The sequence below is a fragment of the Sipha flava genome, unplaced genomic scaffold (genome assembly GCF_003268045.1).
Source record: "Sipha flava isolate LNK unplaced genomic scaffold, YSA_version1 37_pilon_pilon, whole genome shotgun sequence".
Lineage (NCBI taxonomy): Eukaryota > Metazoa > Arthropoda > Insecta > Hemiptera > Aphididae > Sipha > Sipha flava.
The window spans coordinates 2,753,378-2,876,623 of NW_020273087.1; the positions used below are offsets into that span (position 1 = coordinate 2,753,378).

The 123,246-nt window shown below is 28.8% G+C and overlaps 7 protein-coding genes across 11 annotated transcripts in view; 4 read left to right on the forward strand and 3 right to left on the reverse strand.

Annotated features, from left to right (window-relative positions):
- The window catches only part of LOC112688248 (putative tRNA pseudouridine synthase Pus10), a 6,834-nt gene extending 2,533 nt beyond the window's left edge, over positions 1-4,301 (reverse strand). Inside the window, exons 1-2 of one of the 2 annotated variants that reach the window (XM_025561355.1) lie at positions 3,654-4,301; positions 1,273-2,709 (exon numbers count right to left, since the gene is read on the reverse strand). In XM_025561355.1, coding sequence (XP_025417140.1) covers positions 1,297-2,700 — 1,404 coding nt within the window. In that variant the 5' untranslated portion in view covers positions 2,701-2,709; positions 3,654-4,301 and the 3' untranslated portion in view covers positions 1,273-1,296. Of the gene's footprint in view, positions 1-1,163; positions 2,710-3,653 lie in introns of those variants that run through there. The other variant, XM_025561354.1, reaches the window with a different exon arrangement.
- Positions 3,213-11,205, forward strand: LOC112688249 (beta carbonic anhydrase 1). The gene is made up of 5 exons (XM_025561356.1): positions 3,213-3,570; positions 8,570-8,654; positions 8,978-9,117; positions 9,963-10,202; positions 10,786-11,205. Exons 1-5 carry the CDS (start codon positions 3,478-3,480, stop codon positions 10,993-10,995), a joined length of 768 nt encoding a protein of 255 aa, XP_025417141.1. The 5' UTR covers positions 3,213-3,477; the 3' UTR covers positions 10,996-11,205.
- A 12,971-nt stretch (positions 11,206-24,176) lies between these two features.
- LOC112688230 (PR domain zinc finger protein 13) lies at positions 24,177-39,161 on the forward strand. Of its 2 annotated transcripts, XM_025561329.1 has the most exons (4): positions 24,177-24,668; positions 25,018-25,164; positions 34,492-34,737; positions 37,299-39,161. In XM_025561329.1, exon 4 carries the CDS (start codon positions 37,397-37,399, stop codon positions 38,888-38,890), a length of 1,494 nt encoding a protein of 497 aa, XP_025417114.1. In that variant the 5' UTR covers positions 24,177-24,668; positions 25,018-25,164; positions 34,492-34,737; positions 37,299-37,396; the 3' UTR covers positions 38,891-39,161. The 2 variants fall into 2 exon arrangements, with proteins under 2 accessions (XP_025417114.1, XP_025417113.1); XM_025561328.1 differs by lacking the exon at positions 25,018-25,164.
- A 16,821-nt stretch (positions 39,162-55,982) lies between these two features.
- LOC112688182 (28S ribosomal protein S14, mitochondrial) lies at positions 55,983-56,696 on the reverse strand. 2 transcript variants are annotated; one of them, XM_025561254.1, is made up of 4 exons: positions 56,549-56,696; positions 56,329-56,487; positions 56,092-56,270; positions 55,983-56,026 (listed from the first exon to the last, which is right to left on the reverse strand). In XM_025561254.1, exons 1-4 carry the CDS (start codon positions 56,621-56,623, stop codon positions 56,023-56,025), a joined length of 417 nt encoding a protein of 138 aa, XP_025417039.1. In that variant the 5' UTR covers positions 56,624-56,696; the 3' UTR covers positions 55,983-56,022. The 2 variants fall into 2 exon arrangements, with proteins under 2 accessions (XP_025417039.1, XP_025417040.1); XM_025561255.1 differs by lacking the exon at positions 55,983-56,026 and having other exon boundaries at positions 56,088-56,270.
- A 219-nt stretch (positions 56,697-56,915) lies between these two features.
- On the forward strand, positions 56,916-63,686 carry LOC112688181 (GRIP and coiled-coil domain-containing protein 2-like). Its single transcript, XM_025561253.1, has 17 exons — positions 56,916-57,009; positions 57,109-57,187; positions 57,390-57,466; positions 57,618-59,064; positions 59,128-59,216; positions 59,788-59,931; positions 60,229-60,419; positions 60,501-60,726; positions 60,797-60,964; positions 61,857-62,063; positions 62,122-62,354; positions 62,421-62,601; positions 62,671-62,844; positions 62,918-63,014; positions 63,086-63,288; positions 63,347-63,455; positions 63,529-63,686. The coding sequence occupies exons 1-17, from the start codon at positions 56,983-56,985 to the stop codon at positions 63,588-63,590; spliced, it is 3,714 nt and encodes a 1,237-aa protein (XP_025417038.1). The 5' UTR covers positions 56,916-56,982; the 3' UTR covers positions 63,591-63,686.
- A 4,044-nt stretch (positions 63,687-67,730) lies between these two features.
- LOC112688105 (elongation factor 1-alpha) lies at positions 67,731-71,085 on the forward strand. Its single transcript, XM_025561131.1, has 7 exons — positions 67,731-67,885; positions 68,903-69,053; positions 69,132-69,479; positions 69,542-69,802; positions 69,912-70,187; positions 70,249-70,536; positions 70,604-71,085. The coding sequence occupies exons 2-7, from the start codon at positions 68,910-68,912 to the stop codon at positions 70,673-70,675; spliced, it is 1,389 nt and encodes a 462-aa protein (XP_025416916.1). The 5' UTR covers positions 67,731-67,885; positions 68,903-68,909; the 3' UTR covers positions 70,676-71,085.
- Positions 71,086-75,475: 4,390 nt separating this feature from the next.
- LOC112688199 lies at positions 75,476-121,689 on the reverse strand. Of its 2 annotated transcripts, XR_003149051.1 has the most exons (10): positions 121,200-121,689; positions 91,879-92,060; positions 83,684-83,788; positions 83,460-83,565; positions 83,223-83,356; positions 79,135-79,296; positions 78,887-79,018; positions 78,643-78,794; positions 77,031-77,269; positions 75,476-75,963 (listed from the first exon to the last, which is right to left on the reverse strand). XR_003149051.1 is itself a non-coding variant. In XM_025561273.1 (9 exons), exons 1-9 carry the CDS (start codon positions 121,421-121,423, stop codon positions 77,147-77,149), a joined length of 1,320 nt encoding a protein of 439 aa, XP_025417058.1. In that variant the 5' UTR covers positions 121,424-121,689; the 3' UTR covers positions 76,419-77,146. The 2 variants fall into 2 exon arrangements, 1 of the variants encoding a protein (XP_025417058.1); XM_025561273.1 differs by lacking the exon at positions 75,476-75,963 and having other exon boundaries at positions 76,419-77,269.
- Positions 121,690-123,246: the final 1,557 nt, after the last annotated feature.

Below are 123,246 nucleotides of genomic sequence, written 5' to 3' on the forward strand. Positions count from 1 at the left end.
ATATTAGAACATTTTTGACTATTATTGATACAATAATTGTATTACTCTTTTTAAAGTAAAAAAAACTTTGCATTCGATTAACTAGTGTATAAAATATAATTTTAAAAAAAGAAGTTACTATTTGATCATTTTCGGTATTCGTCAATTGCGCCGAATTTGGGACACTACCTGTATAGTATACATCTATTGCGCCGGTATAAAAAGGGTATATTAAAAAGATATACCTACATCTATTGCGCTGGTATAACAACTATACAGTACAAGTAAAAATCATAATGGCTAAAAACAAACATTAAAATCAAACTTATCATTCTACATACTTGGTATTTACATTAATCCTACAAATTTTGAAAAGTTCTTAGGTCTAATATTAAATTTGGTAGTGTCTATTTTACTATTTATTTTTTTGTCATAAATTTAGAGTTTGGTATATTTGTGATAACTAAGAGAACACATATTATGATTTTTGCGTTATATTATTTTTAAAACTTCATAAAAAACAAAAATATTTGGATGGGCAGAATAAAAATATTTTCCAAACACTGAGTGAAACGCCTCACAGACATTTGCTGTTCTTTTCGCCTTATATGTTACACGACGACCAGAGATACAGGGGAAAAGTTGAATTTTCATTAATGTAAGTATCAGTGAGGTAATCACAAAATGTATTAACTTGAATATCGATCGGCGCAATAGATGTATACCTTTTTTTCCATCCCATAATTTTTCTTTTTTTTTTTTTTTTACCTGCGATTTTCGGCACAATTGATATAAAACCATAATTTTTAAGTCTATAATTTGTAATTAACTGTACCATTTAGTCATTATTTTAAGATATATTATTAGAAAATGTACAATAACTAAGTATTTTTAACATTTAATTTTTTTTATAAAAAATAAACATGTATAAATTTGATTTGGACTTTACTGTAACTAAAATTTTTTGCAAAATATTGATTTAAATAAAAATGTTAAGCATTTATTTTGTTTTTATTATTTTTAATAATATTGCTGTGAAATTAAATTAATTTCAAATTGTGTCTAGATAATCAATTCATTATTAATATGATATTCTTATTAAAGAACATCTGACTTTCTATAATTTTCAAATATTTTTTTATGATTTTCAAATAATTGTTTTAATTTCTATCAATAAACTCAGATTTTAAGTTGTTAAAATACATTTATTAACACAGCCATTTAATAGTCAAAATTTTAACCAATACTCAAATAATATAAAATTGTATAAATTATTGATCATCAATTACTAACCAAAAATGTTACATAATTGTTTGATCAATACTTTACAGGTGTAGGCCAATCAATTTCTATGTCTAATACATCCAAAGCCAATATGTCAACGGTATTGTTTCCCAGAATTGTTCGTAAACAAGGATTTGTTCGACCAAGATCTCCATGCACAAATTCTTTTATATATGTACCAGCCTGGGTAGATACGATTACATTGAAAAATGAACATCCATTGTCTATTCCTACTTTAGTTGCTGTGGCTTTCATTGAGTGTATAGTTCTAGGTCTGGACATATTGGCTCTTCGATGCAATACTCTAATTGGTGTAAACTGTGATATTTCCAATGGAGTACATTTGTTAAGCTTATCCAAGTCTGGTAACTCTCCTTCAACATAACATAGAGCCTCATAAACTTTGATTTTAAATTCTTCTCCAGATTTTAATTCCTTTAATTGAGATTTATTAATGCCTTGCAAATGTTTCACCGTTACTTGTGGATCAATATTGATTTCGTTTTCTATTTCTCTCATTACTTCATAGCTAAATTTAGTTCGTTTTGGGTTTACTAGTTCAATTGCAAACGGTCTTCCTCTACCCAACATTCTAACATCAATATCCTCTCTACCAGATGATGAGAATCTGAATTCATCTACCAATGCATGCTTTTTTAATGGTTCAGATATTATTTCCTCAACAGAACTTTCAAGCCTTCTTTCCTGGTCTACTATCCAAGGTGTTTGAGATAGGGTTCTAGACCACTTATTATAACGACCAGCAATATAAACACTTTCATGTCTAGCTTCAACACTTTTGAATTCTATAGTCGATTCTGTTATTGCTGGCATCTCTCCATATTGGCTCACAAAATCTTTGTTATCCATTTGAGATAAAATATTCTGTAAATTTTTGTTGCTCAATTTTATGATTGCATTTAAACAATCACATTCATCTTTGGTATCGTTATAATGGAAACCAACAGTGACTAGCAAAGGGGAATGTACATCGAAACGTTTACCAGTGGCTTTCACAATGGCATCTTCAGCCATTAGTTTCCAAGCATCTTTAGCGCACACAAAAGCTGTAGGGAACGTAGGATTGAATGATATTCTCAATTTTGACACATATAATGCTATTGAATGTCCTCGAATAATAGTACACATAGGTAAATTAAACGCCAAGTTAAATGTATCAGAATCATAATCAGATGTTTTTAAATATGAAATAATTTTATTAATAATGTTATCATATTGCGGATTTTGAAACAATCCCAAGCATGCTATACATGGATTGTTCTTTAAACGTTTAGGCTCATTGTGGTCTTGTTCTGATGCTGCAATTAATGTTTTAACATTAATGGTTGAAGGTTTTGTAAGATGCCTAACTGCACACACTCGGCAACAACCGAATTTTAACAATTTCTGTTGAATCTCTTCAACGTTTTGGTCCATTTTTAATTTCTGTAATTGTAAAGCAAATAATTTTTTAAAATCTAAACCCTGAAAAATATGCAATCAGAAAATAAAGTATTCGAACAAACCAAACGTGTGAAACATCCTATCGAACCTAAAACAATAATACCATTATCGACTGATATACCGCGAGTGTAATATTCATACGCGTAAGAACGTATACGTTGCGAATGAAATGACATACACGTTTGACCTTCTGTCGAAATGTTATCTCCTACCTATACGGACGGGTTCGACCATAACGGTTAATGCTGCCTGAGTTCGTTTCAAAGGTCACGTAATCGAACGGAAAACGAGATGTTGTTCGATTTTCAGCGTTGCGACAAGGGGAAAAGACAATGAGTCGTCGGCGAAACGATGGTGCGTGGGCGCCGGTGACAAGTCGAAATCGTGACACAACAGGTGTCCGACGGACACGTGCGGCGTCTTGGAAATCCAACGCGCGTACGGACTCCAACGCCGTACAAGTGCCGGGTCGAGTCGAATCGACTGTGGTTCCGTGCACGCGGAAACGCGTGGCGCACGGACGCGTGCGCGCCTAATCAATCCGGGGCGGAGACGGCGGTGCGGACGCCCTTGGGCTGCGCGCTTTAAGGTCGACTGCACGCGCGTCGTCGGCAACGTTTATTTAATCGTTCGGTGGCAGTGGGCCGCGAGCATGTGCGCCGTAAACGATCGCAGGGGACGGAGTTGAGGGACCCGAAGGACAGTGAGCGCCGGCCGCGCGCCGACCACCACCCGTGGCGGACGCCAGCCATGGACCGCATTTTCCGGGGCATAATGAAGTACAGGCGGACGAACCGGGCGAAAATGGTCCAGCAGTTCGTCCAGGTGAAGAACCATCCGGAGGTAAGTGGGTCCGTGTAAGATCCCCTGAGCAGGGTTCCGTTTTAGCGCGCGAATGAACAGTGAACAGTTCTTATGTTAATTACCTGTTTTCGACGGTGTCAGCTGAGCTTCAAGGTAGTAAGCTTCTCGGCACGGACGAATGTGCGCCGAGTCGCTTATCAACGGTCGTTCATTATCATCAACAGACGTATTATTTGATCCTTATCGTTTTCTCGCAAGCGGATCTTGTCAGTCGTCCCACCGCCGCAGTGTTGCCAGGCTCTCAGGGTCACGACCATCATTGCAACACCGCGCAAACCGCGGTTAATATGTTTATTTTTTTGAAAATATTTACTCCGCGGTACCACGGAACAATAATAATAATTATTATTATTACACTGTTATGGTGCTGTCTTCTGCGCTTCTAGTCTGTTGTCCGGGATTAGAAATAACATTGAGTCTCGGAAATGGTAATTAAAAACTAATTACTCATTCGGTTTTGGCTCCGGCAACATTATTGCTAGCACAAAAACCCATCGACAAAACCTATTTGGTATTCGGATTTCGATCTCGAGTTCAAAACGAAAACATTGCTGTTTGAAAATCGAATCTTCAATACTGAAAGACTTACATACTTGATAAATTCCGTAATAATATAAATATTAATAGCTTTTAAACACCTGTCTACAAGTGACAGCTGCATTACAACAAAAATGTCGTATAACATAAAGAATGAAGAAAATAATTAATAGCCTCACGAGTGAAAAAAGTAAAAATAAAAATATTCTTAAATAAAAATTAAATTAAGCGAAACGAATGTTTTTTCTGGAAATTGCTATTTTCGTAGCATAAAAGCAAAATTAAAAAAAGAATCGCTTTAAAATCCGAGTCCTGTCTTAGTTAATTTTAATTAATTAAATTGGATTCGCAATATGTATAGAACTATATTATCGTAGATTGGTTTACCATGGTAGCTCCAAAGTTTCCTATGTATTATACATGTACATAATTTAAATTTTATTCGCATGTGTTTCATTACGTATACAACCCAGTCTGCCTAGTACTAGAAAAATACACAATTGTTATGGTGATAATTACAAATGAGTCACGGATTTCATGTTGTATACTGTACTGGTGTCCGCAGATACCGACACTTTATTTTAATTCATGCCCGTTTGATAAGCAAGGAAATATAGCAATTTTTGTTGCTTCTTCCTCCGATCAAAGTAATCCAAGTGAAATTACAAATGAAAAATTAGTATATTATGTGTGTATTTAATAAGTTGTTGTGAAATTATTTCGATGCGCAGCAATGAGTTTGTTTGTACTTTTTGACAACAATTAAATAGACCATGAAATCTACATTCGAATTTTATTAATTTCTTAAAATATTTTAGCATTTTTTAATAATTTTAAACTAATAACATTTCGTTAAAAAATAAATTGATATTAAGTATCTATTATATAAGTTTTTATCGACTATGCGGCTATTTTAAGCAGCGCCAGATTATTTAAAATACGATTAGTCTCTGGACGTTATTTTCAAATCAGGCTTTCTTTAAGTGACCAATACATATTATAATGACTCATTGAATAAAAGGGTTATTAAATTAACCTCGTTTCCTCATTACAGAACCAACCAACTATTTCGTTTGTGTATTAGTTGAATTAAATAATATTCTATGGTAACGATTGTAGTCCATGACGTACAAATTCGTGGGCATCAGATTTTAAGGGCAATGCTGATTAGCTGCTTTCGAATGGTTAATTGTTTAAAGAGTGTTTTTAAAGTAATAAATATTTACCAGATCACTTTTAACAATGTGTTTTCAATCGTCGAAGCAATTACCATTATAGTACCACTAATCTCGTAATGAACGTGTATCACTCATTATTTTATTTAAGGAAAAATAATTAACAATAATTAATGGTGCATAAAATATACCGTATAAAAACATAAATATTAATGTTTACACATAGTGTCTTTTACATTTCGTTCATAATCTGTATTTTATTTGATCAATGTGTCTTGGAATTAATAAATTTAAAAAAGTGATTATCCTGATTTTCTTAATGATAGGTAGTCATTTAGTATAATCGTGTATATAATTTACAATTGGCTGAATGGTTATTAGATAATGACGTGGTACTTAACTAATTGTGTTTTATTCAAATAATGTTATTATTGGATATTATATTTGAAATCATAATACTTATTTAAAATATGGTTACAGTTATTTATAATTCAATTACTATTTTATAATTACCTTGAGTTTTAAAGATAATTTACTGTGATATAAATCATAGTTAATGATTATATTGTTTTTATATTAATATTAGTTTTGATATATTTTAATATCCGTGTATGATTTAAAATAAAAATATATTTACTAATTTATGTATAATATTATATAAATGTAGGTAATTTATTTTTAAAAATCTTGTCATACAAGAACTAATCATTGAACATAATTATTCGGAACAGTAGCGATGTTCAATGTTTCTAGCATTTATATACTTATAGTGAATGAGATAATTAATTGAATCTGACAATTTGTCACAAACAACAATGAAAAATATAAGAAACCATATAAAAATCAATTTAATTTTTCAAGAAACCCAATAAAAATTGATTCAATAATAACTTTATTGATATTCTATAAGGGTTTTTTTTTAATTTTTTCGATTTCATGAGTTTATGGGCCCCTGTGCAATAAAAGACAATATGTACTGTTTTAAACTATTATTATAGTCTCAAAATAATAATTATTTTATTATTTTTATGTAATTATTTTTATTTTAATAAACAATTACATTTTCTATTGATTTTTAACAGTTCTACTAAGGTTCTAATATAATATATTGTTTAATATAATTAGGTAAATATGTATTATATATGTATATTTACATTCTTCAAAAAAAGCTAACATTAAGTTTAGTACCAAAAAAATATTGTATACCAGTGTATTTATTGTATTTAAAATATTTCATATTCAATTTTAAGTCTACACTGATGAGCCCTTTCAATGTTGTGGACCATATTTTTGGGTGACCATAAGCGCTGTGTATTTTTTTTATCAGTTTCCATTCTGATTTAATCTATTCTGTATTGAGGGCTCAGAAACAATTAAAAATATGATATATTTGTTAAATAATCATCATGAAGAATTTAGAAAATGAGAAGGGAATAAAAATAAGTAACATTACTCAGAAAATGGTATCAATTGTGTATTATAATTTAGAATTGTAGATTACTTAGTTCTAATTTAACACGCTAACTGGACATTAAATTATTACATTACTTTTATTGAATATTTATATATATTACTGAGATTAATATTTAGATTCACATGAAATCTAAAATACTTTTAACGTTTATTTCTTATGTTAAGTTGTTGTGATTTTATTTGTAACATTATTAGTTGTATTATGCTTGTTAAGAGTATAGATTATAAAATCATCATAAATATTTTTTTCGCAAAATCTACGTGGTATTATAAATAAGTGAAAACTGTGCCAAATAATTATACCTACGTTTATGCATCAATTTTACCATGATATAGCACACTGTACAAATAGACGGAGTACAAGTGAAATTTTGCATTAGTAAAGAACAAAATAGAACAATGACTCGAAATATTCCTTACAGATTATTTTTAATTTTAATGTAAAATGAAACTTGTAATTAATTATTTCTATTTTCATAAACTCATTTTATTTTTTAAATAAAATTCATATTTTAATTTGTAATTGTTAAAATACTATTAAAAAGCATTTAGATATATGACATGGTGTTATTTTATTTTTGTCTTTTTGATTAACTTAAATTAAGTGTTAATGTATGACTGTTAATTATATTACGTTTAATAATCATTCAGTAATGATGCAACTTATAACGCGTATATTATGTGTACACTATTTTATAATCATTTAAATTTCTTGTAATCTTAACATTATACTAAAAATCAAAAACTGATTATTTAATTTTTATTATACTTGGTTAATTTAATAAGTGGTAATTTGAAATCTATATTGATACATTCAATGTATTGTGTCAGTATATATCGCAAACATTTATCTTCTAAAAATTACTTAAGTTAAATTAAATTAAATTTCAACTAAAATTAATTTGATACTTCAAAATGTAGTATCATGCATAAAAAATTATAAATATATCATAACATTCATTAAAAATTGTATTTTTTGTAAGCAAATTCGTACATGTATAAAGTGTTAGGGGATTGCAAGTCATGATTTATTTTCCTTTCTATCACATGCACAGTATGGGAATTTAGACGTTTTCTATTACCAACGTACCGTATTCATGTAATAAGGATTTTGAAAACTAATTTTTTTATAGTTTAAATTTGTAGTAAAGTCTGCTCAAAATCAACTTCCCTACTTTTTTAATTTTGTCTCCCAAAATTTCACAAAATAGGATTAATCAAATTGGAAACATAAAAATTAATTTTTAGGTATCTATGTTAAGAACAAAATTTGAAAAATGTGAGAAAATCGATCTAAAAACTTTACGACGAATTTAAATCAGTTTTCAAAATCCTTATTGCCTCAATAGGTCGATCGGTTGGAAATAGAAAACGTCTAAATCCCTATATTGTGCATGTGATAAAATGAGAAAAAAAATCGTGGTTTGCAATCCCTTTAAACAAGAATGCGTTTTGGTTTGTAATGTTACGGTATTTTTTCTGATAGTACATTAGCAACACTTATATGATATTAAATCGATAGATTACTAAATTATGAACATTGAAATATTATGACAAGTCTTAGCCATCCATCAAAATCTAATTGATTATTTTTTTTTTTACGTTTTGCCTTTTGTTAATTCAAAATAGTGCATAAGTGAATTGATGCACCCTTTAGAAAAATTGTAATGTTTAATAGAAACTTTTAAGTAGTTATTATGACAATTATTATAAATTTGGTGATTGAAAAGATAATAAGTAATAACTATGAATTAGCAAATTATCTGACAATTATTGGTTTAATTGTGTTTCAGCCCAAAGCTTTGTTTTTCACTTGTATGGATAGCCGAATGTTACCAGCTAGATTTACTGAAACCAATGTTGGCGACATGTTTATTGGTTAGTATACATTTGACAAATCCGGGGCAGTATATATTATAATTTTTTTATCTTTGTATTTTTAATACAATATTTATTTATTCATCAACAGAGGTATATTTTAATAAGTCTAAAAATAATATTGTATCCTGTGATTAACTTGTACTGCAATATTGTTGTGCGATATTGCTTACGACGAATATATTTTTCACTGGTATTAATTGTTGTTAAATTTTATACTTTATTGTAGCGTAGAAAAATATGTATTAATTTTTAAAATGAGATTTCGAAAGTTTATGATAAATAAATAAAATATATATATAATATATGATAAATTTTTTTAGTAAGAAACGCTGGAAACTTGATTCCACACTCGCAACATTTTCTTGACGAATACACTACATGCGAACCAGCTGCCTTAGAACTTGGATGTGTACATAACGATATAAGACATGTTATAGTTTGCGGACATTCAGACTGCAAGGTAATATATAATAATAATATAATATACTATCGAATCGCCTAAAGATTAATGCATTACTTATATGCACCGTATTCTATGTATGTTTCGTTATTTGCTAATAATTGATTTTCTTCGCAGAACTATATTCATAAATATTATATATTTAAAATGCATGTTAATTATATATAAATTATTTATCCATTTTGTGTTCATATGATTTTATCTATTGATTTTAAGATTTAGCAAAAAGAAAATATACAATGTTTTGGATTTTAGATGTAAACATTTTACCAATACTACGCATTGCAAAATAAAATTAGTCTTGAAAGAGCGTGTTAGTACAAAATTCATATTTTTAAATCATGTTTTGATCCGTACCCCTTTATGGGTTTACAATATTTACTATTGGTACCTTATAAAACCCTTATTTGATGGTGTTTGTCGAATTGTGACTGCTAACGTCGGCTATGTGTAACTATTAGGATGTGTCTTTTATTTGCACAATATACATAGTAACTTTATTTTATTTATTGATAAAAATCGACCTACATGGAAATCCATATTGAACATTGATTTTTGAATCAATCTTTGCAAAATTAGTGTTCTTACTCATCGTGTTTTTACGCTTATTTTATGTAGAATTTATGTAATCTATAGAAATTAAATTGCAATTAAAAAAAAAAAAAACGTTTATACAACGTTTTTAATAATTAAATCTTAATCATTATTATCACTAATACAGGTGATTGAAAGTTTTATCAATTTATAACCATAATATATATTTTTTTTTCGGAAAATATTAAGTTTTTCCGTGTGTCATTGTTTTTATTATTCAAAATGAATTCACGTATTCATTTATTTCTCAGGCAATGAACTTGTTGCACCTGCTCAGGGATACGGAATTTGCTAGCATCGATAACCGCCGGCTGTCGCCGCTCCGATCATGGCTTTGCACACACGCCATATCATCTTTAGATAAGTATCAACAACTGGAAGCAGCCGGCTTTGACACACCACTCGTTTTTCAGGCCGAGACACCCTTACGCAAGATTATTGCTTACATTGATCCAGAAAACAAATTCAACGTAACAGATAAATTGTCGCAGGTACGTATGTATACACAAGCTGTATTGACACATCACTGCTTTATTTAAAAATACATTTATTTTAGGATTGTTTTTAATTTATCGATTAGCTATCTAATTCATTCAATTAAAACGTATGATTTAATGTTGTAAATATTGTGTTATAAAAAACCCAAAATATTTATATTGTATATAATTATTTTGTAAAATAAGATTTGAAACTTCGTCTAAGTTTTCTTCAAACATAATTCTATAGAAATGCTAACTACTTTCCTTGTATAAATCATTCGTGTAGTACAATATTTTTATCAACTATCTACTATCTAATATTTATAAATTTTTAATCAACAAATTAATTTCAAATAAATTATCAAATCCCTCATACCCTATAAACTATAATATCTAAAATGCATTTAAAACACAATTTTGTTTTGATATGTATTATTAAATTCATGGTGTTCTGGTTATATAGTTATTACATATGTAAATATATGTTTTTTCTAATCAATTTTTTAAAAATAATATTTTATTTTCATTGGTCTATTGAAATAATTCAATAACATTTATATAAAAGTTACAATAATATAAAATAATTGTGTTATAGGTTAATACTCTGCAGCAACTACAAAATATTGCCAGCTATGGTTTTCTTAGGAAGCGTCTAGAGGCATATGATCTGCATATACACGCTCTTTGGTTCGATATTTACACGGGTGATATATATTATTTTAGCAGACAGAATAAAAAATTTGTGGAGATCAACGAAATAAATATCGATAAGCTGGTGGACGAGGTTTCTAAATATTATAACTAAAAGCCGCTGTAACTTCCGAAGTGTTCCATCCATTATACATATACGCGCAGACGTACTAAGACTTGGTGCTTAATTCTAAGACTATAAAACAGAACAAAATATTTATTACAATTTTACCTTAATACCAATCAAGACATTCCAATTAAAGTGATACAAAAATATTATTATTATATACCGTACTTAATTTTAATTTATATTATTGTTATTGTTAATCAAAGAGATTATGAATCTTGATATAAAAATGTTTATAATTTTGATGAAGATAATTTTTTTAATGATATCTATTATTGTTGGAATTTTTTTAATATATAAATATATATTTGTAATTATTATTCTGTCACTAATAAAATGCAAGGGAAATTACGAACGTGTAGTGTTGAATTCTAGGGAAATATTGTAGAACAGTCGTCCATAGTGTGAGCATTGTCTCGTGAATGCGCCAGGTAAGTAGAGCATGAAAACTCAGCCGGGATGCTGCATGAAAGAGAAAACAAGACTATTGCTTTGTCGTAGTTTTTCACACCATGATGTATTCTTTTATAGGTTTTTTCGTTTTTTTTTTGTCACGGTTGTCGCGCGGGAAGAATACAGATTTTCTTCTGCGAATAAGCCAACTCATCAAGGGTCCTCATATATGTTTTGTCGAATTGGTCGTTGAAACCGATACAATTTTCGTCCCAGATTTTAAATATCAAATTCTATTTTTTTAATAGAATATCTAATTATAAATGATGTGCGTCACATGCTTAAAATGTAATAACTTTGGATTTAAAAGTAAGTTAAAGATTCAATTAAATATGCATACATTTAATTATATTTGCACGTCTATTATAGGTATTCAGTTATAACTAATATACCTTTACATAATCGATTAGACTCGTCATAATCAATAATAACGATTACAAATTATAAGCTTATAGTTTTTATAAATTAAAGACCTAGAATTAAATTTAAAAAAACATAGCATATCGTTATTTTAAATAAAATTTGACGTAATTAAAATTGTTTATATTTTTGTTGAAAAATCAAAGTTCGATATATTTTTAGAAGAATTATTAAAGAAGATTTAATTTGATCAGTTAGGTTGGATTATTTGATATTCACCATTAAAAGCCAGTAATCTGTCTATTTATAACATAATCAATAATTAATTATTACCATTATTGTCGTGATTCAACTATGTATGCTCGACATTTGCAACGGTGTATTTATATATATATATATAAATACATATTATAAAATATTAATGTATGGCTGCAAATAAGGTAAGAGTTCAAAGATATTTGACTAAAGGATATTTGACTCTTAGAAAATGTCAATTTGTAATAATTTCAGATCTAAATTAATTATGTTTGAGTTTTTATTTTTGCTAAGAAATATAAAGTAAAATTAAAAAAATCAAAAAATTATTAACGAAATTGTTTCAAACGAGAAACCCACTTGGAATATAAAACATTATCATGGAGGATAAGTATTAGTTATAACTAAAAAAAAATCACGGTTTTAGTTTTCAAGTTGCCTCTTTACTCGAAACGTTTCTGTGGGCGCTTATTGCATATTATATTTTGATGAATGTGTAAGTGTTACTGTTTTAATGTTTTTTTTTGTTCCCGTGCATTGGATTCCGGGTAAGGAATTTAAATTTTGCAATCTCATGCGTTACGATAAAAAGTTTGTCATTAGTTTAAATTTTAGTACTACAAATTTGGCAATAATTAGTACATTGCACATATTCATAAAAGTATATTAGCTATGTGCGTCAATGTGTGCGTGTGCCCAAAAAACTGCAACAAGTCAGAATAAATGAGTGTGTACCGTGTAAGAGTGTACAGAGAAATTATTAATCCTACAAAAGATTCAATAAATTTTTTCTCACTAAGTTTAAGACATGAAGGTATTTGTTCGATACACAACGTTTAAGAGATGAAATATAATTGTAACCGTGGGGATTGCAAAGTAATATTTATTCATTGAACACCTACTGTTTATGAAAATAATAATAATAACAATAATTATAATAATGATTTTGCAAAATATGAACAATCACGTGCAAAAGTTGTTCATAATATAGTATATTATTTTTCAATTACCGTATATACTGACCATAGTCACGGAATATCAATACGCGTTTATACACACATTGCAGTGGGAAATGGTAAACGGTTAACATAATATATTATATACTGTGGGAAAAGCCATTGACTTGTATTATAATTGACCATCGACAGTACAACACGTATACATATATAGTTGATCCGTGAAATTGATCAAGACTATTTTTGTATAAATATACACTTGCCTTTGCCGAACATGAAATGCGTCGTGTTTTCGAATTTCAGTTATCCGCACAAGTGTACTCTGTTAGTTGAAAATTTTATTTAAAAATATATTGGTGTTTTTAAAAAAATTTTTTTTCAATAAATTTTTAATATCGATTGTGATCATAAGTTAATTATTTACGTACTGTGTCGACGGTGGTTAATGCGAATTACCAACGAGATAATAATATGCGTAAATACGCATATGTATACCGGACCGAGTTAACCGCGGTCAGTTTCGATTTGGCCTAGATGTTAGTATAATGTGTAGAAGACCGGTTGCTACAACAATCTGGCAATCGTCTTAAAATTTCGCACTCCGTGTGGAACCCACCCGAGCAACAGCTGGTTTACACGGCTTGATGTATATAAACTATATAGACTGCTGTGGCATAAGCATCGTTTTCCGGTCTTCGCGTTTCCGTGCGCCCAACATTATAATTCCCATCGTTCCCACAACGGCGGCGATGGCTAACCAACAAACACCCGTAGATACCTGAGAACAATATTGTGGTACACTGCAACATGTACCCAAATTATAATATATAAATTATATATTTTTATTTAAAAAAAAAAAAAAATGCTTCCTCCACTACTGGTAATACATATTTGGGAAGGGGGGAGGGGGGCGACCATTTTTGTTGTTCAGCAGTAGTTTGTTGACAGAGAGAGGGCATCGGTTGGAATAATGTTCCGTGACCCCCCGCGTCCATCACCGTCGTTGACCCATTGGTTTAATGATCTTTCTCTCTCTTTCTCTCCGAAGCTGCTGGCTGCAACCCGACAAAGGTCACGCAGGCCATTGCACGCTGCCACTCGTCGTACGTGTGGTGCACGCGATACTCCGCGGAGGAGGTGCGGCGGCGAGGGCGTCAGAGTCCTGCTGACCTTGATTGGTGGCTCAGGATTATATTATATTGTGTCCGTCGTTACACACACACAGATGCACAGAAAATCACACCGACGTGGACACGCGCACACAAAACGTGTACGCACTCTCACACGGACACGTGCACATGACGTATACACACACACACACGCGCACAGCATGTAGGTTAATGCCTGGGCCGCCGTTGAGTGTTGTAAGTATGTACACGTATGTTTGTGTTCGTGTGTGTATACACGACGGCGGCGGCACGCACTTGCATGGCCTACATAAGAATATCGTGTGCGGCCACGAGGATGTGTGCACGAGGTAGGGGCAAGCCGATGGTCGCACGTGGGACGTCGCCGAACGCGATTCTCGACCGCGATCGTATGCGTTTTGGTACGCACACACGACTCACTCCCGCCATAAACGTGTTGTTTTTATCCGTAAAAAACTAGTTTCCCATAACATCACACCACGTGACCACTTATTGGTTATAACTTAAAATTTCTATATACATATATGTATAAAATATAGAAATGTATTATTTTTTCTATTTAATTGCGACGCGCTACTACTAACGTTCGCTATTTTGTTTTGATTTCTTACAAACGCCAAGAAGTGCAAGTAGTATAGTAAGTATCATATGAACCGGTGACTTATAGGCGCTTTTTTTGGTGTGCCAAACGCCAAACACGCGTGTCTTATCACGGTATGTACTTGGAGTTGCTTTCCAGCGCCGTTATACCCGTTGTTGGCATACTATTTTAGTGTTTATTTCGCCTGAATAATTTTAGACATGCGAAGACGAACTCACAGCGTATGCACACTTCGTACTGCGTGATGCCCATCGAAACGTTTTTAAATTCCCACTGTACTCGCGTTTGAACATGGAAAGTTTCGATGCTAACCGGAGAAACATATTAATATTATGATCGCTGTGGTGAGATATTGTTAATATCGTATATCCATATTTTCTGTGATTAACATTATGCTACGCGATAAAGGCGCTACATTTTTATTCTTTAATTGATATCAGTTAATTTTAAAAATAATATATCCATTTTTAAATTAATTTTAACTTAAATATAGTATATTTTATCGGTGTCGGACTGGGTCGGAAATTTCTACTGGGAAATTAAAAAAAACGGCCCACATAGATATACCCAAGGTATAAAAACAATCCTAAAAAAAAACGTATTTTTTTGTATAAAATTATTGTATATTATTTTGAGAATTTGAACATTTAATATTATTATTAAAAATGAAAAGACCGTTTAATTAATTTTAGACAATTTCTAATTTTAAAATGCGTCTATGTCTGTCAACACAATGAGCCTAAACCGATAAACCTAAAAATAAATTCGGCCCCTCGAGAAATTTTCGGTTTTCTGTCTGTTCAGCCCGGCCCTATGTTTTATATAATAATATAATAATTCAACGACTATGGTTTCCATAAAATTGCATCGGTGTCCTTAAATCGCAGCTATGGATATTATTATATTATTAAACTTAAACCGTCATACGCTATCATACTACAAAATGTAAAAAAAAAAAACATAGATAGTTTTAGCGAAATAAAGAGGAAAAAGAATAATTATATCGCTTAAAATTAAATATTAAATTAAGCAGTTAAAATCAATAGTAAATATTATTAGTACAAAAACACTATATTTATTTTTACTGAACCATTCAATATCATATTTTATTTGTAATATTTAGTATTTCATTTGTATTGAATCAAATTGTGTTTATAAAATATTGAGATAATCTATAATTATTATTTACATAATATAATAATAATTTGTGTTTATGTATATTATATATGAATTTTTAATTTGTATTAACTAATCGTTGCAATTTATGAGTATTGGTTTTAGAGAAAAAGCATAATTGGATTCTAGTGAATTACTAAATTTATCTAAACTAGTAATTTAATGATATTTTGTACAATTGCATTGGAGATGTCTATATTGAATACTAAAATATAGTGTGAAAAATCCATCTCAATAAATAATTAATTCAATTTATTTATCTGATGTGTTTGTCTCAGAATTAAATTTAAATTTCAATTAAATCCATAATTATAATTACAAACAATTAACGAGGTCCTTTCTTACAAAATAATCTTTTCCCGTTTCAATTAAAACAAGTTCCTCCAACACTTGATTTACAACTGTATTTGTTAAAATTTAATGTGAACGGGTTTAGTATCCATTGCATTTAGTATTGTAACCCATTTAAGCGAATTAACATTATGATATATTATTTTTTTAACTGATATGGCATTTAAGAAAATAAGGACGAATTTTTCTTTATGGAATAAAATATTACCCTACAATTTATACATAATACAAACGTACATGTAACATTTGTCACGATATTTATTTTTGTTGTTCGGGGTATAGGAATTATAACTGAATGCATTTAAAAATAACGATCATATCAAACGCTTATAATCATTTAAAATTGCAAGTTTTACGGAAAAAATATTGAATCTAGGTTCATTTAAAATATTTGTTATTAAATGTATTTTTGAAAATATTATGATGACGTATAGGTATGGAAATTATTGTTTATTTCTGTTGAAAAGATAAACACATGTACATTTTGCAGCGGTTTTGATTAACTGACCAATGGGAAGACTTTATTATCGATGGCCGTTGTGTTTGTGACACAAGTTCAAGGTTTTTCCTGGAATACATCTCTGTTATGTGTATTTTTTATCTCCCATAGTTTTACATTATTTTTTTCACCTTGTCTATGGTTTTTTTTTATAACAACCAAAATATTATTACATACAACGACGGCGGCGGCTGCATGATGGTGAGACAGGAGGAACCGAACAATGACTAGTTTTAAGAGGCGGCCGCCCAACCGTCTGGACGACTGTATAAGAACGCATCCGGCTCGATGACCTACATCCGGGATCGCCGTCGGCTTGTTCCAACATGCACGTCTCTTGCAAGCAGTCCAATAAAATTCGACCAGTTGAATTTGTCGTGGGCACTTTGTTTCTCTCTTCGCCCCTCTTTCTCATTCTCTCACACACACTCTCTCTCTCTCTCTCTCTCTCTCTCTCTCTCTCTCTCTCTCTCTCATTCTTTCAAAAATTTACCATCACTCCTTCTTTCTCTTTCCCCTTCTCGTTTACTCCCTCTTTATTTTATTTTTTTTTCTTTTCTTCTATTTTTAAACCTATCAATCTATGTCTATAATTGTTTTTTTTACTATACATGTACATTAGTTTTTTCTAAATGGCCAATTTTTTTTGTTGATTTTCATGTATTTATAATAAAATACATATCTGTGCTTTTTTTTTACTACTATTTGTTCTTGGATAATGATGAATGAAAAAACTATAATGAACTACACAAATATATATATATATATATTTTTATTTTTTTCGGTACATTTGATTTAATTTTTAAAACTAAAATTATCTAAATTCATTATTCAAATGAACAAATGTTTAAATCTTAAAATGATAAAGATTTTATTATGCTTAATGGTAAAACTATTTTTATTTTTTTATAAAATAATTGTTTGCATAATTTTTGTTACAATTTCATTATTTTTTTTAAATAATATGCAAATAAATATATTTTATTTAAAAGTTACGTGGTAAATGATAATAGTTCTGTTGTAAAAATTGTAAAATAAGTTGGATGATTAGGTATTTTTAAAATCTGCTAAACTTTTAACCACGTGTATTAAACAAAATTATGTTTTCTATATAAAAATCCAGATTGCTATGGTTGCGTGAATATACGGAACAAGTTATCATAAAAACGCCAAATTCATTACATCGTGTCAAAAACTCGTTTTAAACCAACTGCAGATTTTCACCAATGAATTTAAGATTTTATTATTGTAATATTATTCCTAAATAGTTTTATATTTTCAAGTTACCGAATCAATAAAAGAAGATCATCATTTCGAACTTAGATTGTTTTTTAAATTTATATGAATTTTGAAAAATTATATTTTGTTGGTATTTCATAAAAAAAATACTACATTAAAAAAATATTACATATAAAATACTAAAAGGCAGTATCAAAATCGTTTCGCATGTAGGATTGCGTACACATTTTAATCAATGAGCTCATAATGAATGAAAATGGCATATTTTAACACACTTTATTTTTAAAAAATGTCATTATTCTGATTTTTTGTCAGACCCTGTAACCTATGGTTAGTTGTACAGCATGCGTGAACAACACGCCAACGATACAAAAACGGGAACGTTAAAAACCGTTTGTTTCATGATTAATACATGACTTTGGAGTTTTGCTGAATATTTTTGTTGTTAGGCCAGAGGAATGGGCAGTGATTCTTTATGTATTATCATCTGGTCGTCACGTATAGACGATAATTACCGGTCCACGATATGGCTCTGAGGTGAGGGAGATGATACCTTATGACCTTAGAACTATGCATGCATGTTGTATGGAGGGAAGAATATAATAAACACACACACACGCGCGCGCGTGCGTGGTCTATACCGTTATTGTGCGGGAGACAAAATAATTAAGAGGTTCCCATTTTTAGAACTGCCATAGAAATATTTTTGGTATATCTGATAAATTTTGCAATATATTATTACTTTTTATTCAATGTTAAATTTCTCTAATCTGCAGATTGATTTGAATAATAAAAATATATCTATCTATTTATCTATATAAATAAATAAAAATAGAATACATGAATTATATTATCACAAAGTAATGTATTAACTTTGATTGAATACCTGCAATATTAATGTTTGATTTTTATTAAAAATGTATTAAAATGTATAGGATTCACTATATATCAAAATGAAAACACCTATGAAACATTAAAAAAAATTAGAACCATTAAAAAAGGTAATTTTAATACTTGTATAAAGTATGCAGGTATGCTAGATGAGATACGAAATAATTTGAAACATTAAATCATAAAAGAGTTATAATATATTCCGAAAACTTATTAGGTACATTTGTATATTATACATTTCCGTTTGAATATTTTTTTTAAAAAATTTTTTCCACGTATAATAAATAATAATATAATTATAATAATAATAATTATAATAAATACATTATTTCACAAAATACAATTCGAATACACGTGTTGTCTGACACCTAACAAATTATTTTTTAAGTTAAATCTACGTTATTTCACTATTTTTTTTTTTAATAATTTTTATGTATTTAGTATAATATATAATATTATGTTTGTATATTGTGTGTTATTTTATTCTGGAATAATAATAATGACCTTTAGAATTAATTAAAATAATATTAATAAACGGATCATAAACCTTCTACGATTATCGTTATTCTGTATACTTGAATACCTACATATATTGTACGAGGGGCAGAAGATTATATACTGCCAACTGAGCATTCTGTTCAACGCATGCACCCATAGCGGTGGTATACACATGTATATAGAAATGTATCCTATAATATATGATTCCTATACATAACGTATAACTGTATTTAACACACACCATTAATTTGTGTGTGTGCGTGTCTTGAAAACGAACGGTCTTCTGTATGATATTACATATACTTTATATATTATTCTATATACATATAGAATATTTAATGATAAATTGATAGTTGAACGAGTGTTTAAACTGTTTATGTCTAATATAAATTACCCATAAATATGAAGTATCCATTGTATGATTACTATAATCGTATTTTAAAAGAAACAACAAACGCGTTGGTTGAAGTTGTAGATATTTTACGAACAGTTTCTTTCATCAGAGATTTCAATGATGTGTTAATCACATTATGAAAATATACTTTAACGGTAATGAAATTAACCAATAAACGATTAAAAAAAATTCGCAATTATCCTGCGGAATATAATATTTTTAAGTATGACGATTTATCAATAATATGATTTATGTAGAATATTAAATATCTTTTATTGTTTGTGTATTTTACCAATAAGCATTTATACTAAAATATTCAATTGTAGACTAGAACAATAACTTAAGAATACTAATATCACATAAAGATAATAACTAGTATGTTTTAATTATTTTTACAAGTATTTACAGATAAATATGTATTTTTAACACAGGTACAACTATGCATTTTTAAAATGTATTTTTTCATTAATATGTATATAAGATGTAAACCAATAATTAATACCTAATGAATAGCTATATAGAGGGCTATCGAATGATTGAGAACACTTTAAATTAACAAAGCACTTACCACTAAGACCCAAAAAACCCAAAAACGAATACGATTGAGAACGATTTTATGTGCAACGTTGCCATATAATTTATAATTTATCGTATATATATATATATATATATATGTAAAGTAAATATGTTTAAAAAAATTTCAAAAATATAGAATTATAAAAATATGTAAAAAATATGTAAAGAAAAATGAGGTATCTATAAATTATTTATAGCAGGCAGTGGCGTTCTCAGGAATTTTCAATGGGGGGGGGGGGCTCTGAAAATTTACTAGAATTCAAAAGTGGAGGGCTCTGCCCCCCATATCCTCCATATTCATAATAATTACAAATTTTGTACTGTTTTAAAAAATCACCTTATCACAAATTGTCACCAAAATATTAAATTGATAGCGCGGTCGTATCATAGAACATGTTCTATGATCATGCTCCAATCCAACTTGATAACCGTGATACTGGTAACTAATGACGTATAAACCACTAAATTATAATCAATTATTATTAAACTATTGGAATAATTTTAAAAAAATACAGCCAATGGGGGGGGGGGGTTGAAACCCCATGACCCCACATGAGTACGCCACTGATAGCAGATTATTCAAATATACTCTAAATATTGCTTGTGTCCTTACGTTTCCGAATAAAATGATATTTATTACTAACTAATAATACTGGATTTTCACCGCGTTCACTTCGTATAATTTCATTATTTTCCATTATTTGACGAAAAGGAATATGCTACGTAATATATTTTATAAACTGACGAATACTTTATTGACGTTTTTACGACGACTACGACGCCTGCATCTCGTATAGGTATCTGATATTTAAGTTACTAATAACATCCAGTTAATCCGATAAATATCAACCATATCAATCGTTCAGCCAAAAGGTATAATTTTCTTAATCGTTCGATAGCCGATTATCGTACTCAAATTATCGTTCGATTAAATTTGACAACGTTGGAAAAAAAATTAAATGTTGAGCGTTCTCAATCATGCTATCAAAAATAACGTCTCAATTGTATTTAACCGATATAGAGTTACTATAAGAGTTGTTTTGAATACTATTTAACCATTAAGATTTAGCGTCTATTAGATTATTTTTAAAGTACCTATTGATAATAGGAGATACCTGTTTTTTCATATTTCTATACAGATATTGTTAATGTTAAATTAATAAGTCAAATATAAATAGAATAGTGTAATATATAGTATATGAAATATACTAACGATAAAGCCAAAAGTTAATTTGATTAGTATATATATATAAATATATATGTGAAAATTAATTTGTTCTACTCTGACATTAAAAATATATATTTTCGATAAACATAATAAGTTATTTTCAGTAATTAGAACTAAAACCAAATAAATAAGCTACAATTTTTTTACCATAAGATATTAAATTTTATTTTATTTCTTTAAATAATGAATTATTTTTAGTTATTTTATGCATACGCATCACTTTAAACTTCTATTACTATTCTATGTTCTAATTGTTTTATGTGTATAAGTCATTAAATGTATATAATTAAAGTATACATTAATTTAATTTTAAAACCTTTGGTTTAAAAACAATTCATTACTTAGATGTTTTCGTTTACCTATAATAGAGTGAGTAGTTCTCACATTAGGCCATATTTTTGTCTTTCCCAATTCCTAGTTGGAAAATACTCCATATGAAAATGTATTGTTGACAATAATAATAGTCAACAACACTGTTTCGCCTATGGCAGATTAATAAGATACATTAATTTATTGGATATTTCATAAATTATTATGATGTTCATAATAAGTATATTATTAAGTTTAAAATTAAATTTATTTTATTTTTACGATGTAAATTTAAAATTAAAATTAATTACTTAAGCTTTAAATCATGCTTTAAAATGAAGCTTTAAAGTATTCGTAAATTAGTCTTATTTTATATCAGAGGGTCGAGTTTTTATAGTTTTTATATTAGGTATGTGTTAAATTTAATAAAAGTACCGGTTTTTAATTAATAACAATTTACATACATATTTATTTTAATTATTTAAAATTTTTTAAATTAAACGTGTGTAACTTGCATATTTATTTTTGAATTTTATTCTAATTTTTTTTGAATTTTTAGTTATCTTCTGAACTTAACATGATTAATATAAAGCCAAAGGATGTCGAATGACTCGAGTTATGTTATTGCATATTAAATTGTATCAAATTGCAATAAAATCCATTATTCGATTGTTCTATTTTATGTACTCACAAAAAAAAATTATACTTAGAAATGTTTACGTTATAGCCGAAAATTTTAGGAAACATTCAAACGCCTATAGGCTATAGGTGTTATACACAAGTATTATGTTTAAATTAATACAAAATAGTATTGTTCTATACAATTTATATTACTTTTAAATTGTCATTAAATGTGTGTATTTAAATTATTTCCACACTAATGAATGTGTATATAATTAAAACGCGCGCGCAAAAGAATTAACGATAAATTATCGAATATTTTTACAAACAATTATAAATGTATTTATATATATTATAGTGTTCAAAATCTACTAACGATAAAAAACGTCGCTATGTATAAAACACTTGATTATTTTTATACTTTGGTGTAAAAATATGAATATAAATGTTGAGTGAGGTGTTTGATTGAACAAATGCGTGTATTAATTATGGAAACGGTATATTTTCCGATTCCATACGTTTAACATATTTATTTTATTGTACACTGTGGTGTAAATATTTGTCATAAAATTACAGGTGAAGACGAAACTAGTTTTACTACGTTTCATCCTCGCAGATTTTTCTTAATATCGTCGTTATTAAATTGCAATGCGGTTACTTTTCGAGCATGAATTCATGACGGTATACATGCAGGTTTCGCAGAAAACTTTCATTTTTTTTTCTCCCAGGCACCAGTTTCCGCGTGGAAACGCGACCGTCCGAGTCGTACTAAATCGCGTCGATTCCGTGGCCAGCGTTATGGACCGAATTAATGCAAATCCCGAACGTGATTCGCGGTTTTTCGCGTCCGCACAACAGGAAACCTTTGCGAAGTAAAGACGCGCGTTTTGCGCAACAGCAAAGTGCGTGTAGTTGCCGTGACGTAGTAGTCGTTTGTCCCGGGCAAACGGATGCGGCGGCGGCGGCGCACGGGTGTAGTAGGTGCGTATACAAACGCACAAGTTGAAGGACGATTTCTGGAGGAAAACGACCCCGCGAGCATGGCTATTCTTCGCTGCTACAATTATATTACATATTATTATATTTCATTATGTGCGAGTGTTCTGTACCCGCACCCGTCGCCGTCCCGGTCGTCGTAGTCGTAGTCCTAGTCGTCTCCGTCAGGTGTAAACCGACCGCGGTGCGGCGGGTCGAGACGCCGCGCCGTGGCGTCATTGGCCGCGCGTAGTATTTTTTTAACTAGGTTAGTGTAACGCCGCCGTCGCCGCGCGCGCCAACGATACTCCTACCAAAAAGGGGGACCGGTTCCGCCGCGAAGCAGGTAGAACGCGGTCGCGGAGGTGTATATACCTATACGCGCGCTGTAACCGCGTTCAACGCGAGCGCTCGAGCTCACACGGGCGTATCTGCGTGCGGGGAAGAAAGAAGGGAAAGGAAAGGAAAAAAAAAAATTAGAGAAAAAAAAAAAAAAACACTACTCGCGCCGCCACCACCGCCTTCGGTCCGCAGCTCCTTCCACCGCGCCCGCGAATACGTGTACCCGAACCCGCGTGCCCCACCCCACGAACGGTCTCCCCCACGGAACCCCCGGCGGAGGCCCCGCGCAACTGTGCGGCCGGTGCACGCGCGCATACGCGTCAATACACTCGGTGCGCATAGTATCTCGCGGACGCGCCGAACGTGGTGGATTTATGCCCGGCGACAAGTGGTAGTCGTTGACGATTTTTCGACCAATACACTGTTAAATTTACAAACGCCCCAGCCGTCTCTCGCGCGAATACTCTCCGCGCCGTTTCCGTCTCTCCAATTCAACAAACAAACATTTTTTTTTTAGTTGTATAAAAATATTGTACAAGTATAATTATTCGATTTTATATTACTTTAATTCGGTGTATTGTTTTCAATTTATTTTCGCTATCGGTATTCATTTATTTATCCGTTATAATTAATAAGTGCGGTGGTGAAGTGCGACTGGACGAGTGCGTACACATTATTGCGTCTGTGCGAGAGTCTCCAGCAAATTTATACTCGGCAAATATTTGCAGGCGCATACCTACCGCGATTGTTTATGAAACGTCCACGCGATTCTTTTTGATTGCTGTAACAGTAAGCTCGATTATTTTAGACTTAAACATAATCACCCCGTAGTGTCCACAGGTACTCTGTGTTCCAGACGTCTATGAATTTGTCAAACGCACAACTTTAATTTCTGCACTTTTCCTCCTATAATATATACTTACGATTATGATTTGTACTTTTTATTCGGAATTTCCTACTCAAGACGTCTGGAACACTTTGAATGTTTATTTTTAATTTGCAATATGACCCCACGGGGGTTTTCACTTCCCCGTATGCTTTCAACTTCCTTGCGATAGTTTCCTTTTCGCTTCCTTTTAGTTGATTCTCACTTAGGTTCCACAAAAGATCCGCGGCCGATTTTTTTCTGTCTTTTCAGGTGAACAAATTCGAAAAAGTTTTTTTTTTTTTTTTTTAATTATACTCGGTAAACAAATTTGACCTTGTGAAAAATAGCTATAATTTTTATAATTTTTACTCGGGGTGAATGACCGTCGACGAGGACTCGCCCTTTAATGATCAACAGGTAAATTCATCAACAAACTTGGGATTAAATTTTTTTCCGTCGGTGACTTAAAACACATTCTTCCGGATCTTTACACGTGACCTTAAAACAAAAAAAACAACAGTAAGCTTATACAAAATAGAATTTTTTTTTATCCAAATGATTTCCCTATACATATATATGTCTATATATATATATATATTTATGTCAAACATATCAGTTGCATGAATATAGATTATTTCTTTTACACGTACCAACATTAATGTTCAGCACGAATGTACATAACATCGTATACCTATATAAAAATTTCCGTGTATAATAACTATATAGTATTTATTTTTTAAAATCTGCAGTAATACTAATAATTGCTTTTGACCGGAGACTTTAACGGCCGAATTTATTCAATTCCATACTTTGTTATAAAACAAATTTTACCTTTAAACGCTTTATTGATTTATCAACATGTGGTCAAACTGTTAACAAAATATTTATATATGAACGTTGGCAAAACAAAAGATGCAAATGCCATCTGTCAAATTATTCATATATTCCGCAGTATTACGTACCATTTATATTGCTTTATGTTAAGTGTATTAAGATCTACCCTTTCTTAGTAATCCAATGCGATACCTACAGAGTGTTGATCGAAAAAAATATTCAAGCCCTTAGGATATATCTACAAAGTATACATTATGTCCTCAAATAGCCAACATATTTGACTTCGGGTATATTTCGTCAACAAAATGAATATCACACTACTATAATAGTCCAGTAATTAAGGCGTTTTTGGTCGTGTTTGTAAAATACGGTTGTTGTGTTTGTGTTCGGCTTCCCGGACCTAGGTTCCCGTATCAGCAGGTGACTTTAATATAATTATCAATGCACGTAGAAGGCGATGTAGATAAAAATCTTAGCTATGATTCTTTCATCCGGTTTAGATTTTGGTTCCGGGAAAAATTGTTTATCTTAATTTGATATTTTTTCTAGTATATTAAGCATTCATCAATATTTAATTCTAATTGCAATTATTACTATTAAAAAAATCTGTTTTACGACTTAAGACGTATATTTATAGGTATTTAATTGATGTGCATATATGGAGGGTATTAATTTTGGTAGGTTTTAAATTTTTTTTTCTAAGTATAAAATAATTATAATAATGTTGTGCATGTTAAAGAAAAACTTCAATAAGTTTAATATTTAGACTATATATTTAATGGAACTCTAATTTAATGTAAAACCAATTAATACCTCATTAACTTACATTGTTATGTATCAATGTAAACGCGATTTTGGCGATGAATTCTAGAATTATAGGAATAATATAAACGTACTAATCGTACTTATGCGTCTTGAAGTTATGGGCCAGTGGGTCGAACGGCTGACCACTGTATAGCTGTCGGCCAGTGGTTTCTATTCTGTGCGTTCTATTCAATTTTAATACCTATGTGATTTATGTCTGCACATTAATTCAAAAACAACAACAAATATATTATTAATGCATTTGTCTATAAAATTTCATTTCATTGAATTTTTTGTGAACCATTATTTCGTCCTGAAAAATATTGATCCAAACTGCATACGTGTCGTAGGAATAAATAGTTAAAAATAGCCCTATCGATATATTTAACGTTCATCTAAAACATATATAGTCACATATGTTTCCATCGATTAGATTAACCAATGAGCCATTTAAACATAAATATGGATTTTATTTTAATTAGTTTGAGAACCAATTGAAGAGTAGGTGTGTATACCGTTATGTTTGCTGAGAATGTGGCACGTTATATTCTCTATATGTGTATGCCGTGTTGAAGTACTCACTGACACACACACATGCACATATTATGGTTAACCAAGTGTTATCATAATGCTTCATCCATAATCAATATTGGATCAAAAAAGTGAAATATTATTGTTATACGAACCAAGACACACTGTACACTGTATCTACATATAACGTTAACATATTTACTAATTCTCAATTATATCAATTCATAATTATACTTGATCAACAATAGGTAATTACTATTTATCATAAAGGCGTATTTTGTATATTTTAATAAACTTACTTAATAGGTTACAATATTTTATTCAATTTAATTATATTCTTTAGAATCCTGTAATTTTTCATATCATACTATACCATAATGTGGTTATTAATTAATACATAACAGTATGTACGTTAATGTTTTCACTATTATTTGCAAATGTATATTTTGAACGGCTCACGGGTTTTCTGTAGATAGATTAATTATTTTTTAATTACTAAAAAAAGGTATTATAACGGAAATATTTTCATCAACTAGAACTAAAATTGATTAAATTAAAATCATAAATTATCGTGGTTCAATGTCCCATTTTTTATAAAAATTATATAACCAACATAATGTATTCATAAACAATTATGATAGCAACTTGAGCCTAATGGCAAATACGATCTAATTGAATAAATTGTAATTTTGTTTATAACGTTAACGGATGATAATTTAATTGTACGAATTGTGAACTCTTAATGATATAAAAGAATTAACCCAAAATTGAATACAGTGTGTTCTAAAAGTACCGTTTACTCGACAGGAGGTCATTCAGAGTGGTAAAACTTCTTTAAATATCCACGCCGTTCGACAAAAAAATCGGGTTTTTATATTATAGACAAATCGTAAAAATAAAATGGGTACTTTATGAATCTTATCGAATATTGTTTCGACATAACATACGTCTAAATAATTTACGATTTAAAATAATTTAAATATTGTAACTATAAAATGAAAAATTCGTGATTCTTTCAAAATCAAAACTTCTTAATTACCTACAAACATCAAACACACCAATGTGTACAGTTATTTTACAATTAGTTAGGTATTTTCCAAATCGTTAAAAATATATCTACTTATTTTTGCCTTACCATATTTGTAAAATAGTAATTTGATGAATTTAGTTAAAATTAATAATTTAATTAATTAATCAGTTTTCGAACCAAATTATTTTATTTCATATATCATTAAATTAATTTAGCTAATTTTTTTTAGTTCAATTTCATAATTTTTAATGAAAAGTAATAAATAACACTTAAAATTTTAATAAAATCACTCATATCATTTTTAAAAAATTAAAATAAACGAATAATTATTATTTGTAAACCATTTGTTTAGTAGGTAATTTGATAGTACCTACATAACAAACAATAAACATATTTTGAAAACCAATGTAATAAACGTAGATATACTGTTCCAATGTAAAAACGAGTTGTATTGATTTTTTCATTACAAAGAGTTCAAAGATACTTGTTAATATTTAAATTTATTCTGAAAAACTTATATTTCACAAAAGATGATTTTCGATAAGATTCTCTGGACACCATGAATATGTAGGTTAACTTGAATAATTGTTTTTCCTCGCGGTATAATAATAAGTATAATAATAAACAGTAATATAGATAGTGTTACAACAGTTTTTGTTTATTGCTGAAAATATTAGTAATACATCACTATATATAGTGTCATATAGTGTTATATGATGACGTATTTGAAATCAATTATTTGCGATTCATTGGATTTGTATAGTATTTATCCTAAATGTTTAATAAAATGTATCGTATATGGGTGTATGTGGGTATATTGATAATTATATATGTGACATATTTGTGACGAAAAAAAAAACTTGTCTTTCTATTATGTTAAAAACACGTATGTGTCTAGAACGAATCGTAAGTGATTATAATGTTTTGTTTTAGACCGTTGGTGAAGGAGTAGTGGCGGTGGGAAAGCTTTACCATACAAGTATGAGGAGAAATGCGAGTGCGTGTCTAGAAAGAATTGTGGTGGACGGCCGGAGGGGGAGGGGAGAGAGGAAGTACGCGGATGATAAAAAGTGACAGTCCGGATCGTCGTCCAAGCCGCGAGCGCGCGAACCGGGTTACCGTGTCATAAGTCTAGCCGGATGTTGTGCGCGTGTGCACATAGTAGGTATACCTCATCCCGTCTGTATGTCACATAGGTATATAATACAATGAGCGGATTCAGTAAAAGTATTCCTCCTCCTCTTTTTCGCACTCCTACCAAAATACTTTATACGTGTATTATATATACTCGTATACATGTATATATTTAATATTTACGTACATACTATGTGCAAGTATACTTATATACATAGGTATTTGTATAGGTATATACGCTGTATTTTTCATTCGTCTATTCAATACTCCGTGTGCGACGATTGCAAGTGGCTCATGCAGACCGGTTGCCGTTTAATATTATATTAAATATAGGTATATAAATATACATAGGTATCGCTATTTTTTCTCTTCTTCCCAGTGACGTCATTATGCACGTATGTGCTGCATTCATATGGTTATATGGTTATAATATATCCACACGCAGACATCGACCAACATTATACGTTCGAGTTTGTTATTATGACCATCTATTTTCTATTTACGTATTTCGAACAGTTTTAGTGGATGAGCGTAGTGCACATTAATTATTAATCGTCTGCGTCTAACAGTGTTAATGTGAAATGGTATGTTTTCTTTAAAAACCGAATTTCAGAAAATTACTTTTTTGTCTACATCAACCCCTCCATCATTACAAGACCACCATAAAAATCTAAATCTAATGTACTCATGTACCTATATCTATTCATGACTTGTTATATTCAATTGAATAATGCGCCGCGCACGGTGCTTTATTTCATTGTGTTTACGAATTAATTAGTTAGTGATTTAAATTAGACACACTATAAATAAACACTCAACAATATATCAAATTTTCTATTTACATGCGAATACAGAGAGATCATAACGATTTTATAATTTTACTTACATTAAATTACTCATTTAATTTAAAGGATTTATTAATTGTCTTTCTTCTAAGAGTCTATGTTGGTATATAAGTTACCCACAGTAAAAGATCCCTCGAAAATTCATTAAGATACAATAAAAATAATTTCCACCATAAAAATATTATATTTAGTATTAAACTCTTTGAAGATTTTACATTTTTGATTTGAATTGTTTTCATCATAATACAAGATGAATGAATTTAATGAATGGGTTCCACATAAAACAATACGTATTAATTTATATTCATATAAAAGTGTGTGTATAATCACAGCGGGCGTTAAAGTCTTTAAGCAAATTATTTCAGAATATTGTTTCATCGACTGCAGCTTCTAATTACATAATAATTATAATCATTCATTAATTGGATATTGTTTTTGTTTGATGCAGTTAAATGTATACAAATAATAGCATGGACATGTTTAAAAATTTAAATATAAATAATCATTCAAAAAACATTCGCAGAATAAAATCCATTGCACCGGAAAATAAAATGAGAATATCTTATATACACGTAGGACATGCTTATATTTAAGTACAAAGTGCCCATTTAAATGACATTCGTAAAAATTTGAATCATAAAATTTAAAACAAGCCGTGTCCGAATAGTTTTTATTATTTTCCACATCGAAATTATACTACTCTTGTCTTTGAATGTTATTACCTTTATGGCAATTCATATCTGGGCTGTTTCACGGTTGAGCTGTATTCAACGGGCCCACAAGTGGGTCAATGTTTTTTTCCCTCAATCTTTTTTTTATATTTTTTCCCCGCAATCGATTGTCCGGATGACTGGTGACAACTCTGTGGCGTCGGCGTATCGTGTCATTGTCTCCGGTCTTTTTTTTTACATTCGTTAATCATTCTATTTAGACTATTATTTCATCTATATGCATTTAACAAACCGTTTTAGGAGTGTTTTTTTTTTTGTAAAACGATGAAAATCTTTATTCGTTAGTGGAAAACATCTCGTCGCACTGTCTGTGTATACACATTTGACCTATATATTTTCAAAAATATTCGTACAAACACTTGTATTATATATTGGTACTTAATATGTAAATATTTTATATATTAGGTACGTTTAAGTATAGGTAACTATATATATATGCATATATTATAATATAATAGATAAAAATATATTCAACTCAATGCCGAAAATTATTTTTAAACAATAACGACGTCGTCAAAATCATGAATACTTTATAACGCGTAAGAATCAGATAATTGAAAACCGGACTAGATTGATAAAAAGAAAAAAATTACACTGTTCATGAATTTATTATTCACAGTAGCGTACAATGAGAGGTGTTGTGTATAGTTTGGAATGTCCAAAGGGTTATGTAACTTATGTAGCTGACTCACTGACGTCGTCTTATGTCGTCATATGAAAAATATTGTTTTCGGGTCAATTTCGCACTAATTGTACCTGGCACAACGATTTTTCGTGTAAAAAAAAAATTGAATAGTATATTTTTCTTTTGAACATACTCGTACTATGTATACCACACTAACTTCTGTGTATACGATAGGTATCAAATTTGGGATAAATAAAAGAAAAAATTAAAGTAAAAATAACGGTTTAGTGGTTTTCGGCTACTCAAGGCAAAATAATGGTGTCTGTCAACCTCATCAGGTTATTTGTATTGTCTCAATGTCTAATTATTTAGTTACGACACATGTTTATTGGCAGTGTATAGACAAACCATCAAGTCAATTTTCTCGTCTGATCAATTGCGCATGAAGCGTATAATACACTGATACTATATAATATCAACGTGTTACTGCAGACCCTTTGAACCTTGGGAATCGTTTGGTATAACGTCTGCATGGCCTTAGACATTTATACACTCGCTGGTATTGGTGTGTACACGCCGCGAAGCTTAAGGTCTCTTAGAACGGCGCGTACACATCGAAATTCTTCACGAATCCATAACGAAATATTTTATAATATATTTATATATATATATATAGAATTGTTATTTGTTCCTTTTCTATCTGCGTGTGTTAGTATGGTGTCCTTCGGTTTATAACGAACTGTATACTATACCAAACGCGTACGCACACACACTACTCACAAATATACACACAACAAATATCCACACCACCACTGTAGACACTTGTAGACAAATTATCCCGTTACGGACGTACACGCACACGCACACATGTTTATACGTGCACCATGTGTGTAAGTGTGTAACTGCACAGCAGGAGTAGCGAACCCGGTAGAGACCACCCTACGAATGTATATGGCCACTTGTAAACATAAATAATCCGTACCGTTACAAATTTTCGGGTAAAAAGAACAATAAAATAAAAATTAGGTTTGTGTGCGGGGCAGGATGTCTCATATGGAAAAATGACGATACCGCTGCGTTGACTATATTATCGCAGATACTGTGTATTGTGTGTATTAATATATTATGAACGATTAATACCGGGGGAATTGGGTCAAGCCACAACCGACCGATCGTGATGAGGGACTTATCGAGTAGCCCGCACCAGAGGTGCGCACCAATGCGTGTAGTAGCAAAATATTTGTTGATTTACAACAAACTTTTTTTTCAAATTATTTTCGCGAAACATCGGGGTGTTCCCGTAAATGTATACGGATTAAGTAATAGTATACTTAGTAGGGACATATATGCGTATAGCTTTAGCTACACTCCATCGGTTTACCGTAAAACTTGTCCCGTACCCAGCGGTGGTGGTGCGTTGGTGACGACAGACATGGTGTGTGTGTGTGTGTGTGTGCGTTTGTGTGGTGTATACGTCATTATTCGCTTCAAGGGTATTAATGTTACGCATACGGTTGGTCTCCGACCAGACGTTGTAAAATTATTTTGTACCGCAATAATGTGCGGCAGCAGCAATCCGTAGCATTAATAATAATAATATTATTGCACGTGTTCAACGAAAATCACATTGTCGTCCGATCGGATATATTGTTCTGGTCTATTTGATATTTATATATATATATATGAACGTATTGTTATTATTATTTTTATTATTATTATACCCGGTTGGGTTTTCGCCACATAATGTATATACCTACGTGTGTCGCCCATGCCCATAACGCAGTGGGCGGTTTATACTGTTAATGTTTGCACCCGATCCGTGACAAAACCTTTTTATTGTATTACATATTGTTGTTGATATTGCTGTTATCGCCGTGGTCGTTGTGAACCGTTTTGTAAGCGGATTAAGATACTCCGTGGATACTACGTATATATATTTCACTCTTATCCTCCTATAAAATTATCCGACAATAGTGATCGCCGACTGCGCGGAGGTATCTCTTCTTTCAATAAAATCCGTTTCGTACGAATAAATATGCGTCGGGTTATCATTTTATACGAATTATGTCGAAGAATCAATATACACACACACACACACACATATATATATATACATATATAAGCATGTTTAATAAAAACGATCTAAACACATGTGTCGTCATTATAAAATGAGTTAAGTTGATTGAATTCTATAGGTGACTCGAGTATTTACGTTGTAAATATACATACAAAATATATTATTTTTATATTCATTACATTTATGTATATATTGTTAAGGTATTTGAACGATATACTCTGATTCGGTCAAAAGCATAACACTTTATTTATTCTATACATTACTATACATTTTTATAGTAGACATGTTTTACTCGATTAAGACATAAGTGATCAAGTGTCAAAAGATTTTTTAACTTTATTTCATACATCATACCAAAATGTTCAGCTATTTTATAACGAATAGTTGTGATATGGTAGTATTCACTGAATAAATTTTAATAAATGCTTTCATAAACATGGAACCACATTTTTCTATTACTCGGTTGATACTTGCAGTGGCGCACACAGAATTTTTTTTCGGGGGGTCAAGGTAAAATATAACACATTATACAATTAACAAAATTATGCAAATCCTTAATATATTTTGACTTAAATAATAGCAATGATAATAGAATAAACTATTCTATAATCAATGATACTAGGTATTCAATACTAGCTCTTCGTATTTCAAACATGTAAAATTTGTAAATTTTAACCTAGACATCGGAAAAAATTTTGGGGAGAGTTACAACCCCTTAACCCCCCCCCTGTGTGCGCTACTGGATACTTGTTTACCACTTATGTATTAATTGCAACAGTAAACATCATAACAATAATATTATTTATGGTGATAACGGCTTGATAATTAGAATTAAATATATCTGTTTAAACAGAATTCAATCCTTATTTTGTCTTTTGAAATGCCTTTGGTAACAAACTTTTTGGTTTCGGATGCGAAACTATTTTACATTTTTGCAAATATATTATTATGCTAACTATATTATATTAGAGTGTACACACTCTAATATAATATAGTACCATAGTATTTGCAAACTAACGCTTTCTTAATTTTTTCCTTATGTATGTATATTTATATATAATTTAACGTACAATTGGCATATATTTGTGTTTTTTTTTGTTTTTGTCATTGCTGTCTGTGTTGGTGCACTTCAGGGTAGAATTTGACCGTTACCATTATCGACGTACTGCAGCAGCCACAAACCAGACACATCGGTCCGATATACGGAGCGATATTCAAAACAGTCCATCGTCACCGATTAAAACCGCTGGTAGCCAACAGTCTAGGTATTATGCGATTTTCGTACATGTCGGTGCTTCATCGGTCGAGATGAAATCGTCAGACGACGACAAGCACTGTGTCGGTCCTCACAAACCACAAATTCCAACCGATTCTTGGAAGTAAGTCGATATTCATAATAATATACCACTTAATAAAAACTAGAAATTTAGATTATTGAAAATAAAATAAAATACATGAATATTATAATTTTCAAGTACTTATAGTTCATACAGATGCATGTTTACTACAATAGTTTCTTTAAAAGTGTTACTAAACCAAATGAATTTCAAGTATTTAGTTAATTTTAAGTACATTTTATAAGAATTTATAATATAATATCTTATAAAAACGTTTACGTATATTATGCGATCCAGTGTATTCGAGTCAAATGATTATTGAAATCTATCAAATACCACTATTACTATTTTGATAATGGTGTATTAAAAGATTATTTTTTTTTACGCCTGAATAAATTTAATTTTCATGGTAGACCTACTTTTCGGAGTACAATTATAAAACGTTTTACTAATATGAACCTTATAAATTCTAATTAACATAATCACTCTAAATATTAAGTTACTAATGCTATAAATATTATCTGGGTCAGTAGATTATTCTTATTACTAAAAATAACGTAATTAAAAAATAATATATTTAATTGAATACACAAAAAATATAATATAGTAAGTAGGTAATAATATTTGTATTCAAGTTCAAGTATAAATATTAATGAGTACTGCTTTATTTCAAAGCTATTAATTATATTAATAGAAAGAGTTTGTATTTTGTTTTAATTTATAAATAATAAATTAAAATAATTTGGAAATTATAAATTAGAATAATTGAAACGACTTTACGAATTTATGATTTTTTTTAAGTATTGAATTAATTGAAGTGATATAAATTATAAATTTAAGTACAAAATTAAAATGTATTATTAGAATAATCAATAATTTTTATTTTTGTATACGAAGTATATTTATATTTTAATAGTATTTTAAATGTTGATATCTAAAAGTAATAATTGTAATACATTGTAATACAAATGTATACCCAATTATTTTTAATAACTATATTACTATAAAACACAAGCCCAAAAGAAATAATTTTCTGTTATGGAAAAAAAAATTGTCTTCACAATACATTATACTAACGAGGACATAAGACTTTCACATAATTTGTTGCCGCAAAATCTACCACTGCTATAGATGCTGTGTAAAAAAATAATATTTTCCATAAATACATTTTAGGAATCAATAATCTTGGTAAGTAAACAAAATATAATATAACGATTTCTTTGACTACTTCCTACCTGTTCCAAGTATTCAAATATATACATATACGTATAAATACATAAGTAGTGTATTGTAAAATTGATTACAATAAAAGCAATAGACCACCACAACTGTTAGTCTTTGTGCCGCCGCCAAAAATTTAATATGACGAGGAGTTGTTGTTAAATATACCTAATGGTACACGTATTTACACAGAAGAGCACGGTTAGTCACAACTCGTAAAACCATTCATCAATGGGATTAATAAAATACGTTTTAAATATAATGGTCACATTCATACAAATTCAAAAATATCAGGTTACAACGATTGTTGAAGTAAAAAAGCATTGAATTCGAAATATTTGTAATATAGTATAGTAAGTTTCAAATGTTTGTACCGATGTATTTGAATTTGTTTGTAGCTCATTTGTAGTATACGTGTACACATAATAATAATTTTTTTATATTATATATTTGACTTATACTTTGTTTTTGAATAAAATCTTGATAGTGTACTAGGTTAGAATCCATATTTATTATTAATAAATATAAAACTTGAAAGAGTTAAAGATATTATCGAAAATTAAATAATTAGATACACATTATTTAAACGTATTTCTTTTGCAAATAAAATTGAAATAAATTTTTAGTGAAATTAAAAATTGAAAAATATTTATTTTTGATCCAAACCTGAATTATAAATATAATAGTACGCTAGTATTATTAGTACTATTTCATTGTAACGTTCTTGTACAAACGTAACAAAACAAAAAAAAAATCAATCATCAACAAACTTTAATGGATAATAATTTTATTCATATTTTATTTTATTAAATTCACATTATACTATATTATATTATAATATTATCCATACAAAATGTACTATATTTAGTATTTTTATAATATTTGTAATAATCAATAATTCATAGTACCTTTTTCTTCATCTTCTTAGGCTTGAAACAGACCATTAAGGTCTAATGCCGCTTCTACAATACCTCTCCATTACATTATATCTAATTCATAGTATATTGATTTAAATTGAAATGCTGCGTGTATGGACTGACATTATAGAAAAAATCTTAAATACACTAATACACAATAATATTGAAAATAATTAATAATTTATAATACTTTTTATAAATAAGAATTAGACAAGTTAACTAATAAATTCATCATAATATTTACATATAATTTTATTGTAAATTCACTGTGGCGTAGCGTAATGTTATTTTATTAATTTTTCTTTTTTTAAAAATCACCATACATTGATAATCAAAAAATAACAATAACAGTCACTCAACCAGACGTTATTAGTTTTTAATTATTGATGTTTTGTATATTGCAAAACCTACGACATGGTACCATATTATTTAATGTGTTAACGTATGGGAATGTTTTCGTTGCAGGAGTGCTGGATGATAGTGTCTGTCGGGGCGGTGAGTCTGTAGAACCACCCCAACTGGATCCCGAGTGGCTGAGGGCGGAGACGAGCGGCGACCCCGTAATGCGGCTGTCCAACGGCAGCGAAGGGACTACCGATTCAATGGTGGAAATGTTGCAGTTTAACGAGCATTTCCTGGACGAGGATGGTGCTAAATTCATGTTGAACCCCGCGGAGCTGGACGATCTATTGGGACGCGATCAGTACGCTGCCGACGGTTCACCGATCGTAGTGTCCGCGCAACAACAACACCACCACGGTCATCACCACCATCATCACCAGCAACAGCAGCCGAACAACGTTGATCAGCCTAATACGAAGCCGGCTTCGAATTTCGCCGACCTCAAACCGCTGATGCCGTTCCACACGATCACTGAGCGCGTCAATATCAACGGTATACCGGGCCACCATTACCAGTCGATCGCGTCCAATAACCGGGTGGCCGAGAACAACAACAATACGGCCACGGCCAATAACAACATGTACTACCAAAACGAATACCTGGTCACGTCATCCACAAATTCGGGGCTGACCAAGTTCAAAGAGGAGGATACGTTTGTCGACAATCAGTTCGACGAGTTTGAGATGCTAATGGGCAGTCCGTCGTTTGGTCCAGACACCACAGTGACGGCCAGCGGTGACCACGCGGCCGTGGACGGGCCGGACGAGTGGCTAAGCGTGGGTGATGAGTGGGCCTCGTACGAGCACCCGAATGGCTCACCGCAAGACAGTAAGTCCGGCATACTGGCCGACGTCACCATACACGACCTGGTGGCCAGTTCACAGTTCCCTGGCATGCCTAACGGCGTGGGTACAGGCGCCACCGGTGGCGGAGCGAGCACAGGTGGTGGGGGTGGTTACCATCAGCAGCCACCATCCATGCAGCAGAAGCCAAACATGTACCAGCAGCCGCAGCAGCCACCCCGCGAGCTGGTCACGTCCAACGTACCACCGTCGGCACCCCGTCCAGCGGCCGCGGCGTTCATGCCACTGTTGCAGAGCCGTCTGCAAAACGGGCCGGCCAACAAGGCGCCGCTGCAAGACGCGGGCAGCTATCACATGGACTGTGCGTCGTCACCTTCGTCGTCCACCCCGTCGTACCTAGCGCACAGCCCGACCAGCCATGTGGTCAGCACCACCGACCTAGGCGGGTACCTGCCGTCCGCGGCCGCGGTGCACAGCTCGCGGCCATCGCCCGAGTTCGCGCACACCACTACACCCGGTCAGGGTGCGCACATGGTGACGAAAAAGTCGCGCAACAGGAGCGGCAAGACCAAGGGTAGCGGAGGTGGTGGTGGTGGCGGAGGAGGCGGGAGTGGGTCAACCGCCAGGAGCACCGTGGTATACTGTTCGGACGGCAACGTGGCCAGGGAACGAACGGTGCACAACTGTCACATATGCAACCGCGGGTTCTTGAACAAGAGCAACATCAAAGTTCACCTGCGCACGCACACGGGCGAGAAACCGTTCCGGTGTGAGGTTTGCCAGAAAGCGTTCCGGCAGAAGGCTCATCTTATCAAGCACGCACAGATACACAAACGGAGCGGCAGGGATTGAGCAGCCGCGACCGACTACACGGTGCACTGCGCAGTCCTTCTCGCCGGGCTCTACTGTCCTTCCATTACGCCACCCGTCCTGCGTCGAATAACTCTTCGCACAGAACACCGCGAAAAATGCAGGTATCAAATATTACGTTTACATCACGTTACGTTGTCGACACGCGCGTAAAATGTGTTTTATTGTTTTCGTTATTTCACTCTATCTCCACCGGCAACCTCCGTTATCGTTCCGCATTCTACATACCTCCCTAACCCCCCCCCCCACACACTCAAAGCTTTTTTTCGCCGCAAGCTGCCGTTGTTGAACCGCACACCGTATATTCGATACGATATATTTGAATTATATTTATTTATTTTTTTTTTTTTTTTTTGTGTACCGAGTATCGGGCGAATACAGATTGCACCCATTACTTCCACTCAGTTCAATACGATGTATAGGTAAAACTGTGTCACATTTGACCAAAGATTTGAATATTCGATTATATTTTATTTTTAAAACTATTACTAATATAATAATATTTCATTATTTTTCTATATTTATATTAATTTTTTTCCGATCATTACCATTTCATATTGAATTCGATGAAACACTGGTTGATTTCTCAATAGTCATTCCCTAAGATTCGTTACATGCATTTTATTAATTGTACGGTGTACAATGTGTAGCAACTACGATTACGAAAAAAGCCGTTCAATTTCCAGGAGATATTTGAATCTCAATAAATATTGTTGTAAGACCTTTATAAAAATATTAAAAGATGTGGGCAACGATTAGTGGCTTAAAAAAAGTACAAAATCATTGTTTTTTAGTAATAATAATAATTATCATTATTATTATTATTTTTATTATCATTCTTATTATATTTATTATTTGTAATATCATTATTTTATCATTATTATTATTATTATTATTATTATTATTATTAATAATTATTATTATTATCATACTGTTTAAGTTATACGTGTATGTGTGAATAGCGATCACTGGTTAACAGGAAGTACGTTGTTTATACAATTAATTTATATTATTGTTTTGTTTGTTTGTTATTTATTCGGTGTTCTTTGTCGCTTACCTGTCTGTACTTATTTGTTCTGGTTATTGATCAAATACGAAAAAAACTTCATTCAACTGAAATAGTTTTTTTTCTTTTTATTAATTTATTTTTTTCGGTCGGAGAACACCCTTATACATTGTAATGTTAATTTTAGCATTGAGTAGTTTTATATTCACTTGCAATTTGTTTCACGAATCACTTTATTACTTATGCTGTTGTATATAAGTTATTTATAGCAAATTGTCGTAGTTTAAATATTGAAAGAAATTGTATGAGTTAATATATTGTATGAAAAATATCATGTTGTATTCATGTGCTACTTGAATGCATTCTGGTTTCAAACGACCTAGACGACCCTATTTTGTTTTGTATTTATTTATTTGTATTTAATTTATTTAGCTTATTTTTGTATTCATTGAATTTTTTTTTTTAATAATCATATATAGTATTTAATATCTCAATAGTCGTTAATTTATTGCTGTAATGGTTTTAAGGTTAAAATTGCATGTTTATCGTTTTTCTTTTGTTAGACCTACCGGTTCTTGATTTGTTTTTATACAATAAATGAAAATATATTATATTATAATTTGTATGGTAATAAGTAATAGGTCTAAGTTAATATTTGCGTAAACTATAATCATCAACAAGTGTTTTTTTAATGACGATATTATAGTTTTTTATGATTTATAATTTTTGGAATGGTATACCGTCTTCCGATTCTTAGCTATGTGTGTGTTATTAAAAAAAAAAAAAAAAATACAGAAATCTGTTGTAATATTATATACGTATATATGGAACTATATATATATATTTGTAAAATTATTTCCTTTATTTGGCAACACGTTGGTGGCACACGATGTACTGTGTAGAAGATAGCATTATATGTAGTACGACGTACACGGAAAGAAAAACGATTAAAAATCTCTGTCGCGTCTATATTATTATACTATTAAACAGGTAATGGGCGCAGAGAACATATTTTTCGATTCACGACGAACGATTAATATTTATCATTTCGTGTGCGCGTACGTGCACTCGTCGTTGGTGTGCAAACAACGTTTGCGATTCATGTGATATTCGGTCGTGAGCGAGCGAGAGACCGCCACGAAAATGAAGATAAAAACAACACGGTGACCCCGATTCGGTTGGCTGCACGTTCCTTCGGTCCGTGCCGAATTCACACTCACCGCCACCACGTTTAAGAGTCTCGGCCGGGCAATAGTCTGTGCGAAAAATTCGCTGGATACATTTTCCAAAGCCGAGTCCTTGGGCACGGTGCATTCCGTGCGATTTAACTATAATTTTAACGACATTATAAATTATAATAGCGAGTTTTAATTAAACATCACACCCGGACAAAAAAGCGGTAGGCCGGTCGACGACTGTTCGATAATATTATGTTGACGAGGTCGATAGCAGCGGGACACTTACCGCTGTTGCTGGTGCACAGAATCCCGTATAAAACCGAAAACATTTTTTCTACATATGTTCGGCGAGTTGAAAATAAAATACACTTATTCATATCGATTCGCGTGCGCCTGCGCGTCGTGTGCGTTGCAGTACAGATAATATTACGATGTGCATGGATATTGTGCGTTATTTTCGTCGGACGTGATGCGGGAACAAAAAAAAAAAAAAGAAAGAACGAAAGAAAGATGAAAGAAAAAAAAAACCACTTTTACCTTGTCGTGCTCGGCAGCAGGTAGCACGTTGACCCACTAAACACATCTCGTCACGGCTACGCGCTCATTGTGTGCGTGTGTGCGGTTGTCTTCGTTATTTCGACGGCGACGCCAAAGAAGCCGGATACAGTCGACTTTAGTGCGTGTGTACGTAAATCTAAACGCACACTAGCACATATTTACGTTTAATGTATACGCCGCACATAATCCCCAGACAGATTGCCAGAATAACAATATCATATTGTATTTCGTCTGGGCGCGTTGACAACTGGTGTGCTATAACTATAGTATAACTATACTGTAACTATATACAACTGGTATATCACGTGCGATTTTCGTTCACGCGGTAAATAGTAATAGTAGCAGCACTAGACCGTCATCGTGCACATGGTCATCGATATAGTAGCGGAGACGGAACCAGGGAGCGGAAGACGGGGATTCATCCCTGGGCGTAACATTTTTGTAGTTATTAACAACTAATTTGATGTTTTTAACTTTGTTAAACACTGATATTAGGATAAAACTCAGCGAGTATCATTGCATATTGATTATTAGAAAAAAAATTCTCGAGATGAATATTTTATTATTGGTCAATGATAGAGCGTAATTTTAACATTTTTCCCGGGCGTAAAAATTCCTAGTTCCATCTCTATGTAGTTGTAGCTATTCCGGGCTCGGGGGAAGATACAAGAAAAATACACGCGTATTTTAATAATGTTTTATAATGCGACGAGCCCGGGAATCGTTATTGCTGTTGACAAAAACCGTCTACAAGTGTTCCTGGACATCATTACTACCGGTAACACAACTATAAAATACAATATGGCTCGAATGGAACTGCGCAGTAATAGCGGACATGTGTTTTTTGATTTTTTTTCTAGTCTTTCGGAATCGTGATAGTCAAAAGTAGGTCTTCCTATGAGTAATAATTCATCGTATACTTAGTAATTATACTACGTATCTGATATTATAATGTAGTCGTGTACAAAACGCGCATGCCGCGTGCGGCATTAAAGTGGGCATAGTAAAATATTTTACGTGTAGGTGTACAACGAAATATGAATAAAAATTCGTATCACCAAACTGCGCACTAGTGTATCGTTATAAATATTGGTGTAGGTTAGGGTAGTTAAAATAATGATTATAATAATTATAATGACATTATAAAGTCATTTTTGCGACTCGCAAGCTACACGAGCTAGCGCGTACATAAAAATCGGGTCGCTTTCGCCCGATAGTAACACGTTTTGGGACACATATATATACTTTTGAACATCATATTCGCGGTAGATGGGTGAGATAATTAATATTATTACAATATCCATCATGAGTAATGAGGTTTTCGACTTCAGTGATCTGTATAATTATGACAGTGAACAATATATATTTAAATAGGAACCGTATGTTATATATGATTTGTCAGTGGTGCAGGTGAGCTTAAATGTGTTCAGAGGCAACTCTAAATATTCCCTCCGTCCACCCAAAATTGTCTACATCTAACTCGAATAATCTAACCCACAACCACCTACTGTCTGTAAGGTTAGGGGTAATTTCCTGTGAGAATCGCTGTTTGCCATCCCACTATGTTTTGTATTTATCGCTGTCGACACGTAATTTCAGTATCTCTTCGGTGGCGTTTAGAACAATCAAAGGCAAGCTTTTCATCTGAGTACGTATTATTATCAATATCTATGGAACGATAACACACATACACACACACACACACACACATATATATATATATATATGGTAATATAAGGGTTGATGAAGTGTTAAAAGTTCAATGGATGTCATCTATACTGATATACAGACTTCACTTGTTATTATACGTATTATACGGATACCCGCAATAGTAATGAATAGGTAAGAAAAAATTAAAAATTTAAACGTTTCGAACGTAAACAATAAGGTAAATTAGCTATATTAAATAGCAACTGGTAATTATTAATCTGTTCTGGTTTCGAACATCATTGAAACGAACACTCAATTTCGTTTTTGGTTAGGTCAGATCATACCAGCGGCCGACTATTGCTCATCATCTGGACGCACGATTCTATATAGACGATATTTCGCACAGCGGAAACCGTGGTTTTGTTTCCACTGTGTTTTCGAGTAAGATTCTATATCTGTACAACATAATAAGTTGGCCTATGCTACAACAGATGATAAGCACTTATAATATCGGTTTTTCTCGATCGTCTGCTTCAATTAGCCATCAACGGATGTTGTAGGTTGTTCGCATCGAATCGTCCGGCGTGTTTCTATTCCAAGTAGAACACGCAAAACCTCTACGGTGTTCAATTATTGACAATGCGAACAATCAGACATGACCACCGCGGCGGTGGTATGCCCGAAAATCGGTCAGCAGGTCCGACAAAATTAAATATTATATAGAGCTCCGGTTATACACGAAAAAAGTATGACAAATTATTTCACTTTCTTCCGCGAATTACTTTTATGCGCACCGAGAGAAAGAGTGAGTAAATATTGATGTGGTGGACGGAGAAGGGAAGTAAAAATAAAGTTTACATATATATATATATATATATACTTATGTATGTATTCGTGTGTGTATATACATGTTTATAAATTACGTTCAATTTTTTTTCTTCTTCTTCTTCTTGTTGTTCTTTTGAAGAGTGGTGGTGATGACCTCAATACTATATAACAACCATGGCAATGCACCTTCGTCGAGCAGTGAAAACGACTGATTCTTCCATTTCCATGGCCGTGGCCGACAAGAGAAAGTACTTTTATACGTACTATATATATTTATTATTATATGTATATAGATATACACGTTTATTACCTACTATCAAAACGAACATTTCTCTTTGCCCATAGCATATAAGCCTGTGTGTGTGTGTGTATTATAGGTATACCTACGCTCTCTGCGCACGTTGCCGCCGCCGCCGCAGCTACTACAATGGTCATTGCCTCTTCACGGGTATATTGACCTCCATTTAATTTGTGTAATTGGTATGTGCGTGCGAGGTGTATATATACATGTTTCTTATAATTGACTCTTGCACAGAACTTTTGCTTGGAGGGTGTAAATTATATTTATCCATAAGGATAAAAATTACATCCGTTGCTCGTTTATAGTGCTTCGGGCCTGTCATTTTGAAAAGCTAAGCATATACTCGCACCCATCATCATGCCTTCATTGACTTTTAAAATTTGGAAATTTTGCAACGCTCAAAAAAAAAAAAAAAAATGGATAAAAGAATGTAGACGAAAATAACGTAGTCGACCTAACTTGGTGATCACAATCACGTGACGATAGTCACTGATGATAAGTCCCTAACGATTATCTGAAATTGTGCCACTGATAAGGTGTGTAGAACTATAATGTGAATTGTTATAGACGCTACTCAAATCCATGTGCATCGATACACAAATCAATCATTTACGTTGTCGCTACGCAAAAACCGTATAACAAGGTCTGTAGTATTTTGGTACCTAGATACTTAACGATACTACGAGCATTCCCTCGTTTAAAGACGTGCAATTCGTGTCAATAAGTGTAGCAAAAATCCTATCGACTTCACTTTCTCTATTCGAAAAACGTACGTATAAAATATAATAGACACTGTCGTCGTGTAAAAACACCGCGGTCTAATTGACAACGGTCTCCATTTTTTTCTGTCCGTCAAATTAATTTTTCATGCACGCATTTAATTCAAACCGATACGTGATGTTCGATCCCTACACGCGTCAACAGCGATTTTTCTTTATGCGCCTGATGTATACCTATCAAGTATCGGCACATGGACACATTGCTAGAATGATGTGTGTATCACTGCTGCGGTTATGGCGATAGTTTGATGTCCATACAATGTTTTAATGAAAATTTAATGTATAACATACTTGTATAATAATACAAGTATAAGAGCTATGATCTATAGTATACATAATATAAGTACATGAATGTGTCGCGCGATTTATTGTATACGATATGAAATTATCGTTAATTCAAGTAAAAAAGAAAGTCAATTCGCATATAATAAAAGTGTTTTGTGAATATCATTATATATATATATATACATACACACCATTTACGAGTACACGATAATATTAGATTTTAAATACTGTATTGTGATGGATCATCTTAATGGTGGGAAAAAGCAAGGAAGTTTAGTATTCATGTTAATATATGCAAGTATAACGATAATGTTAAAATATGGATTTCTAAAGACCATGACTTTTAATTTTTTTATGCTTATCAATATTGAATTTTAAATTTGTTAAAACTTTTTTTTTTCAAATACAAGTATGTTACTTGAAATAACTTTGGTAATCATGTATTTTGAAATATTGAAATAAAAAAATCTATTATTATTATAAATAAAGAATTCAACGAATCGGGGTGTTTATCGTTCACAACCAGTTGTACTAATATTTTATAATGGACGAAAGAAACCACCGTCGGTGAGAGTTGTTTGTGTGTACTGCAATGGAAGAGTCATCGCCCTCAAAATACGTCTTCGCGCGAGAATGACAGAAACAGAGAGACCGAGAGAAAGAGAGAAAAAATACCCGCAAAAAAAGAAATTTCCACGTAATTATTGGCCGTGTGTACGCACCACGAAAATTACTAGATTCCTCTTTCACTGGCAAATAAACCTAAATGAATGAAAGAGAAATGTATTTTTTCGATTCAAAAGTAGCTACTACAGATAATTATATATGTGTCAGTAAACTATATAATGTTGTTGCGCTCAAGGTCGTGATAACAACTTACTTGAGAATGCTAAAGAATTAAAAAAACAAAAATTAATTAATTAATAATATTTGTATAGAGAAATTAGTTAAAAATGACAATTAAGTTTAGAAATAATATTCCGCAAAAAATGAATGACTTTATAAAACTTATTTGTTGTTCTAAAACTCTAATATATTAAAAATAAAAAATATCAAGATGACGTACCATAAGTCTATAACTATACGTTGAAAATAATACACGTTATCATATATTTTACTAACAATGGTGTGAATATAATTAAGACTAATAATTATTTTTAAATAATGGCTGTTATTTTTTGGTACATATACAATTATTTTGAGTTCATTGTAATTCATTATCAGTTTTTTCTGTCGACGTAAGAAAAACTTATACAGTATGAAAAGTTAGAATAACAAGCAATTTTTAAGTTATACCTAAACAATGGTTTCAGAATACAATTAAAATCGTAATTATTTATAAAAAGTACAGGTAATAATAATAAATAAATGAATCAAGTGTTTTATTAAATATAATATAATACAAATTATTCATGGTAGTATAAACTCTTAAACAAATGTCCAATTGGATAATTATTTGAATTATATACTCTCGTATGACATATATATTTAGTTTTCTATAAAATAAAATAATTTAATATTTATGAGAATGAAAAATGTATAAAATAAATTTGCGATACGAGTACATTTTTTTTTTTTTTTTATTATTACACTTGTACTGCAAATACTTTTAAATTATTAGGTAATTATTTTCCCTTTTAATATGCTTTTCAAAACTAGGTCATATAATGACTGGTTTTTGACTTGGCAAAAGTAAAATTATATATACCTAATCTGTTGACGTCTAATTTTTATTAATTTCATCAACATCTGAGCCAGCCCAAGCAAAAATAGATCACTAGGCAAAATCAAATTTTGCCGCCTCTAAAAAAAAATTGAACTCTTATTTTAACTTAGCCCCTCCTCCTATTTTTTATGTGACATATCTACTTAAAAAAAATTTTAATTTTTTATTTATGGATAAAATTATATGTAAAAAGGCTTAAAAATTATTTCTATTACTATTGCTCAAAACCCATCACTATCGCGACTATCGGATATATGGTTATTTATATTTTTTGAATAATTGAAAACACCCAGTGTAGGCCGTAATATAAAGTAATATAATAACTTTAGACAATATTATTTTATTATATAGGTGAGCGGTTTTCACGAATGAATTCATTTAAATATTTTTCTTATAAAACACCAATAGAACTAAAAAAATGTTTGAGTCAATTTTGAAAATGCCGCCTCTACTAAAGTGCCGCTTTAGGCAGGTGCCTAGCTCGCCTATACCTTGAGCCGGCCCTGATCTACACGCATTCATTAAATATATGTTCTAAACAGAATAGTATTTATATATTGACAACTATTTCTGAATAAATATGTGGACTTTAAACACTCATAATTTTTGATATGTAAACCAATAATTTTTGTTAAAATATTTTAATTAACAATTTAAATAAAACAAATACATACTTACTTAGAAAGTAACAGATACGGATTTTGTTGATTGATATATTTATTATAATAGGGATTACCCTCTCATCTAAAAAATGTCTAAATAGTATCCATTGTAGGTACGCAATTATTTGTCAAAAATCAAAGAAAAACTCGCCATATAGGCCATCAGGTCCAACCGACCAATCACTAAGCAATGCTAAAAGTTTTTGGAAAACATCCTCGACACTAAAGGATATTAGTAGGTCAAATTCAGGAATAACTAAAACTATTTTCACTCACCACATTTTAATTTGAATAAACCGATGAAAAATGTGTCGCAAAAAGATTAGCAGCCACCTGCTCACAAGACGATATTGTTCCTTCAAGCGAGAGGTTTTTTGAAATATCATTAGTAAAACGGTTTTTATTCACAAATTTCCAACAATTTGATGGTTTGTATTTTAATGCTGTTTCAATATTTTTGAAAAAATAACAATATGAATTTTTAGTTTCATATTTGAATCTGGTACGAGTAGGGAAAATTATTTATAAGAGGGCGTATTTGGACTTAATTTCTACTTTTTATGTGCTGGTTTCTTTAGTTATAAAGTTTTTCTTAGATTATTTGTGGACCATTGTAGAATTGAGAAAGTTTTAAAGTAACAGTAAGTTAAAATTCAATGTTTGATCTATGCAAAGCATCATAGAAGTTGTCTACGGTGGAGTAAAGATAGACTCAGGCTTAAATACAGAAGTCCAATCAAATGATGCAATAAAGAATTTGATACTTGCAAAGTTTTACGAAGTTAGCTTTGCGAAAACTGAAAAATGAGTGTCCAAGTTCACCGCAGGTTACAGGGGTTCTAAAAAGGACAGAGTGACATAACGTCGGGTGATATAAATCAATGAGTACACTAGGTTCATTAGACTTTTTAAATACTAAAGAATATTTGTTACAAAAACCAGATCCAGGAGAGAGTGGGTGCTGTTAAAAATATTATTTCTTTGGAAAAAAGAGTGAGAGTTTCAGGAACATAGTGAGCACTTAGAGACGTTGAAAAAGAGTAAGCTAACCCGTTTTCACCATGATCCCAAGTGATCCCCGGCAGATTGTAGTCGCCACAAAAAATATAAGTATGATTTAGGAATTGACTGATGATAGATTCCATGGAATGTATTTGTGACTCATAAATTAATGAAGGACTAAAAGGAGGAATATAAACTACATTAAATACTTACTTTAATGGACCAATAGATACACACACAAAAAAGTTGTTCAACATTTGATTCTAGAATAAAAATTGGACGTGAGGATCTTTACATAAATATTTTTATGTTCTTATTAATAATTAATTTAGAATAGATTGTGCCAAGTTTATTATCCTATGATTTTAATATTTTCATAATATGAGTTAATGTGGGTTCATTTTTACTAGGCAAATTAGGTATAGGAGATTTAATAATTTTTGACATTATAATTCTCGTATGAAACTTAAAATTAGATAAATAAATTGAAGATATAGTAACTATCACATGTATAGTATGTTTTTCACTAATAACTTGTAGATAAATTAAAATATTAGGAATTAAATACGGAACGTGTTCATTGTTCAACAATCAGCTGACAACTGTTAACTATATAAATGATAACAATATATTATTACTTGTTTTAATAATGGGTTAATAATATATTTTCACAATATTCACAATTCAAAATGTTTATTATTAAATAACTATAACAAGTAACACATTTAATGTTTTCTTTTTATCAAGTATGGATTTTATAGCAAATCACATGTTTAATGAGTGAGTATTTTCTTTTTAAATAAAAAGGCATAGTAAATACCTTTTTTTATATCTGTTTATTCGTGTATACAATATATACAGTATAGATATTAATTTTTATTTTATATACTACCTATGTGTAAACAATTTGAAAACAGCCATTTCGAATTGATTTTTATTGGTAAAACTAATAGTGGTGTAATAAAACATGCTCATACTCATAAAAATACCATTATTAAAAACTATTAGTAAATATCTATATGATATTTTATATCTGAACTTTTAGTGCGTTTTATTCATCGTCGATACTTATACATAATTATGGTGGTAAGTAAGCAACAAAAGTCTAAAGATATATTGGCGAAATTTCTAGGTTCACGTTACTCTATCGCGTCATCTCAGTATTTGGTTTCATAACTCCTGTTGTTATATCCTGGTACAAAATCGCTATATAATTAATACGATTCTATGAAGCTGTACCACATAATGATAATCGTGTTCGAATATAGATTTTTTAAAGTCTCCAATTATTAAAAAGAAAACCTGTAGATGTACCCAAAGGCATATTTTTGGGGGGTTCCTGGTTTTGAACCCCTAGAAGAAAATAAAAAAGGTTCAAAAGTCATAAATAACTTACTTCGTAGGTATTGTATAAAAATAAATTACTTATATATGTATTATTATAGGTATTATATTATATTATTATTGTACTATTAGTAATTTTTATAAAATCACTTATTTTTTAGAAAAGGTTTAAGCCCCTTCCCCCGTAAAAAATTTAAAAATACGCGACTGGATATACCAGAACAATTAGGAATCTAGATGTGAATTTACCGTGAACAATTATATGGTAAAAAAACATTGATAATATTTTTATCTAAAAAATAAGTATGTTGAGTAGTGAAACACAAAGCTTAAAACCGGTTTAATCGACCATAAAAATTGGATACAAAACTGAAAATGAAAGTTAAACCTAAAAAGAAAATCGATTTTTTTTTCGGAAACCAAAATCAAGCAAATAAAAATGATAAATTCATAATTCAATTAAAAGGTATACATCAAAAAAAAAAAAAATAAAAAAAAAATACCAATTTTAAAAGAAAAATGAATTCATGTCATTAGAATGACAGTTTTTATGCACCGATTTAGTTTTGACAATATGATATCGATGACCTACATTGAATTGATTGTATTAAAATGATACTTATCATAAAAAGAATAAAAAATTGTTTTATGATAAATGAACATGTATATAGTTTTTGGTAAATTTTCGTCTACCCACAGGGTCTAATTTTTTTTTTTAGAATATATATATATATATTTATAATATTAATACAGTATAATTATATACATTGAGAAAAAATAACAAACATTCAGCTCCTGACTAATTTATTTATTTTTTCTATAAATATTTGACAATATATAATGTATAAAAACTTTCACAATTGTTGTGGTTCTTTTATAAGTCCTATCAATGGCGAACACTTTATAATATTGAAATCTGTCTTGAAAGGATAAGAATTCTATTTTATCCCAGCAAAAGTTATAATGTAGTCTGCAGTAGATATTGTATTGGATACCACCAAAAAATTTTGTAAAATGGAATATTTTTGCAGTCCCGTATGTACCAAATTCCGTCTCAATTTCCACCTATGTACGCTGGATATATATATTATATATGTATATATACATTTAAAACATTAATATAATACTTCCCCCGCCCGTACGCTAATATGTACCTATGTAGGCACTGTAGATATTATATACATGCAATACTATTGTAATAATATTTTGTTATAGTATAATATTCTTCGTATAAGATTTATAATGTTAACCGACATGGAGATTACAAAATACATGCGGTTATGGATAATTTACTACTTAATTTCTGTTGTGATTATACTATTTTTTTTTTCGTTTGTTGTGACAAATAAGAATAAAACATACATGTATTGCACAGACATTAGTTTTCTATGAGGCCGGTGAAATGGATATTATGGTCTATACATATACATGTATATATTTATATTGGTACTTATGTTTTATTTCTTTTGACCGCCGCCACTACCCGCGCATGGCCTTGTTAATTGACCTCAATCATGATTGCAAGTCGCATTGCCAAGGCCGGCCAACCAGAGCAACTTTACATCCTTCCCATCACTAAATTGTGTGTGCCGATGCCATTTCTACTTTCTAGGTCAATGCGCCGCCGTCCGCACTACCTACTGCTGTTGGGCGTCTGCATATGTACGCCATCCGTGTCCGGATAATAAGTAGTCTCCCTCCTCCACCATTCGACGCGCGCCAAAAATACCCATGGCCGTCGGTAAATCGCGTACTTTTTTGCCTCTCGCCTATAACTATCGTTATAATCATCATCATAATTATTATTACTGGCTATTATTGTTGGTACCTATATCACATAGTTTCAGAATATTCGTGTGACAATTAGCGACGGATACATTACCCAATAACTACCGGCATACATATCATACGGAGAGAGAAAGAGAGAGAGAGCGAGTTCGATATAAATCCATCCAGTATGAGGAAAAAAATAAGATTATACACTAAAAAATACCTACGCGTCTCATTGAACAAGGAAACTGAAATTGATGATTAAATCTTGATTCAAAGAAACATACAATATTATACATTTAATTCTCATTTTTGTAGGTACGAATAAGGTACGCACAAACAGTGGTGAAACTAAGGGGGTAAGATTGTGATCGCTCCCCTTCCTCTCTCTGATAATAAATCCTGGTTGCGTCACTTCACATAATTTTAGATATGTCACTTAAAAACGTATTTAATTAACGTTTACTATAACAGCATCAGTACTAAAATAAGTGTGGTTGATAATGGAGGAATAACCCATTCCAAACATGTGTATCTATTCAAGTGTCATTTTAAAACCCTTATTCTAAAGAAAAATTATAAGTTACTGCTACTACATAACAATGAAAGCAAGCGTATGAAAAAGATTATTCATGGATACGGCAGGTACCTTTATACCAACATTTCAGTTCATGAATTTTAAAACTAAATAAAATAAATAGGTAATACCCTACGTAGTTTCTAAAAATATACACAAGTATTTAGAATATTTAGATGCTCTAATTGTAAATAATATGAATTTTATAATAACTATGTAGGTACTAATACATATAATTATAATTTCAAACATATAAATCACATCATATGCTGAAATGCGCACTTTTACCCCAAATCGAATCGCTATCTTACCCCAATATACTTTTCATTGTTGAAAAAATTGTATAAAAATAAGCATTCGTGTTATCAGAACATAATACATGATAAATAATAGGCAATATAGTGTAGAAATGGTAAAAAAAAAAGATTCCTATATAAATAACTTTTCCAGTGTGAATAACTAATTTTATTCTATCTAAATATAACATCAAAAAGTAAAAAATTAAAACTTATCTCATTTCGAGCTGTTGTTCAAGTAAATCTCGTTTTTTTTTTTTTTTTTTTGTTACTGATAAACATAGCTGGTATATTGATAAACACTAAACACTATGTCCTTAATTAAAAATCTCAATAATTTATAGATATCTTATATAGTTTATCTTACCCCAGGTTACTCTCTTATCATTATCAACAGTATTGTATTTAATATTTACTTATGTAGTTTTGTTATATTGTTATGTAGGAAGTCGTTTATTTTGTCTATATGTATTTTATAAATATACTTTTATAGGTATACAAAACTTTTGAGTAGAGTTCGGGATGTTTATGGATTTGCATATTTTATTCTGTTTATTCAAATTTATTTGGACCTGGATACAAATATAATTCATCTTCTATTGAATCAAATAATACCTACGATTTTTATTTTCTATATTTTTGAATATTCTGTGGTTTTATATTTTAAATGCACATATTCGGGATTTTAAGAATGTAAATACTTTAGTAGATTTTCAAATTTTTTTTAGTGTTTGTCCTGAATATTTCTAGATTCAAGTTTGATCAAATTAAAAAAAACAATTGTATCACAGTATGATGATCATATTGTAACTTTACTATACTTTTTTTTTTTAGCTAAACGCATATTTAGTACTTTTTAGTGTATAAATGCATACATATTACAGCCATTTTAAGTGTAATTTAATTATAAAAATAATATTAATAATAATAATACATAATATTTAATTCTAATTTTTTAAATTTAATTAGACAGGCGCATGCGCCGTTCAACTTTTTTTTCTTAATGGCAATCACTTATTTTAACCTCTAATTATTTGCCTAATATTTTAACGAATTTCAGTAGCTTAACCAATTTATTATACTAAATTATTATCAGTATTTTTAGGGTAATACTGAATATAATTGTTCTAGGGTTATTTAAACTTGAAATTTGTATCCCCATTCATTAAGGTGAGATTTACACGTTGATATAATTTTAACTATATTTTAACTACTGTTAAATTTCACTTAAATTTGCGCAAGAATTATAACCTGGGATCGGGACTTATAGCACTTAAAATCATTAAAATAAGCGCTTAAAAATATCATTATAAGCACTAAAATAAACGTTTAAAATTTTAAAATTAAGCTAAAATATTTATTCAAAAAAAAAAAAACTAAAATTCTAACTAAAAAATCAAACAAAATAAAAATAAATCTTCACTTTCAAGGCCTTAAGGATTTATGGATTTTCTAAGGGATTTTTCAGAAAAATAAAATGTAAACTGTTCTCTCTGTTCTTGATCATCCTGACGTTTGACACGTAGTTCTATTTTCAGCGTTGGAATATCTTTGTTAATCCTACAATGATGCCTTGGACGGCGACAAACTATGTGACAACATAGATAAGAATTATTTTTAATTTTAATTTTATCAAAAAACGACTTTATAAGAGAAAACTATAAAAAGGTAAAAAAATTGGTCAAATAAGTAGGCAAAAGTAATCAGAAAAACTGGAAATAAGCATTATTTTTAAAAATTGATGAAAAAGCAAAAAAAAAGCACTTTTATTAAATGTGTATTTTTTATGTAATAAAAACCAACTAAAAAACAGAATTCAAATTGCAAGTCTCTGATATTGATATTGACTTCTCAATTTTAGTGAAATTATAAATCATAATAAAATATTAAATAATGGTAAATAATAAAATGTTATTAATTTGTACAAAATGTTAAAATATATGAATGTAATGTAATAAATTTAATTATATTATTTACTTAAATTAGACAGAATAATGACAGGTCCATATTTTTTACTGTTAGCTTAATATTATTACTATATTATCAAATATTATATTAAATAAATTTAATAATTCACAAACCATCATTCTCATCTACCAAACACTTTATAAAAAAATATAATACTTCCAATTACTTCCAAAAGGCATTAATTGCCGCAATTTACAAAATTATTTTAATTAAGTACTATATGTAATATAATAATTTAGCTTTTAAGTGCCAATTTTTATTTATCAAACTATAAATTAATATACCAATTAACTATTGTTAAATTATGCTTGTTAATTAATTAAAATTATATTAAATTAATTAAATAAAACCTTTCATCATAGTTATTAATATTTATTGATGTTTGTTTTGTTTGATAATTAATATTATAAGTTATTACTTTTTCCACTAAAGTTTATACTTCTATACTTAAAAAATGTGCAGCATACAATATATTTTAAAAGCCAATAAAGTTATAATATTTAAGTTATAAGTAAATTACCACTAAGAAGTTCAAAAGAAAAATTTGCATATCTAGTCCAAGTTAGTTAGTGTAGCAAAAACTAGTATATAAAAAGTTCAAATAATTTAAAACAAGTGAAGTATGTTGTTTATTTAAAATAATAAAATTAATCTTAACTATTTAATTTTATAGGCCAGACCACAAATGAGACATTTAATACTTCACTATATTCTACTAAAGATGTCTTCTTGTCAAAAAGTGTACCTAAACAATTTAAAATACAGTACTAACAATATTTTAATATATTATCAAATTTTAAATAACATAAGATAATGGAAATTTTTTTGAGTAATAAAGTCCAGCATAGAATAGATCAATTCATTTGTTTAATGACCATGTTTTCAAATATCTAAAGTAAAGTAAAAATTTACTGTATAATATTATAACTTAGAGAAATTGTTTATTATGATAAGCTAATTTTCTAATTTCAGTTACAAAAATAGCATTGAAAAACTACTTAACATAGTTAAAACTAGTTTAGAAATAAAATAAAATGGTTTTACTCTTGTTACAACAATTATATTTATTTAGAAGATGAAAAATTAATCATAGACTGTAAATTCAAATACATAAATCTAATTAATTCATTTAATTACTATATAACAAAAATTTCCTTTGTAAGTTCTGGTAATTTTTTTTTATTTTACCTGAAAAAAAAACCAACTATAAATAAAAGAATATAAAACAATTGAAACAAAAATAATTTACTTACCACATTGCTCTTTGAACTCCAGCCAATTTGTTGTAATCAGCTAAATGTCTGAACACTATTCTACTTAAACGCCATCTTTTGACATTACCTCGAGGACGAGATGTTATCTGACACCGTTGAACAATTCTGGTTATACTAGCATCCCTTGGACAGTTGTAGATTTCTTTGTCGGCAATTTGCTATAAATATATATAACAAAAATATTGAGTGGTACAAATAATTGTTTTTCTTTAATACTTGAATTTCCAAAGGAATGATATCATTTTTACGAAGTGCATTATAGCGTAACTTGTATACACCATAATCTCTAAGGGTATCTCTTTTACGTGCATCTTTTTTCATTCTATAATCAGGCCATTTGTTGCGAATTTGTTGATTTTGAGGAAGTACTCCTAACTAAAAAGTTTTAAGAGTTTTAAAGAACAATTAAGTTGAGTAAGTATAATAATATACTTACACATGATTCGTTCATCGGTGTTGTCAATTTTCCCAGAACTCGGAATCTTAAAAGAGCATTAACAATAAATGCCATTTTAATTTAAACTTAATAAAACTTGAAGAACGTTAAATTAAAATTCGAACATTGAACAATATAATATTACATTTATTATTATTCATATGTACCTGTAGTTATTATTATCTTTATTCTTAGTCTAAATATATTAATGATAACATATCAACTCTGATAACTTTTTGTGATAATACTTATGTATTTCATATTAAATGTTTAATTTTTATTTTTTTGGTGTAAACTACGTTTTTAGTATTAAAAATGACTTTATTGTTTAATGATTGTTTGTATAAGTAAATTTATAGTATTTATGAACTGAAAATATTTTTGTTGAAGTATTATTAGTTTTTTATTTTCAGTATTAAAAATTTAGTATTATTATGGAAATTCATAACTCAAATGATGATGTATGCAAAAAAATTAACTATTTTTATTCTATTTTTTAAACTGTTTTACTTCTAATTTGTTCATAATATTAATCATTTTTAATTGAAATATGTGTACAGGTTTTACAAAAATTATCAAAGGAAGAAATTTGGAATAAATATCAAAATGAAATCAATCAAATGAAAAAAGAAAATGAAGGTATTTATTATTACATTTTTACTATATTTATATAATATTAATGTTTGAATTAAACGTTAATAGTTTTCATTCTGTTTCTGGTTTTTTTTTTTTTTTAAATATTTGATCCTTTTATTAATAAACTTGTATTTCTTACATTTTGGAGATTTTAATAAAAAGAAAATATTGAATTTTTAATTAACTAATTTTTTGTATCACATAGAGTTACACGATAAAGAAAAAATATGGGAGCAGAAGTTTATAGATCAACAACGTTTGTATGAACATTCAGAAAAACAAGTAAAATAATTTAAAAATTCAAGAGTGATAAAATACTTATGATAATGTTCTGGTTTATTAAATATTAATATAAAATAATTATTTATTTAAAATTTAAGTTATAATGATTAATATTATTATTTATTTCCAATTTTTACATCATTATTTATAGGAATTATTGAAAAAAAATAAAGAATTGCAACAAGCTGAATCAACTATCAATAATCTAAAGGAAAAAATTAATATGTTAAACAGCCAACAAAAAGATGAAGTAGACGCTTTGCAAAAAACACTCCAAAGTAACAAAAGTGCATTGGATGCTATGAAAAAAACCATGGACAATGAAAAAGCTTTTAGAATTTGTGCTGATGAAGAAATAAAGAATCTTAAAGAACAGATAAAATGTAATAATATAAAATTTAAATCTTTAGAGACAGAAATTGAAAAGTTGTTCCATGAAAAATTAAAAATAGAAGAAACTAAAAATAAAATTAGTTCACAATGTAACGAGTTAATACAAAAAAATATTTCTTTAGAAAATCATTGTGAAAAAAAAGATTTAGCATTTGACGAACAAGCAAATATAATTAACAAATTGGAAAATAATATTACTGAACTTAAAGAAAAGATTAAGAATTATAATGAAATAGAAGAAGAAAACAACAAATTTGTAAAACAAATAAAATTATTTTCTAAGCAAATGGAAACTTATGAAAATGAGAGAGAAGTTTATGTTCAAAGACTTCAAAATATGCAGAAAGAAGAAAATGTGTTGAAAAGTATTATAAAAGAATTAAAAGTAGAAATTGAAGTAAAAAATAATGAAATTAAGACTCTTAGTGAAATTAATTCTGATTTGAGTTCTAAAACTTCAAAGTTAGCTACTAATTTAAATAACTTACAAATAAATTTTACTGATTGTTTAAAACTTTTGGATGAAATTTTTGAAAATTATGTTAAAAATCAAATAAAACATAATAACATAGATGAAAATAATAAACTGTCATTCAAATTTGAACCATATTTAAATGAAGCATTTGAACTATTTGAAAAAACTTTAACAGAATATAAAACACTGAAATTCACTTATAAAGAGTCTGAGATAATTTTAAAAGATGAACTCAACAAAAAGGAAAATATAATTGAATCATTAAAAAATAAAATAAGTAACTATAAACAAGAAATAATAAAAAATGGAACAACAATTCCTAATTCTTTGGAGACAAAGAACCAGAATACAGGATTAAATATAAAACAAACCCAAAATGATACTGATTTGAATAATAAAATTATCCTTGTTGATGAAATTAATAAAAACTTACAGTATATTCATAACATTAAGATTGAAGTATTACCTAAACAAAAACTTTTAGTGTCTAATTTTAGAGAATTTATGTTAGAAAAAATAAAAGAAGTTGAAAATTTAAACATTTCTAAAAACAACTATATTGATAATGTACACTTGCAAGTAGATAATTTAAAAAAAAAAATTGATAGTAAAAATATAACTATAAGTAAATTCGAAGCAGAAGTATTAAAACTTGAAGAGAAAATTACAGAAAAAGATGCTTTGTGTAATGAAATGGAAGTTGAATTACAACACTTAAGAGATAATATTGGTACTTTTTAATTATAATTTAGTCAATTTGTTTAAGTTCTCATTAATATTTGTCATTATGTAGATGGTTCAAGTACTTCATCAATTAGTAGAGCAGATGAGATTTATAGATTGCGTGAAATGGATGAAAGTCAAGAAGATCGTTCTCAAAAGGTTATTTTTTTTATTTTTTTATATTTAAATTTTTTTTTTTTTTATAATTATAATTTATAATCCTTTTTAAATAGTAGTGAGACCAACTATACTATATGGTTCAGAGTGTTGAGCGGTTGACTAGATGATAGAACAGACTATGAGTGTTGAGGAAATGAGAATGCTTAGATGGATGAGTTGAATGATAAGAGAAGATAGAATAAGAAACAAATATGAGAAAGGTAATATTGGTGTAACATCTATAGTGAACAAGATGAGAGAAAATAAACTGAGATAGTTTGGGCATGTGATGAAGTGAGAGGAAACAAAAGCAGTGAGAGTGGTTATGAAAATGAACATTGAAGGGAAAAGAGAAAGAAGAAGATCAAAAAAGAGATACAATTGAAATTATTTGAGAGCTATTGGTGTGTGCGTAGAGGATATAGAAAATTGAGACTAGTGTAGGTTTAGGACAAAGATGGTCGACCTCAAATAGTTGGGAGTAAGGCGAAAAAGAAGAAAATTGATCGTTTTAAATAACAGTTCATTTTATTCATATCATTCATGATAAATAATTTGAATTTATTTTTAGTTGAAAGCCATTGCTATAAAACAAAAAAAACAAATATCTGATTTAAAACAATTCATAGAAAATGAAATAAAAAAACATAATCAAGAAAAAAGTGAATTATTAAGCAAGATGGCAGCTTTAGCTGAACAAGGGAAACTTGCACGTGTAAGGATCTATATTTTTATACTAAAAATCAAATATTTTAAACATAAATTTACAATTATTCTTTTTAAAAATATGAAAATTAAAAGTTATATTACAATTTTCTGTATTCTGAAATATTGTATTTCAATGTGCTATATTTTCATATTAGTGCATTGACAATATTGTAGATATGAAGTTACTGTTAGTTCCAAATGATTATGAAAAATTTTACTGATTTTTAAATTGATTTGTTAATAAGTTGCAATAGTTTAATTTGTTTAAGTAAATTAAAGTTTTTTATCAGTGTTTATTTTTCAGTGTTTACAACAACAGTATGATATTAAATGTGATGAGTTTGACATTAAATGTAAAGAAACTAAAGAATTAAGTAAAAAGTTGAAAGAAGAAGAAAATAAATTATTAGAGCAGACTAAGTTATGCTTGAATTTAAAATCAGATATTGAAACATTGAAGAATGACTTAGTAAATGCTCAAAAAACTATCAATTGGTAATTTGTACTTTTCTTATTACATTGATTAAAATTAAAATATTTTAGTCTTGTTTTCATTTAAATTTAATATATTTTAAGTTTAAAAGAAGCAGAAAAATCTTTAATTTCAAAGCTTGAAATAATTAAGCAAGAAAAATCTGCCAGTGAAATTCTCAAAGCAGATCGAGAAGCTTCAATTAAAGAACTTACAAACAATTTAAAAGTTTCTAAAGATAAACTTAAGTCTATGGAATATGAATTGGACAAATTAAAAACAGATAAACAAAAAATTAATATTCGTGATCTTGAGTTAAATTCGTATGAAGTAGGTTTTTGTTAATTATTTTTAAATTATATGGTTAACTAAATAATTTAATTTTAAATTTAATTTTTAGAAAACCTTGGATGAGTTATCTCAAAAAGTGAAAGAAGAAAAGTTACATAGTGAACATTTAGAACAAGAACTCTCAAATGCTAATAGTGTTATTGATTCTTTGCATGAACAAATAAAACATTTAGAAAATATTGTTATTACTGAACAAGAAAGAAATAAACAGAGTTCAGTAAGTAGAATTTTTACAATAACAATTAATAAAAAAAATGTGCTTATATTTCAATAATATTTAAAATAATAGAAAACTAAATTGCATTATTTCCTTCTAAATAACAAAATGATAATTTTTCATTATAAATCTATTTGTATGATTTTTTTCATACTATTATAGTAAACTTTCAATTATCCGCAAAGTTGGTAGCGTGACAACTGCAGATAAGCAAATTTGTGCCTGATTTGAAATAGGATGGAAAGGGCTGATAATCTATACAAAAATGCTTTTAACATGTTATTAGTAGGCTTAGGGACTTCTAGCATTTGCATACTTTTTTTAAATATTGTTAAAAATAGCAGAGTGCGAAATAAATTCGTTTCTCGGTGCCATGATATCAGATCTAAAATTTGAATGTGCATATTTTTGCATATTTGATAGATTTTGCAGGAGAGTACATATTTTAAAATTGTTATGCTTATTTTGCATATTTTGACAAATATTTAAAATTAAAAACTATTGATACATATATACATATATACATATATACATATTCTAACCAATCAAAAAAAAAAAATTTATTAAGAGAACGTTTAGTAGAATGATAATATAATTAAGAGTACTTCCAGTTATATGCCATCTGCAAACTACTTCTCATATCTCTTTACACTTTTTGTATAAATTATACTATAAATCCGTATTGACCGTATAACCCGTTGGATATCGACCGGATGTCGATAAAGATAATAGTCGATATACAATAATAGATTATATGTTTAGTGTTCAGTTGATAAATACTACGTTATTGTGTACTATATTTATTTATAATCAATCTGATTTAAAATGTTATTTTGTAGTAATAACAATAACATATTTGAGTTTGGTGATTTTATTATTTGTTAAATTTTAGCATCAAATAGAAATATGTAGAACGGGTCTGAATAATGCTGAATCATTACTTAATGAAAAAGAAAACCTTTTAAAAGAATGCCAAGAAACTTTAAACAATGAAAAGATATTAAATACAGATTTAACCAATAAGTATGATAAATTACATACCCAATATGATACTGATAAAGAAAATTATCAATTGCAATATACCCAACTAAATGAAAAAGTAATATTATTTTAACCATTGTTATTCTGAATTTTAATAAACATTTATATTTTCTTAGATTCGAAGATTACAAGTTGAGTTAAAAACAGCCAATGATTCTATTGCTAATTACGTAGAAGAAAATCAAAGTTTAGTTGATGAATTTGAAGCATATAAAATAAGAGCACATAGTGTTTTTCAAAAACACAAACAAGATACTGTGTATAATGCAAAAGTTGTAGAATTAGGTGAACAACTTCAAGAAGTTACAAAAGCTTTCAATGTTTCAAAAACTAATTTACAAATTGTGGCGTAAGTAGTATGAAGAAAATATTTTTCGTTTTAAAAATGAATTTAAAAATTTAAATTATACTTTAGGTCTGAGCTGTCAGCTAAATACACAGAAATAAGTATGTTACAAGAGGAAATAAATAAATATGAAAAAAAACTAAGTAATGTTACTAAGACTTTATCAATAAAAGACAAAGAAATGTATCGTTTAAATATTGAAATTGAACATCTCAAATCAATATTAGAAGTAGAAAAAGCAACTCTTAATGTAAGTTAAATATCTTAATATATAGTATTTAAAATATTTAATCAATACAATATGTAATTTCAATCTCAGGAAAAAATGTCAAGTGAAAGACTGGCACATGAAAAAGAAATTGAAAAGCTTCAACAAGAAATTGCTTTAGTTAAAGAATTAACTGCACCAGTATTGAATGCAGAGTTACCTGTTGTTGAAAATAAACTTAAAGAATCAAATTCTTCAAATAATATTCATGATGATGATGAAATGGTTTGTTTGTCTAATATAATTATGAAAAATTTCCTTGTTTCTCAGAATTTAAAATGTACTATGAATTCTTTAGTTTTCAGATTTTGCTAGTTCAAATGAATCAGTTAGAAAAATTAGTAAGTCTGCATTAATGCCTTTGGAAGATCTCTTATCCTTTGATAACTATAGTGGTAATGAATTATTAGTTTTATTTAAATTTATAAATATTTATTATATTTATTTATAATTTTTTATTCATCAGTGGGTGATCCAGTTACCGAATTGAATACTAATCAGAAGCAACTGAAACAATTAACTTTAATGTTAAATGAAGCTGAAAAAAATTGTTCACGATATGAACAACAAAATAAATTTCTGAAAGAAGACATTAGAAGATTACAACGTAGTGTAGATAGACATGCTGAAATACAAAATATGGAATATTTAAAAAATATTATTATTAAGGTGATTTTTAGTCTTTAATTTATATGTCAAAATATTTATTTATTTTTTTTTCAAACAGTTTATCACTTTATCAAGTGGTGTAGAAAAAAGTCATTTAGTACCAGTAATAAATAAACTGCTCAAACTTAGTCCAGATGAACAGAAGCAGATTGAAACTATTGCTAAAGGTAGAATATACCTTTCATATTAAATAAATTGAGTGGTAATTATTAAATAAATTTTATGTTTTGTAAAATGTAGGGTCAGCGACAGATCCAAATTCAAGCTGGTCTAGTTTATTTACATGGTCACAAGGAACTTAATCAATTTCTAGGTTTCATAATACAATTTGATATATTAATGTAGGTGCTTGATTATTAAGTATTCTTTTTATGTTATATTTTAATTATTTCCAAAAATGTGTTTTAATATAAGCAAATTGTATTGATTATATGAGTAGAATTTGATGCTTTATACTTAAATTAAATTTAAAAAGTCCGATCCTTGTGTTAAATTTTTCACTTGATTAGTCATTGTTTATATGAATATAATAAATTATTACTTATTTCACTGACTTAAATCTAGTCAATACAACATCAATAGGAATAAACAACTATTTTGAAGCTCTTTTTGTTTTATCTAGAGTTTAATTTTAAAAATTTATCTAAATTTTAGATAGTTATTTGTCTTTTCCAAATCCAACCATTCAAATTATTATACATCATATTTAAAAAAGTGTTATTTTTTGTATTGTATATATATATATATATATTTTTTTTTTTAATTTTAAATTTATTTAAATAATATACATATAGTTTATGAAATATTATTTATTTATTATTAAGTGTTTTATATGTAATATAAAAAGAATAATTTGATGTTCTTACCACTGATGTATTCTTTTTTTTTATAGACAACTTTTTATCTATAAAATTATTTTTATTACTAATAAACACAAATTTGTTTTACATTATAACTAGACTATATTGTCAACACACTTTGAGTCTACTAATAATATATCAGTTAGCTATACCATAGATTTCTGATTCATATAATAATTTGTGAATATTTAATATAATTTATTATTTAAATTTAATAAGGGAAGTATTATAAATCGTAACTGTTAAAATTAGAATATTCTCAAGATTAGTGAGTACATAAATTGTATTAATTAAATTGATTTCTTAGATCTTATTTAAGATAAAATTGTTCATGAAAAACTACAATAAAAACAGTTAACAGTTTAACTATGACTATAAATTATAAATTATATAATAGGTATATTATGATAAAATTACAACAATCGGGTTTGTCACTTGAGTTGCTAACTTATTAAAATGGTATGGTATTTTAATTATAAAATAATGAATTATCAGTAGGCAAAAACAGTGAATTTAGTTTTAAGTTTACGCAGTTATTAAATTGCTCAATGTGACAACTTGGTTATCAAAAAGTCAATTTTAATTTAGTTTTAAAATATTCCAATAGTTCCAAATAAAATTAACAATATCACCAAAATAGATTATTAATTAAAACAGTAATTTATTAGCTCAAAACACGCATATAGACTATAGAAACATATATACATATAACCCTATAGGTTGCCATGAATTTATAAAGCGAAACCCGAACAACACAAACACAATATTGAGTAATATATTTTTAATATATTGGGAGGACCAGTGACGTATACAAGGGGGGTTGTAGAGGTCAGATTCCCCTAGGCCCTTTTTCAAATGTTATAAAATAATGCTCTTATCGTGAAGGTGATAGAAACGTAAAAAAAAAAATTATAATAAAATAAAAATAATGATTTGTTTGCAAATGATCCCCCCCTCTTCATACAAAAGTTATGTATACGCCACTGAAGAGGACCATTTATGGCCGGCAATATAATGTTTAAAAAATTTTTTGTAAAATAAAGTATATTATATATTGTTAATCAATTACGACTAAAAATGTACTTTGAGATAAAATAGTCAATATTAAGAAATAAACAATACTAAATTTCCTCTAAAAGCCTGAATATATGGACGTCCCGAAAATATTTTTCGGGACACCGGGACGCAAAGTCCAAAACCGGTGACAATCCCGGTTTTCCGGAACGTATGGCAACCCTAATATAGACTATAGTATGATTATAGCTGAAACATCTAAAATTGATAAAAAAAAACGCAAGTATAAAAACACAACACAATTAAAAACCATCAATATGGATCTAAAACTATCTAGCATTGATGATTAAACCTTAAAAATTCGTAATTATGGTGAAAACGCGGTTATATTAAATAAAAGAACAATTTTAATCTTAATTATTCCTTGAAATTATTATCTTCAATTCAACCATAATTATTGCCAACCTATTTACATTTATGTTAGTATAAGAATTACGATATAATTGTGATAATTTAAATAAAATGTGGAGTTTGTCATAGTTTGTCATTGCTCATAAGTCATAACCATTATGTTCTTTTTTCCAATATCTAATGATTTGCTTAATATGGGCAAGGTACAAATTATAAATTGATTAATGTGGCTTAATAAAAGCTCTTAATGTTTAAATAATGGACCAATGCATTTTACCTATATTTGATCTAAAACCACTTTTTTGTACTAGTGTTATGCGTCTATGGTTCTTATTCAAATAATAGTTCTATAGTTGTTGTAGGTAATATTAAATGAATTATAGCTCTTAATTTTTTTTCATTTAGATATTTTTCCACCGATTATTAGTCGTTATAAGTAATGCATGTAAAAATTCTGGGTGATGAATTGTTTAACAAGTCTGCTTTATTACCTATATACATTTATAATATAAATTTGAAATTATCATACATTAAATTATTTTTTAGATAATTATAATATTATATATTTTTTATGGTTCTCGATGTTTTGAATTGTTTATTACTAATCATCTTTAATTTTATATGAATCTAATGAATAATCTGATACGTCATACGTGTTTCATAAAGTTAAAAAAGAAAAATGGTATTAATTTATAAAATGAATTATGTATGACCGGTTAAACAAAGTATACAATAATGTATACCTACTGACATACTGACACTTCTTGGTCTTTGATCGCTTTGCTTTTTGATAACTATAATACATATTAATAGTTATTATTAAGCCAAATTTATAATATCAGTTGCAGAAAATTATGTATGGCAATAAATTATGAAAACAAATCTCAGGTTAGTTCATATCACGATTAAATATAGTACTGTCTTTAATCGTGGTCCATGGTTATATACTTATTTTTAACGAGGAAAGGCGGAATGTGTAATCAGAAAATCACGGGATTGTGAGTGGTTTTAATATCTCGAATCTTGCCTATCAATCAACAATAACTCAAATGTGGAAAAATAATAAAATAAAAGTTTTGATTTTTCTCCAAAAATGATTACATTTGATAAAGGCGAACGACTGTTCGTAAATCGTGATAGTAAGTTATGACGATTGAGGGGGACAAAAAACAGATTCATGATGATTACGAAGGTGAATCCAGTGTACGTTGGACAGTGGCTAGACCGTGAAAACGGAAGCCAATATTGTAATGGATGTTGTTGAAAGCATGTGCAATGGTTAGCATCATCCAGTGGATAAATTGCAGTTGACTAGTGTCTAGCGGTGACAGCAATCATGTGGAATCCACATGACCAGTGATGTGATGAACGAATCATTCCTTTGGAACGAGTCCAGAGGAGGAACGAATCGGAACGATTTCACATACTCGGTTCTTTTAGATGCAATATTCCTACCGACTAATTATTCTACATTTGCGTATTGTGTATGACTATTATCACAGAATAAAACACTTTATTAATAACTAATGGAAGCAAGTTCAGTCGCACAGTTAGTGGTAATGCATTTTTAATTCACAAATGTCGACCTTTGAAATACACAACTATTCTCCAGGCCGACAATACCACTGTTGAGACGGTAGAGACAACGCTATCTAGAGAAGTTTACAGTAATTAGGTTCGGTGCCGGTTCACGATAAGTAATGATAATAAAAAGTACCGAAAGGAACGATGGAACGAGTCGTTTGGAATTGTTCCTTTTGTGGAACTGGAACGAAAGGAACGATTCACTAAAAATAAGGAAGTACCCCATCACAAATGTGAATATATTTAAAATTTGAAAGAAAATGTATGTGACACGCGGGATACGTGTCAGGTAGGTTGGCAACGACGACAGTGCCGGCAATATTGGTGCCCGGTAGTTGATTAATCTCAAACCCCATGTGTGTCGGCCAAAGTTGGGGTAAAGAAAAGCCTTAGGATCAAATTTAGACAAAAAATGACACAAGTTTTGAATAGAAAAATTTTAGACAGAACCAAAAAAGAAAATTTTTTGGTTTTAAACAGCTTCAGGGCGCCAAAACAGATTTTCGTAATGTCGGTACCGGTATACCGACGGCCATGTTTTTCACTCGACCACCACCCTGGCCCGGTGTGCTAAGCTAGGATCGCTCTCTTTCCGTGATCGCTGTGCTATCGTCGTGTGCGCTGCTCGTCGACCGAACATTTTTTCTTCGCCTCCGTCGACTTCATTGTGTTTGGTCGATTTTCATCCGTTTTAATCTCACATCTTGATACTATTTCATCTATAAACGGTAAGTAAAACGATTTGCTATTTAATTTTCATTGCGTTTTTGTAAATTGTCGCGACGATTAGCTTTGAATCACCGGCCGACTCGCGTCACGGTGTTTCGGCCAGCGGTGAACATCGGTCACACGCGAACGTCATTACGTATGCGCTGCGGTCAGTTCACGTTTTTCTTATGATTATTAATCTGTGTTTACTGTTTGTGGAGAGATTTAATTTGCCGACGATCGTCCTCGTTTGTGCAGTGCGCCGATTTGGTGGTGTATCTCGTTTGAAACGGTCGGCGTCATCGCGCCGGAAGGTGTGTTGAATATTGAACAACTTCGTATTTGCGTAAAACCCCCTTTACTTCATCCTTAGTGTCTGACCTTATGTATAAAAATGTTCAACCCTTTTTTTGCTGTTACCATCAGGTCTCGTTTAAATTCGGCTCTCTTTCATGTTATATTCTGCTTATGTGGCAAGTAGTGCAATCGACTAAACATGCATGGTTTGATGGGTTGACGTTTGCTTGCGTGTCCCGATACACTGTAATTCATCATTGTATTATGATTCTATTATTTTATTGTAATTTTCGTTTGATATATTTCCTGATTTTGGGTGCGAATGAAATCTGTGATTTGTGTACAATTGCCGGCCGTCGGTTTGTTGGTTGGTACCATTGTATTGTATGACACATGTTTAGGGATATTGGTTAGGAGAGCACGATGCAGTTGCGTGTGATTTTAGTTCCACGTTCCGAGATTATACGTCATATTGCGTGGTTCATTCACCTCAATATTGCATTTTCGTTTTATTGAAATTCTGTTTATTCTTAATATATGGTTACTTAAATTATGTTAGTATGGATCTTATTGATCTGTTTTTAACTTAAGATAAACTAAACTTTTTTAAAAATTATTTTTTTTTGTATACTAATATAAAATTATTTTAAGTACAAGAATGTAATTTTAATTTATAATTTATGAGTTTGTCAAATGATTGTTCACATTTTAAATTTATTGTATCTTATTGATGTTTTTAGATTAACCATGGGAAAAGAGAAGGTTCATATTAACATCGTTGTCATTGGACACGTAGATTCTGGTAAATCTACAACAACTGGTCACTTGATCTACAAATGTGGAGGTATTGACAAGCGAACAATTGAAAAGTTCGAGAAGGAAGCCCAAGAAGTATGTCATTGTATCTATATTTATACGTTGGATTTTTTTTTTTTATCATAGATATATTCATAAATTATTTTATTTTAGATGGGAAAAGGTTCTTTCAAATATGCTTGGGTTTTGGACAAACTTAAGGCTGAACGTGAACGTGGTATTACCATTGATATTGCCTTATGGAAATTTGAAACTGCCAAGTACTATGTTACCATCATTGATGCACCTGGTCACAGAGATTTCATCAAGAACATGATTACTGGTACTTCCCAGGCTGATTGTGCTGTGCTTATTGTTGCTGCTGGTACTGGAGAATTCGAAGCTGGTATCTCCAAGAACGGTCAAACCCGTGAACACGCTCTATTGGCTTTTACCCTTGGTGTGAAACAACTGATTGTTGGTGTGAACAAGATGGACTCTACTGAACCACCGTACAGCGAGGTATATTTTTTAATAATTTTCAATGTTATTATTTAATTAACAAATTTGTCTGATTATTTTAGGCTCGTTTCGAAGAAATCAAGAAGGAAGTTGGAAGTTACATCAAGAAGATTGGTTACAACCCAGCTGCTGTTGCTTTTGTGCCCATCTCTGGATGGAATGGAGACAATATGTTGGAAGTATCTGACAAAATGACATGGTTCAAGGGATGGAGTGTTGAACGTAAAGAAGGAAAGGCTGATGGTAAATGTTTGATTGAAGCTTTAGATGCTATCCTCCCACCTAGTCGTCCCACAGACAAGGCTCTTCGTCTTCCACTTCAGGTATATAACTAATAATTTATTCCTTCTTGTAAATTAAATTTATTATTGATATATTCATATTTTCTTAGTAACTGCTCTATATATTTTAATTTTTCTTGTATTATAATAGGACGTCTACAAAATTGGAGGTATTGGAACAGTCCCAGTTGGTCGTGTGGAGACTGGTCTTTTGAAACCTGGTATGGTTGTTGTTTTCGCACCGGCCAACATCACAACTGAAGTTAAGTCCGTGGAAATGCACCACGAAGCTCTTGTAGAAGCTGTTCCCGGAGACAACGTTGGTTTCAACGTAAAGAATGTTTCAGTCAAGGAATTGAGACGTGGTTTCGTTGCTGGAGACACAAAAAACAACCCACCCAAAGGTGCTGCTGATTTCACTGCCCAGGTAAATTATTATATTGTATAATTTATCATGAATTTTAATTAATTTTTTCCTTTGTTCTAAGGTTATTGTATTGAACCACCCTGGTCAAATTTCCAATGGATACACTCCAGTTTTGGATTGCCACACAGCCCATATTGCTTGCAAGTTTGCAGAGATCAAAGAAAAGTGTGACCGTCGTACTGGTAAAACTACTGAAGCCAATCCAAAAGCCATCAAGTCTGGAGATGCTGCCATCATCACCTTGGTACCATCCAAGCCTTTGTGTGTTGAAGCTTTCTCAGAATTCCCTCCCTTGGGACGTTTTGCTGTACGTGATATGAGGCAAACCGTTGCTGTTGGTGTGATCAAGGTATAAATCCAATACTTAATCAATGAGCATAGATAATTTTGTATATTATTTATTTCTTTATTTATAGAGTGTCAACTTCAAAGACTTGGCTGCGGGTAAAGTAACAAAGGCTGCTGAAAAAGCTCAGAAGAAGAAATGAATAGGCGTAGCAGTAGCGCACACACGTCCTTCAGTTAGGTCAAACGAAAGTTGGCATAGGTGTCAGATACCATCCCAACTTCAAATACTATCCAAATGGCTGTTGCAACCTTGTTTTCATCGTAAAGAATTTCGCAGGAAAAAATCGTGTTGTGCTACTCAATATCATGATAATTTTGTTTTTATTTTTTATTTTCAACAATTTTTCAAATTTGTTTTTAGTTATGTTTAACTTATTGATAGGGATGACATAATTATAAAATAGTTTTTTTTGATAATTGTATGTATAATGCCTTAATTTGGAAAATATTTTTTCTTAAACTAATTTATCATTCTATGATGTTATAATTTATACCTTACTTTAATTTTATAACATTTTTTTTTTTACTGCATCTATGACTACAAATTCCATTTGGCCCAACTGAAAACATAGCCGCCGCCTATACATTGTGTCTACGTTTGTCTTAGAACAAATAAAACACATATATAACTATTTCCTTCTTTCATTCGTTGTCTTATTTAATTTTTTATCAACCTTAAGTTACTCTACTATCTCTGGTTAGTCTGAATTTATATTTTATTAATCAAGTATAAAATATTACCTTATTTAATTTTGAGCTGGTTGGTAGGTTATAACTTGTTTTTGTATTCAAGCTTACATGCTTGTGCAAAGTGATATATATATATATATATATATATACTACCTGGTTCGATATTTAAATGTAGTAATTTCAATGTTAATTTTTAACCAATCTTACTGTGTAGTTCATCTAATAATTTTTTTCATCTATACTTGTTGGTTATCAGTTAATTCTAGAATGTAGATTTTTGAAATCATCAGCTTGTATTGAATATACTTGGATAAAAGAATGTACGGTGATGTCGAACCTTTTTCCTTAGCGAGCCACCAGATATTAAAGTATGAGTAATATCAATATTAATCTAATTTTGTTATTTTTTTACACATAGTAGGTATACATTAATAAGGTATTTTACAAAAACGAAATTGAACATTTATTTTTTTTTTTGCCTAGTTTTACACTTGAAAAATATATTTTTAATTATCCTGTCAGCGGTTTTATATTGTTAATATTTTAACATTTTCTTTTGATTTCATCTGAATTGGTTTCCAATAAAGATTTTCGAAAAAGATAATCTCCATAAAAGGGATTTTCCGAAATTTTGGAGAGTTCTTATAAGGGAAAATCTCAGATGAACATTCGGCATGGGAAATCGAATTTTTTTTATAGGAAATTAAACAACTACCATTTTTGAATTATAATAAGCCTATACCTACACTTGGTTTTTTATTATTCCATTGAATTGGCAAACATATATTAACATTTTAACATATAATTCAGAACTTTTTATAAATTAATATTTTATTATATCTTTACGCTCCAATATGATAACATCAATTGATGATGTAACTTGATAGTTTAGGTTATTATATTCAAATATTCAATTGTTTCTCTTATTACATACGGTTGCTAAAGTGTATATAGCATGCCGTCATATTAATTTCCAGTGAAACCGTTTCCGTGGTTTATTTGTGCCAAGGGCGGTTCATAAGAACCTTTAAGGAGAGAGAGGAGCGTAAATATTTTGTATAAAAATATTTATTCCACTAAATTTCTTATATTGCTCGGTAAATAAAATGTAATTATATATGTCATAAACTTTTGCCATAACGGCATATCATTATAAATATAGGTATATTAATATATAAAAACTTAAACAAAACTGTTTATTGATCAAACATAATTAAAAGTCAAAAATATTTCCTATTTATAACTCGTACATCATACTCGTATTGCTTATGCAGTAACAAGCAAATTGTACCGTTAATGACTAAAATACTAAAATTTGAAGTATAATTTGAACACGGCATTTCTTTCCATATTTTTGGATTTGTTTTGCAGCACCTCATGTTGTTGGTGTCAATCAGCGAACATCCATTAGTCCTATCAATAACACAATGTGTTGGTGATACATGTAATATTTTCTAAATTAAATTCAAAATTATTTTATATCTTTTCAATGGTTTCATCTAAAAGTGTTTCTATAGCATTCGGCTCAAAATACTTTTCATTACTAACACTTTCATTTTCGTGTATCTGTCGAATATCCTTTTTCTTTGTCTGACATATATTTATGACCACCTATAAAACATAATTTTTGAAAATGTAAAGAATATTAAGTGTCATTTGTGATGCAAACACCTGTTGTTCCATAAAATACAATATATTCCTTTGCATCCAACATAACTAGAAGTAACATTTCTTGTCAACAATACTCAAAATGTTATTATTTATATATATATATATATATGAAATGTCCTTAAATGGTTTTTGAGAATTATCTTTACCTAGTAATATTGCATTATTGCATATTTTTTTGAGAACTCAGTTACTAAAGGCTTTAACTGTTGTTTGATGTCAAGATTTGAGTCGGAAGCAATCAATTTGCGTAACAATCCATACAATTGATTTAACAATTGAGTATTCTAACTATGAGTATTTCTCGAAATAATTTATTTGCAAGAACTGTATTCCAAAAAAAAATAGTTTTTTAATGGATTGAAAATGGAAAAACAAAACATTTGATACAGATATATTACTTATTTTAACAGTTATTGATTTAGTTCATCGGTGATTTTATTTATAAATTGTTCTAAGTCCGTGCTATTGGTCAATTTACCTGATATTTTGACGATAGTTATTGATTTGATAACGTTTGCACTTGTTTATCGGAAATTTATTGCTACATTTTTCATTCAAAATACTTTTATGTCAATATCATTGATAATAATTTTACATTTTTTCGGTACATTCGTTGCAAAATGAAGTATTATTTTTTTTTTTATATTAAAAAGACGCAAGCGGATATTTGAAAAACAATATTATTATTATTATAAATTCAACACAAAAACTATTAAATCTTTTGGAATTGTTGAATTTATGTTAACACATAATAATGCTTTTGTTGTATAACGTTTTTTTTTCCGTAAAAGCACCATTGGTTTTTAAAAATTAAAAATTTTGTGCAAAACTAAAAGAAATAATTTTCCCAACTGTGCTATATAATAAATTTTAATCAAATTTTTATAGATAAGTATGTTGTTTGTTAATGGAAAACATAAAAATAAAATTAATTATGCAATAATAATGATATACCCTTGGACACCGTTATGTAACATTATTGCATATACAACACGCCGTTATATTTATTTTTTAATAATAGATTATTTTTCGATGACCGTTTGTATATATACGTCGCATATACATATTATATTTACATTTATACATAACTCTACATATAATACATGTTATATGCGATCGTGATTTCATCGTGCCACGAATGAATTTTTTCTTAACATTTTTATTCATCATTATGTTATTGTTATGCGATAATTTTTTTTAATGAATTATGCGCAAGAAATTTTTTATCGATTTGCTTTACACTGCACCAAACACGCGCAATGTGCTCTTGTGAAAGCAGTAATAGTTTATTAACTTAAGCAGAAATAATTACACGTTCGCATGTACAAGTATCGATTGGTATATGTATACAGTTTTGCGAGGATTCAATTTATGCGCATATGCGATATGGTAAACAAATCTGTCATTTTCATTCCAACGTTTATCGATCAAAACAACATTTTTCATTTACCATATTTATTAAAAATGACTGTAAATCGCGTAATTTTGGCTTCTGCTATTTATTCTTTTTAAGCAAACATTTTGAACATCTAGTGCGTTGCAATTACACTCCACGGTAGCCATAAGAAAGTAATTTTTAACTTGACAAAAAACATTATAATGATTTCCAGCAAAGTTGAAATAGTTTGTCTTTTGGATAATATTCTAATTCAATAAGTTTGGGTTTGACAAAAACATTTCTTAAATGTGATATTATTGACAGTTTCATTAATGTGCCAACTATAAAGAGATGAATAGTTACACTCACTAAAATTCACGATATTATTTTCACCTTTAAAGCGAAAATAAAAATATATGTATTACAACGATATGATAGATAAACATTCGTAAGAACTCGTACATTATGAGATACATTAGGAATTTTCTGTGCAAATTATTTGAAACTGCATCTCCACAACGATAAAATTGTAAGAGTTTCACAGTTCATCACGTGAAATTGTGTCTGTGTGTATGTGTGTGTGTGTGCATGATTGCGTACGTGAAAATTAGATTAGATTGAGAGAGAAGGGCCATAATGTATATATGGTGGATCAATAGTTGTTGGTCGGGTATAATATTTCGAGACGGTTGTACACAATAAGCTCGAGAAATAAGAAAACCATTTTATCCCCATACACTTTACTTCTCATGGAAGTTTGTTCGTGTTGGATATCTCAATTTTTAAGACTTCGAGGTGATGAAGATGTAAGTCATACCTATATGACGTCTATACCTATATAAAGGTAGAGCGACACTCGATGCGCATACAAATGCGTCAGCTACTTATACTATTCATGAGTACTCGAGAACACTGGTCTCTAATGATTATTCCGTCGAGGTTGTAGGTCGAGGTGTTAGTATGAATCCGTTTTATACATAATAATACAATCTAATTAGTGTCGAGATTTTGATTAGTCGATGTATATAGTCATATATATACAGTCGGAGGCATAGTTATAGATTATTAATGAAGGGTTTTGATTTTCAATTATTAGTACTAAGCTGACACGAAAAAAAAACATAAATATAGATATATTAATAAAATACTTTTAATATTATTTTTAAAAATTAAATATTATACAAGTAAATTTAATCGTTGCCTTAGCTGTATTAGTTTGTTCACAATTTGTGTTTCGTAAATATGCCTTTAAGTGCTTTAATGTAGAAAAGAGACGTTCCGCAGTAGACATAGGAAGAGTGGAAAACATTTTAAGAAAAGTATAAATGAGAGAAAAAACAGTTTAACACACTTTTCCACAGTTTCCATTGCATTTAATTCATTTAAGTCATCACTTATTTCTTCCCTCTTCTTGGTCCATAATTGATACTCACTCAACAGATTTTCAAGTTTTTCATTAAGCAGATATATCTTATGGATTTCTGTCAATTTGTTTTTAACATCATTCTCCTTTTTTATAAATTTTGGCAGTGAGATTGGAGGATTCCAAAATGTTTGAGATGATTAGAAAATCTGGCTCCTAGTTTGCTTAGCACATGGTTAAAAAATGGATTGTAAACATTTATTTTATAATATATTTCGGCTGTCTCTGAAGGATTATTGGTTTATCCTTTTTATCTGTTCGTGATTCTGTAAGAAATTTAATATCTATAAGTTCTTTAGAATCTGTCACAATTTTTAAAAAATCCTTATAATTTCATATGTTTTCTAATGTTTTTTTACTATAACTACATATTTGTATGCTTCGATCAAATCAATATTTTGATTTTGAAGAACTTTGTTAAAATTTCCGGTGAAGCTGGAAAGTTTTCGCAAAATGAGCTGCGATACAACAAATTTTAAGTTTTCTATATTTTAAATATAAAATAAAAATAAAAACGTAATGTTTAAATTAACTAAGATAAAGAAATCGGATAAAAAAGGTGTGTAAAAGTAAATTCATTAACGAAAGCCAAATATATTTTAATGTTATTATCAAATGAGAAACAAATATAATCATAGTTTATATGGTAGTAGTGTATATAATTAATTATACATAATTAACATTAATTTGACAAATTACAACAATAGTTAATAGTATATTATTTTGTATTAACTCTAACTAAAACTACCAGTATTTTGACTAAAGTAAAACGAGTTTATGTTTGGATTCGAACAGTGATAGAGAGAAAAAATGTATATGGTTTTAATTGAACAAGTGCTATAAAAAATTTTATCAAAAAACAATATAAAAAATTGTTAAATATACTCGCGGAAGTTGGAAGACAACAAGTCTTCGGTATAAATCAACATTATTTTCGTGTACAATACGGGCAGGTCAAATAAACTTAATACTATTTGTATTAAACATTTCATATCGTATCTAGTGTACATCCAGTACATAAAATAGTTATATATCTAATGGCGATTTTACTTTTTTTATGACACTATAATAATAATATAAATATTTATACGTCACACGTGTAGCCGTAAACGGATTTACTGCGGCGGCTGCGAAAACGACAAAACTTTCAAATATAAATGTATGAAACATTAAATGGAATAACTATAAACTATAGACGTCTACGTATAGTAAACGCATGTAACAACGTAACAGTATTTTACTGCCGTCTGCTAATAAGTATATATTATAATAATATATAATAATACTATAAATAATAATGTCTTAGTAATAAAATAATAATAATAATAAATACCTAAAGGGGTTTTTTTACGTATTGTTTAAGGAATCATCCCATGGTTACAGGGTTTGGTGTATATAGGAATACTATGTTTCGACAATATTTAATAACTACCGTTACCAAATTTTAAATCATACGACTCTGAATAATTTGTTCGTCGTGTTTTGATTTCGTTTCGTGTGTTCAGTGCTCAAATCCGCCAAGACACGGTCGCACCACGATTTTGTCGGCGTCACAGGCATATTATCACAGTCCTGAAACAACGTGAGATGTATTATCAGAAATACCCACACACACGTATATAAATATCCATCAGATTGTTATGTAACCCAATCCATACAGTATTTGAATAATATATACACATTTATTAGAAAGAAAATTCCGTTTAGATACGTAAATAAGTACATATACTAATCATATACTAACCATTCGCGCGAAAATAATCACCGTATAAATAAATAAATATTATAAATAAATATTGTCCTTTAATTAACCAAAAACCATGTTATTTTAATATTAAATTCAAAAGTAAGCAAGTATAGCTATATAAAATTTGTAATGAGATTGATTAATGAGACATTTTCACGTCTCTCTATACGAAACGAACATCGGTGGGATGTCATTTGGTAAAATTTTAATGTTGTTACCTATATTCCAAATTCAATTTGATTCTAGATATGTTTATTTTTTGTTTTTTATTAGATTTTTTTGCTCATATTTTTCACATGTGTTTAAACTAATATAGTTTAAGCATTTTGTTTGATAATTGTTATAATTTGCAGGATGATACTATTATTATTATTATTATTAACCTTAATAACCATAAAAGGCATTATTAGACACGAGTACAATTTAATGTCACGTTTTTCGATGTTCAAACATGTTATAATCGTATATAATATAATCGCACTCTGTTCCTTTGCATTCAAATATTGCATACAATCGAATCAGATAATAGAAAATATTGCATTCGTATCAAGTAGTAGCTACTGGAATGAATAGAAGTCTCATAAGAGATATTTTTTTAAATTGCTTTTAAATATATTTGTACATGAAGCTTTGAAGTATACACGAATAAAAACATTTGATTTGTTATTTTAAAAGTTTAATAAAATTTACAATTTTATACGATTACGGGTTCATTCGAGTTAGTTTCTGATAATACAATTTCCATACTAATTGGGTTCGGAATTTTATTTTCGTTTCTTCGTAACTGTATCAAATACATTACTCATAAAACTATTATAATGGACTTAAAGTTTATTGGAATTTTTATTTATCATACATAAGTATAGACCATGACAACGAATGATTTATTTTCATCTGTTTCCACTTAAATCATCAAAGTCAACACAATAATATGTCATCGCGTATTTTTCGAGTATGTAAAATAAAACGGATCTCATCGAAACACGATATTTTATTTTTAACAGCAGTCATCAATATTATAATATATTTATAAACGCAACATATATATTATAACTCTAAAGTGTAACAAATAGGCCTCCGGATAAATGTAAAATATTATTCGTAATGAAAGTAATTCATGCACAGAGCATGAGAACTGTGTAGGTGCTACTTTAGAGATTTTTTTGTATTATTCTAAGTTTATGCGGTTTATACTTACGATTATGTATTTCTTAGGTGGTACGCTGTCTTGAATGAATGATTTTTGAGATGATTTTGTCATTAGAGATGATGTAATCGTATCATTTGAAGACAATAAATATATGGCTAAGTCAAAACCTTTAACTAAGTCCGTGTGCCTTTTGATGAAATCTAATATATAAAAACATAGTATATTGAATTTAAGTGAATATTAAAAAAGAAATGTAAAATAGGAAAAAAGTAAAAATAAAAAAATGTCCAACCTTCGCTAAAGTCGATATAATATTTTTTTGTTATAAAATTATCACGGTGTTCCATTTTTTTTACCAAGTATTGTGCATTGTCTTTGTTGTCCTCGTCGTAAAATACGATTATATTATGCACAGTTTTTTCCGCTATAAATGTTTTCAATTAAATAATATTATGTAAATAGAAATAAAATATTAATAAAGAAACGACATTTTTTTTGATTTTTATCTTAAGTAGCGATTGTCATCAAAAATAATCTCACATAATGTGTATTTATCATTATCTAATTTTGTCTTCAGCCTCTCAAATGTTAAGCACAACCACCGCCGTTTCCAAACGATCAATATTAACGCCAACATGACAAGAATGATAAACTTAAGGTCTCTGTGCACTTTTTTGTCATCCAATTGCTCATTGTTAAAAACTGGAAAAAATAACACCATAATATTATATGATTAACAATCGATATTATTATAATAAAAATGTAAGTGTTACATAATTGGTTAAAACGAACAATTTGTTATCATTTGATTGACAGCCGTAGTTTAAAAATAAACATTAATTATAAAGCATTTATATATAATTAATTAATTTAATTTTCGTAAGGATAATATCATCATGTATTAAAAAACCAATCTCATATACTATATAAACATATTTAAATTACTGTAACCCATTCAGAAACCAACATATATTAAATTAAAAGAAAATGTAATTTTTATATCAGAGATCCGTTTCCTTCATAGCAATCCGTTCTTGTCTGGAAATATCGATAAGATACTTCAAACATATTATCAATGTATAAAAAATTGTTTATCCATTCGATATCTGGATCAGTGATTTACAACAAATTTATTTTGGACAATACACTACCACAAATGACACGCAAACAGTTCATGATAATGACATGTTCCGCTAACTGTGTAAGACCGCAATGGGCCAACGTAACTAATAGTAAAATATATGCTTAGTTGCTCTTTGGCTTCCCCGACTGCTGTTGTCAAATGTAAATTGTGTCACAGCCATTCTATAAATCCGTGAAGTATTGATCAATAAGTGTACAATTGTATAATAATATTTTCTGCTGATAATATTTAAACTAAACTCCATATTGTCTGGTATATGAATATTTCTTATGTTGCGCAATACAGTGTTATTACTATTTATCGTCAAAGAGGGTACAATATACATTTGTATAAAAAACGTTATTGACAATTTCATCAAAAAACCTTACAAATAAATTGGCCAGTGAACACATGTTTAAAAATATATAATAACGACGACACAATCACACAGTGCACTCCGTTTTATATGCTTTTGTCATAATTTTACTAGAACTCAATTGTTAGAGCTCAGGAACACTGTATTATTAATTGCATCTGATGATGTTCAAATATAAGCTAGTCAATAACATTATTGAGAAGAGTTGTGTATCATAATTTATTACTACATTTATTTCATGGTGGATTTATTTTTACTTTATTTCTTGTTTCTAATAATTAATAATAAACTTCAACAAATCAAACTTCGCTTAATTCAAACAGCCATAGACGGACAAATTGAATTTAGCTTATATTATATAGTAATTTGACTATATAAATGTAATAATTAATTATTAAGACATCGAAGTCCTTGCTAAAGGTTAAAAAGGAAAAAAATAATAAACATTTAAAAATGTCTAATGAATTTTAAAATGAGTCGAGTGTAAATGTGTACAACATTAAATATAATATACCTATATGCATTATATAATATTCTACATATGATTGTTATTACTGTTTATCGAAGATAACAAATTTCGTATTTTGTTTTCAGAATTTTACTAATGAAATTAATCGGCACACAGGCCTTTGATTTAATTTAATTAAAATAATCTAAACAATGTATTTTTATCTGAAAAACTAAACGTATTCAATGATTTAATGGGAAATATTATGTACCTAGTTCAAATAAATGGATTTATTTTACATTTTCCTTTTTAGCAAAATCATGAAATGGTTTATTCGATTAACAATTAAAAATTTTACAACGAAAATGAATTAAAAATAATTATTCAGTGCTATAAAATACTTTTATATATTTTATGATAAAATGATAAAAATATTAATATATTTTATGATGATGACAAAGGAAATACTGCTAATATTTTATTAGTATTAAAATGTACATACGCATTAAATTATTTATAGAAAAAATGTTGACGTCACCAAAGTGATAGTGTATAAAAGCAAATTTATTTTGAAGTATGTATAAAATGATGTATGTTATATATACCTAGATTGATCTGATTTATGTTTTTGAATGATAAATTTGTTGACATAAATAGTAATTGAATAATTTTCCGTATTAACATAATTTAAAGCCACCAAACACGTTATGACAAGTTGTCTAAAACAATTTCTGCCTCAACAAAGTTTATTTAAAATATGAATTAACTATCCATCAACTTAATATCAAACCAAAGTTTGGTAACATAATACGTAAATAGACTATACGTAGAACAAGCGTCAATTTGCTCGATTTAGTATTGCGATACACAATGTCGATGTAATGATACATATATTACGTATAGAAACTTTTTAGTTTTAGAAGAATAAGATTTCCATTTATTAAACTTTATAGTTTAAAATAATTTAATTGATCGAATATGTAAGTATAAAACAATATATTCTTCTTTACAAGTAAAAATATAATTATTTAATAGGAATAGATTTTATTTAAGATTTAAGATTAGATAGAAAAGTCCCTATGAAAACAAATTCTATATTTACTAGTATATTATTTTTAATTTAAAAAATAAATAGTCAAAATTAATGAGATATTTTGAACACGGATAAATTACCAATAGTTAAACTAATTTTATGTTAAAATACATGATTTATAGTACAACATTTAATCAGAAAATTTTTTAAAATATTTTCGTGAAATTAACATGTAGTAAAATTAAATTATATATCAATACCTACTCGTATCTTTTTGAATTTCATAGAAACATTGTAAGAAAAATAATTTTTTTTTACTTAACTAAGAAACAATTTTTATTTGTAAGGTATATGTACACGTTATATTTAGTTTATACCACTTTTGATTGTTGAACGATAGTTAAATTTTTATCACCAAACCTGGGAGAATTAGAAACATAATAAATACATTTTAAAAGTAATAACCATTTCATATTAAGCTCAGTAACTGATTTTCTATGAGATGTAATCCTTTGTTTACACCACTTTTAATTATTGAACAATAATTAAGTTTTTACCACGAGACTACACTGTACAAAAAATAAACATGAATCATTTTAAACTAAACGTTCAAACGAGATGGATTTAAACTTTTGTATACAAAATTCAACAGCAGATTTACTTATTTGCCAACATGTATACATCAAACCAACATCTTAACCAGGGCCGTTTTAAGGGGGGGGGGTCAAAGGGGACAATTTCCACTGGGCACCGTAGTTTTGTAAAAGTAAGGAGCGCCCTAACCTGCACTTAATATGCTACCTATGCCCAGTAACCCCGAAGAAAAATGTTGTCCCGGGGCGCTGAAATATTTGACACGGCTCTGATTTTAACTCTCAAAACATGAGAAAAAATCGTTACGATGCGGTATACCATAAAATAGTCGATTCCATTATGAATCTTAAGTTTTTCTTTTTTTAAACTTACATTTATATTTCATGACAAAATGACATAATTTGTTGTTGAAGGAAAAAACTCTGTGAGGAATTGCCGAAATGAGATTTTTGTATCTTTGGTTACAGAGACAATTTACTTTGATATAAAAAAATCTACCATGCATTATTATTCTTTTAAGTTCAACTGCTTTTAAACGTTTTAAAAATAACTGTTATGTATATTAAAATTTAATCAAAATCTACATTGGAGATATTAGCATGCATATGTAGATACAGTGTCTTATAAATAAGATTTTATTTGAAATTTTTTTTCATCAATGATGAATTGTGTAAATTTAAAATTCAAATGAATATATTATATCAAAAATATTGGTTATTTAAAAAATCATTATATTTTCTGTGATTACAATAATTTTATAATTAACGCACATGGGTAGTAATATAATTTATTGAGAAAAATATGAATTTTAGAATACTTTCAGTTTTATTACTAGTTATAATATGTCATTCCAGAATAACCATTTGTAGTCCTTAAAATATAATTATAAATTTCGAAAAACAATTTCTATAACGAAATCTCTTGTTGGTATAAAGTTTTGTCTAAGTCATCTCATAGGTAAGTTCGGATTTTATTTTTTTAGTGATCAGAATAAAAAATTTAAGTATATTATTGCAGACAAGTTAAAAAGTGTCTTAAAAAAATACAAACGTACCGGGTTTTGTAATGTTAGTAAACTGTTGCACAATCTGGTCATCAGTATTGCTGATGGAGCACATGTATTGTCCGTAATCAGTCTCTTGAATTTTGTTTATGAACAAGAATGCTCCCAAAACTTGGTCGTTTTCCCTGTATAAGAGAAAAAGGGATAAAATTATGATATATATACTTGATTTTTGTGAACGGTTCGTTTCGCTGCTTTTAACTTATAATTTATAAATATTTTGTGTACCTCGAAACTTCTACTATTTTATATTTTTCATTTGATTCGATGGTTTGATTTCCACCGATCTTCGTCCACTTAATCGTGTTGATAGCATCCGGAAGACCAACTTTGCCTACATACACATCAAACGAATAATTTTCAGCATTAATTTTTGAAATTATTTTATCTATAATAATAACAATATGATTCTATCATACTGCACCATTGAGCAATCGTTATCACATACATACCAACAAAACCTTCGCAGTACAGTCTAACTGAATCTTCTGGTTGTGCGTAGTGTTTGTTGGGTATTTTATAAGTGGGTAATGGTTCTCCCCAATAAGATGTAACATCTGTAGAAAATTAAAAAAGTATATTTACTAAATACCTATAATTTGTTTTTAATTAGTTTATATTGGTTTTTTTTTATAACTATGTAGAATGAGGTTTTCTCTATTAAAGCGTAACATTTATCAAATATAATAATATAAGTAGGTATGTAATATTTATTAAATATATGTTTTCTTTATATTCGATGTAGATATTTTTATTATTTTAGTTATTGAGTTGGTACAATAAAATTATTCTTCAACAGCAAAGAGTATTTAAAAATTATAGAGGCACACGAGTTTTTTTGTATATCTAGATGCTGTATACATTTTAAATTATTTTTTATCGGTTTATTAATTTTAGGTAAGATGTACTCCTTCCTTAACTTCAATAAAAATTTGATGACCAACCACCACCCTTAGAAATAAACCATACTCCCCAATTAAGTTCTTCATCATGCCATTGTAAATTATAGTAAAAGTATCTCAATTTTTATGAAAAGTAACGATACAAACTAACTTCTTCAATAGATACATATAGTCATAGCTAATAATAAAAAAATAATTATAAAATTCGATTATAAAAGAAATAGAAACGTTATCAATATTATTGAAATTCATGGTATATTTAAATTAATTATTTCAATATAAGTAATATACCAAATGAATTGTAAAAAAAAAAAAAATTATTATGAGTGAATTATGAATAACATTATATTGAAAAGAAAAATCATTCTATTGGTACATAAATAATATTAATGGTATGTGAGTTCCTCCACTTCAATAAATAAACTCTTATTTCCTTTAGTATATTTTTAAAACCTGATTTTTAACTTAATATGAAATAAATTAGTTTTCTGTACATTTGTGTTAATTTTATGCATTAGTTACTGAAATGTAATGCATTTTAAATAAAACAAATAAAATATAAATTTTGAAGAACAAAAAATAATAATTTATTCCATTAATCACAATTGTTGTGCAAGAAAAATAATATAAAAATATAAAAAATAATTGTTTTTAACTTTAGTAGAATATATTCATATTATACCCAGGCAACATATAATTATTTTGACACATATTTTTTATTTTTTGCATGATACAAATTTAATGATTTTTGATTATTTTATTTCTCATCTATAAGGTTATAGATAATATACTTTTTAGTATAGAATATTTTAAGTTATACGTTATATGACTTGTGTTTTAGAATAAGCACTTTCAAGAATCATTATGAATTTAATTAAAATCTTTTATATTTCGAACAATGAAAAACAAGAACATTGGGGCAGTTGTTCCAATCCTAAGAATTTGTAATTTCTCAAACAAAATACTATACTGCCATCGGGTTCGTGAGCACAGTTTTATCAAATTACCTGTTTGAATAGAATTTCTTGGTAATCAAATGGTTTCTTAAATATAGTTATTTTAGAAAACTTTCTTCTGTTTACCTCAATATTGGCAAACAGATACTTTGTTCCATGTATCTACGGGGCTCACATTTCAAGAAAATCACGAATAATAATAGTAGTAAGTATATCTTGTTTATGATTAATATAACTATTGGAAAAGTTATTAATAAGATATGCTTCTTATAAATTTTATTTATCATGGAAAATTATGGACATAATTTGAATTTAATTTTATTATAATGGACATTTAATTATGAAAAAAAATGTCCTACGTTACTCTGATAATATTAAAATCTGTATATACTTGATATTTAACACTTAGTTTATCACAGTTGATATTTTCGTGTTCAATGTATTTTTTGTACAATTTTTTCCTTTAGGTATTGAACGATTAATAATATTCGCAGTAATATTGGTTTGAGATAAATCAAACTTACAAACATACAGTTAATAAAAGTAATATAATAATAATAACTATTATCTAAAAATTATTATTATATAGTATATAATAATATATAGTTAAAAAAATTAATATAATATCCTAATGTGTCGAACATGGATTTGAATGTAAACAAAATGTGGACAAAAAAAAAAACTGGGCGGTGTTGAACATTATTCAACAAAAATTAGTGTTTAAATGTTATTATGATTATTATAGATTTATAAGCAATGATGAGCCAGCACATATTAACAGTGAATGTAACCATTATTTGACTGCATTTAAATTTTAAATCACCGTTATAACATATAGGACAATAGACTGATTCTTCACACTAAATATATGATTCTAAACCACACGATACTACACTAAATCTTTGATTATATTATAATATTTTACAACTATATTTAAAACAGGATTGTATTTTATTTCTACGAAATCAATTTTCCTTATTAAATTGTATTACTATTACGCGTACGAGTATATTATTTTGAATCCAACAGTCTAAGACTGATTCAATATTAAAATCTCAAATACTTGTTAATTTTTTCTTATGATAAATACTCAATAAATTGAAAAGTATATATGCATATATATGTTGTGTTTTATATAGTTCTAATTTTTTTTCAAACCATTTTTTTCATTCGGTCATGCGTCTTATTTTGCATATTCGAAAATTTGATCACGGAAGAAATCACTAGGCATGTTCAGACTTTGGTGGCAGAGGTGACACAACAAATTTTTAAATTATGAGACTTATATATTTTTTTTAGACATGAATAATAAAAATACATTTACAACTCAAATAAAAATACGTACATTTTACCACTGTACTGTGCTGTACTGAAACTATCGGTAAGTAATGAGTACAAATCGTATTACTTTTTTTTTATCCTGACACAGTTTTGTTGGAGGCAAATTCCGCCGGGGGGGGGTCAGTGCCCACCCGGCCCATCCCGTAAACACGCCTATGTTGACTACTCTTCAAACGTTCGAATTGAACGACATGCCACGACAATTTTAATTTCAAATACATAACTGATGATTGGATGTAAAATTAATCACGATAGTAATCTTAATAGTTTAATAAATTTATTAATTTGATTTAAATAATAAATATAAAATATTTAGACTATAAAGATTGATGAAATACCTACATTAAAGGTAAAATAGTTATTGGATTTAATTGAATATTTGAATTTATTTTTTGCAGTTTTGAAAATGATTATAATAACTTTATGTTTAAACAATAAGTATTTTTTTTTTTTTTTATTGGTTATTTAAGATTTGATATATTGTATTCTAATATAAAAATTAAATTATTTATCACTATAAATTTAAAATAAAGTATTTATAAATTTTATTTACTATGAACTATTTATTATTATTTTCTATAAGTTGATTATTTATTATATTTGTTTAGTTCAAATAATATGAACGAAAATTTTTAATTATAAATATATAGGTTAATGTTAAAATAGTAAAATTATCATGACATTAATTATTGGCATGAATCATTAAAATAAATTATACAAAAACGTTTTTGGTTTGTATAAATTTTAAAGAACTCAAAATAATTTTGTATTTTTTTACTTGAGAAATTTCGAATAAAACATATTATTATATATTATATTATTATATTTTTATTTTCAGTTTGCTTAATTTATATTTAACAACTTCAATCAAATATACTCAAATCTTTCCGAAGAAAAATAAAATATTAAAAGGGTTTTTCTGAATAAGATTTATTATTATGTTGTGCACTATGAATAGTTCATTATTAGCATTAAATTATTACTTATTTATTATTAGTTTATCAAATTTTTTAGAACTGCTTGTTACTAAAAATCTATTAGTTAATATTATGTATTTATATCTTACATTCATCTTGTCAAAATCTTAGAAAATATTTGAATTTTCGATATTATTGTTAATTTTGAAAATTATTTGATGTCATACTTATTATATTTATAAAATAAAAATAGTTGATTTGATTTTTTTCAAATTTATTATAAAGTCTAGTACCTATTTAGCTTACAAGTTTACTGTTATAGTAATTTAAATTTTATTGAATCTGATAAAAAAAAAATAAAAATAAATAAAACTGTATTAAATTTTAAAACGTTTGGGTTCAACATGGTGCAACAATTTCTATTCAAAAACAAATCTTAAATGTAAAGAGAAAACAGTTCATCGTACTCAACAATTTAAATTAGCTATACTGTATCATAACTGTTTAAGTTCCTTTAATACTTAATATTTCTATTGAACTTCTTTCATGGTAAATAAAATATTAGTTTAACTATCAACTTCTTAAAATGTTTAATAAATTTGTAGATTTACTTTTATAATACCACTTAATATAAAATACAGTTGACTATCGATAGTTCAAAGTTGATGGGACTTATGAAAAGTTTCGAATTACTGAGATTACGAATTGCTGAATAGTTCAAAATATAGAGAGGACAAAAAAATTCGAATTACTGAGAGCTATAACATTTATGTTTATTTTTTATTATAATTTTTAAATGATTTACATAGTTAATAATACAATTATGTATATGTTATTAATATTAAGATAATATTAAATTATAATTAATTATTATTAATTATATTTAATTAATAATAATTAAATATATAATTAATATAATTATTATTAATTAATAATTAATATATATATTAATAATAATTTTTTGAAAAAATCTGTTATTGGTTTCCGTTTCATTGAACTGAAGTGTTATTTGTTCAATACTATTTTGTTAAGTAAACAAAGCTCCGAAAACCTCGACACCTACTTATGACTTGAACGAAACGTAACGTAAGTTTTCCAATTATTTATTTCTTTCAAAGTTACAAGATGTAGGTAGATTGTTTCGTCTTCAATGTGCTTCAATCGATGCTTAATATATGGTCCAAAATTTCGGAGTCAGATAGGACTCCCCATACAGCAACAATTTCATTTATATTGAGGTAATCAGAGAAATTTATATTTTCTTAACCGGTAAAAAAATTCCATTGTTTCGGTTCCATATTTATCTGGTCATTATCTGTTTCTTGAATTTCTCTAGTGAATCGCGATTATTTAGGAGAATCGTAGATGGAATCACATTTTCCCATATTTTGTCAATTAATATCATAGCTATCTATACATTAATGTTAGGTATCTGTTTATTTTCAATACATTGCAAAAGATTCTTTACAATTTCTTGATAGTAAGTTTTTTAATTTTTTATTATACCTTGTTTGAGTGGTTACAATTCGATAAGATATTTGGAGGAAAAAATTTAAATTCTATATTATAGGTAGATAAATATAGGGGGTTATTGTGAACTGCAAAAACAGTAGAATTTTGCGTTTTTGTTTTTTCATATACACATTGAGTGAAACCAAGCAACCATTAACATTGTGGTAATCCACCATTTTTGTTTGAACAGTAAGTTACAGAAAAATAACGTATGCCCTTAAAACACCTGGGTTTTGCAATTTTTCCTATAAGGAGTAGAGTTAACTTTCCGAAGCCGGTTATATTTACTGCAAGTATAATTTTGAGATTACAATAAATTTAGTTGAATCGCTGAGCCTTGAATGAGATTTTCACGTGTTGGTGGCTATTTTTCTGTGAAATTTTACTTCGCATTACCGAGTATATTTAAATGCATTGTGTTTCTTTGAATTACTCCGAAATTTTTATGGAAACGAGCAAATATTTCAAATTACCGAAAGTTTCGAATTATTGAAGGTTTGAATTATCGAGAGTTAATTGTACATCACTTTAAATATTTATCAATTTTATAATTTTCTATTGAAAGGTAATATTTTGTTCGGACAAAATGATGTATACAGACGACGTATTAATTTACAATTTATTTGATTTATATTTTAAATAAATATAACTTTTATTTTCCCATTATTATACAAATCTTTCCTCTACTTGCTACATTAATTAACGTGGCGAGTTGTTCACGTCCACTATGTTGACATTTAATTTGATCTATTTGAGTGTTAAACACAGGTATAATCATTTATAAATCTCATTATATTATATTTTTAATTTGTATTTACAACTATATTATATTAAAAATAATTTTTAAACTAAGAAATTTGAGAATCTAAGAGTTTTATATTTTAAGACGATTGCGAATAATAGTTAAAGGTCATAGAAAATAAATTAAATTCAAATAAATTCAGAATAAGATATTGGATGAATATTCTCAGAAAAATGTCGGTTGTATTAAAAATAGTGTACCATAATACAATTACGTATATAGTAGTAAAGTTACATAATTTCTCTACTCTTTTCTCTTCTTTCTCTCTTCCTCTCTTTCATCATTCGAACTATATGTCATTATATTTATTTTTTAATATATAAAGAAGTTGTTTGATGCACTGAATAAATTGGTAAGCATTATTTTTTATACATTTTGACAAATTCAATAATTTTATTTATATAAATCTTACAAGCCTCAATGGGTGTTCAGTTTCATAATAATGTAAATTATATATGCATTATATTGAAGTAAAAACAAGAGGAGAGAACCCTAGGCTTGGTGGCTCCCCAATGACCACAAACCATCTATTAGTTTCTATCAAATACAATAATAGAAGTTATTCGATTATCTATTTTATAGTTTTTATTTATTGTCTTATGAGAAAAATTTCTAAGTTATACGTATGCTGTTTGTATTTAAGGTTTGACCGATTTTGTGAATACCGCGAATACCATTGTCAATCAATACGCAACTAACTTCAATAAAAGAAAATACTGAAATTTCACTTGGAAAAATTTTATATGAATTATAACTGCCGTAAATATATTCATACAGAATCTTGATTGTTACGAAGGGTAAAAGCAGAAAACATGATTGAATTTGTCGAATAAATTTAACATGAAAGAAATCGCAAAAGATTTTTTCCTTTCAATTTTTATATCATGGTTTATAAATTCCAGTCCATATATGAAGTAAAATATTTAGCTTTTTAACAATTTATACTTTAATATATAAATTGTAATGAATATTTTACTTAGAATTTAGCGGAAATAGCAAAATTATGTACGCATCGTTTTGATGTGTATGCAAGAGGTCTTTAGAATATAAAATATTTATCGGTATGAACATAATCTGTCAGTAAACGCACTATGTTATTACAAAATATTATGCATCAAATGATTTTGGTACAGCTGTATCTTAATTTCGCTTCACTCTATAGATTATACACGTGTACACCACCCGATAAACTCATCATAAAATATAAATTAACATAAAATAACGTTATTGCTAAAATAAACATTGACCAACACTAATCGTGTTACCGAGAATTTACTTATAATAACGTATTATTAATCAATCTCGAACGGATTATTCAGAAACGTATTCCCTCTCCTCCACCACAACCTCGATGGATAGATGTGTTATTTTGCTGACACATTGCACGACCTACGTCATTCTTCCGTCTACGCTGCCATTCTATATTACTATGTGTAAATATAAATATATTTTACACAGCTGTTGTCATATAATAAATATGTGATACCGGTCGAATCATAAAATACTTGTTCAAAAATAATGTAGTCTTGTAGCTTAACATACACGTATAGTTATATTATTTTTGGTATAGTATGTAGATTATAAACGCAATATTTTGTGATACATGTAAAAAATGTTAAACAGTTTTTACAAACTTTTTTTTACAAAATTGTACCAACTCAAATCAATAAATTAAATTAGGAATTCTTTTTAAACAAAAAGGGCTTTGTTCAACACGCAATTAAAGAAAATCAATATTCTTATAATTATTTTAAAATATTTAAATCAATTTCCTACTTTTACTGAAACTGCGATTTAAAATTTAGTTTAGGCGTAAGAAACATTTTGCATCATGTTTTGTACATATAAATTGTACGTATAAATATCAACAAAAACCCATTTTCATACAGTATAATTATTATTTATAGTAAAAGATATGAATATCACATTGAAAATTAAGGATAAATTTGATGGAAATACATGCAATAGGAATAAACGATCAATTAAATTGAAATTTATACATTTTCCAAGCATTATTATATTTAATTGATGTACTTATTTATTTGATACACACAATATAGTTATAGTCAAACAATACTATAGCATTAAATATTCAATTTATACGTTTCTTATTGATTTTGAGTATTTTCGAACGTCATCATCATTAATTATTGTAATAAAATATCTCACTTATTTTCTAACACATGTATTTACACGAAATATAATGCAGATACTTACCAATAGTGACGAGTTGTATTGAATGATTTACAATGTTTGTATGGTTAGCCAGTTGACATGTGTACACGCCATGGTCAGACGATGTTAAGCTTCGCGTGTATATCGTTTGATTAGCGCTCTCGGGATTCAATATGAAACTGGAAACATCACTTGGCCACGGATAGGAACGATTATCTTTGAACCTGTAAGGAAAAATAAATTATCATAATTTCTTAGACATAGTTCTTTATAGTTCGTTGAAATGCCTACAGTGTCCATGTTTTGCGAGGTTGACAAATTAGCTGTCTTGCTATTGTTATTTATATTTTTATTTTTATTTTACCTCTATTTTAATTAAATTTTTCGATTTCTTTCGTTATGTTCGCAATCTACTCTTGTTAAGACACTTTTTTTCTTTTCAAAGAATGCTATTTACAACCGCACATTTTACTAACGAAAATCCTAAGAAACAACAACGAAGTTCAAACGATACTTAGTTGGTGTTTATAATAGCATAAAATATAAAAAGAAACCTCAAGAGATTTTGCAAATTGTTAATTTCAACAAATTTCTGTGAAAAACATATAACTTTACACTTTTCGACGAAACCTTTGATGGATTGAGAATAAGTTATGAATTTTTTTTTCCTTGATTGCTCGGCAGACATAGTAGAGTTTGCAATTACTTGAACGGCAAACGATTCGATGTTTTTACACGAAAAATACGTAGTTCGAAAAGTAACGCATAATTAATTATAATAATAATTATTATAATGACAATAATAATATAGTTCGGCGTAAAAATATCAATCAACTACCAGTGGTGCTCGATTTGCAAATGATTAATATGCCGAATTCCCTCATTAAAATTTGTAATTTTCCCCGAATATGATCGGTGCGCACATCTCAAAGTCGTTTTCCTAGAAGTTACGCTCATTTAAATATTTCGCTTTTTGCTGTCAACGTTTTAAAATATATTCAAATTAGTGTTTTAGTAAATGGTGTGCATTAATAATTACTACGAATTCGGGTAAATGCGAACGACGATCGTATTTAGTTTGTATCATACCTATATATATATATTTCTAAATAGGACATAAAATATATTTTAAATGATGATAATCTATAAAAATACGGTTGTAATTAATGCACGGTGTATAATTAATGCGCCAACCGTATATTTTAGACGGTGCACACAAGTGAATCTATTTTATATATAAAAAAAACAAGTCATCGTAAATCATATATACGGGGGGTTTGGCTGTAATTTACTTGCTGGAAAACCTTTATCCGGCTGGGTCTGTACGCGCGATGCAGCAAAATTATCAAATGCGTACTGCGAGCGTAAAATATTAAGTTTCAGACGAGGAAATCAACTAATATTCGAAGCGGTGGCTTGGACAAAAAGAATACAATTTCCTTATTCTACCTGAAATACCGTAACCTAAAATGTCACATAATATTATTCTATTACTACGTCACCACAAATCAACGCATTTCAATAATAAAATATAAAATACAGTATAACATTATGTAGTACTTAGTTTTTATCGTTTTTATTTATGTTGTACCGTCGCCGTACACGATTACCAGTGAACTTCAACACTCGAACATGCGTCGACGATTGATGTTCACCAAAAACCAAACGATCTTCGTTACGTATTCGATAATATTTATTTAAAATCCATATTCGTTCGGAACAATCACGACACATGGTAATCGTTGTATGGTGTATTTCTAAACTCTAAAGCATGCTGATTGACTGCAACTGCAACCGCATCGCATAGCATTTGATCACCATAACGTGTAGCTGACAGTTAATGTGTAAACCAGACACGAGCCGATCACCGAAACTTCATGCAGATTAAACAGGATTTAGTAACATGAGAATTGAGATTGAATTCCGTCAATTATAATCTAAGAATAACGGTTAATCTAGAATTATCGTAGTGATCCATTAGCTCTTTTAGTCAATTAATATTTTCTAAGGTCATACTATTTTATTTATTTATTTATTTTTTTTTGCTCTTGTACGGAATATTTTTTCAGTATAAAATTCAAATTACATAGATATCTTTTTTCCGCCTAACGAGAGCCGTTTTACATGTTTCCCATTTTTCCGGAAGACCCGGTGCAATCGTCGCACGATAATGTCAATGGTAATTATACGTATACGTAATACGTACATCATCTGTACACCGAGTAGTAGTGACTAACGATCCACTGGGACGAAAGGAATGTAACCAAAATTGCAAAACCGGTCGTTACGTATAAATATATATATATATATATATGTGTAATATGTACTTGCACGTAATAATAATATTATACGTGTTGTAAAAGCGGCGGCGGCGGCGATTGAGACGTAGTATTATTGTAGTCCTACGTCGCCGCTCGTCTATAGAGCGATCAGTTCCGCCGCGGTACGACCGCACCGAACCAGTTCGCCCCGACAGATTCGCAGAAACCACCGCCGTCGACGCCGAACGCACGGCGTACACACACTCCTCTGCGTATGCATACCTACGTGCGCAATACAAAACTAATGTTGAAGCAGCGCGTTCGCGTATTAGGTCATCGGAATTGATGGATCGCGTGAACGATGAAGCGGCGGAGAGCCGTGTCCGTACACGATCGTGTAGGGTTACGACGAAGAGGGAGAAAAAAAACAGGACGCGAGACACTGTTGGACGTACACGCTCGTAGGACGACCGATTACAAATAATCCCGTCCGTGCGTGTTGCACGAGCTTCGGTTCCGAAGGATGATCGCGAAAACCGACGACGTGCTGTGCTCCATCGGAACTTTTGTACGTCCGCCGGATCCGATTTCCAGGGATATACCGCCATCGTCAGTGGCGTGTTTTCAACTTTTTTTGAGCGGGGGGGAGGGGGGTCCTCAGTTTATACATGATTAATATAAACTATATATTATATTGTAATAGTTACGTCCTTATGCAGTTTTCGGAGGAAGTTGAACTAAATATATAATGTAATAATAGTATAGTCTTATGTAATATTATATATATATATATTGTATTTAGCACTATATATTATAAAGTATTGTTATAAAATAAATTCCAGTCGGCTTGATTTTTTGGCCAATTCCTCTATCACTTCGTCAACAGTAATTTCAACTTCCTTGTGAATGTTTAACATAGCCAATTCTGCAAATATGTAAGAATTTTAGTTTATTTTTTTATTTTTTGGAGATGTTCTGGGGGGGTCCAGTACCCCTGCCACCCCCGTAAATACACCACTGGCCATTTTTAGCGGTGCGAACACGTTTTTTCCAAATGCGCGCGCGCGTATATGCATATTACGCATTGTGTACGTGTGACGTACGTAATTTTATAGTATTATTTCACAGCGTTCGTGTAAACTAATATGTATCATTAATCCAACGGAAGTATGCAAACATACGATATCAACCCGTACGGAAACTCGTGTACACGCATATTAATGTACTTAAAGGTAATGTACGCGTATAATACACTAAAGCACACATGCAGGGAATCATAACGTAACGAGCGTGTAAACAAACACGGTATTGTCGAGCGGTAAACACGTTTAGCTATGTAAAACATCACAAAATACAATGCACCACTCGAGTCGCGTCTGCTCGTATTATTATTATTATTTTTTTTTTTTTAAAACATTTCAAGTTTTTACGTCTACACGATGAATCAAAACCCTAAAGTTGTAGCTGCGCACAAATTTAATCAATATACTAAATCATCAATACATTTTTTTATACCAGCTTAATGTCTCTTGAAACATTTTAATTATAATAGTGTGTTTTCAACCCATTAAATATGCTTTTTGAATATCCATATCTGATGTTTGCAAATATTTGGTCAGTGGAGTTGTTATTTTAAATTTTCACATAAACAAAAATGCAATCAATAACTTTGAGTACTTTAACAGTGAGTCTTTCAAATTTGTGGCTTTAGATGTAATACCTGGAGTAAAATGAACAGAATTCTCAATAGAATGTAGTGATATTAAGATTTCAACATATAAAACATTCGGTGTTTCAAATATTCTACGAAGAGAAAAGTCTTTGAATTATCTACCTATAGTTATACCTTTAGTTACATCCAGTTAAATAGATACACCTATATTTTTTAGTCTTTTTTTTTACTATCATGATTCATACGTTTATGAGATTCCTTTGATTAGATAAAAATAAAAATCTTTATTTTTTCATTGTAGTATATGAATTTAATAGTTTTCATTCTCATTAATGCATAAAATTGTACATGCATTTATGTTGGCATTTCCGACATAAAAGTATTATTTTTATTACTAAAAGCCAAACATGCAGTACGAAAAAACGCTTCCCAATTATATAAAAGCTAAAAACGTTGTGTTTTATCTTTTTTAAAAAAAACCATGCATAACATGAAGGATATACTGTAATTTAATAATGATCGATTAAACAATGTTAATGAAACGTTTCATTATCTCCGTACTAATATTTTAGTTGAAAGATAGGTATTTGATAACTGTAACTAATTAATTAATGTGAATATTAATTAAATTAAAGCCGACACTAATTAACACACAGATTTCAGAATGGTTTAAAATCTGCTTGTAGTCAAACATGAACGATATTACTGACACTGAATTTTAAGTTGATACATAAATACGAGTATTTACTATAATGAAATACTAAATCTTTACGATTACGTAATCGAAAGTAAATGCAAAATTAATGATTGTCAAAATCGTATCTTAAAAAATGATATCAGTGTAATTGAAATTTTAAAATAAATACAATTTGTAATGTAATTCACAATTTAAAAGAATTAAAAACATCAAATCAGATTATAATGTTTTAAATGTCTAAAAAAAGTAATTATTAAAAACAACCGTAACAAAATTAATTGAAAAAATACTATTAATATTAAAAATGTATACATATACAAGAAAGTAATTAAAAATTAACGTTTTAACAAGCATAAGTCAAATAAGACATTTAAATGAAAATCCAATATATATATATCTACTAATTATACATATATAAATATTTTCAACGACTGAATACAACCTTTTTATTAAGTGTATGTGACATAATACATAAAAAAATATACACGATAGTACGAATTTTTTAATAGAAAAGTTTAAAATAAGGAATCTGTAAAAAAACAGTGTACTTCACACAGGAAGGAAATTGAAAAATGTTGATTTAGTCAGAATCTAAATGAATAAAACTTATTCATGTGCAAGCGTTCGTATTTTTGTTCTAACGATGAGAGGAAAAACTTTTTCTACATAATCCTTACCGTCTCTATTTCTTACAATGCGTATATTAATATATATATAATTATACATAATTGCATACAAACGTAAAATGTTTACAAAATAATAAAAAACATATCAAATAAACTTGAATAAAATTATCTGAAATTCAGTAGAGAAACTTGTTACTTTATCCACCTGAATTACATCAGTAGCTTTGAAAATGCAATTTTAGAGTATACACATCATGTGCTAGGTGTTAATGCAACGAACAATACAAGTACTATGGGTACCGCGCAACGGATATCCAAAAGCAATGTATCTTGTGTTTGTGTAGTTAATTACGGTGAGAAAACGAAAATTAACATGACGTGTGCCCGCGTGGTCTTACCATAACGGCCGCGAGAACACAAAGATTGTTCAACAATTGATACTCTTAGAGTTTTACGTTGTTATTCTATTCAACAGATACCATCGCGCTCAGGCTCTTCAATCAATGCCAGTCATTTGCTATTACGAACATACAGGTTATATCTATGTATACATATACATTTTTTACATTGATTATAATATAATGGCCAGGAAATGTGTAAGGTGTTTGTGTATGTTTTTTTTTAGATCGGTTTCGCAGTATTGCAGTCACCTTTGACGTTAGTCACTCAGGTGCGGCGATGTAGGAGATGAAAAAAAAAAAAAAATCGAAAAATGATTAACTACGTTCACAGATTATTCGCATGACACAACAATGTCGTACCATACATTAATATTATTCACGGTACAACGGCCGTGGTGCTAGGACAAAGCAAACTGAGCTAAGAAGAGTTCAATGTAATACTGTTATGCGCTACATTAAATGCTCAACTATTAAATGAGAGATCAAATTAAACTTTTATCGAATACTTTCAAACCACTTAATGGTATTTGAAGAGAAACTAACAGTTCATCGGGAAGTTTTCAATGACCTTAGGTTATTTTTGCAATCGTTTATAGACTATTGCAATGGTTCCCAAAACGCGAAGCGCACTTATTGGGGGAGGCGCAAGGCAAATATTTACATTGTATATTACACTATTATATATTTTATTTTTAGTTCGGCAGTAATTCGCTTTTATGAAAAAAATTTTAAAAAAAATGTTGTTTTATTTATTCGTGGAAGGTGCGATTACATTTTTTTTTTATTTTGGAGGTGCGTGAACAACAAAAGTTTGGGAACCACTGGAATATTGAATCATGCCGTGCGCTCAATACCGGAACGTCTGATATCCAGTGCAACTTTTTGAACTTGACTGAATATAAACGAAGTGTGGTAACAATACGCATTGGTACATAATACATGGTTCAAGCAACTAAAGGGAACTACGGTGTAATTTGTGGTAATCTAAACTTATTTACAATTTATTATCTAAATATATGTTTAATATTTTTTTAAAAAAATTATTTAAAGGTACATCATAAATTAAGCTTTTGTTTTTAAAAAGCATCGAAATAAATAGTTAAACTACAATTTATACATTTGTTACTTTTTTATTCGATGTTTTACACTTTATCATTCATCTTCAACAAACTTTTTGGTATAGCTAAATCAACGGGAGAACTGGATGCAACTTACCCAATCAAAAAGATTGAGCGATTTGATGTCTTTTGTAATAATGTATGTTCGGAAACACATGATGCATGTTAGTCACCATTAGAACTAATAAAAACAAATTAAAAAGACTAATTTCAATAATAAATGTGTTTATGAACACATATTAATATTTACATTACTTTGTACATTACAATATTTCATAATTTTAAGAATAATATTTATATACAAATATAATATAACGTATCATTGTATTATAGCTAATTAATAAAAACGTAATGACGGAAACACACAATAACAATAATAATTGGAGACATAAAAAGGTAAGAAAAACGCTCTACATTCCACTTCTTGGCCAGTCTTCATAAACAGTGTTGTGTTGTATGTCTCCATCAAGTATTTGCCAAAAACGTAAGAAAAATATCAAATAATATTTATTTCCTTAAAATTCTACCTTTATTCATACGAATCAACTACGTCAAGACAAGATAAGAAAATATGTTACACAGAAATACAAAATAATATTTCTTCCTGCCACAGAAAAAGTAATCAGTGTTTAGCTCGTTTTAAATATTTGTGTCTCCCATTGATTAATAAAGCTAGATTCACTTAATACACTTTTAAATAATTAAATAGAATTTTCGGACAATTTTTTCAATTTTAATCGAATGTTCATTCCATAACTAATTTGAAAAAAGACTCAAAAAAATTCGACGTGATTAATCGAAAACGAACAACAATTTTAGAAATTCAATATCTACAGAGAATATATAGACAGTTGTATTATTTACTTTATTTATATTACAAGGTAACGATTACTTATTTTTTATGTCAAATAATTGTATACTTTTAATTGTAAAGTTTTTTTTTCATTTTTTATAACTTAAAATGTTTCAACACACTGGGTGTTATTACAAGTATTTTGACACTTTTAAATTTTATAAGTAACATATTTATAATATAAGTAATAATGATAATAATGATACTAAATAATTAATGTTTAGGTAAGATAATTGAGATTGTTATTGAGAATACAATTTGACGTTTTTGAGTAGAGTTAATGAGGGATTGCAATTTTAAATTTTGTTAACAGACATTGTAATAAAACGTATTGAATACAATAGTAATAGAATTAATTCAAAAGTTAAAAATAATAATTATATTAAACTCTGCAAAATATTTTTCTAGTGATGACATTTCATCTCGATAGTGTTTCTATCGAGGTTTTTAACTTGTTTAATTATTTATAAGTTTATATTGGAATTGAAAACAGTTTTTATTATTTTTTTGTAAACGAAATAAGCTCTGGGAAATAAAATAGTGACGGGATTTTCTATTTCCGAAGTTCCTAATCCCATTTCTAATTTGTAAGAAATCGAAAATAGCTCAAAAGATTATCACGGCACGCCAGTTCGACCGAATTGAACCTGAGAATTTCGTTATCCGACAATTGCTCCTTCAACGAGGTGTTCTGATGGCGTTGTCTTAAACATTATTTACAAACTTTTTATTAATTTGTAATATTTCTGATGTTACTTTTACACTTGAACATTAGATAAACAATATGCAAAAAAAAAAAAAAAGAGTTGAAAATTATAATATATTATAAAATCAAAATGTATAAGCTTTATAATGTATAAACATTATATCAATTTAATTCGCTAAAAATAAAATATCAATAACATTATTTCCTAAGGAAATATTATTTTTTAAGACCTCAAATAAATACGTACTATTTAATATAATATGTATATACACTTAATTTAATAAAATAATGGAAGGACAGACCTGAAAAATGATTTTAGTTTTTTGTCTATAGATAAAAAAAAAAAAAAATCTCAAATACTTAAATTAAAGTAGAGATAGTTATAGAATAAACATATTTGTAAAACAATATTCAATCTTCAGTTTTATTACTTAAACATTATTTAAATAGTTCTAAATTAGTTTACTGTGTTTTCGTTATTAAAAGTGTATTGCTAAAGTTTGTATCATTTTTTCTACGAATTATCATCATACATACAATCCTTAGAGTTGAAAGGTTAAGTAATCTGGCAGGTATAATATACCTATAGTATACTATTTCAAAGAATTTGATCCAATTTTAATATATAACAATTACAGTTTTTCTCTATCATTTAACTTATAAAAAAATATTCTACTGAAAAATATCTTATATATATATATATTATAAATGTTTGAATTTTTTTATTAAAATATTTCAAAAAGTAATTTAAAAATAATTTTCTAGGATGTACGTATAATGCGGATATTTGCAGATTAAATTATATCTAACTTAACTGCTATTGAAAATAATAACTAATAAAAACCAACAAATCAAGTTCGTTGTAAATTAGATCCAACATCCTAATAAAATAAATTTTTCTTCTTGTCCTTCGCCTTTCTCCCAATTATTTGAGATTGGCCATCCTTGTCCTAAACCTTCACTCGTATTGATTTTCTACATCACTTACGTACATACCAACAGCCCCCATATCATTCTCAATTATATCCAACCATCTCTTTTTTGGTTTTCCTCTTCTTCTTTTCCCTTCAACGTTCATTTTCATAACCACTCTTACTGCTTTTGTTTCCTCTTGCCTCATCACATGCCCAAACCATCTAAATTTATTTTCTCTCATCTTGTTTACTATCGTTGAAACATTAATACTACCTCTCACATATTCGTTTCTTATTTTATCTTCTTTTGTCATTCCATTCTAAGCATTTTTATTTCCGCAACATTCCTACTCTGTTCTATTCTCCTGTCAACCGCCCAACACTCTGAACCATATAGCACAGTTGGTCTCACTACACTCTTGTACAACTTATCTTTCAGCCTCATTGAAATTCTTTTATCACACAAAACGACTAATGCTTCTCTCCATTTTATCCAACCGAACTTAATCCTATGTTATACATCCATGCCAAAACCTTCGTCTTTTTGTACTAATGATCCTAAATATTTAAAGTTCTCTACTTCACCTATCCTATCATATCATTGCTTTTTGTCTTGGTCTCCTCATACCCTCAACTTCTTAGTATCTTCCTCAATAGTCATGCTTTATCTACACTGTTTTATTTCTATTAATTCTTAATTCCTTTCCTTCAAGGGCTAACCTCCACTCATCCAATCTATTATTAACTTCTTATAGATTTTCTCCTACCAAAATTATATCATCAGAAAACATCACACACATTATAGTAACTTGCCTTGTATGTCTTTCATAAGTTCATTCATTACTACAGAGAACAAATAAAGGCTTGGAACTTAATGGATCATTTCATACGGTATGAATTTTTAAATCCATAAGTATGAACTTTTAAATACAGTTTTAATATTCTTTTTTTTCGATGTTTACTTTATTAAGTATAAATATTTTATGTAAATTAATGCATTGTACTACATTTGTTTGATCCAATCACTAAAATCGTAGCACATTGGTATATTATAAATTGTAGAATATTTATTTTGCGGTTATAGTAAACAATAAGTCTTAAATGTTGAATGTAATATATTATTAATTGTAAAGAAGTCATTATTGGTTGTCGATGCGAAGTTTACACAATAAAATCGGCAAATAGCTAAACGTAAGTGTATAATATTCAGATTTTAAAGTTCAAATAAAAACAACAGACCTGAAGCCTAAATCACGGGAGAAACAATAAACCAGATTAATTATCCGCCGTGGTAATAGTACTGATCATATTGACTGGTAAGTACATGAACCGGTTGCAATACCTGGAATCACGTCGTGAATACACACTGTGTATTATTAATACTCAAGAGAATTTGTTCGTTAATTATTGTCATAGTTGTATCGGGCTGTCCGATAAACGAGAAGAGGGGTGGTTACAAATGCCAGCTACTGGACAAAGAAACTGGACATTGCATTTGTAATGTAATTTATATAAATAATCAAGTTAAAATGTAATAGTAGTTAGTACTAACAAAAAGCGCATACGAGTATACAATTCCTATATAGCGGCTTGAACAGGAGGGTGAAATTAATAATTCCTCGTTTACACGAGAATAATAACCGAAAAAATTATTTAATCATATTAAGGTAAAGTCGATAAATGCGTTATCGTGTACATAAAGATGCCGAGTACACACACGTACTATAATAATACATTTAGTTATTATTTTAAAACGAGCCGCGAAACTCATTAAAGTCTTAATGATACGTAACGATAAACGAAACAATTATTATTGAAAGTTATATAGGTACTATGCACTGGATTTCTTGTAAATTAATTGGATGTACGGAAAAACCTTTATACACGGGAATATAATTATTTTTTAAATTACGAAAAGACACTGCATGCACATGACAATAAGATAGTCCGGCACAGAATTCGATTCGTAGAATAACACATTGATATATTACAGCGATGTGACAGATATTTGTCACAACCGTTGTGATATGTACACCAATATGAATGTTGAGAATAAACAAGTGTTTACAATTTTTTTTTTTTTTTTATATATATATACATATAAATAAATGTATAAAAATTTCGTTTGAGAATCTTCGACTGAAAGGTATGTATATTGAAAAAGTAGAACGTTTAAATCGCGCGCCAAAGAATATATAGACAAAAGAAATATATAGACGTATAAGAAGAAAAAATCGTTTGTTCACCTGGAGGAGACGCTAAACACGACAAGCGATAAACTTGTTTTCAGATTGTTTTTTCTACTGCTTTATACCATATTAGATTCGTCGGAATGGCGCGGACGTTTGTTGTCCGATAACATTTTTTCTACATTTTACCCGTTCCGATGAACTTAATGGAACAAAATAAATAGACACTCGAGTGTTTGAGGTATTGTGGCATACTATATACGAGTACATATAGTTGGTTGCGAGTAACATTGAAAAACAAAAAAAAATTAGAGCATACATCTTTTTATTTTTTTTATATTTTTAATTTTTAGACAGTGTGCCGCCGCCGTGGGTGGTATACGAATTTCATTCGGTTTTGAGTAATATTTTATCCCAGTATCTACACATATAAATATAATTGATGACCGGTTTTAATAACAAATCAACGGAAAAACGCTGTACAGTATGACTCATGTTAAAAGTAAATGTGCGTTGGAATCGTCAGCGGTGCGTCATAACCGGTTGGTTAAAATATCTCCTTCAATATTACATCCGTTAATCTTGAAGAATACAGTACTTATTTAAGGCACTCACCGCATAAAATTGACTATACCGTTAATCTCCACTCGGCCGTCACATTGCAGTGTATATAATATTTTTATTTTCAGCCAAAATTAAAATTGAAATGATTCTATTTTAGAATGAAATTTCCATAATAAAAAAAAAAAAAAATATGTAAAACATAATCAAGGACCTTCATAAACAATTACTAAGTAAAATCAATACGTATATCTGCATCTTGAAATACGTTTAAAGCCTGATTCACACCTGTCCGGCACGGCACGGCGCGACACAGTACCGGACTAAAACGTAACGGTATATTATCCTTCATGTGTTAGAATTTTGTAATATGTTTTGAATTTTTTTAGTAGGTGTTGATACCTGGTAATAAGAATGGCACAAAAAATAATATGAGCATAGTAATTAATTGATATAAAGATCCTTATTCCTTGAATAAATTCAATGAGTGGATTAAAATGTTGTATTTTTGATAAATTAACGTGAGGATTACAAGTTGTAATTGAAAAGAAATATGGAAAATTTAAATATTTTCAATTCTAAATAAAATTATGTAAATTTGAATAGTTTTTCACTAATGATTGTCGGTTTTTATTTTCACACTGCACCGACACTAAACGTACCGACACAAACTGGCACGAACAGGACCATCAAAACATTCTTTCGAATGATGGTCGGTTGGTCCGGTCGGTGCTGGTCTGTGCTGGTGCGGTGACGTACTCACCAATGTGAATTATCTCATATAAAATAATAATACAATGTTTTATCGTGCCGTTATGTGCTGTGCTGTGCCGTGCCGTGCCGGACAGGTTTAAATCAGGCTAAATGCAAAAACCAAAAACTTTTATATCAAATATAATGTTTTAATTGTATTATTTGGGTGTACATTTTTATGGTTTTCTATGTTTAATTATATATCTTCAATACATTTTATAATTATTGATTTTTATAATGGCTATCTACCAAGAACTGAACAATTTTTAACGTTGTATGTTAAATATAAATATATTTATATACTTCTATTATACATATATGTCACAATGAGTGGTATAAATTGAAAGGTCAATTTTATCAGAAAATTAACACTAAGTAGATTATTGATTAAAAATAAACCATAAAATGCTTACTGACAACTAATGAATAAATTCAAATTAAATTAATTAAGAACATTTTATAGAACTTAGTTGTTTATGAGTAGTTCATAAAATTAAAAATGTATGTTGATATTTACCTTTTATACGTAGTCGGTTGTAAAAGGTTAAATAAAATAAAATAAAATTAATTAATTAAATAAATAGTTCCATTTTTAGTATTACGAATAATTGTAATTAGTTTAAAATACATTGACGTAAAGATCAGCCGTAAAATTTAAATTAAATTTTTTTCCGGTACATAAAAGTATCTATTACCCGAGTTGTAAAATCGAAATTCCGGTAAAATACAGAGGCTAATTGTACATATTTTGTGTTTTGTTGCTCGTATTATTTGCAAACATTTAAAACAGTAGTAGATTATATTCACAAAATCATTTTAAATGAAAGTTAGTGTAATATACATATTAATAATACTGAAATTTTTATACGGTGGTAACTAGTGACTTAATTATTATTACAACAAAATTAATTCATGTAATTGGGTCCTAACCCGTATATTATTTCAATAAATAAATAAATTGTATGTCGACAATTTTATTAGTCTTGTATTTATGATAATATATAACAAAATACAAAATTAAATACTTTCATTTAAACATTTTTAACAATTGTATCATACACAAAAATATAAAAAAAATTACTTCATGTAATTTTTATATAATTTTATACATTTAATATTTGATATAATTTATTATAATATATTCATTAAAAATAAAAATAAACCATTTTTTTACTTTTTACACTTTTCCAGGTACGTAACCAGACATATTTCTATAAGGGGGCCAACATTTTTTGGCCCTTTTCTGTAGTTGTGTTTATCAAATGTACGTTCGATATCCGTATTCGGGATTCCTAGTTTTCAATCGATTAATACACGAACTATTATCTTACCTCAAATTGTCAAGTGACAAATATTTATAAAATAGAATCTCAGAATTTAATTTTTTGTTATACGATCGTTAATTATATGGAATGGGTGCATGTAAACTCTGCGACAAGTACCTTTTTTTACTGTAAATTCCGCCAGTAAAAAAAAAGACAAGTAAAATTGGATTCATGAAAACTACGCCACTAAAAAAAATCAGGTAAAATTGAATACATGTAAACACTGCCAGTGAAGAAAATCGAGTAGTAGTAAAAAATTAATATGATATATTATTAAAAGTAATACGTAATAAGTAATAAGTGAATATTATTATTATAATATTATTTTATTTATATAATAAATAAAAAATAAAATAAAAAATTATAAAATATCATACCTCCATTTTATTTCACCAGACGCATATTTTATACTTTGGTTATATTTGTAGTTAGTTGTTAAATAAAACCAATAAATTGCCTCGTTGACCAGTTATTAATTTTATATTATTACTTTTTTTAACCAGTTGCTCGCAGTAAATCGCTAGATGATATTGCCGGACATAATCGCCCGTATTATATTCGTATGTTATTGTATTATAAAATTAATTAATATTAATGAATAAAATATTATTATAATAATTATTATTAATATTAATAAAATTAATGAAATTTATTTTAGTATAAATTAATAAATTTGTATTATTTAATTTTAATTTAAAAATGGAGTGGAATAATGACAGTGTTAGACTTAATAGAGAGATATAAAAATAAACCAGTACTATGGTTCCCAAAGGATTCAAAATATTATAATAAATTTGCGAAATTCGATGCGTGGGAAGAGTTGGCCAAGGAAAAAAAAACAACACCGGATGAATGCAAAAAAAAAAAATTATAGCACGAATAGAAACCTGTATAACTGATGGATAGACTGGCAAACAACCGATTCAGAGTAGTGCTCGACCCTAATCGTACACACCGCTCGTTTGTAACATGTAACATTTAAGCGAGCTCGAACTCTGTTACATTACATCTAAATGCTTCGGTGTGTACTCGGCTTTACGTATACCTTACCAACTGCTGATATCATCATTGAAATACTAATTTCAGATAATATGAAGATAAAATTATTAATAAATTAATCAATGTGGATATGTATCCACCTTGAAATGAATCGAACCATGACAATAATTTTATCAATTTCTACATACATCATCGCAATAGATGTCAACGTATGTGAGAAGGCACGTGGCAGTGTAAGCACTGATCAGGTAAACAAAAAAAAAAAAAACTGGAGGAGTTTACATAAACCCATTACAGGTAAGAAAAAAAAACTGGCGGAGTTTACATTATTATATTTTTATCTTAACCGATATTCTAGTGGAGTTTATAATCGCCCATAAGGAATATACATTCAGGATTTAACTGGTTCGGGACAACTAAACACCATAATATTTAAAAATCAAAATCAAGAGGGCCAGTTCGGGGCCACTAATTTTTCTTAGGGGGCCATGTTCTCTAAGGCCCCCTCCCTTTGATGATGTGCCTGCACATTCCTGTTTACAATTATAACACTAATCAACTCAACTACACAATTTGTAATCATACCTTATAAATATCTTACTGATTTATAAAATTTTTTTCTCAAAAAATACATTGAATACTTATCAATTAATTTTACTGTTTTATTATATTTAAATATAGAGTAAACTCTATCAGTGACACTAAAATCTTACTAATGGTTAATTATAATTAATACCACAACATCTACAAGTGAAATTGGAATATTAAATTTTCACTTACATCAACTTGTCACTTATGTTATTTTCAATAATCTACGAATTCGTTCTTTTTACTAAATATTACAATAATTTTTTTTAGTAAATATCTGCTATTTTTATATAAGTAGTTCAAATTTAAAAAAAATTTATTTATCAAAATTTAAAAATGTAAACATTTAAATGTATATAAAAATGTAAACGTAAATGTATATTTTAACAACATTCAAAAACAGTGTAAAATAAATGATCTGATTTTTTCTGGGCTTAATATCAGATCAAATGAGATTATTGTATAAAGGTTTTGACATAATTTTCTTGAACAAAAAAAAAAAAAAAACCATAAACATTATGCATACCTTATATATTTTTTACTTCAATTAATTTTTAAATGTTTGCAATTTGAAAATAGTTGTAAGATATATTGGGAAATACATTAACCAAATTATATATTATTATATTTTTAGTAAAACGTTAAAAATAGGGAAAAATGCATTACTAATTGTTTTAAACTCCTAAAAACAAATATGGATAGATATTGAGAAATATTTGATTTTGCAAATATAACAATAATTAGTTTTTTTCAAAATTTTAAATTTTAATTAAATATTTAAAACAAAAGTACGGCTGCATATTAAATACTAGTTTACTAATAATATAGAAATTTGAAAATCAATGAAATTTATTAAATAGCTCATAATAATACCGTACATAATATTTGTTTGTTTATTTATTTCTTAACAAAACGAACTATGATCCAAAGTACAGAATAATTTATATGTGTAGGTACATGAAAAAATATAAACTAAAATAATAAAAATAAAGAATAAACTATAAAGAACATATACTAATTAAAATGTATTAACTGAGTAATATTTGCAACATTTATTTGATTGGTACATTTGAAAATTACTTATCAAATAGTTTGGAATAATTATTATTAGTAAAATTTATCACAGAACTAAAAAAATATGATGTACACAATAATGAAAAACATTCTAACGTTTCATCTTAAATTAAACAAATTATAGTTTTCAATATTTATAGGTTCACAAATGTCAATAAGATTGTAAATATATTTTATACTTTTTATAATTTAGTACCTATTTTATTACTATTTAAACATTTTAAAAATAACTATTTAACTTAAATTGTTTGACCCTGACAATTTATGTGACCATAACATTACTAGTCATAAAATATATTGTTTGAAAAACTATAAATGTGTGAACGTAAAATTATAATATTTTTGAAGTATAATGTATGACGTCCGTAACATTTCGGTGTGATTTTAAGTTTTTTATTATTATACACCTACAAAATTAAAAAATTACATTTAGAAAACATTATTACTTTGTACATTTATACATTTTTCGTAAAAATGTATAAGTTAAGTATTTTGGTGGTTTTAAGTTCTCACAAACATATATATAATATATATTATATATATGCACATTTAGATAAAAACTTACTATACAAATATTATGCTTCATTCGAAATATAGATAAACATTTAGATGAACATTTACTTATAAGCATATTTTTAGCTATATATATATTTTAATTGTGGTACTATAAAATAAATATAAAGTTAAGAAAATATGACTTGTCAGTTCTCAGTTAGAAACTGAGAATTGAGAATTGCAGAATTGAACCATAGTGGTTTATCGAGAAATGCCAATGGAGTCCCAGCTATTTTAAAAATAAACTCAGTTCGTCGAAAACAAGACCCTCATCAGGATAAAATACTGCAGGTCGATCGCGTCCTTTCTGTTTAGATGGAACTATTCGTCTGCATCAATTTAAATTGTTGTTTTACTGAGAAACAATAATTTCCCCAGGGGCTAAAGGCAAATATTTGAAATTTATATTATATATATTTGTACATTGTGTGTATTGAAGTTAATAACTATGTTCCAAGTTCAAACTAATTTAATTTCAAATATTTACTACTGGCCACTGTTGAAATTCTTTTTTAATAAAATAATTTATAATTATAATTTAATAAATATGAACTATCATAGAAAAAAATCTAATCAATATAGATTTATACGCATACCATGGAAGCCAAATCATCTATTATTGTTAATAAATATGATGATTGTAAAATCAGTCAAAGAAATACATCAATACATCAAAATTGGAACACTATTCTGTGTGATAATTTATTTTACTCTACATTGCAAAAGTAAAATATACATACTATATTGTTCCATTCCCTAGTATATAGTATATAATGTATTTGCATACTATGATATATTATTATGTAAAATAAGCACGGTTATGATTTATATTATTTTACATGACGTATCCTCCACTCAGTTTCATCTGAAAACACATCTTTGTGTCAGTGAACGAACATAACATATTCTAGGAAAACAGTCAGAAATATAATTTTCTGGTTATTTTGACACAGTCATCATTTTTAACACGATAAAAAACCTTAATTTTATGTTTTCATTAATAATTATAATATTTAATGACACTGAAATAAAAATAAAATAAGTCGTAATTTTTGACAACAAAAGATTGTAATACAAATGTATATTATATCAAATAAAACTAAATAATCTAACTACGTTACAATTTTTATAATCTATAAAATAAATAACATTATGAAAAACTAAATATATATATGTAATTATTATTTTTAAAAATAAAATAAGGAAAAAAATTAAAAGATACCTATTTATTATCTGGTAGTCATATGGTTCTTTTCGTGAATTATACTCACTTCAAGAAAAGTGTTGTAATGTAACTAATGTCTCAGAAATCTTAAGTTTCGACGTAACATGAAGGGACTATATTAAATTTAGGAGCTGACTAATTTACAGAATGCCAAAGTTTAATTTCACCCCTGACCCTTTAACATGTTCATGTTGAAGCCCTAATTATTAATGTCTCGGGTCAAAATTATTCATATTATGAGCGTTAATAGCTAGATTATATCAAAATTAGTTAAACAAATAGCATACTAAATGAGAACTAAGTAAAAAAATTACATATTATATGTTGAGATTTATTTGGGACAGTTATGGAATTTAAGATTTTATTTCATCTACTAGTTTTCATATTTTGTTTGGAAACGTTCTTAAAAAAAATTTCTACTCTTTTTTCTGTATTATTATTTTACGTAAAGTGGTATACAAAAAAACCATTTACAAATTATTAAATTAATTATTAAAATAAAATTGATTACAGTTATAAGATGAACCGTTGCATATAAGTGTTAACACATAAAATTGCATTGATTTACATATTTCAGTATAGTACAAAAATTACATTTTTTAATTCATTAGTTGTTATACATATGTTTTGGATAGTGACGTCGTAAAACACAGTGGTTTTACATGAACAGTTATAACTAGACAAAAGTTTTAACGATAGAAATGTCTTATTAAAAATGAGTGACCATTTCCAAATAATGTGTAATGAGCAAATCAATATTATTTAATTTCAAAAACTTTTGAAAATGATAAACAGTTAATATTAACCGACGACTAATTATAAACTAATAACAATAATATAAATTAGTTGTTAAGTTTGTAGTAAATAAGAAAGTCATAATGAAATAATTTTCTATAATTATATAATTTAATATATTTTATATAATTTTTCTTTAATATAAAAATTATTTTAGCATTATATGATAAAGCAAGCATATAAAAAATGTTCACGAAATCATTTAAAAATATTGTTTTAGGATATCGTAATTATTGTAGAAGTAAAGCAACCATCTTATTATAATAATTAAAAATATGCCGCAAAGGTTATGTATTTCATTAATTAAAAACAAATGACATTTTTGTGTTGTATTATTCTATAAAAATAGAAATAAAAATGGGAAAGCAGTTATTTCAATGAAAAGCCTACGAGTTGTTTTGTGTAGAACACTCGTAGTAGTTTCCAGTTATACATTTATGGGGATCATTTTAACGCGTTTTCATGCAGAAAATTCCAAGTAACCAAACTGATACATGAGATGAACAAATATCTAGTGACGCAAAATAAATCAATAGTACCATCCTCACTTTTTCTGTTTCGCTGACACTAAAAATTGTCACGTTTTTAACTACCGAAAGAATTTTTCATTTTATCAAAACCAAAATATAAAACTGAACATTTTATTCCGTCTCATTTTTAATATTTTATTCGATAACGTTAAACAAGATTACATAAGAAAATACTACACATGAACGAATAATTATGTTCAATAATTTTTTTAAACATATATATTTTAAATTAAATTACATTATATTCCGTTACATTTTTTAATTTAAGTAATATTAAAGTTAAAAAATGTATAGTTTAATCCAAAAGTAAAATTCTTCACAACCTTTTGGTAAATATATTAATTTCAAGAGCTATTTTATTAAAACTATTTTTATTTTTGTTCCAAATCCATTAAATGCAAATAAAGTCACTCACACAATCTTTAATTCATTTGCCGGTCTTTGTAATGATGAATTTTTTAAGAGATTTGTAAATCTAAAGGAAAAATTTCTCAAGGAAATAGTGAATTGTGGGTACAATCTTTCCATCTCCAAAATTAAAATTTTTAATCTTAAGATAAAGATTGTCGTAATTTAGTTAAAACTAATTATATTTAATACAAAAAAATATACTAAAAATATACCGATGTTAGAATTTTACATATTAAAAAATCAGCGAGTTGAATTGCTATGTTTTATCCCATTAATTGCAATATTTATAGTTCATAAAATGATAAATCAAAGGATAAAAGGCATCCGATTTCTGAATCAATATATTTAAGATTGTCTGTAAGATATATGGAATCGTATATAGGTAAGTAACGTTAAAGGATAACAAGAGAAGAATAAATCTCATCTCAATTATCTGTAAACATAATATTTACAATAGAGCTATTCAGAAAATAACTAGTCTTGCAACGAATTGTTATTGAATAATGGTTCATTATTTCAATGTACTAACAAGACAAGACGCTGCGTCATGACTTTACAGGCGTAATAAAAACATAGTTCTCAGTTCTTCATTCAATCCGATTACTGAAAAATAAGAACATTTCACGTGGGATTAAAGACCCTATGAATAGCAAGTTGATTAAACTAACCCAACTTCTACAGTTCATAATAATTATACCATTATAACATGATATTTTATGAATTAATAACTCAATTTTTATATCAACAAACCATATTTATATTATATACTTTATATACCATATTTAGTATATATATATATATATATATATATATGTTACCGGCAATATGGATAATCCAGTATTTCGCAAAATGCCAATCGTGGAGTAGGCAATATGAAAAAAACTAACAAAATTGGACATCGTCTATAACCAACAACTTTACTTATCGTTTATCATTTTCAATTAATAAAATAGATTGTAAATTCAATACTATAGCAGTACTATAGCTGCGTCAATAATAAAATATATAATTAGGAAAACTAATTAAAATAATTCGGGAAATTCGATATTTGGGTGTTATTTTTGATAACTTAAAATGGAATTTTCATATTAACAATATTTTAATATTAATATTAAATAAAATTTAATATTAAATATTATTAACTTAATTTATATGAAGTCAAATTTTTATAATAAACTACATTTTTTTTTAAAAGTCTTGGCCACTAATATTAATTTTTTTAACTGATAAACAGTATAATAAGTTGATAGAAATTGAATCCACAATAATTGGCCAATGGTCTTTAAAATGTGTTTGTAAGTCCAAGTGTCAAAATAAAAAGTGTATTTGCCTTACAAATAATATTTTGTGCACTTCAATCAAAATGTCACTTTTCTACAACATGTTATAATAAGTAAATAGTAGTTTAAGTAAAATATTTATATAGGTTATAGTAATAATATAATAATAGATAAAAATTGAATTTTATCTGTAATATGAATAATAATGTATAATAATTATAGGAATCATAATATATCATATAGTAACATGTTTTGTACTTTGCCTAAAAAAATTTGGCATTTTGCATAATGCCTAGGTATTTTATAAAATACCTAGGTTAAATGTAAAATAATATTGAAAATCATATGTATTATTTACATTGCCTAAAATGGGTCGGCAATTTGTAGACATTTTGCAAAATACTAAGTAATTTATTTTAATTGTAAAATAGTGATGTTTATAAATAATATACAAATGTTTTTATCTATCTTAAATTAGTTAATTTAATATGGCAAAAATATCAACAATATATTTATAAAAAATAATTGGAACTTTTTTACATTACCGAACACCCTTATTTTTTTTTTTAATTTACTGAAGTTATTTAAATTTTAATATTAAAACATAATGTAATATAAGGGCATATTCAGTACCACTCTCCATATTTTCTAAATCTAAATTTTTTTTAAAATCATTACAAACTTAATTTGTATAATATACCTTATTAAACTACGATAAAAAATACTATAAATAATACAAAAATACTAGTCCTAAAAATAAACTTTTCAAAACGTGATCAATGTAGGTGATACCTACTAAATTACACAGCATAATAATTTATTATAATGTAATAATTGTGATAATTGTAATAATGTAATAATAAAGTTTTTGTGATTATCTAAAACAAGTTTTTATTAAGTTTATTATAAACATTCAAGAAAACCGGGTTCGTTGTTTATTTTATTATTTTTTTAGTAATTTTATTTATTTTTAATAAATAATGTTTAGCAAAAAAAAAAAAAATTATTAAAAATAATAATAAAATAAACAACAAACTAGGTTTTCTTTTATGTTTATAATAAACTTAATTTAGATTTTTTGCATTTTTTGATATTGAGATTGGTTTTTCACTATTGTAGATATATCTGGTTTGTAGTTGTTGCATGCTACTCTTAACAAGTCGTCAAGATGTGAATCAGTAAGCCGATTTCTGTACATATTCTTTGCATATTTCATTTTTGAATATGAAGTTTTACATAAATATGTTGTTCTGAATATTGTAATTAAAAAGTGGGCACATTTTTGTAGGGTTTTATATTTTCCTGGCACTAAATTCCAAAATTCTATATGTTCTTTTTGTTCTCTCTTCTTTTTGAAAATGGCTTCGAAATTTGTATCATTTTTTTAATTCAATAAATTCATCAAACACTTTTGAATAATTTGATACAATCAATGCAGTTAATTGTGTTATACACGTTACTTCTAAGTGCCAAGGATTTTCTATAAGTAAAAAGAAATTCTTTGCAGCTCTCAAATCCTGAAATCTTCTTTTAAATTCATTGGATAAAGCACCTAAATGATTTAAAATGATTATATAATTTGTTTCAGAAATGATAATATCAACTTATTTAGCTTTTGTAAAGATTGGGGAAATTATGTAGCACTTTGTTCTGTATTTCCTTGTAATAGATCTCCAGTTTCTCTTCAAAAGAAAAAACTTTATTCGCCATCTGCGAAATAATTTTATTTTCACCCTGTAAACCACGGTTGAGCTCATTAAGTTTTTCTGTGATCTCACACATATAAGCTAAAAAGCACCACCAATTATTGTTTTCAAGTCCATCAAATTTATCATTTTGTTGTAAAAATGCAGTTATTTTTAATCGTAAAGTAAAAAACCTTTCAAGTATTTTTCCTCTACTTAGCCAACGCACCGAAGTATGTAAAAGAACATCACTATAATTACTATTCATTTCTTCTAAAATACTTTTAAATTTTCTATGATTGAGTTCATTTGCTTGAATATAATTAACTATTTTTATTACGTTTTTCATCATTTTGTGAACTTTATTATTTATCATTCGTGTTCTGTACATTGTTACCGACTGTCTTAGAACAAGTATCTTTGTAAGAATAACAAATATTTCTTTATACAAAATAAAATTTAAATGAAAACTCTTTGTAAAAATAATTAATACTTAATAATGAGATAAACACGATTATAGTATAAGTATAGTATAGTATAGTAATATCCTAACCTAATAAACCTATACTAAAATATAAATTTACTATAGTCTATTTTCATGGTAAAATATTTTTTTAGTTTGGATCGTTTGTCCGCTCTATCATATTATGTTATAATTGGGGTCTTGTATGGTAGAAAAAAAATATATCCGATCCATAAGCTTTAACAGTCCGAAATTTAATAGTTCGGACCGGTGGTCCGATCTCGGTCCACTCTAGAAAAATATTTTAAATTTTCAGTCCAATTCGGTCTAAAATTAAATGTATCAATCGGTTCGGTCCGACTTCGGTCCTTTTTTTTAACATTTTCAGTTCGGTCCGGTCCCTAAAATTACGGACCGTGCAGAGCACTAGTACCTTCGAGCTACGGCCAGTTTAGCGATAAGATAAAATACATTAAAATCATTATAAATAGTAAAAATACTAAAAACATAATCATCCTTATCGCAAGTGCGTGCGACACACTTTGATTGTTTTGTTATATTTTATATTTATAATAATATAAGTTTTAAAATTTATATTTTTTTATCAATTCAATGAGTTCTGTTCGGATCACATATAAATCGTTGGAAGGCCGCAGGTTGAGTATCGCTGATGTAGACTAACATTTAGATATTTCATCAGAAACTGAAATGCCAGAAACTGTTGATCCGTTCCAAAATTTATTTATAAAACCCAAAGTAAATGAGTTACAAACATTCTTTGATCATCGTCCTTTTCAAACAGTATCCAACGAAAAAAAAATTCCTTTCAAACCAAAAAAAGTATTTTTTCAAGATGATGGATGTAACAGAAAATGACTTTCTTATAACAATAAAAATAAAACATTTTTTTGTTCAATATATTTAGCTTTTAGTAGTGTAAATGATAAAAACACATTTTTATCGGGTATGTTGGATTTTAAATATATTTATTCAAGGATCGACGAACACGAAAAAAACAAAAAACATTTGAACTCTTCTGAGTTTTGTTATATAATAAAAATAGAAATATTCAATCATTATTAAACACACTAAACAAGACCAAATTTCTAAAAGAGCTGAAAAAAATTTTAAAAGAAAATCTGTCTTTGAAAGGATTAATAGATGTAATAAGATTGATTGAACGTCGTGGTTTCAGTTATAGAGGAAAATATGAAGGAATAAATCATTTATCATTTAATACATGTTAATTTCTTAAATATATTAATTCTACTAAAAAAATATGATGCCTTTTTAAGCAGTCATATACAAGCAATTATCAAAAATCTGAAAAAAGTACTTAATCTGGCCGAAGTCAAAATCTAAAACTACTATCTAAAATAACTGTAAACTACATTTTTATTGCATTCTCAAAACTTCTTAAAGATCACATCAGTACTAAAGTTAATAATGATAGAATTTTCAAATCGATGCTAATCAAGACGTTACAGTATCAAATTTTTGTTCCGTTAAAATTCGTTATGTTTCAATAGAACCTATACCAAAAGTAAATGAACATGTATTATCCATTTTGAGCGCAAAATAATCAACCAATAAAGCACTATTTAAATTAGGCGAAAATATCTTATTAAAAAACAACATCTATGTGAAAATATGTGTTGGTAGTTCAACAGAAGGAGCTTCAAACATGAGGGGTCAATATCAAGGTTTTTCTGTATGGTTCACAATAAAATCATATAAACAACTTCACGTTTGGTGCTATTTATATAAACTTAACTTAGTGTTAATAGATATTGCATCTATAACATCTCAATCAATTTCATTATTTGATCTATTGAATACATGCTCTGTTTTTTTTTCGAGAATCTTATAAAATAATGGATGTTTGGTGATATGTTTTTACAGATAGTTGTGTTTTGAACTTAATAGGTGAAATGAGGTGGCAAAAGATGTCGCTTTGAAAAAATATTTTGGTGTATTTAATGATCCTTCAAGTTCATTATTTGCTATTATTATTCAAGCTTTTCAAATTATTGTTCAAAACACTGAACATTTTAATAATGATGCAAGGTATAAATATACTACTTATTTAAACAGTTTAACCAACTTTGAAACTATAATTACTGCTACACTATTTCTAAAAATATTTCAAAGCACAACGCCATTTTCTAAATACTTACAAACTAGTGGAATGTGCATTTTGTAAGCAATATCAATGATTGATACAACTTTAAAAACACTGAAAATTGAATTCAGAAATTTTGAAAACATTTATGAGACTGCTTTAAAATTCATTAGTTGGACCAACAAAAACTTAGAAAAGCAAAATATTGATTTCGAAGTCCGATAATCATTTTATGAAGTACACATAAAATAAAAAATAAAAAAATATTTGATGAAAAATCGGTTTATAATATTAGTCAGTGTTGGATTAAACATTTGTGGGCTCCTAGGCAATTAAAATTTTGGGCCCTAAAAAAATATTTTTATAACATCTGTATGTAACATTACTATCCAATAATTAAAATAAACAACTTTAATAATAACCGACTATTATTGATAAATAAAATTGTGTTTATTACATATTTTTATTCCCAAGAAAAATAAATTTATTATTATATTATTTCTATTTTTTTTTCAAAATTATTTATTATTATTACTGCATATAACACCTACAACTTAATGTATATTATATTTCATAATGACTTTTTTCCCGTATATTTGAAATTAAATACGGGTATTATTGAATAAAAAAAAATAAAGTTTTCCGTTTTCACAGGGCTCCTTAAATGAGTGAAGCCCTAAGGTGGGCGCCTACTCCACCTAATAAGTAATCCGGCACTGATTATAGTTGATCCAGTAGATACATTTAAAATCAATGTATTTAATACAACTATGGATAATGTAATAAATAATATTGAATATTGCTTCAAGGATGAAAACGAGTTACCAACAGATTTCTCGTATTTAGATCCAAAATATTTTAAACAAATTACATTTTTGCCCAAATCAGCTTTTGAAAAATTATTTAATTCGTTAAATTCTTTTAAAAATGGCCCAAACACTTTTAAAATCAAAGCTACAGAACTGAGAGAAGAATTACTAGACTTTTAAAAAAAAAAATATGGCTAAAACTTAGATACTCGTTTAATGATGAAATTAAGAACTTAAATAAAACACAAATTCAATATTACATGGAAGAATCTAAAAGTGAAGAAGAAGAAAAAAAGGAAAACCATTTTGATATTGACCAACCATGCAATGATAAAAAAAAAAATAAACTTTGTTTTAACTGCATTTTTTAGTACACTATAAACTATATTCAAATGCATATTATAATTTATAGCTTATAAGTATATTTGAAACTTATCTTCAACTCAAGTTGCATGTGAAAGAAACTTTTCTACGTTAAAGTACATAAAAATACGTTTAAGGAACCATTTAACTGACGACCATTTGGAGACTATGATGTTAATGCATACGAATATAATAATAATGTAATAATAATATAATATAATACGACATATTAGACAATATGCAAACAAAATGTGTTCTGTTCATCATTATGGAAGTTGCAAATCAGTCTTCAATTTTAATGAAAGCTCTGTTAACGTAATTAAAATATTTATATTGTAAACTTTAAATAATAAAATATTTAATATATTTGTATAATAAGTACCTATAATAATAATACTACTGCTATTACTACAATTTACTTTCATTTTTATTTTATTAGTTTGATTACCTCCAAATCATTTTTCCTTGTAATAAATTATTATAATTTGAAGGGCCCTCTTAGTGATTGATTTCCCGGGCCCTTTAACAAGACTAGTCCGACTGGTTCCATAACCATAAATTGCTTTCATGATATATCAAAATGAAGTGATGACGAATGAAAAGTCTATTACGTGTATGTTTTAAAAAAATAATTTGTTTAAAAGCTACTCAACCAACGCGTGATGACTGAACGGGGTATTTTCTTGTTTCCATTACCTTCTAGTATATATACGAGTATGAAAAGGTGTATGACCGCTTAGTGGTGAGTGTTGACATCACCGGTGGTTGTTTACTTTTACTTATATAGCTAGATATAGCAATAACGTCTTAAATCTGAATATTATCGAAAATAATCTATAATATATATAGATCGCACTTCAAGTGTGGTTAACATTTATCTGATACTAGTTGTAAATGTCAACTATCACCGGTGTATGACCGCATAAGGTCTATTTTGACAATATTAAATAAAATGTTTGGTGTACCTATGTTGACATACGAGTACAATGGTGACTGTCAACATTTGCTGACTCCAGTCAGATACCGAAACATTTACAATTTGAATATATACGTGTATAAACTGTGGTGGCTTAGAAAAGCAGATGGGGATCATACCTCTCTAAACCTGAAGTTTTCTAGAAAAATTATACTAATCGATAATCAGTAAAAAATTATTTAATTAATTAAGATTCTATTGATGTATGTGTTAACATGTACGGAAATAAATAAGATGGCAGTTTTCGAAATGTACGTTCATTATAGTATATTTTGACGCATTTAATTTATAGTGTACATAGTTGGTTTTTTAAATTTTAATAAATATTTTCGATATGTATAAATATCTTACCACCCTCTAAGAGAGAATTAAGAACTATATTATTGCAACTGTACCTTCATCCGATATATGAAGAAAAAAAAGAGATGTCACCATTTATTAATAACTAATGATAACTTTATGTATACCATTTTGATATGATTACATTTATTTTTTGTAATATGATACATAATGTTTTGAAAATTGTAATTTATTATAATGGAAATTATAGATACATTTTCAGAAAAATCATTCGCAATAATCAAAAACCGAGATATATTTTGAATTTAATTGTTTTATTGTGACTTGTGGTTAGATTTTAAGAAATCTATGATACCAACATCTTAAACTTATTTATGATCCAATCGTTATGTTACTTACCATATCAACAATAATTAGACTATTGACTTCAAAATAAAATAATAATAATATATTAATTTTACCATAGAAGAAAAATTAAAATACTGCTGTGATACTAATGTATATTTTTGAGATACGGCATCGTATAAATAAAAAGTCGATTTTTTATAGTACCTAATTATAAAATATTATTTTGTTTAAGTAAGATTATAAATTTTAATCTTGCATTCGAATTTCCTGTTCCGTGTATAATTTTAATCCTAATTGATGCGTTCAATATATTTAAACAAGATTACATGTCTCGGTGTAAGAATTTCGCGAAAAGATATCACGTAAGGTCAACAAACACTCTAACAGGTGATGTTCAGAAAATAATTTAAATTTGATAAATGGTCCTGCTCCTGTAGGAATACTAATCCTGGCAGTCAACAAGTCGGCAATAAACTGCTCGAATATTTTCGGTCAGTAAGAATATCAAAGCCATACTTGATATTATATAAAAATAAAAAAACTCTAGGTATGCATTATTAATATTTGTTCGGAAGAATTAAGTATTCGTATTTGTTTAAGTATAAGTATGATTTGTCACTTATAAGTTTCATGTGTGTTCCGATTTTTTAATCTAAGACTGCTGGGGAGGGGAGGTAAGCCCTACTGCCTCTCTTTAAATCCGCCGCCACTGCGAATGGGCTGCGTTATACATAGAATATAAAAACGATGTGATGTTTGCGTACCATTCGAGACTGAGGTAGTTTTCGCCGCAGCAGTGGAGCTTCTTGAACGAGTTCAGAGGCCCATACTCAGAGGCGCTCAGCTCCTTGGTGAATTGAACGCCGGGGGATGACGACGAGAGGTGCAACTTGCCAGCCGCATGGAACAGGTTGTCGTCGCAGTACGTGGCCGAACCACCGCGGACGATCACGGCCGCAGCCACGACCAGCAGTAACAGCATCAGCATCGGATCGCTGGGTGGAAACGTAGGGGTGGTCGTGCGAAAAAAAATCACGCGGCCATCGCGTTGACGGTTTTCGTGCGCGCGCGGGCGCGTTCTCGTACTTATGATGAATATATATATCGCTGTTATCAATAGAACCTCCGTGGACAAGAACCGTTCTCGGGAAACAGATTGAAGACGGACGACGGCGACAACGGAGCGCACGACGACCAGCACAGCGACGACGAGCCAGCGACTGTCGGAGTGATGGTCTGATCGTCAGCAACGCACGCTGGAACCGCTCGTCGCTCCCGTTCGCCATCGTAACCGGTCGAGAAGAGGCGGGAATCAGGCGGCGCGGAAACGTGGACGCGCGCGCACCGTCGCCGCTGTCGACAACGATGACGAAGACGACGACCACCCAACGACCGTCATGAAAACGCACTCGCGCGTATTCTTACCGAGAAACCAGCAACCCGCCGTCGTCCGCCACGCTCGTCAAAGGGTCTTTTAGAACCGCGCTCGCATTATTATTTTTGCTGTACACACCTACAGGGGAATAACTATAACTTGCTCACCTGGTGCCGATCTAGAAGCGGCAATCACCCTCCTCCTTTCTAGAAATAACAAAAAAAAAAAAAAACATTCGATTTCAGGGTTTTTTACACGTTTTAGATGTACCAGCCTCGGCATAAAACATATATTTGAAATTCATTATAAATTGTTTATTAACTATTGTTAATTTTATATAAATTATTTATTAATATTTTATATAAATTATTGATCACAATCATTCAGTATATTTCAAGTCGTTGTACAAACCGGGTCCCGTGTAATCTTAAATGCGCACTCATAGAATATTAAAAACCACCCTCACTCCTCCTCTATGTTGATTTTAACCCGTCCCTGGCTATTTCGTAATGCGTAAAGATATGGACACGCGACGGACGAAAAGCGTTGCACGCCAAGTTTTTGAAAAAAAATAAGCACCTCATTATACTTCATCGACCATTCCTCACCCGGAGCACGTCGGAGAAACATCTGATAAATATTTTTATATTATTTTCCGCTGCCACGCCATTTTCGTTGGCAGGCGAACTTTCTCGGAACTGTTAAGTTCAAGATACCTACGCTATTTACGAACAATCGATGGATTACACTCTCTGCTTGATACGACGGTAAGAAAACATTTTTTTCCGCTTCTCCTGCAGAGACACGGTAAAATAAAATAAAATATTTTATTATTTGTTTCAAACACACGTATTGTTATTCCGATCGATTATCAACAGTTGTTGCTCGTAGTACGTGCACCTAGTTGTTTTTTCGTGGTATAAGTAACGTAATTAATTTTAACCATGGGTTTGAATAAGTTGAATAAAATCCTATCGCAGACAACACAATCCTGACCGTCGCTGCATGCGTAAAATATAATTTTATACATTGTATAAACCGATATTCCAATTTAGTTTGGAAAATCTCGTCTAACTAAGATTGTAATATATGCCGTCTATATCATAATATTTTGTTCTCACTAACTCGTATGTACGAGTTATATACTATCTAATGCGAATACCAATTGTTTGATAGATGCTGGATTGTGCATATGCATCCAAGGAATCACGTCGATTCATTGTCAATGGATCTATCATGCATCAGTTCACCGCTGTCAATTGAACAACAATATTTCCTCGTGGTTTGTATTCATCGTGTGTTGATTTATCATATATTTTATAACATATTTGTTAAATACTTCTATTCATATATGATAATTATACCATACATAATATTGTCCAAATATTATCTCTCATTGTATTATATCGTGTTTGCGAAATTTTTTTTTTTTTTTT

Coding starts and splice junctions, on each gene's coding strand:
- LOC112688249 (XM_025561356.1), top strand. CDS start 3,478: ATGGACCGCATTTTCCGGGGCATAATGAAGTACAGGCGGACGAACCGG. Junction 3,571..8,569: donor AGGTGAAGAACCATCCGGAG/GTAAGTGGGTCC, acceptor ATTGTGTTTCAG/CCCAAAGCTTTGTTTTTCAC. Junction 9,118..9,962: donor GCGGACATTCAGACTGCAAG/GTAATATATAAT, acceptor TTTATTTCTCAG/GCAATGAACTTGTTGCACCT.
- LOC112688230 (XM_025561329.1), top strand. CDS start 37,397: ATGCGGCTGTCCAACGGCAGCGAAGGGACTACCGATTCAATGGTGGAA.
- LOC112688182 (XM_025561254.1), bottom strand. CDS start 56,623: ATGGCATTTATTGTTAATGCTCTTTTAAGATTCCGAGTTCTGGGAAAA. Junction 56,488..56,548: donor CACCGATGAACGAATCATGT/GTAAGTATATTA, acceptor AAAACTTTTTAG/TTAGGAGTACTTCCTCAAAA. Junction 56,271..56,328: donor TCATTCCTTTGGAAATTCAA/GTATTAAAGAAA, acceptor ATATATTTATAG/CAAATTGCCGACAAAGAAAT.
- LOC112688181 (XM_025561253.1), top strand. CDS start 56,983: ATGGAAATTCATAACTCAAATGATGAT. Junction 57,188..57,389: donor AATGAAAAAAGAAAATGAAG/GTATTTATTATT, acceptor TGTATCACATAG/AGTTACACGATAAAGAAAAA. Junction 63,289..63,346: donor TAAAAAATATTATTATTAAG/GTGATTTTTAGT, acceptor TTTTTCAAACAG/TTTATCACTTTATCAAGTGG.
- LOC112688105 (XM_025561131.1), top strand. CDS start 68,910: ATGGGAAAAGAGAAGGTTCATATTAACATCGTTGTCATTGGACACGTA. Junction 69,480..69,541: donor CTGAACCACCGTACAGCGAG/GTATATTTTTTA, acceptor TGATTATTTTAG/GCTCGTTTCGAAGAAATCAA. Junction 69,803..69,911: donor CTCTTCGTCTTCCACTTCAG/GTATATAACTAA, acceptor GTATTATAATAG/GACGTCTACAAAATTGGAGG.
- LOC112688199 (XM_025561273.1), bottom strand. CDS start 121,423: ATGCTGATGCTGTTACTGCTGGTCGTGGCTGCGGCCGTGATCGTCCGC. Junction 83,789..91,878: donor AATACAACTCGTCACTATTG/GTAAGTATCTGC, acceptor AATTTTCTACAG/ATGTTACATCTTATTGGGGA. Junction 79,297..83,222: donor TACTAACATTACAAAACCCG/GTACGTTTGTAT, acceptor TATTTTTTCCAG/TTTTTAACAATGAGCAATTG.